Source organism: Rhipicephalus microplus, unplaced genomic scaffold (assembly GCF_043290135.1).
Source record: "Rhipicephalus microplus isolate Deutch F79 unplaced genomic scaffold, USDA_Rmic scaffold_41, whole genome shotgun sequence".
In the NCBI taxonomy this organism is placed as follows: Eukaryota; Metazoa; Arthropoda; class Arachnida; order Ixodida; family Ixodidae; genus Rhipicephalus; species Rhipicephalus microplus.
Window position 1 is genome coordinate 1,597,255 of NW_027464614.1, and position 144,179 is coordinate 1,741,433.

The 144,179-nt window shown below is 45.3% G+C and overlaps 2 protein-coding genes and 1 pseudogene across 2 annotated transcripts; 2 read left to right on the forward strand and 1 right to left on the reverse strand.

Annotated features, from left to right (window-relative positions):
- LOC142786999 (alpha-amylase-like) overlaps positions 1-13,536 on the forward strand; it is a 17,099-nt pseudogene extending 3,563 nt beyond the window's left edge.
- Positions 13,537-36,316: 22,780 nt separating this feature from the next.
- Positions 36,317-86,370, forward strand: LOC142787002 (pancreatic alpha-amylase-like). Its single transcript, XM_075884618.1, has 7 exons — positions 36,317-36,747; positions 41,111-41,268; positions 45,298-45,487; positions 50,158-50,479; positions 71,510-71,885; positions 82,738-83,056; positions 86,166-86,370. The coding sequence occupies exons 1-7, from the start codon at positions 36,556-36,558 to the stop codon at positions 86,184-86,186; spliced, it is 1,578 nt and encodes a 525-aa protein (XP_075740733.1). The 5' UTR covers positions 36,317-36,555; the 3' UTR covers positions 86,187-86,370.
- On the reverse strand, positions 65,755-69,474 carry LOC119173828 (uncharacterized). Its single transcript, XM_075884611.1, has 2 exons — positions 69,449-69,474; positions 65,755-66,598 (listed from the first exon to the last, which is right to left on the reverse strand). Exons 1-2 carry the CDS (start codon positions 69,472-69,474, stop codon positions 65,755-65,757), a joined length of 870 nt encoding a protein of 289 aa, XP_075740726.1.
- Positions 86,371-144,179: the final 57,809 nt, after the last annotated feature.

The window sequence follows — 144,179 nt, forward strand, 5'->3', positions numbered from 1 at the left end:
AACAATTGCAGTGACCTTCGTGCGCCCGGAAACTACAACAGAACCGCGCTGGCAAAATCCAAAGGCTAGCCAAGATGTACGATCATCCTCACTGCAAGATAGAGGAGAACCACGCCGAGGGAGGCGCTGCGGAGCGTGGCGCTGTCAGTCAATGTTGGGAGAAAACTGGTTACTCAAGTGTTGGCCCCTCCGCTGTCCCTTTCAACCTACTTGAAAACGCGTTGCTTTGCTCGTACGCTGCACGCGTTCTGCACGTGTTTTTGAGAGTCTCGCGTCGCGCGCGGTTATGATGTATGCGCTCTGTCCGCATTTATTAGGATGCCGCAATTGAGGATTTTTTTTGGTGGGAGGAATTTGGTGAAAGGGCAGCGAAGCAAGTAGTAGCAGACGACGCCGTCCTCGTCAGAGCGAAGTGCGTTTCGCAAGTGAAAGACGGCGCTGTTTACGACGTTGGAGGTGAATAAAACTTTCTGCACGTTCATAATTATATACCTGTTTTATTTGGTTTACTGTGTGTACTATGCACTATGTTTGTTACTGGATGCATGGGTAAGGCCGCTCCTCGTGCTTTAGGTTAAGCGGTTCTTGCGCTGTGACTGCTATTAGTTGGGATACCTTAATCTACCAGCACCGACCCAAGTTATCGTGCGGTGTATACACAGCATTTCAAAAATAAATGGTCGTTCTGGGGCTTCTTTCTCACCCACAAGGAAAATTGACATCTATCTCGCGTGTCTTTCCTTGCATTATCACCGTTCTCATCGCGGGTACTTTGAGTTCACGAACAGCGTGCGTACCATCATGATGAGCGCCCAGCTTTCAGAGAAACTTTTTTGTGTGTGTCTAATCTGCAGGGGAAGAGCGCATTGCTATAAAGACATTTTATCTTGGTCACGTATCAAAAATGCACCGTGTTGTTCGGGCGGCCCCTGCACACTCAGTAACAACTTGTTCACTGTATCTGCCAACGGACGTGCAACAACGGCTAATGCATTTTTTTTCTTTTTTTCATAGTTCTCGTGGTCTTGTACACTCAAGCGGGAGCGTCGCATCTCCAGCGGCAAATGTAATTACATCGATGGCGTCTCTAGCGATTCTAAATAGATTGAAAGCGAGTCATATACATCGAGGAAAACAGAGTTCTCTTCATCTTGCATTGCTGCGTCGTCTTGAGCAATACCTTGTGGCACAGCCTGCTCCACAGAATTTTGTGCTGATCCGGCTGCCCTCACAGAGTGACGCTTCCACCTAAGCAAAATAAAGTTGTGACAGAGATTAGATCGTGCCGTTCACAACAATGTTCATACGTTGGAGTTTTTTTTATGCAGATATTGTACGGTGATCATCATTGAGCATATCTGTAGTGCGGCTGATAATAATAGTTTTTTTATCATCTTCAAGTATAAATTGTACAAGAAGTCTGAAATTGAGTAGACGCGGTTTCCGTGATGCTGTTAGTAACGCCTTACATTCACAAAATAAAACAAGTACTGCATACGAAACCAAACTCTATAAAAACATGTACGATGGCAAAACGCCCCATTAAAAAAAAACTACAATTGTGTACATCTGTGTGCACAGAAACGCTTCATACATGAACTTCACGGAGACAGCTGCGTATGAAAATTTATTGATTAAATATTTTGCATTGTCTGTTGCGTCAGTCGTTTCTACTTTGTACTAAAGCTATTAAAGAAGTAATGTGCTTGTTACTAACCGCGTTCCAATCTTACCCTTAACAAGTAACGGTGCTAAAGTGCCTTGTTCGATCAAAACCCTTCTATTTTCGCTTGACTTGATAATTGCGCATACGCGGAACGAATTCTCGCTGAGCTTGAAACGAGGAATCAAGAGTCCTCAGAAAATGCTTTAAAATGCATAGATAGTTATGCGCTTCACTGCCTATCATACCTCTGCGCCGTTTCCACGTGATGTGCCCGTTTCTTGTAAGCCGCTGGAAACACTGTCGGCACATAAGACGGGTGCAGACTTGAGTCATTTTTGCAGTTTCTCACAAAATGTCTGCTACAAATCATTGTCCAAGCTTTTGGCAATCACACACTTCCGTCAGCGCTGCGTAGATATAAAATATATAACAACACATCAACAATACCACACGTGTACACAGCTTCAACTACTACGTCTCCAACAATATCGAATAATAGTAGCAGCATAAAATATTTGTTCGCTATTTTTAAGAGCGTTCTAAAGACGGACGTTGAAAATTTATACTTTCAAGATGGGGACGTGCATGTCTCCGTAACTCGATAGATTAGAGGAACGGTGGCGCAGAAATTAACAGCTGTTATTTTTAATGCACTGTGGGCCTGCTAATGTATATGAAGAAAATGTTTCTTACTTTTTTCGGCGCACTGCTTTAATCCATTACTGTCGTTTGTTTGTTTCGTACCATCGGTTTGGAAATCGGTAGAATTTTACTGGTGGAGTCAACCCCTTCGTGTTTGCATGGTATTGTGACTGTTGACGACGCCGTAATAGTTTCCCCTTTTCTGTTGGGGTGACATCGCGGTACGAGGGACGTTTCACGTGCAGCGCACGCTTCGCAAATGCGTGGAAGCCAAAAGGAGCGGAAGGGTCGGAAGACGCTACTGTTGTGCGCTTTTTCTGGCAGGGGAAAGGCAATCGCTGGCGTCACCGCGCAAACTTGAGCGGGTCTCCCCTATAAGGGCGCGTGATCGAGCGTACACCCCTTTTTCCCCACGTGGGCCAAAGTACGCGTGAGCGCTAAGAGCCGCCGCACGCTCACTGCGCCATGTTGCTGATAATGCTAAAAATACAACAGCCCCCCCCCCCCCGAGATACCAGGAAACAGCGGTGAGTGGTAGATATAAATAGCTTGCCGTTTGTATGCCCTAGGAGGTACCCCACGGTGGTTCAGTGTTTAACGCCTCGCATTTACGACGCGCAGGTTGCACGTTCGATGCCACGTTGCGTTTCTTGCATGTATATATATATATATATATATATATATATATATATATATATACGGTGCATGACATCGACGCTGACGCCGGCGGCGAAATCCAGCCGAGAGCGTCAATGTAATTGCCATCGCAATAAAAGCTTGGCGAACGTAAGGCATATCTTCTGGCATGTCGGCTACGGAAGTAACAGCTAAAACTTGCAGGTGGCTCTACGCAGCTCCAACTTCAATAAAGAGTTTTTAGCTGTACAGCGGGCCCTCGTCGTGCCGGAGAGATTAGGCCTTTTAGTCCCGACGTGTGAGCAGCTTGCTGCGCACGAGCACACGCTCTAAAGTTGACAATAAGGATTTTGATCAGCCGATCTATCGTATTTGCCCCTCCTATGTTATCGGGGTTGAAAATACAAAAAAATATTAACCTTAGCAACTGTCACCATTTTATTCATTCTATTCTTTCATTATCCAGTTTTCCACGATTGATACCCTTGTGTTTATTTTAAAAAGACATCACCAGTAAATGAGCACGGTATGGCCTCCGTAGAGAAGGAGAAACGACCGTGATACGAAAGGTACCAGCCTGTCAGTTACAAAATTGAAACTCGCAGTGGAAACGAGACTCAATTCCGTGACATGGTTCGTCGCTGTAACAAAGCCGGCGTCAGGTTAGTGCGCACCTACACATTGCTGCTTTTTTTTGCTTAATGCTTTCATATTTCTTTTGTAGACATGTATTGTCAGGAAGCTCGTATTGTACGCGAAGGCTCTGATCAGAAGCATAGCAAACATAGTGATAGGGTCCTATTTAAAGAAAAAAAATTATGTCGATTTACTGTACTCGTGCTGCATGCAGACGCTGCAATGAAGAAAGGCAGATAAATTGTACTTCTGCGAGATTGCTTCTGGTATTAGCAAAATGGATAATTGTTCTAATAGTTTTCATAGGTGAGTTTCAAACCCGTTCTCACGGAATTTTCTTATCTGATGTATAACTTCTCATTTGTTTGATAATAGAACGCGCAGTTTTACGCTGCATGCCCACCGCGGTGGTCTAGTGGCTAAGGTACTCGGCTGCTGACCCACAGGTCGCGGGATCAAATCCCGGCTGCGGCGGCTGCATTTCCGATGAAGGTGGAAATGTTGTAGGCCCGTGTGCTCAGATTTGGGTGAATGTTAAAGAACCCCAGGTGGTCAAAATTTCCGGAGCCCTCCACTATGGCGTCTCTCATAATCATATCATGGTTTTGGGACGTTAAACGCCATATATCAATCAATCAATCAGTTTTACGCTGCATGCCTTAAGAGCGCAGTAGATGTCATTGTGTACACAGTGCACCTCCACTATAGGGATATAGCCTAGTGCATGCAATTCTATACTTCATGCAGTAGAGATGTAGCCAGTGGGCGGTAGTGCCAGTACTTGATAAGGTAGTTTATTTTTGACCTTACGTACAAATTCCACGAAAAAAAAATGAAGGCCCTTCTCACCTCACTGAGACACGAATGACCCGTAAAAGTAACTTCCTCAGCCACTCTCATGTGCTGAAAAGTTTGGCGTCATGAGTGCCGGCCTTTACTCACCGCGTCTTCTACGCACTGCCAAACGTCTTTCTTGTTTTTGTTGTAGTTGGTGCCTTTTTTTAAGTGATGACATCGCACAAACCTATGAAAGCAGTGTGTGCTGGAACAGCATATAATTGAGGTTCTTTAGGACACGTTGGCGGGTTAGTTGGCAAGGATTCATAAGTAACACGCCGAAGCGCAACACGACAGGGCCTCAAAAAACACGACACACACACAGCGGGTAGGTTCACCTTCACCGCCAGTCTAGCCCCAATATGCTCTGTGCGCTGTGGTGTAGGAACGTCAGTTTAGTGGCCGCCTGACTCGCTGCCTTGTCGTAACCATGTCGTAAACGATGATTTGTCTGTGAGAACCACCTTTTATCCCTGTGGTCCTCGGTCTATTCTTGATGCGACCTTGCAAACTCGAGGTGCTTTCGCTTGTTTGCCTTGCTTGCACTTGGCCTCTTAACCACTGTTTACAATTTTAGGCGATGAGTCGCAGTCGTACGAGCACATCAGCCATGTTTTTTAGTTCCTTTCACACTTGCAGTTTAACTGTTTACAGCTGCGACTGAAACGTTATGTGCTAACGTTTTTTAGACACGTTCGGGTGCACTTTGCGGGGAGTATCCTTTATTTTTCCCTTTTCTATATGCTTGCATGATACAGTTAACTGCTGATAGAAGCTGAGTTTTCCTCGCAAATATACGTCATTTGCTGTTGTCTTGTAGGCTGAGATGCACAATGTGGACGCGACATTGCTCTGTTCGTAATTATTGGCAGGAACGTTCTGTATGCTTCCAAGACTGCTACCACTCTGATGTCTAGCGAGTGTGTGAATAGGCAACAAAATATAAAGGCAACAGAGCTGTCCTGTGCAATAAGTTCGATACGACAAAAGCACGTAAAATGGCAGGCTTCCTCAAGAGCACCCCCTCCTCCCTCAGATAAATGAAAGGACAATGATCAAGATATTGTAAGGTTGAAGTAATAGTGTGTACCCACAAAGTGCCTCAAGAAGAAAAGACGAACAAATCACAAGCGGTTTGCGTCAGACCTTTTCGTCATGGGTGGGGGGGGGAGTCATATGTGTTTGTGTTATGACATTACCTTGAGCGCAATCTACAAACTAAGTGCAAATTAACTCTTTCTTGTTTTCCTCTTCAGATAATACCACATATAGTGGTTTCATCTCGTGCTTTCATATTGTTATGGATAAGACGCGACGCCGTATCGACGAGGCTGTGGATGAGATGTAATTAAAACCAGCAGTAATGGCGAGACCGGTTCACCAGCGGTCGAGCGGAGACCACCCTTCGTCCTCTTCGTCAGGCACACACGCGCATCGTCCCACGAAATGTCAACATGCATGTAGCATAATCCCCGGCGGCAGAAGCGCCGTCTCGGCGAATCTAGATGTCAACGTCAGCGGGAGAGTGGTATAGTTCCAAGCGTGCCACATGTACGATATCGGTGGTCGGTGAGGCAGTTGAATGCGATGGGGCAGCAGGGGCAATTTGGTATGTCAGAGGAGTAATTTCACAAAACACTCACTATGGGTCCGTGTAGCGGGAAATAGGTTTTTCCGACAAGCCGACTTGACGGGTCGGGGACCACAGCAGCACCAATTATGCGGGTAAAAAGTGCACGTCGCGGTGCCGTTGATCGTACAAACACTGCTTGTTTTCTTAAGAGGCCAGAAAGCGAGTGCGGGTGATTTCGCGTGAAGGGCAGCCCGAGTACTAGCGTCAAGGGCATATTTGCTGGTCAGTGTTGTTGTAGACGGAATGACTGCATCTAGGGGTAATGTAGGTTCTCGGCTGAACAACAGAAAAAATGGGGAGTGAGCGGCAGTGTTATGGCGAGAAGAATTATAGGCAAATGTGACGTACGGCAACGTGAGGTCCCTGTCAGTCTGGTTGGCAGAAACTTACTTAGCGAGCGTGTTTGTAAGAGTTCCGTTTAGACGCTCCGTGAGTTCATTGGTTTGCGGCTAGTATGACGTAGTCAGCTTGTGTCACGTTTGACATGATTGCAAGATGGCGGCTATTACCTTCGACAAAAAGGTGCAGCCACGGTCTGTAAGCAGCTGCCCTGGGGCTACCGGTTGCAAAATCACCTCCTTGAGGAGGAAGTCGGTGACATCTGTGGCGCAGCTTGTTGCAAGAGTTCGTGTGATGGCATAACGCGTGGAGTAGTCGGTGGCCGTGGCTACCTACTTGTTACCCGAGGAAGACAAGAGAAAAGGGCCAAGTAGGTCCAAGCCAACACGGAAGAGTGGTTCTGATGGTTCAACACGGAAGAGTGGTCAAGTGGTTGAAGGCATCCGGCGGGAAGTGTCGATGGTGTTTTGCGGCGCTGGCATTTCTCACAAGCCGCAACGTATCTTCTGACTGAGCGTGCAAGCCCTGATCAAATTAAGTGTCGGCGTATTTGGTCGTAAGTGCATGACACACCAAGGTGACCAGCAGTCGGAAGGTAATGAAATTCAAGTAGAACTTCCGAGCTAAGGTGTTTCGGAATGACAAGCAGCAGGGCCGGTCTATTCGGCTCAAAACATTGGCGGTATAATACACCACCATAGAGCACGAATGAGCGATGGGACTGATTGGAAGAAGGTGATTCGAGGCGCTCAATGATAGCACGCAAGGACGCATCAAGGACGCTCGTCACAAATGCATGTCGTTTGTGAAAGAGAAAAGACGCCAGGCTCGGTGTCGGTGTCAGGCATAGAGCTCGACTCAGCAACCGGGTAGCGGGACAGGCAGTCTCCGTCTCGATGTAGGCATCCGGAATAGTACGCCACCGCGTAGGTATACTCTTGCAGTCGCAGAGCCCCGCGCGCGAGCCGGTCAGTAGGATCCTTCAGTGACGAAAGCCAACACAGCGCATGGTGGTCCGTTATTACCGAGAAACTCGTGCCATATAAATATGGGCGGAACTTCGTGACTGCCCAAACAAGAGTAAGACATTCACGCTCTGTTATTGAATAGCTGTGCTCGGCAGCTGTGTGAAGGCGGCTAGCGTAGGCGATGACTCGGTCGTATCCCCGCTGGCGTTGGGCTTGGACGGCTCCAATCCCGTGACCACTCGCATCGTTTGTAACTTTTGTTGGAGCGGACGGTTCAAAGTGGGCCAATATAGGTGAAGTCGTGAGGATGGTGATGAGTTGAGAAAAAGCGGCAGCTTGAGCGGAACCACCCGTAAAAGTCACGTTTTTCTTCAGGAGTTCGGTGAGTAATCGAGTGATCGTTGCAAAATCTTTGACGAACCTTCTAAAATAGAAACAAAGTCCCACAAATCTGCGGACGTCCTTGACAGACTGGGGTATACTGCTCGTGATGGCACGAATTTTGATTGATTGATATGTGGGGTTTAACGTCCCAAAACCACTATATGATTACGAGAGACGCCGTAGTGAAGGGCTCCGGAAATTTATTCCACCTGGGGTTCTTTAACGTGCTGGCACGAATTTTCTGTGAGTCAGGCTGCACACCTGATGCGTCGACAAGGTGGCCCAACACCGTAATCTGCTGGCGGCCAAAACGACATTTCGATGAGTTTGGTTGAAGACCAGCAGTGCGGCAGATGTCGAGAACCGCTGACAAATGCTGGAGCTGTGTCTCAAATGTAGGCGAATATACAATGACATCCTTCCAGGTAACACAGGCATGTTGACCACTTAAACCCTTGCAATAGCGATTCCATCATACGCTCAACTGTGGCTGGGTCGTTGCATAGCCACACCGGCATCACCGTGAATTAGTATAGGCCACCGGGAGTTACAAAAACAGTCTTTTCTTGCTCTTTCTCGTTCACCGCAATCTGCCAATAGCTAGAACGTAGGTCGATTGAAGAAAAGTATCGTGCGCCATGAAGCCAATCGAGGACGTCATCAATTCGGGGCAAATGGTAAACATCCTTTTTCGTGATTCGATTAATATAGTGGTAATCAACGCAGAAGCGCCACGTGTCATCTTTCTTTTTACGAGCACAACAGGAGGTGCCCAAGGGCTCGAGGAGGGTTCAATAATTCCTTTGGCTAGCATCTTGTTGACTTTTTCTTGAATTACCTTACGCTCCATGGCATACACCTGGTATGGTCGGCCAATAAATGGGAGGAGAATCAGCTGTAATAATGCGGTGCTTCACGAGGAAAATCTGATCGAGTGGAATGCGGTCGATGTCAAATATTTCGCGGTATGAAGCCATAGGGCGGAATAGGGCGTCGGACTGCTCAGGTTTGAGTTTCAAATAGATCATGGGGCGCAAGGCCGCATCGAGGGATGTGGCATCCTGCGGGCGACATGGAAGATCGGAGCATGCGTCAGCTGCAAATGCGGCGACGTGGGCGTCTATTAAGGGTCGAAGCGTGGCGACTGAAATTCTGTGTGGTAGTACTTGCTGCGTGAAACCAAAATTTATAATTAGCAGACATGTTCGGTTAGAGGCCATGGTTACGACGGAGTGTGGCACAGTGATGTCGCGCGCCAGGAGAACATCAGTAATAGGCGTATCGACATAATCACCTTCAACAACAGGTGAACTTGTTGCCAATTCCATGAATTTGAGGGCTTCTGGCAGTATCCGACTGAAGTTTGTGATACAAAGACTTTCGGCAGCTCGGGGCGAGAATCTGGAAGAAGAGGTATTTCTAAACAGAGAGTGCCGGCGGAACAGTCGATCAGGGCCGAATGTGTCGATAAGAAGTTTATCCCGAAGACGACGTTATGAGGGCAATTGTCGAGCACGGTAAATAAAACAGGAACATGGCGGCCGGCAAGGCTAATACGTGTTGTACACATTCCAATGACGGCCAAACTTCCATCATCGGCGACATGAACGGCTTTTGTTGCGGCAAAAATGAGTACTTTTTAGGGGCGAAGCTCCTTAGGGCGTGGGCTGTGCGTCCCCTGTAGCCTGTATGTAGCCACCTCTAGTTTAGTTCTTGCAGTGTTCACTAGATGGCGGCACCGTCCCCTGTATCTAGCCACCTCTAGTTTAGTTCTTGCAGTGTTCACTAGATGGCGGTACCGTTTCCTGTATGTAGCCACCTCTCGTTTAGTTCTTGTAGTGTTTACTAGATGGTGGTACTTGTAGCTGATGATGAAAAGATGCAAGATGTTATAAACTAGAAAGCGGTACTTGTAGTTGATGAAAGACGCGAGATCTTATAAAATATGAATGATGTCACATATGGCGCGTGTCGTTGGTTGAAGGCAATCGTTCGATTTAGTGCGGCGACGTACGCTAGGGGGAGCGATGTAATAAAATCAAGTGGGCAAAATGTACAGAGGATTTATGGTTTACCAGGTTTCCCTCCGGAGCTTCGCCCACTCATCATCATTCACTTCGTGGATATGGCGGAATTTTTTTGAGGCGGTGACAGAGACGAGCACTCAATATAGACACCTGAGCTCCAGTGTCAAATAAAGCCGTCAAAGAAAGACCGTCCCCGCGCACTTCCAGCAAAATCTTATTAGTAGGGAGCGTCAACGAAGGATTTGGGTCACTCGCACTTGATGCAGCACTACCTCCAGGAGCTGAATAATCTAGTTTTCCGTCCGGGAAGATCCAGAGTTAGTCGACGATGGATAGCGGCGGGGTTGGGGCGACGGAGAACAGTGGCGTTGCGGTGACGGTGAATGAGAGGTAGAGCGGCTGTTAGGTGCGTCGGAAGCAGAATACTCACGGCTGGGCGGATACTGACGGGGGTCCGCGTATGATCAAGGAGAGGATGAAAATTGGCTCCAATGGTGGGGCATGCAAGTTTGCGACAGTAGTGGGAGAAATGGAGACAGCGGAAGCAGATTGGCTTGTCGTCTGCTGTTCTCCATTTCGTCAGATTGTGGGATCGCGGAAGAAAATATGAGTCACGGCGCGGTACATTTATTGTCATCGGTCCGGAGGCGGGTCGGGAAACAGAGCAGGTCACATGAAAACCGAGCTTTTGCAACTTTTTGCCTCACGACGGCTTGAATAACAGAGACCGCCTGAGGTGTTTGTTCGGTGCCATGGTCGAGTGGAAGTGAAGAAAATGGCGCCGGATTTGACGACTGAAGTTCCCGTCGAACTATACGTGTCACGTTCTCTTGTATGGAGGATGCGGCACTGAGATCGGTGCAGGTAGATGTAACAGCCATGTTTGGTAGCCGCGTAAGTTGAGGCAGTGCATGGCGGCTTTTGGTTTTTTCGAAGTGGCGGCATTCTTTAATAATCACATCGACGGTCCTGACGTTAGTGTACACGAGCAAGTTGAAAGCCTCGTCCACAATGACCTTGAATATGTGACTCACCTTGTCACTCTCTGTCATTTGCTCGTCCACGTTCCGGCACGACGCGAGCATGTCGTGTATGTACGAGACATACGACTCAGTTGCAGAGACTGCACGCGAGTGCCGAGTTTTTTTCGCGCTTCCATTTGGCGACCAGACTGGTCCTCAATGATGTCGCGAAGTCGCTCCTTGATGATATCCCAACTGGTGATTTCGGTCTCATGGGCATCGAACCAAACACGTGGGGTGCCGTCCAAATAAAAGATTACGTTGGCGAGCATCATGGTAGGGTCCCATCGGTGTGTCTGGCTAACACGCTCGTACATACGGAGCCAAGGAGTAGTCAACGTCAAGCCCAAGTTGTGCGGAGAGTGTACCGGAATCACGCGGGTAGGGCATCGTCAAGTATGTCGTGGCTGGAGCTACAGATGGAGTCGCTGATGGGCTGTTGTCATTGGTAGCCATGGTTGTAGACTGAACGATGCGGCAACTGCGAGGCTTCTTGGTGAGGACGGCGAACGTTCCACATCCACCAAATATGTTACGGATAAGACGCGACGCCGTATCGACAAGGCTGTGGATGAGATGTACTTAAAACCAGCAGTAATAGTGTGACCGGTTCACCAGCGAACGAGCGATGACCACCCTTTGTGCTCTTCGTCAGACACACACGTGCATCGTCCCACAAAATGTCAACATGTATGTAGCAATATAAAAGATCGTCAACCTTGAGTGCAAAATAAATAGTTTTGCTTTCAAAAGTCGCAAGCGTATCTTCAACGCCTGTCATTGAGCTCTTATTGATTGCCAAAGTATCCAATGTCATGTTGATAGGTTGAGAAGTTTTCTCGATACCCCTTTTAAAGCATTTGCGTCAGTATACTTGTGGATTTCAGTCAAGACTTCCTGATTACAAAAGAGATTACTTCACTTCCAGCAAGCACAGGTGCACACACATTACCTCACCACGTTGGCGCAACTAGAAACACAAGAAATATTTGGTTACTTTTCTGACACTTGTCAAATGATTTTTTCACCCTTATCAAAAAGACGAAAGTGATAATAAACATGCCCACGGCGGAGTCGTCATGCCCAATACTGTTTTCAGTCATGTCTAGCTCCTTGTAGGTGTGCTCTTTCGGTAACTTTGGTGTGGCTGATGCATCCCGAAGAAGGGTTCGAGCGAGTCGCTTCTGCTGTTCAAGAAAGGTGCCTTAACACAGCTTGCCCAGTGGTTTTTTCGTATACAGTCGGCCGACGATAGACCCGTCAGTCTGGATGCGGTGTGATTGTGTGCCACGATATTGTCCGCAAAAACGTCGCATGAAGCGGAAGACCAAACATCTGGAATAGGAAGACGTAACAATTGCTCGACTTCTTGGCTATTGAGTCAAGCTGGCTTATTATATGCGTAAGAAAATTAACAAAATACTTATTGCATTGCCCTACTTCTTGTGAGTAATTTGCCTCAAATAAGTGAAAATATATCCTATTCATACTTAAACCTCGAAAGGCTAACAAATACAACTACCATAGTTTTCTTGGCTGTCGGGCCGGATTCACTGCCTTGCTGAGATTCACTGGTGCAATTCTTCCATCCCTCTGCGACGACCCTCTTTCCCTATCTCCACCCAATATTTGATGTATCTTGTCGAATGCCCAAGCGTTGTTGACCTGCCACTGAACCAATATAATTTATCAAAAGGATGAAGTGATAGAATCGGGGGCACTAATTTATTCCTGCTAAACGCGGAGAAATATTCACACGCGCCTTTATTGTTCCCACTTTTTGTTTGATTTGGTTTTCGCCCACAGAGCCTGGCTCTGGAATGCTCAGCGCAAACTACAAAGTTAGCAAAGGTTCTCCACCAGCAAGACGCGAACACTCGAGATTATTCCAAAGCTTGCGCAAAGACCCGTGATCACTGATAAGGCTGATATATTCAACATTACCCCTATAATTCGCGACGCGCTTGGCTGCTTGTCAGTTGATCGACGGCCGACGCTCCGTTCACCGATCTCAGAGCCAGTGTCTTGCTCACTTTACGTGGCCACAAGCTCAGCCCAACGAACTGTTCAACCTGAAGACCCACCCGTGTACTCAGATTTGGGTGCACGTTAAAGAACCCCAGGTGGTCGAAATTTCCGGAGCCCTCCACTACGGCGTCTCTCATAATCAAATAGTGGTTTTGGGACGTTAAACCCCACAAATCAATCAATCAATCAATCAATCAATCAATCAATCAATCAACCTGAAGACCCAGTCTTCTCTCTTCAAACTTGCAGCGCCTAGAACCTTTCCAAGCCACCAGAGTGTTCACTTTTGGATACGTTTTTTTGTGTGTGGTTTCTACCCCGCCTCGGGCCTCAGATGCTGTTGCCCCTTTGGTTTTGAATGTAGATACAACAGTTTTATATAACCTTCCCTAGCTACCAACCAGCCAGAGCAGACCTAACAGGCAAGCACGTACTCGGGCAGATTCCAATAGATAAGAATCTGCACATTCGGGAAAGATCTAATAAGACGTCTACAAATATCACAATTTCGTTTTTTTTTTGTTTCCGCAGAGTGTACGTGGACGCCGCGCTTAATCACATGACTGGTCCTTTTCAATTAAAAAAAGGCACAGTGGGCAGCAGCTTCAAGTACGATGAATACAGCTATACTCTGCCGCACCGTAGGTTCCCGATGACTTCCACGCGAAAAGGCAGTGTAGCAGCAAGTTCGGTGGTATCGATAATTATGGAGACGTAAATCAGGTGAACGAAATGCGATGCTTAAGCTGTCTATAATAATACAATACAGGGCGTTCAGTGAAAACTGCTTCTAGCCTTTAACAATGCATAAAATGTAAATATTGCACATTTAGCAAGTACTCCCTGCAAAGATGTGTTGGTTGTTTCAAATATCAGTAGCCACACACAATCCGCAGTTTTTATTTTCACTCTATACCTGTTTTCGATAATGAACGCATTACGCACGTCATCAAAGACAGCTGTAACAGCCTTATTATATTTGCAATCTGCGAATAGGAAATTCTAAGTAAATCATACGCTGCACGTGTCCCCGTAAGAACGAACAGGTGGTCCTGAACACCATTCACGGTTTCCATTATATTTGCATTAGATAGGCATTTCTCACTCACAAGAACGTTTCTTAAGTTATTCTTGAAAAAATAGGGTGTATACCTTTGTAGCGGCCGGGAATGTCGGCTGCCGGAGGCAGTGAAAAAGGAGACGTGAAGCTGGTTTGGAGTTGCAGGGCAAAACTGTTTATTTCCACTCCGTGCGAGTGACGAGAGCTCCCCTCGACGAGGGAGAGAAGGAGGCACCCCCCGCGTTCTTATACAAGAAAGAGGAAAAGGGGGCCCCCGAGCGAGCAGACGTAGCCTGCCGCCGGTGCTAATCCCCGGAGCCGGCCCCGACAACACGTTGTTCCCCGAACACGGAGGAGGAGGCGCTGGCGCCGCGCGTAGGTGCGCTGTCGACGCCCGGCTGCAGACGGGATAGAAAAGAATGCGGTGGTGCTGAGCAGCTTCCACTACAAAGGCTCCCCCCCCCCTAGATTGCGGAGCTTTTAAAGAAGGACAGCAGTTACGGGCTGAATAGTGAAAGGTCACAGTCCAATGGTTAGCACTGAAATCGTACGTGAGAGGCTGCTTGAATGGAAACCTCAATATGAGCAGGCTTGGCGCGGTCAACGGCCACGACTTCTCGTTTCCCCCGCACGTCGATTGCGATGGTTTTGTTAGTACGTCCCAAAACTTTGAATGGGCCATCGTACCGCGGAGTAAGGGGCGGCTTCGTTGCGTCGTGTCGCACGAACACATGGGTAGCAGAGTCCATGTCAGGAAAAGTGAAAACTTTCCTGTTGCGGGCGATGCGAGGTGCTGTTGGCCTGAGTTGCGCGAGCCATGCGCGCAGCTTCTCGATGTAATCGGAGTCTGTTGGGGCGGAAGGTGTCTGGTCGGAGAAGAATTCTCCCGGGAGGCGCACTGTTGAGCCGTAGACCATTTCCGCTGCGCTGAAGCCGAGGTCTTCCTTCACCGTTCATTGTAGGCCAAGAAAACGAGCGGGAGCTTCTCCACCCAGTGCTGGCGGTCGAGTTTCGCCGCCAGTGCGGCTTTGAGTTGCCGGTGGAAGCGCTCAACCATTCCGTTGCTGGCGGGGTGGTAGGCGGTTGTATGCTGCAGCTTCGTGCCGAGGAGCGTTGAAAGTGCGGAAAAGAGGTTGCTCTGGAATTGCCGTCCCCGGTCAGTTGTTATGCGTGTGGGGCAGCCAAAGCGGGACACCCATGTTTGAATGAAGGCCTGCGCGACGGTCTCAGCTGATATGTCCGCAATTGGTATAGCTTCGGGCCACCGGCTGTACCTGTCGATGCATGTGAGCAGGTACCTAAATCCTTGGCAGGGCGGTAGTGGTTCCACGAGGTCGAGGTGAACGTGGTCAAACCGTGACTCAGGAGTCCGAAATTCCTGTAGTGCAGCCCGATTGTGGCGAGCCACTTTCACTTGCTGACACGTTTCACATGTCCGAGCCCATCGTCGCACGTCCGCGTTGACTCCGGGCCAAACGAAGCGTTGCGTTATCAGCCGCTGGGTGGCGCGGACACCTGGGTGGCTGATGGAGTGGAAAGTGTTGAATACCACTCGGTGAAAGTTCAGTGGGACGAAAGGTCGTGGTGCTGCCTGGGAGGTATAGCAGGTTATCGTGCTCTGGACGTAGGGAAGTGCAACCTCCGAGAGCACGAGTGAAGATCCCCCTCCCTTCAGTCTTGTCAACTCGGGGTCGTCCCGCTGAGCTGCGGCCATAGCTTCGAAATCCAGGACTTCTGTGCCGGAAGCGTTGACGCGAAACAAGGCGTCAGCTGCTTCGTTTTCGACCCCGGGAACGTGGCAGATGTCTGTAGAAAACTCGGAGATCAATGAGAGCTGACGAATCTCTCGTTCTGAGTAGGAGGAACTGTTGTTTTTGAATACGTAGGTGAGGGGCTTGTGGTCTGTCAAGATGAAGAACTCACGGCCTTCGAGGAAGTAGCGGAAATGCTTATTGGAACACTAGATTGCGAGCATCTCCCTTCCAAAAGTGCTGTACCGTGCTTCTGCAGGCTTCAGACGTTTCGAAAAGAAGCCCAGTGGCTTCCACTGGGCGCCCTCCTGTTGCTGCAGCACTGCTCCGACCGATGTGGAGGAAGCGTTTACCATGAGGCGTGTAGGAGCTTCAGGCCGTAGATGAATGAGGAGTGTTGGCGCGGCTAGCTCGTCCTTAGCTTTCTGAAAAGCGTTCTGGTGTTCGTCAAACCAACAAAATTCTGGTGCCTTTTGGTCGTCTCGGCGCAGCAGGTCGGTCAATGGCTGGAGTACTCGAGCACAAGACGGAATGAAGCGCCGGTGGAAGTTTAAGAGCCCGAGGAACTCCCTCAACTTGCGAAAAGATGTTGGAGCTGGAAACTTCTTGACGGCTTCCACCCTCGATTCAAATGGCATAATGCCTTCAGCAGTGATGTGGTGGCCGAGGAAGTTGAGCGCCTCTACTCCAAACACGCACTTTTGAGGTTTCAACACCAGACCGTGCTCATCCAAACGCTGAAAGAGCTTGTGGAGGTGCTCTTCGTGCTCCGCAGGCGTTCTGCTGGCCACCAAAATGTCATCCAGGTAGACAAAGATGAAAGGAAGACCCCGGGTGACTTCATCCATGAACCTTTGAAAGGTCTGTGCGGCATTTTTCAAGCCGTAGGGCATGCAGACAAACTCAAACAGGCCGAACGGAGTTGTTATGGCTGTTTTTGGTATGTCCTGCGGTTCGACGGGGATTTGGTGGTATGCCGCTACAAGGTCGATCTTGCTGTATATTTTCGTACCTGCCAGCCGCGCGCTGAAATCGTGAATGTGTGGCAGAGGATACTGGTCCGGCGTTGTCGATGCGTTCAAGGCTCTGTAATCACCACATGGGCGCCAATCGTCGTCCTTAGACACCATGTGTAGCGGCGATGAATGGTTGCTAGACGAAGGGTGAACAATTCCCAGCTGCAGCATGTGCTCTAACTCCCTGCGTGCAGCTTGAAGCCTTTTGCTGGACAGCCGTCGTGGCCGGGCGGTGACTGGCGGCCCGGAGGTGACGATGTGGTGAGTCACGTTATGTTTCACCGGCTGTTCCGTGTTGCGATCCGCAAGTTGCGCTAGTTGATCAAGGAACGTCTCATTTGAACCCGCGAGAACCACGCTCACCGACTGGGGGAGCCGTTGCAGGAAAAGTTCACGAAGAAGTGGGAGCTGGCCGTCCTGACGCGCGTGCACACCGAGTAGTTGCCGCATACGGTGCAGCAGTTGGGAAGGTCGTTGGTCGCCCAGCTCTTCGCGACACAAGAGCTGCTGCAGTCTACTTTCTTCAGGCGCCTCGAGGCGGTCCAGCACCGTCTTTTGGAGGGTGTCATATTCTTCTTGCGCGGGGGGTGAAACCAAAATGTCGTCGATAGCGTCGGCGATTTCGGGTGGCAGGGCTGTGACGACGTGAAGGTATTTTGTCGACTGCGAGGTGATGTGCCGGAGCTGAAAACGGGCCTCCACTTGGCTGAACCAAACTCTTGGATTTTTCGGCCAAAAATTTGGTAGCTTCAGTTCTGTGGCGATGACCGCAGGCGTGGAGGCAGCAGCGTTGTCGTCGGAGCTCATCGCGGCGTGTTCGTTGAAGCGTTCGGGTCACCAATTTTGTAGCGGCCGGGAATGTCGACTGCCCGAGGCAGCGAAAAAGGAGACGTGAAGCTGGTTTGGAGTTGCAGGGCAAGACTGTTTATTTCCACTCCGTGCGAGTGACGAGAGCTCCCCTCGACGAGGGAGAGAAGGAGGCACCCCCGCGTTCTTCTACAAGAAAGAGGAAAAGGGGGCCCCCGAGCAAGCAGACGTAGCCACTGATCTCCACTACCTAGTGGAGATCAGTGGAGGTAGCCTGCCGCCGGTGCTAATCCCCGGAGCCGGCCCCGACAACACGTTGTTCCCCGAACACGGAGGAGGAGGCGCTGGGGCCGCGCGTAGGCACGCTGTCGACGGCCGGCTGCAGACGGGATAGAAAAAATGCGGTGGTGCTGAGCAGCTTCCGCTACACCTTTAGAAGCATACATGTTGGCCGCTATAGCACTTTGCCACAAGTTTACGAACTTCTGAACTCTAAGCAAAGTTAGCAAAAAATTGTGCATTTGTTGTTCACGATATAATTCTGCAATAAAGATTCATGAATTGCTACATTACTAGTATATTATTTGACTGTACAGTAGAAGCATTCTTGCGAAAATAATGCTGAAACCACGGAATTGCCCGAAATACCTGTTGATTTTATTATTATGGGAGGTTTAACATTTTAAAACCAACGTATGTTTGTGAGAGACACCGTAGTGGAGAGCTCCGGAAATTTCGACCACCTAGGGTTCTTTAACGCGCACTCAAATCTGAGCAATCGGGCCTACAGCGTTTATGCCTCAGTCGAAAATGCTGCCGCCACATGAACCCACTCGCGGTAACCACACATTAGACTTCATCTTGACTAACAATCTGGACTAGGCACGTGTTCATATTGATACGAAAATGCGGCTAAACACGGCTGCAAGAAAGAGGAGGACGAAGTGTGTTTTTCCGTTGGATGCTGGTCTGACGCCATCTTGCTCGTCGGGTTCTCTGCGCTGTAAATAGCTCATTAAACAAGTTACTCGTAACATTATTGGTGGAGGTGGACGACCCCCGTACCTCGATGGAGACGCGCAGCGGTCGCACTATCGGCGACCTTTCGACTGCTTCGACTGCTGGTACTTCCTCTACGCCGCCCTCATCAGTCCAAGCCACCACCTACGTCACAATACCGCACCTCCGGGATCCCGGCACTTTCTCCGGTGATGGTACGATCGATGTCGACACTTGGCCGAAGCGGTACGAGCGCGTCAGTGCTACTCACCGATGGGATCCTACGCTCATGCTCGCCAACGTGCTTTTCTACCTGGACGGCACTCCCCGAACATGGTTTGAAAGCCACGAAGCAGACATAACGAGCTGGGATCTCTTCAAAGAAAAGATACGTGACCTGTTTGGTGATTCATCTGGTCGTCAGCTCGCTGCGAAGAAGACTCTTGCCACACGGGCCCAGTCTTCTACCGAATCGTACGTCTCTTACATTCTTGACGTCTTGGCCCTTTGTACCAAGGCCGACCAGTCCATGTCGGAAGACGAAAATGTTAACCACGTCTTGAAAGGCATTGCTGACGATGCTTTCAACTTGCTGGTTTTTAACAACGTCTCGAGCATCGAGACAATCCTTAAAGAATGCCGACGGCTCGAACAAGCTAAAGCCCGCCGCGTAGCCCAAAGCATCGTGCGCCTTCCGGACACAGCGGCCACTTCTTCGTGTGACGACGCCTTCCACCAGGCCCCTCGATGTGACAACCTTACACGCATCATCCGTCGAGAGGTCGAGGCAGCACAACCGGTAGCCACGACATTACCGACGCCTGCGCCTTCCCCGACCACGATCTCTTTAATACAAGCGGTCGTTCGTCAAGAGCTATCGAATGTCGGCCTACATCCTGTTCCTACCGTATACTCTGCTGAGCCTTCTTATCGTACCCCTTCTGCACCTCGCATACAATGGAATCCGTCCGAATGGCGTACTCTTGATGACAGGCCAATATGTTTTAACTGTCGACGCGTTGGCCATATCGCTCGTCACTTCCGCAGCCGCTGGGCTCCACCGTCCCATTATGCACCTCAGTATCACACCACTTCTGCTCGCCAGGCGTCCCCACCGCTTTCTCCATCAACGCCGACCACATTTTCCGCTCCTACAGCACCTCTGAGCAGACCTCGCTACGACCGGTCACCGTCCCCTGCTCGTCGTCAGTCCCGGTCGCCCCCACAACGCCGCGCTGCCTCCCCGACCTATTCGCAGCATCTCCGACCGGAAAACTAGGCCGTGCAGCTTCTGGAGGTGGAGCTGCGTTGACGACCTTCATAAGAAATCCTCGATTAACATTAACAACGAACCGGAACCTTTTGGACGTTACTGTCGACAATGTTCGTGTCAGTGCATTGATAGATACTGGCGCGCATGTGTCCATTATGAGTGCTAACCTTCGCCGCCGACTTAGGAAAGTTGTCACGCCCGCCCTCAACCGAGCTGTACGAGTCGCCGATGGAGGAACTGCTGCAATTCTTGGCATGTGCTCTGCGCGAGTGTCTATTGGGGAGAGAAGCACTGTCGTTCTTTTCGCCGTCATCGAACATTGCCCTCATGAACTCATACTCGGTATGGATTTTCTAGCCACGCACTCTGCCCTCATAGACTGTTCAGCTGGTTCTCTCCATCTCGATTTACCCCTCTTTTCCCACCCGACCAGCCCTCCGCAAACCAGCCTCTGCTGCATTGATTTCACGCGCCTCCCTCCTAACTCTGTCACACATGTCGACTTATCCTCCACGCCGCCAGTACCTGATGGTGATTACATGGTGGCCCCGATTCCTGCAGTGATGCTTACACATGAGGTTGCTGTGCCGCATATGATTCTGACGATTAAGAGAAACCGCACCTTCCTTCCACTGGTCAACTTTTCGTTCACCACCCAAGTTCTGCCACAGGGTATCTCCCTGGCAAAAATTACTGCTCTCCAAGATGACCATGTCGAGCCCTTCAGAGTTGACGATTGCTGCAGCTCAGTCAGTGGTTCCACTCCATCACGTTCTTGGGGCGCCGACATCGAGCGAATGGTGTCATCGGACCTTACGTCTGAGCAAGCTGCAGCGCTTTGCCACGTTCTTGAGGGCTATTGTAGCATTTTCGACTTTGCCAGTAACTCTTTGGGCCAAACGACGATTGTCACCCATCGCATAAATACTGGCCATGCAACCCCCATTCGCCGACGCCCCTACCGTGTGTCGGTGTCAGAGCGTGCAATATTACAACACGAAGTCGACAAAATGCTTGCGAAAAACATTATCGAGCCTTCATGCAGCCCCTGGGCTTCTCCAGACGTCCTTGTTAAAAAGAAAGATGGAACATGGCGCTTTTGTGTCGATTACCGTCACCTTAACAAAATTACAAAAAAAGACGTTTATCCTTTACCTCGCATCGACGACGCCCTCGACTGCCTGTACGGTGCCACTTATTTTTCAACTATTGACCTTCGATCAGGGTACTGGCAGATAGCCGTCGACGAGATGGACCGCGAGAAGACCGCATTTACCACTCCTGATGGTCTTTATCAGTTCAAGGTGATGCCCTTTGGATTCTGGAATGCACCAGCCACATTTGAAAGAATGATGGACTCATTGCTCCAAGGGCTGAAATGGTCAACCTGCTTGTGTTACCTTGACGATGTTATTGTCTTTTCGCCCACATTCGACTCGCATCTTGATCGTTTGTCAGCTATTCTGGACGTTTTTCGTCGAGCCGGACTCCAGCTTAACGCCTCCAAGTGCCGCTTCGCTCGTCGTCAAATTTCCGTGATCGGTCACCTTGTCGATGCCCAAGGCGTGCGTCCAGACCCAGAGAAAATTCGCGCAGTCACGAACTTTCCCGTTCCGAAGACCACAAAGGATGTCCGCAGTTTTGTGGGGTTGTGCTCATATTTCAGACGCTTTGTTAAGGACTTTACGACCATTGCACGCCCACTCACAGAGCTCTTGAAGAAAGACACCTCGTTTACATGGGGCCATGACCAAGCGTCATCGTTTTCACAACTTACGATATTGCTTACAACGCCACCAATCTTGGCTCACTTTGATCCATTAGCTCCAACCGAGGTTCACACGGACGCCAGTGGACATGGCATAGGAGCTGTGCTATTGCAGCAACAACGCGGACACGACCGTGTTATAGCCTACGCAAGTCGACTGCTATCTTCAGCCGAGCGCAACTATTCCATCACGGAGCGTGAGTGCCTCGCCCTTGTATGGGCAGTCGCCAAGTTTCGCCCATACCTGTACGGGCGCTCATTCCGTGTTGTCACGGATCATCACGCGCTCTGCTGGCTAGCCTCCCTGAAGGACCCCACGGGACGTCTTGCTCGTTGGGCTCTACGCCTTCAAGAGTACACGTTCTCTGTGATGTACAAAACAGGGCGATTACATCAGGATGCGGATTGTTTATCCCGCTACCCTGTTGACGAAGCAACCGATACTGACGCTATCACGGACGTTTTTTCCGTGTCGCAGTTGTTAAACATTGGCGAAGAGCAACGTCGGGATGCTTCTTTACGAGCCATCATTGACAAATTGGAGTCAACGCCTCGCGACCCGTCCCTACGAATGTTTTTGGTGAAAGACGGGATCCTATATCGCCGCAACCTTGATTCCTTTGGATCAGACTTACTTCCTGTCATCCCAGCGCACCTGCGTTCCACTGTCCTGCATAAACTTCATGACGCTCCCATGACGGGCCATTTGGGCGTTTCTCGCACATACGATCGGGTACGACGTCGGTTTTTTTGGCCTGGACTTGCCCGCTCGGTTCGACGCTATGTCGCCGCTTGTGAGCCCTGTCAGCGTCGCAAAACGCCGTCTGCCCTCCCAGCCGGCTACCTTCAGCCAATCGACGTTCCCAACGAGCCTTTTTTTCGAGTTGGTCTCGACCTGTTGGGCCCTTTCCCACTCTCCACAGCCGGAAATAAATGGATTACTGTTGCCACGGACTACGCGACGCGGTACGCAATCACACGAGCACTCCCGACCAGCTGCGCTACCGACGTTGCGGACTTTCTGCTGTACGACATAATATTAGTGCACGGTGCTCCCCGTCAACTTCTCACCGACCGTGGCCGCACGTTCTTATCAGCTGTCGTTCATGAAATCCTGAGGTCTTGTCATACAAAACACAAATTTACTACTTCGTACCATCCACAGTCAAATGGCCTCACGGAGCGCCTTAACAGGACCCTAACCGATATGCTTGCCAAATACGTTGCGCCAGACCACCATGATTGGGACATTCATTTGCCGTATGTGACGTTCGCCTACAACTCATCTCGTCACAACACTGCCGGATATTCTACTATATGGCCGGGACCCAACTCTACCTTTAGACACATTACTACCTGCGGCCACTGAATATGCTGGTGAAGCCATTGCCCGCGCCGACCACGCGCGCCAAGTCGCCCGTAACCGTCTACAGTCTTCACAGGCGCGCCAACAACAGCTCTACAATTCTCACCATAGGGACGTGCACTTTTCTCCGGGTTCTCTCGTGCTCCTCTGGTCACCCACTCGGCATGTGGGACTGTCGGAAAAGCTGTTGTCGCCCTACACTGGACCATTCCGTATCGTTCGCCAAGTGACAGACGTCACGTACGAGATTGTTCCAACCAATCCAATAATGTCATCGTCAGCTCCGAGCGACACCGTTCACGTGGCTCGGCTGAAGCCCTATTTCCCCCCTTCGACATCATCTGCATAAATTTAGCACCGGGACGGTGCTTCTACCGCCGGGGGTTATGATACGAAAATGCGGCTAAACACGGCTGCAAGAAAGAGGAGGACGAAGTGGGTTTTTCCGTTGGATGCTGGTCTGACGCCATCTTGCTCGTCGGGTTCTCTGCGCTGTAAATAGCTCATTAAACAAGTTACTCGTAACATTATCTTGGATGAAATTAGTGATCACAGAGCCGTACATTGCTCGATCACTGTACAAGGCTTTGACAAAAGAAAAATAACAAAAGAAATACTTAACTATGCGCAGGCAGACAGAAAAAATGAATCGCATGTTACAACATTTTTAGTTGAATTCCAGCCTAACTACGCAAACCGTACAACCGATGAGAACTGGTGCTTATTTCGCAATCACCTAAACGAACAGAAAATTTATGTGTGCCCAGACTCACGATAAGCTCACGTGTAAGTGATCCATGGTTCACTCGCGATGTAAAGACATGCATTAACTGTAAGAAATGAGCATATCAAAGAACAAGTCAGTCAGATAAGGCCGACGACTGGCAAAATTATAAAGAAATCTCGAAACAAACAGAAAAAGTATTTCTTGTAGAAAAAAGTAAATATTTCAACTGCACTCTACCAAACTTGTTAAAAGCAGATCCAAAAAGGCTTTTGGAATGTTGTTAACTCCAAACAAGATCAGTTGGCGCCATCTATGTTAGGTGCCGACGGCGACGTGCTAACATTAGATGAGTGTGCCGAGCAATTTACCAAGTACTTTGCTGGAATCTACACAGATGAAAATCCTATTATAGTTCTTTGACCCTTCTGCAACCAGCCATTCCGTTTAGCTTTCGATCATTTATTATGTTCTCCTACGGTGTAAAACAAGCTATTGACCGCTTACCGTTCATGACCAGCCCAGGCCCGGATGGCATCAGCACAAAACTTTTGAAATAACTAGTCACATCTCAGCAATTGTACTTTTTTATTATTCCGACAGTCACTTGACTCTGGATGCGTACCACAACACTGTAAAATAGCTCATGTTCTGCCCATACCTAAGAGTGGTTATAACACTGCTTTTAACAACTACCGTCCTATATCATTGACCCCAATTAGTTGCAAACTGCTAGAACACGTAATCTACAGAAACCTAATGGCGCATCTCAACCGAAATAATCTGCTCATAAACAATCAGCATGGTTTCTGTCCGAAACTCTCATGCCAAACACAGATTTACGAGTTGGTAACAGACATTCACACCTCACTGCACTCGTCTCTTATTGTTGACAATATTTTATTGACTTTTAAAATACCTTCGACCGCATTCATCATAAACGACTAACACTAAAAATACGCAACCTCGATCTTGACGATAAATCAAGACGATGGCTTGAAGAATTTATAAATAATTTTTCTCAGGTAGTTCAAACAAATGATTATATATCCAGTCCAACACTTGTCAAGTCTGGTGTCCCTCGAGGAACAAAAATAGGTCCGCTTTTTTCTTGTATAATAATGACATAACATCAAATAATAATTCAACAATTCGCCTTTTCGCAGACGATTGAATTATATACAGAAAAATAGCTGGTCCTAACGACATTTTAGCTCTACAATTTGACCTTCGTAAGCTAACACAATGGTGCAGCAGATGGCAGATACAAATTAATGTAGGAAAGACTGAACACTTGGCATTCAGTTTTGCTTTGAAAGCACAATGTAATGCTTGTGTACTAAACGATAAAATAATAGACTCAGTTACAACGGTAAAATACCTCGGCGTCCTTATGAATTCAAAACTAACATGGACTGACCACATAGAACACATTACTTGCAAAGCGCAGAAGAAACTAGGATTTCTGAAACGACGTTTATATCTAGCCGAGAGGGACACCAGGCTTCAAGCATATAATGTCCTTGTGCGCCCTTCACTGGAATATGCATCAATCATTTGGCATACCCACCAGATCACACATACTAATCTACTAGAAGCCGCTCAGAATAAAGCAGCTCAGTTTATCTTATCATCACAGTCACGATTTCGAAGCGCTTCATCTTTGAAAGCAGAGCTGAATATGCCCTACCTTGCTGTGCGCAGGCAATTTTCCAGATTATCCTTTTCCCATACCATGTATCACTCTAACACCTCATTTGCCTAAACGCATATTTCACCGTCACTCTATACTTCTAGTCGCACCGATCAGTCTTTCAAAGTCAACCCTATCTTCGCCGGTACAGAAAAATTCAAAAATTTGCCTTTACTTTTATCGAAAAGGAATGGAATAAATTACCTTCCAGGATTGCTACAATAACTGAGCTTTCTTTGTTTATTTCAGCATTACTAACGTATTTGCAGCCCTGTTACTTTCATTCATATTTGCTTTATTTGAATATATACATATATATATATATATATATATATATATATATATATATATATATACTTGTACTACCATGCAATTATTCATGCTCTGAAAAAATTGTATTCTGTTTATGTCCCCCCCCCCTCAACGTAATGCCCCTAGTGGGCCTTTAGGGTACTTGAATAAATAAATAAAGTAAATAAAATATAAGACAGAAATACGAGAATATTGGCTGAAAAATAAATATCTGATTTTCTACCCTGCACACTTGCGGAGTGACAAGAGAAGAGCAGTGTGTATCAGGGAACAAACGGGTGTTAAGAACATCATAATCGAAATCAAGAACTGGTCATGGACAGGGCGCGTAGTGTGAGGGCAAGATAACCGCGGGCGTTGTCATCAGGCTGTTGATTATGATGGTTATGACTGGAGACGAGGCTTGCGTAGATAGAAAAGTAAACAAGATGAAAGTTAGAGAGCAGGGAGGTAAGTAGAAACACAAGCGCAGAGGAGTTTAATAGTATTGAACGAGGCGAATGCTTCGCAAAAACTTTCACCGCCTCTGTGGCAAGAAACTTGATCACTCAGACATCGCAAGGCTGAATGCTCAGAAAATGACTGGTTCTCGAGGCGCGCAAACACTGCTGAGAGGCACTGTCTTTGCCGGTCAGTTGAAAAGCGACCTTCCGATGTTTTTACGAAGTTGACAACTCTGCGGTAACGTTGCGGAAGGGTAGAAAGCTGCGGCTGCCCCAACAGGGCGAACATTCGCTTTGATTATTCACCACATGCATTTCCACACGTTCAATAAGGTGCGCCCATCACTTGAAACAAATGCTTCCGTAAGAGACCACTAATCAGCAATGAAGACGGCATTCATAGACCTCAGTCTCAGACCTCACTCGCATTGGAAAGGGGGCTATCGGTAGGGCCACGGAAATATTATGCTAGCAAGGGCTGAAAGAGATCATGCACAACGTTTGACTCTGCAGCTGCGACATCTTGTTTTCTTATTTGATAGATAAATACCCGCTAACACTCGAGAGGGTAGCTGGTGACGAAAAGAGGGCTACCTGTGTTTGTATCCGGTAAGACAAGTGAAGCTTTGCGCGCATGGTACTCGTTGATGTGCCAAGTGTGAATCAGAACTCAACGTTCCTACGCAATGTCTGCAGTTTCTTCTGGCACGCATGCCTTATGCAAGATTACCTACACCGTAGTATATAGGCCCACGTACAGGGCACTTCATGAAATGCGTCCAATACTATTTAAAAATTACGGAAAGGAGGCATATGTGGGCTACTTGAGGCCCTCGCATTGAGGAAGAAGAATATGTGAGCGTCAATCAGCTGTCACGAAGCGAAGTGTATAGACTGACGGTAGATAACGGCGAGGAAAACAGTGTCGTCATTAAGGGTGTTTTCGAAGTGAATGGTGGTGGTGGTAGTGGTTAGAAGATGAGAAAAGGCAGCTAATTTCTGCAACCCGGTCGGGAGCACGGCGCAGTGCCTGTGAATGGTACATGCGCAGCTCGGTGCGTCGGTTTTGGTTTCACCAGATCGATGAGCGAGAGTTCATCGCTCATCGGTGATTACCAGTTGGATCATATCCGAAATTTCAAAGTGGCTAGAAATATTCTTAGGAAGGGCTTGAATTCGCCTATTTGACTCGACTGGCAGTTTCCGCGAGGTAATGAGATAATTGTGCGAATTCTCATAGTTACTGCAGTAGTTGGCATTTGTAAAAATTTGAAGATTGATTCTGCCAAAGGAAAAGAAACACCGCAGGTAGCTCGTAGGTGCTCCTTTCTCTAATCTTTTAATAATATTGGACGTATTTACTGAAGCTCCTTGTACAGGTTCCACAAGTTGTAATGGCCATGCTGCAGCAGGACAAAGCAGGATGGCCCTTTCAGCCTGACGACACCGAATTGGAATATATTTTGCAACATAGGTGCATTGAAATAAACAACTAACGAGGCTGGCAGAATAAAAGCAGCATAGCGACAGCTTGGCTGCTGCCATATTCCAGTTTACCGACACGGCAAAATATTCATGATAGGTGTTATACATATTGTCGTGAGAGGAAACGATAGACAGGAACTCAAAGTGGACGACTGTTTACTCAGCCACAGCAGCCATTCACTTCTTCGCTCTTTTCTTCTGCCACCAAGACAGCGTCGCATTACACTCTGCCCAAAGAAAAAAAAGAGGCATCAAATGAATGTCATTGCTCTGAAAAACTACAAAGGGTAGTCGCAAATGTGTGTGTGCATTGAGAAAAAAAGGGCGAGGTGAAAAAAAAGAAGCGAGAAAAATTTGTACACTTGTCTTGAAAGCAAGTGTCACATCACAAAGTTTTTGACTTGCAGTCATCGCGAATAGTGAAGCTTCAACCTGGAGACGTGAACCACATGCGAGGAGCTTGGTCCGAGGAGAACGGTGCAACGTGTCAGCTGGGACAACTTCGTAGTTTACTTCCCCAATGCGATGAAGAACTAGGTATGGTCCGAAGTTCCGACATAATAATTTTTCTCAACGTCCACGTTGACGTATAGGAGTCAAAATTCAGACTAGGTCACCGGGTTCGTTTATTACTGCTCTGTGGTGAGTGTTTTAGCGGTGAGAATCTGGATTTCGCCGCGTTAAAATGCCAAAGCGCACCAGCTGCCGGGCGTCTTCGGATCGCTGAACAAATGCATCTGCGTCCGGGGTAATTATGTCCGGCAGAGGTGGTTTGCAGCATGGTGTCAGGCATTGTGGTGAGGTCGCGGCCGTAAACAAGACGAAAAGGAGCAAAGCCGGTGGTTTCCTGCAGGGCCGTATTGTATACGGGGCGATATACGAGAGGATTTCTTTCCAATTCTTCTGATCCTTGGCGACATACATCGACAGTATTCTGCAATCGTTTTGTTAAGGCGTTTGGTTAAGCCCTTAGTTTGCGGGTGGTGCGCTGTTGCTGTTTGGTGCATCGTGTCGCTCAGAAACAGGATCTCTCGGACCAACTGTACCGTAAAAGCAGTACCATGATCTGTGATGACGACAGTGGGAGCAACGTGGCGGAGAACAGTGTTCTTGATAAAAAATGTCAGCCACGTCGGAAGCAGCTGCTCGCTGGGCGGCTTGTGTTTCGTAGTATCTGGTCAAGTAGCCGGTGGCGCCCACAATCCAGCGGTTACCAGCCGTAGACTTTGAAAATGGGCCGAGTAATCTATCCCGACCTTTTCAAATGGTGCGTGAGGGGGTCGTAAAGGCTGAAGCAGACCGGCTGGTTTCGTCGTTGAATTTTCGCGGCACAGGCAAGTTGTGCATGTCTTGTACTGCCGGACGGTTTTTGTAAGTTTCGCCAGTAGTATCTGTCCTTAATCCGCGCCAGAGTACGTGGGAAGCGAAGATGCCCTGACAATGGCTCGTTGTGACAAGCACGTAAAACATCTTCGCGGAAACCTGCAGGAACGACGAGGAGGAAAACAGTTTTCGTTGAGTGAAAGTTGCGCTTGTAGAGGTTGTCTTGGCGTAGACAGAAACATGGGAAATACGTACAAACTGATCTGAGGGTTGTCGGTGACGTCTCTTAAAGTACTCGACTGGTGGCTGTAGTTCTAAGTCTTCGCGTTGCTGCTCAGTTTGGTTTACTGATGCGAGAATAGCAAGGCAGCTAAAGTCTTCATTCTTGTCTTCTGCAGCGATCTCGACGGGTTCGCGGGAAAGACAGTCAACGTAGGTGTGTTTCTAGCCAGACTTGTGAACCATTGTTATATTGAATTTCTGTAACGAAAGGCTCCATCAGGCGAGACGGCTTGAAGGATCTTTTAGATTCGCTAGCCAGCAGAGAGAGTATTGGTCGCTGACTATTCGGAAGGGGCGTGCAAGTATGGCCTGAATTTCGTTCTGGCCCATACAACTGCAAGATATTCTTTTTCAGTCGTCGAGTAGTTCTTCTCCGCAGATGACAACGTGCGGCTAGCGTAGGCGATGACGCGTTCCATGCCATTTTGGTATTGCACGAGAATAGCTCCGAGGCCAAGGTTACTTGCGTCAGTACGGACTTCCACGTCTGCTTCGGTGTCGAAGTGACCAAGGATCGGTGGCGTTTGTAGGCGTTGTTGAAAGTCGCGGAAAGCGTCATATTGTTGGAACCCCAGACAAAGGCGACGTCGTCCGTGACGAGTTGTTGTGGATGTTCGGCGATTTCTGAATAATTCTGCACGAATTGGCGGTGATGAGCACAAAGGCCCAGAAAGCGGCGCACATCATGCTTTGTTCTCGGTATCGGTAACAAAGCAACTGCCGTAGCCTTCTCAAAGTCGGGGCGAACACCACTGCTGCTGACAATGTGACCGAAAAAATGGAGTTTCTCATATCCAAAATAGCAATTTTCCGGTTTCAGGGAGACCCCGACAGTGCAAATAGCCAGAAGAATTGCCTCAAGCCGATCAATGTGATTGAAAAGTTGTAGAAAAAACGACTACGTCGTTTAAATACACTAAACATGAGTGCCACTTCAGGTCACATAAAACTGTGTTCATAATTCGTTGGAATGTGGCTGGAGCGGAGTACATGCCAAAAGGGAGAACTCTTAACTCATAGAGACCGTCAGGTGTAATAAACAGTGTTTTTTTCTCGGTACCGTTTATTTACTTCAATCTGAAAATATCCTCTCCGGACATCCATGGAACAGAAATAACGGACGTGCGGCAGGTTATCCAAGAAGTCATCAATGCGGGGAGGAGGATATACGTGTTTTTTTGTTATCTTGTTCAGTTTGCGGTAGTCGACGCAGAATCATAGTGAACCATCTTTCTTTTTAACCAGAACAACTGGCGACGCTCCAGGACTAGTCGATCGTTCAATTACGTCGTCTTTGAGCATTTGTTTCACTTGATGACGGATGACATCCGGCTCCTTCTGCGACACGTGGTAACCGCGTTGGCGCACGGGTTTGACATTGGGCTCAGTGATAATTCTGTGCTTCGTTAGAGAGGTCTGCCAGACTTTCGACGTAGTGGCAAAACATTAACTAAAGGATGAGAGGAGACTGAGGAGCCTTGCCCTCTTAGGTTATTCCAACTGGTTATTGACATTGAGGCGACTAGCCACGTCAGTATCGGAGCTGTTCTCTGTCGAGATCATCGTAATCAAAGGGAAGGCGTCCAAATCATCTTATGCCTTCAAGTAAACTATGGTTGTGCCTTTCGCAAAATGCCTGTATTTGCCACTGAAGTTCTTAAATAAAAGCGTAGACTGGCCATTTCGGAGTTGAACGAGACTTCGAGCAATGGCGACTTCCCGATCAAGCAATAACGTGAGGTTACCTTCGGCGATCTCCGTAATTGACTGCTCCCGTGGACACTCAACAAGCATGAGGTTACTACTGCGAGGTGACAACGTGACGAAAGCAACTACGCGTAAGACCACGTCACGATGTTCGTTCTCGATGCTGAAATCTGCAGAAACACAGCAAAACTGACGAACAAATCACGCAGAATAATTATCGCTCCATACTCTTGCAGAAAATCTATGCCCAAAATGACCGGCCAACAACAATTGGGCAGTACATGGAATGACGCTACAAAAGCCGACGCACAAATCTCAAGTCTGGTGGTGCACCTTGCTATAGGGGATACGAGGTGTCCTCCAGCAGTGATTAGTTGAGGGCCGTACCACGCTGTCAGCACCTTGTGTAGACGGGTGGCCAATGAAGCACTCATCACTAAGTAATCAGCTCCCGTGTCGACAAGCGCAGTCACCAGATACCAATCGACGGAAATGGTAATGGCAGCGGACGTTCTGTTGATGGTTTTAGAAACAGGCTTTAACGACATGTCTTAAGGCAGCGGCGGAGGGTATTTGTCGGTTCGCGTGACAGCGGCCTCACCTCCGGACGTCATCGTTCACAGTTTCCCCGGCGTGGGCTTGCACCACTGACACCAGGGGACCCAAAGGCGGGTCGGGGGCGGTGCGTTTATGTGGACGGACAAAGTGATGGTGACCGTGACCGTCGTCGTGGCGGGATAGGAGCGCGACGGCTACCTTCCAAGTAATCCGAAATTTCATGCAGGCGCTCACCATAGCGGGAACAACGGGCATCTGGGTGGAATTCGCGTAGGCCTATTCGTAGGTAGTACCAGTCGCGGTACATGTGTCCAACTTCGTCACAATGGTAGCACAAAGGACGATTGTCGGGTGCAAGCCAGACGATGGACTTCCGCGGGCCAGGACAAATATCGGTAAAGAAGGCAGGCGATGGGCTGGGCTTGGAAAGCGTCTGAGGGTCCGGGCAGGTGGATGAACGAAATGTGCCGTCGATGGCGAAGAGACGCGTAGGGCATCCGCGTAGAAAAGCGTGGGAGGTTCGACTTAAGATGGTGGTGAGGAATGAACGAACTGCCTGATTTTGTTACGAACGACGTCCGTAAGAGCAGCGATACTCGGAGAGGACGATGCATGAGATTTCCGAAGTTAATCGCGTACAACTTGCTGTATGAGTTCTGTGAGGGCCTCCCTGTTATCACCTCCTGTTACAAGCGAGCATGTACTGGACATGGCCGTCTAACGTTCACACTGCGACAGCCGCTGCTGAAGCACGCGCTCCATAATTGTGGCTTCACGTATGAACTCCGACCCAGTCGTAGGAGGGTTGCGCACAGGGCCCGCGAAAAGCTGCTCCTGTACGCCTCGCATTAGCAGGCGCACCTTTTTGTCTTCTGGAATGTGGGGGTCAGCCCGTTGAAACAGTCGCGACATCTCTTCTACAAACACAACGACGCTCTCGTTCGGCATTTGAAACCACGAAGAAGGTGCCTGCTCTGCTCTCTCTTTCTGTTTGTGGTTACTGAACGCTTCGCGAAGCTGCCAATGGAATTTCTGTCAACTCGTGAATGAAGCTTCGTGGTTTTCGTACCACACTCTTGCCGAGTTGAAGTGCCAGCAACCAGCCAACAAAAACTTGAGAAGTAGGTTTGTTTACATTATTCAGAGTTGGTGTCATCGTCGCGAAGAGCTCCACATCTCGTTTAGTCGCGAGGCGTGTACGTTATTATTGATTCTTAAAATTTTCCCGGCTATGTTTGCCATTGGTATCTCGTAGATGTTGTGTTAACCAAATCTATCACACTCATCACCTCGCCTTTGAGATTTTCTATTGAAGGTCATTTAAATAACTTTGCAGTTACAAACGCACGCACATTCCCTCATGATAAAGCGACCCTGACGTGAGTATTCCAGGTCCTCAGCCTCCGTCGTAAAACATGAATGAAAAGCAAAGCAGGCTGGCAAAATAATTTCATACTTGTGGGTGAACTACCTGTGAGCAATACATCTCGTCGCGCATGCTGACGAGGCGTGTACATTGTTAAAATATCATCGCAGAGTCAGTGCCGATGAAACTGTGAAATTCTAGCCGAGATAAATTGGTTGTATGAATGCCTTCCTATCCTTTGTTCAGGTGAAACATTGTGCGTTGCAAAGAAGCTGTTAGTGCTACATCATAGCTTACGAGGCCAGCGTAATAATTACTAAAGCCCTTGTCTCGTAAATTGTGGCTCACCCTCGTGCTGGTGCTGCGCTGTCAGCAACGGTTACTTCTTTCATTAGTCGAAATTTTTCGTGTCCATAAGGCTCGTAGCCTCTGAGCCCAGACAGAGTGAACAACCAAATAGTAGCATCACTCAATATTTGTCATTTTTCAACACAGGAATAGGATGGGTGCGTGCACAGTGTGGGCACATGAAAGAGGCAAGTATAGGTGTGGCACAATGACGGTGCATAATTAGGTGTCAGTGTTGCTTACACGAAGCACACAGAGGAGGGAACAAGGCTACGCGAAAGGAACGTAACCATTTGATTGTGTGTAATAGAACCAGAAGAGTGAAATTCTCGATAACTAGGCCCTACATACAAAAATATTGTACACGAGTATGTGTCACTCTAAGTACAAGCATACGCTACATAGGTCTCAAAAGAATGCGAGTTTTGCTAAACAATATAAGCACAGACGGGGACAAATGTTTTCATAACACGTGCAGAAAACAACAGAACCAGTAATTGGACGAACGAGAATCATAGACCATGTTCTCAAACGGCCACTCTCAGGAATTTATTTTCGATATGCTTCACAAAGCTAGCACCAGATACGTTAAAGTTAGCTTCTGTTTATTTGAACCGTCACTTCATGGGCATACTCGGGCGAAACTTGAAATGCAATTCATTTGAAGGAACCTGTGCTTATGCCCCCCCCCCTTCGTGATTCTTGGCGCACATGTGTATACTAAGACTGAAACAACATTGATGTTATTTGAAATAACGGTGTAATACAAACGTTCAAAGGAACGTAACCATTTTATTGTGTGCAATAGAACCACGGAGTGTGAAATTCTCGATAACTACGCCCTACATACAAAAATATTGAACACGAGTATGTGTCACTCCAAGTACAAGCATACGCTACATAGGTCTCAAAAGAGGGCGAGTTTTGCTAAACAATATAAGCACAGACGGGGACAAATTTTTTCATAACACGTGCAGAAAACAACAGAACCAGTAATTGGACGAACGAGAATCATGGACCATGTTCTCAAACGGCCACTCTCAGGGATTTATTTTTGATATGCTTCACAAAGCTAGCACCGGATACGTTAAAGTTAGCTTCTGTTCATTTGAACCATCATTTCATGGGCATACCCGGGCGAAACTTGAAATGCAATTCATTTGAAGGAACCCGTGCTTATGCCCCCCCTTCCTGTTTCTTGGCGTACCTGTGTGTACTAAGACTGAAGCAACTTTGATATTATTTGAAATAACGATGTAATACAAACGTTCAAAGTTCAAGAGAACATCATGTGTCATGCAACATATTAGAAAATGAACATCTTTGCCGCAAACCATAAAACAATGCAATGCAATAGAGTACTCACAAACTAGTGATCTCTTACAAGAATGTTTTCGCGTACTAGAACAACTGCATTTTTTGGTGTGTGTATTTGTGGAGATTTGTTTTTTCAATATTTGTTCCAGTACATTACGAAGTATGTATTGTCACAATCATTGGGACGAAACAAAACGCTCTGGTATTTTAAATTCCAATCATTTCTTTGTGTACTGCAAACCTTTTTGGCGTCTATCTGCGCATCTATCTATCTATCTATCTATCTATCTATCTATCTATCTATCTATCTATCTATCTATCTATCTATCTATCTATCTATCTATCTATCTATCTATCTATCTATCTATTTATCTATCTATCTATCTATCTATCTATCTATCCATCTATCTATCTATCTATCTATGTATCTATTGACTTTTAGCTCTCTTGGCCCTTTAGCTAATGGTATCAATGCCGTACTCGCATAGTCAATTTTAACTCTTCAGTGTTGAAAAAAGGCTTAAATAGGCAGCACTGACCGAACGAATGCAAACAGCAGGAATCTAATCCTGGAATTCTTTGTGGCGATCAAGTATTCTATCATACAGCCACGCCAGACCTAAAAAACACTTTGCAAAGAGACTCTAATGTTCATGAAACGTCAGTTCTGGTTGCCATAGCGGCTGTATAATTTTACAAACATTATATATGCACTCCTATGATCCAGCCGTCATGTCGTGTTCACCTCCATTATAGTTAAGCGCCATCCGCTGAAATAGATTTGCGTAGCAGTGTTAAGGGCTACCATCCTCGTGAGTGCCAGCGCGAACACGAGCGCTTTATATCAGCTTACCGCTTTTGGTGTTGCTAATGTCCACGTGGATGTTGCATCATTTTGAAACTGCAAACAACCGCTAATATAAAACAGATGAGTCTGTTCAGCGCGTCTCTAGGCTTCGACTTGTGCATATATTAGGCTCCACTATATAATGAATCCCTCAATAAATACTTTAAACACATTCACGTTGCATGCGCATGCTTATAACATCGACTCACAAGGTAGCTGGGATCTGCGAAAAGTATTTTGGTTGTGAATATGTGCATACACCCTCAATACCAAATTAAAACCTTACAGCAGCAACCCGTAGTATTTATCTGGTATAATAATGCTGTTTATACTTGAAATAAAAATAGTTAAGAAGAGTTCGGTAGACAATTATTGAAGCAGTTATCCGAATGCTATGAATCATCAATGCACTGCGTTCTGTTACGGATGCTTCATATTTGTCGCGGTACAGTTTAAGTGCTTGGTAACTTGCTTTAGAGTACAAATAAGAGCTTCGTTATTGTCATTCAAGACCCTAATAAAAGGAAGTACCTGATAAAGTCTGAATCCAATCATATGAATAATGAGAACACAAGCAATATTTCGGCAGGGGAAAACGAGTGATAACCTGAAATATGGTCACGTCCTCGTTTTGTGTCCGTTATTTCCTTTGTATTTCCAGAAGCATGGTTGAACGTATAGATAATGTGTGTCCGCCGGTTAGACAGACAGAAGCGAAACAAAGCTTTGCCTTAAGAGCTTTCAATAAAGTGAGCCAGCTGGAGGAGGTTCATCGCAGAGAAAAAATAAACAAGCAGAAGAAAGCTATTTTAAATAGTTTATTATACTTGTTTATTTTTCCTCTACTTCTACGATTTTGCACAAAAGAGAGGCATCCCGCCGCAGGGGGTTGCCAAATTGATAATCGTTATCGAATCACGAGGCAGAAACGCACACCCAGGTGAAGATAATATGAGTCTCTCAGTGATAACTGATACACGCGTGTTGCGATAAGCAGAAGCCTGTCCGCAACACTCCAGAATACCTTGAAAAGGGGCACCTGGAGAGTACGATCGCATTTTACGGCGGAATGGTTGACGTCTCTCACTGAAAACCTAGAGACATCTGCAGGTATAGCTTACAGATCGAAGAAAACAAAGAATAAATCGCACGTTTTTTCTCGGGATAGACGTCTGGAGGAAAAACAAAAAAACAAGTAATCAAGCAAGCAAAAACGCGTTTACAAAACGAGTTCAACATCGGGTTTTCGATCTCTGTGTAGGAGTGTACAACGGCGGCGCTCAAACAAATTGATGGGGCCATCTGAGATTACACGGTTGACTGCTGCGCTGTGGATCTTCTGCAACAGCGTCTATGGAAGCAACAAGGAGCCAAACATGGCTCCCGGTCGAAGCGTGATCGTGCACTTGTTCGAGTGGAGGTTTGATGACATTGCCGAAGAATGCGAGACATTCCTTGGACCGCGCGGCTATGGTGGTGTTCAGGCAAGTTGCTAACGCACTCATTATTTCCGCATCTCTTTCTCAGGATATATATATATATATATATATATATATATATATATATATATATTTATATATATATATATATAAGATCTAGCAGACAGTATTGCCAAGAAATGTATAGGCGAAGTTCTTAGAACCATTTTAAATTAAATAGAAAGAAAGAAATGTGGGTGAAAAAATAACTTGCCGTGAGCAAGAATCGAACCTACGACCTCCGAATTCCGCGTTCGATCTGATTAATATTGTGTCCAAACACGGAAAACAAGCCCTAAGTATACACTTCTTTCTCATATATATATATATAGTCTAGTAGATCCTCCGTGAGCGGTCACAACGTGGTTTATTTCGACGTTTCGGCCTAGAGTCTGGCCTTCATCATTCCTGATGAAGGCCAGACTCTAGGCCGAAACGTCGAAATAAACCACGTTGTGACCGCTCACGGAGGATCTACTAGACTATATGCAACGCTACGGCCACTCAACCACCATGCCTGCCTATATATATATATATATATATATATATATATAGTCAGTGGGAGTAATAATTGAATGGGCCAGTTAGTCTTCGTGAAGGTATGGGATATGGCACAACGGGAGCGTTGTCAACAAGGATAAATATATTTATTTCCCAACAGTTTCGGGAGGGGTCCTCCCTTCATTAGGGGATGAGTTATACTTGGAAGTTCATGTCAGTAAAACTCATCCCCTGATGAAGGGAGGACCCCTCCTTAAACTGTTGGAAAATATATTTTTCCTTGTTGACAACGCTCCCGTTGTGCCATATCCCATACCTTCAAATATATATATATATATATATATATATATATATATATATATATATATATATATATATATATATATATATATATATATATATATATATATCTGCCATACATGGCTGATATATAGGTTATATGTGGCCACATATAAGCATATATCTCAGCATATGTGGCTTCCATATACCATCTACGGATGTATATCTGGCGGAGTCGGTTTATGTATGGGGTTATATACAGCCATATATGACGCGGTTGGCCCATAAAAGGAGTCAAATCCGGCCATAATAATGCATGGCCACACCATATATAACATATCAAGTGAATCCTTATATGTGAAAGTGCTCCCTTATAAGGAATGAACCTTGTGTACATTTAGCACCATGATCACACTTTTATGCGGATTGCAATATATAACAATTTGTTCACAAAGCTGACCTGCTTATTTTCTACAACAATAGGAGTATTAATTATATATGTTGCTTCTGCCATGCAAAAAAAGCGAAATTTCACGTCAGCTTTGTGTAAGTGATAGTTGCAACTCAGTTAAATGCATACATGCATGAATTCGTTTAATTTAACTCGCACATTTTTCATGACATTTAGGTTTGAAACAATAAGTTGCAATTAATACGACGTAAATAATGTATTCGAGAGCAGACATGTTATACGAGGAAGGAATCGTGTCAGGTCACAAACGTATTGAAGCTTCCGAACCTCGCTAATATTATAGAGCAATCCTATAAAGTATTATGTAAAAACAAAATGCATGCAACCTTGATTGTTCACATTAATGCCTTGTTTGGAGTGGCAACAAGAAATAGTACTTTCAGTGCACGTTGAGCTTCCACATCGGTAGACAAAATTTCTGATTATTTGAAGGTTTTGATGGCTATATGCTCCCTTCATATAGCAAGATTTTAATTAATCCTGTTGACCCCTCATCTGCGATTGCTTTCAGTTGCCATTTCCCATATTTACATGTGCAGTGCAATGTTTAAGGGAGTACTTTCAAAAACAAAAAAGAACTTACGTAAATGCAACTTGCAGGCACTATTATGATTACATTCTAGATGGAAGTTGTACTAATTTATTGCAAAATTACATCTTGCGTTTCCTTTGGCTACGTATAATGTTCCTGGCTGTGCACGTAGTACATTTATCGAAAATTTTATGATTGCACTAGTAAACAATTATTTTCGTGTAATGTGTGCAAGCGTCAAATAAATCTCGCGTCATACACGTGTACGTTAAGAAAGGTGCAACTGACTCACACGTGATACACAATAATGGACCATGTAATGAAATGCTGAAGCTTTATAGCAACATTTACTGTAGGCTGCTGAGTTCACAAAATTTCTATTTGGTGTGGGTGTGCCACTAATTGGTCGAGGTCACTAATGCGCACGTGCCGTCATCAGCATTAGCTTAAACATTGCCTTGCGATTACAATCAGTATGACACATTTTTGTGGGCTGGCGTGATGCCTACGCCAAACTCTACATTATGTAAACAGCCCCTTTCTGTGTCGGGTTCGATTCCCGGCTGCGGCGGCTGCATTTCCAATGGAGGCGGAAATGTTGTAGGCCCGTGTACTCAGATTTGGGTGCACGTTAAAGAACCCCAGGTGGTCAAAATTTCCGGAGGCCTCCACTACGGCGTCTCTCATAATCAAATAATGGTTTTGGGACGTTAAACCCCACAAATCAATCAATCAATCAATCAAGCCCCTTTCTGTGCAGGCGCGTAATGATTAAAACTACTTGCAAACATATCCTTTTAACACCAACGCTGTAGTGCATTTACCTATAAGATACGTATGCCGGTACATACCCACCAAACTGCGCGCACTATTCAGGTGCACACTCGCGCACCTGAATACTAGCATTTCATTCAATGTGGGCAGATATTTTCGACCATGTCAGAATTATATGAGTGCATCATCATCATCATCATCATCATCATCATCATCATCATTATTATTATTATTATTATTATTAATTTTAATATTATTATTAATATTATTATTATTGTTGTTGTTGTATCTCGCAAAACGTCCAACGTTTCCATTCCTTATGCTGTCAATACTGTGTCGTTATGTAAATTTTATGAGATCAGGGAACTTGGTGTTCTTTTTGATAGCATGCTGAATTTTTTCAACTTGCATTAAATGTGCTGCGATGTGAGGCCTTCGTTCTCTTACTGTTGTCTCAACATCTCTCAAGAATCCGGTTCTTCTAAAGTCTTCTACAAATTGTACACCACGATATGTCGTGCTCAACTTGAGTACATATGCATATCTGATTTGGAATGGCCTTGCTAAATTCAGCAGTAGCGTCACTGAGTGAGTCCAGAAATATTTCATAGCAAAAAAAAACCGTTTTCAGGCTATATAGTTGTACTAACATAACCCACAATATTTGCAATTGCCCAAAATATTCTATAAGTTAAAGAAGCATATCTGAAAATAGCGAGGTAGCTTTTCTATTCAGTGGCAAGCTTCTATGCAGCTGCGAAGACATCTTTCCGACAATTATGAGTTCTAGCTCGTTCAACGTACCCAACGTCCGTAAAGTCATTACCTACGTCTGCGCAAGAGCGCCATTTATTGCACTGAGCACGTTTGAAGACCATCCGCTCGCTCTCACTGTGTGAAAGGCAGCGTCAAATCCCACGCAACGTAGTTGCTAAATCTACGTGAACAGTAATCAAAATTGCTAATGACATATAAAGGACGACCCGAAGCCAATTAAAGAAAACATAAAGCTAACACGCGCTGCACAAAAATGATTTCTCTAAATAATTTTACGGTGAGTGATGTCAAGTAAGGTGTCCGTCGCTGCCACTGTGGCAACGATATGCTCTCAAGAAAGCAGGCCCGTAGCTAGGGGGACGAGGTTCCCTAGGACAAACTTACCGAAATTCTGATAGTGGGCGTTGTTTCACCGAGAATCAATAATAAAAATACACTTTTTTTTTCAAAACTTTCAACAGGTTCCTCTAATCCATATTGAAAAAGTTCTTATTTAGGCGGCCGCACGAAGACTATGGTAATGACGTTTAGGTAGTTTTACTTAAGAGAAAAATGCTTATCTGCTATTTTATATTATTCACTAGAGATGCCAAATTAATGCTGTCGATCAAGAGACCTCAATTATAATAATATTCGGGACTTTACATTACAAGACCACGGTGTGGGTATGAGATACGCCGTTGTGAAGGGCTCAAAGAATTCAGGCCATCTGATGTTCTTCAAGATGAGCTTACAAAAGACAGTCAGAGCACCACGGCCAGGATCAGTCCAGCAACCAAAGGGTTAGCTTAGCCAAGCCCCGTGACCACTGCTACAACACAGCGAAAGACCTATCCCGTTCTATGATCGTAAGCAATATTTACGGCGAGTGGATAAGCCAGTGATCAACCAATTTTACAGATTTCAGGTTACACCGCTCAAAGATTGTAATTACATAGAGCTATATATCAAATTCTTTGAAGTGAGTACTATTTCTTCTTTTTACTGCAAATGAATAATGATGCGATTGTTATCACTTTGTCCATTTCAAACAGACATCGCCAGTAAACGAGCACGGCATCGTCTTTGGAGAGCCAGTGAAACGACCATGGTATGAGCGGTACCAGCCTGTCAGTTACAAAATCGGTACTCGGAGCGGCAACGAGACGCAGTTTCGTGACATGGTTCGTCGCTGCAACGAGGCAGGCGTGAGGTGAATGCGCAAACGGACGTTGCTTTCTTTTGACCTTGGCTGAACATTTATTTTATAGATGCAAAAACATCGTGGTATTACCAGGATCGCATCAGACGCCACTGTAAGGCGTGAACTTGGTGTTACAAATACCTTTACCGTCGGGAAAGATATTAGGACTGTTACAATCATTTTAAAGCAAGTATTCCTGATAGTGACAGGTAGATTTTGCAATCACTGCTAGCTGTTTCCATTGCTAGCCGTGAGTTCAAAAGCAACGTCACGGTCTCGCTGAGAAGTAGAGGGATGAGCCGGAATCGCCAGGTCGAAAATAGAAGGATTGGTAAAAAAACAGAACCAACCCACCAAAAAAGCAGCCAGCTGCAGCGAAAGCTAGTAAATCTTGCTGAAAGTGGCCACGCATGTGTGCTAAAAAGTCTTTAAATGATTATTTATGAGAGCCTTTTGGTGGAAGTGTACGTACGTTCGGGTGAGCGCTCCCTTGAAGCGAGCGAAATAGCGGTCTCGTGTAAAAAGTATGTGCGTGGGCAGCACGCCCTCTCGAGCTTCGCTAAATGCCGTGAGAAGGCACCGCGGTGCTGTTTTTACTTTAGTTTCGCGAAATGCTCCTCTAGCTTGTATTATTTTGACCGCCACTGTAGGTTATGCTGGGCCAGTGCGCATCGTTACTTGAGCCGAGAAGAGGTTAGAACCGAGAAGAAAGAGAAAAAACGCCGAATTAAATTGTGAGACTTCGAAGCACGCCTTGGCCGTCATGTTTTACAACGCATGCTCGAACAGAAGCGGCAGTGATGCCACAGGATTGAAAAAAGTCAGTTCGATGGGGGGGGGGGGGACCAGATAGCAATAAAAATAGCCCCCAACCGGCTGAAATTTTAAGGCGCGAAGCTTCTAAAGGTGTGGGTTTGCCCGTCCTTTGTATGCATGTACTTGACCGCCTGTGTACCCACTTTTGTCTCCTACTTCATACTTGCAAACATCCCACTACGCCCCATTACCGATCCACCCCTTAACCGACCATAAAGCAAATACTGTTGAGAGGTAGCCAATTTGAAATGTAAGATGGTCGTGTACACTCTTAATCAGGTCCCGCCTAAAGGAATAGGTATAGCCAGGAAAGCAGGCATTTTTTCGTCTGATTTCCTGAATATCGCCAGCATTTAACCAGGATCTGATTAAGAGTGTTCTTGTATCCAGGTGCGCGTTGAAAAATGATAGATTGTCCCACTGTGCTGATTCCTTGTTTATACGCGACCGCCTATAGTTCCGCATTTACAAACTGCTCACTGCTCCTTATTACCAATCCGCCAATTTACGGACCACAAAGCCGTTTAAATGAAGAGGAAGGGAAAATTACTTATAGCTACCATTTACGAATAATAAAATTTCTTGTGTAACTATACAGGGTGTCCGACGTAACTTTAGCCAGAGTTAAAAAAAAAAAACATGCCGGAGCTTGTAATCACGATGCGACCAAATGCATGTTGCTTACCGTTGCCTGGAGTTAGACTATTTTTGTGTTCTCAAACATTGTGCAATTGGATATGTTTAATTAGCAAAATTTTCAAGAAACGAAGAGCAATAAAAAATCAATGAGAAAGTTGTAGAGAAGTTTGCAAAACGTCCGATTAGAAAGTTTCAAACTTTATGTCTGTTATGTATTAATGTTTTTCTGCTAATTGCAAATGCCTGCGAAATACAATAAATACCATGTAACAAACCCGCTTGCTCGCCAGTGCGCGTAATTATTCTAGTGCTCCATAACGTTCCGTAGACGAACCACAACAGCATTTGCCCCATTGTGCTGTCTCGGCAGGGCCGCAGGGATGGTGGTGGCTTTAGGATGAACACGTTTTGCTATCAGTCACACAAACGACAACCGCTGTGACTGCTTATTGCTGTCATGAACCAGCGCAAGGGAAGCGTGTCGTTCGTACGCAGTACGTTAGGGAGCATTAGAATCATTGTGCACACTGACGCGTGAGCGGGTTTGTCACGTGGTATTTTTTTTTATTTCGCAGGCATTTGCATTTAGCAGAAAAACACTAATACCTAGCAGATATAGAGTTCAAAACTGTCTAATCGGACGTTTCGCAAACCGATCTACAACTTCTTCACTAAAAATTTTATTTATCTTCGTTTCTTGAAAAGTTGGTTATTAAACATATCTAATTAAACAATATCTGAGAATAAGAAATAGCCTGACCAACTCCAGGCAACTGCGAGGAACATACATTTGATCACGTCATAATTACGTGCTGCGGCATAATTTGGAACTCTGGCTAAAGTTGCGTGGGGCACTCTGTATACAGTGTTTGTCCCGTCTATGATGATGTAGTGGGTGATATTCGTGGATGGTTCATGGTTTAACACTGAAAACCTCCAATGCTTCGCCCCGCCCATCATCAATCGTTCGGTGGATAAGCTGTGATTTTTTTTTGTTCATGCCATTGCCGGAAAAGTAGCCAAATAGGCACAGTTCGGCCAATTATGGCAATCCTGAGCGCCAGGCAGCGTCAAATAAATTAAAATCCCATTCGATCAGTCATGACATGTTTGTTTAGCAACAGGTATGCAATTGGTGTGCTCATCAGTTATAAACGTTGATTTCCCATTCACATTGCTCAGCGACCCAACTTTCAGCGCCCCGTGGCAGTAATCTAGTGGTCAAGGTACTCGGCTGCTCAACTGCAGGTGGCGGGATTGAATAGAGGCTGCGGCAGCTGCATTTTTGATAGACAAAATGTTGTCAACTAGCGTGCCTAAATTAGGTGTATACACCTAATTTAGGCACACGGGTCGCTAAGGAAACCCCCGATCGAAATTTCTGCAGCCATTCACTTACGGCGTCTCTCACAATCATATGATGATTTTAGGAACGTTAAAACCCGCATATAAACCAACAAACCAATCAATCAATCAATCATCAGCTTTTAGGCGCGTTCTCAAGAGTAAGCAATAGACGCGCACTATTCCTAGTGTCAAATCATGAGTATTCTGAGTGCGAATGCTTTGATAAGTTGACTCACTTTTTCTCTTAGCAGAGCCATTTACTGCCTCGCTGCAGCATTATACCTTCGGTAACATATGGTGCCTTCGAATAAGTCAAACGGTTGAATCGCCTAATTCACATTCAATTAACTCCGTTGCTTTTAGTTCAAAAACGTTGCCTTCGATTCACCTTAATACTGTCTTCAAATTGCACATTTGCTTCGCGTAGGAGCCACTGCCCGCCCCGCCGCGGTGGTCTATTGGCTAAGGTACTCGGCTGCTGACCCGCAAGTCGCAGGTTCAAATCCCGGCTGCGGCGGCTGCATTTCCGATGGAGGCGGAAATGTCATAGGCCCTTGTGCTCAGATTTGGGTGCACGTTAAAGAACCCCAGGTGGCTAAAATTTTCGGAGCCCTCCACTACGGCGTCTCTCATATTCATATGGTGGTTTTGGGACGTTAAATCCCACAAATCAATTATGTGAGCCACTGCCCCACACCCTGCACTGCTGCCGTATTCGTCCAAACACTGGGGAATTGACCTTGTACGCGTCGTTTTACGACCAGTCAAAATTTGCAGCCATATTTTGATTACCTGTAAGAGAGCAATTTTGATCAGCACGCGTGTGTAAGTCTGCAGCATACCACCCGCGCTGGGACATCTCACCATATTCGTTTCCTGTGCGTCCGACGAGTGGTTTCCCTGCGCAGCCATTGAACATAATGGCTGGCCTGTGCACAACTCTGCTCCCGTCGCGATCATATACAGTGACCAAGAGCGCAAATCCTCTTGGTGTAATCTATAGGCAAGGTTAACAAGCCCTTCTCTCCTCCTACTAAGCACTAAACTGCTTTCTACATAAATAAAAGTAACGTTTCTCTCTCTCTCTTTTCTTGTCATAACAGAGCGCTTATTTCACAATTACAATGGCACGCACGTACTGGCACACAATTCAACGTTTAACATCGTCACACTCAGCATAATTTCTCACAGACTTCTTAAACAAATCATTATAATCCTTTTCTTGTCTTTCCACAGAGTGTACGTGGACGTAGTGATCAATCACATGTCTGGTCCTCTGCAAATAAAAAAGGGAACAGCGGGGTGCAGCTTCAATTACGACGAGTTAAGTTACCCAGCCGTACCGTATGGTCCCAATGATTTCAACAGGAAAGAAAAATGCAACAGTGAGTCAGGAACAATTGAGAATTACGGAGATGCACTGCAGGTAAGAAACTTGTCTAGAATTTGGCTTAATTCTTGAGCATTCGCTATCAGCGTCTGTCGAGTACTCCCGCGTGTCTTTTACACTGTATACAAGTGTAAACGCCGAAAATTTTGAACCGATTTTGTCGAAGGTCACGTATCGATTGCTTGAGTACTCTTTGTCTCCTAAAATTAGGAACGCCATTGTCATAACTAAAGCCTTTTTGTCAGTACAAACGTAGCGAACATGCAGTTAACCATAAATAATAAATGTGCATTGTAATTGGTAACACCATCATTTCTTTTCAAGCTTATCCTAATTACTAGTGCTGTTAAGCTGCAAGAAAAAAGTTGTGGATCAGATTGGCCGCAATAAATTAAAACTAACGGATTCGGTTTTTATCGTATAAATTGTCACGTAGTTGTACGTGTTTGTGCGTGTAAATGATATTTAGTTGTATTTCTTCAGGCACTTTCTCGTCTGGTAGGAAAACGTTGTTTTTCTGGCAAATTGTATGCACTTTTGTGATCACTCGGAACTCTTAAGAAGGGTTAAAGAATAAGCTTAACCGAAACAGTAGAGGCAAGGCAACTACTTTACACTAGACAGTTTTGGCTAAGAGCATTGGTCTTATTGTACTAACTTTCTTTCAAAGCCGACATCTGCAACTAAAGTTGAAACGTTAGAGGAAAGCTAGCCACACTCCGTAATGCTTCTTTTTACTTTTTAACAAGATTCACCCAACGTGCTTCTGGGTGCCATCTCAAGTGCACGTATGAATTGCTCCTTCATTTGAACAATGCGTACTAGCTCCTTGCTGATGAAATAAGTAGCACACCAATAAAGTTGCAGTTACATCCTTGGTACGTTTATACGCCCATTCACGTTCGTAGTGATACTTAAGCTATGATTCAGAGTGGATGTCTGAGCATGAGTACGCGAACGCGTTTACAGATAATGCTGGTCTGTAAAGGCCTGAGCATGTGCTATATAAATTTACTGACTCCCCTTTTCGAACCACGACACTAAAAGCATGTTCCTTTAAATTTGGTAACTTAGTATTGTTTTTATTCTGCTCGTTTATTTGCACTGTACTAAGGGAAAATAGAAGTATTACAGAGGGTGGTAATGCAACGATAAATGCCGTGAGAATAAAACATGGTTTGTAACAAATTATTCACAACACAACTTCAAAGAACTATTGGTTAGTATAGGCTCAATACGTAATCGCCTAGAGCAGTCTTGAGGGATGACGCGTACTCAATGTAGGCAATAATGAAAAGTGTAGGTGGTAGGTGGCTTTTAGTGTAAGGTAGGTGGTAAATTAGGGAAAGCGTCTTTTATTCGTACAAATGAGCGATTTGCTTCATAGTTACTGACCCCTTTAGCACTGAAGGTTATTAAGGACGTTCATATTTGCCCCTGGGTACACAGCCTGTTCTCGCGTCAATTAAACTGACGCTCATTAATTCACAGGCAGTCGCTCCCGGTTCCACATAATCATAGATGTCGGAAATCAGACTCATTCTGTCGATTATCACCTTTCGCCTATGCCAAATAGCACTGACCAACATAAAAGGATGTCGCCGCACTAATGAGCTTGTGATTAGCACTTGGTGACTAGACATATAGTGCTAAAGGTACTCGTGCTCGCGATTTTTTTTTTGTTGCTGGCGCCTTTAAAAAACTCCATCACGTTCAGACGTTTACTCATTTATTCACTGAACCACTCACGCGGTGAAATAACTGCACTACTAAGAATGAAGTCGTGTTCCATCCTGCGGCATTGCATTTCCGAATTACCAAAGGATGCCCAGGTAAATAAGTCGAAATTGGTAGAGTGAACATGGTAAGTTGTACATTATTTTGTCACAAAGGCACGTAAAAATTGTGCCCCGCCGTGGTGGTCTAGTGGCTAAGGTACTCGGCTGCTGACCCGCAGGGCGCGGGTTCAAATCCCGGCTGCGGTGGCTGCATTTCCGATGGAGGCGGAAATGTTGTAGGCCCGCGTGCTCAGATTTGGGTGCACGTTAAAGAACCCCAGGTGGTCTAAATTTCCGGAACCCTCCACTACGGCGTCTCCCATAATCATATAGTGGTTTTGGGACGTTAAACCCCACATATCAATCAATCAACGTAAAAATTGTGGAACCTCCGATGCCTAATGCTAACATGGCTTCGATTCACAACAGTATTTGCAGGTGTCCATTGTGAAATTTTTTTTGTATTGTACAACGACAATATTTTGTTTTTGTTATTTTAACTGCGTGTTTGTTCGTTCTTAGCAGGTCTGTAGTGAAAATGAACTGCGCTTAGGCTCAAGATTAGTTCAATACAAGGGCTTCTTGTCGCACTGCAATGTTGCTTTGTTGTAACGCGGTAGAGCACCTAGCTGTGTATAAAATGATAAAATAATCGGGCAGTACGTAGCAACTACAGAGTAAAAGAAATTGAGTACTTCGCGAGTATTTCTATCACACAACTTTATCGTCATTTACCTCGGGCAATTTCCTCGCGTTATCACTTATCGCCACGGTGCTGGCACTTCCCTGTCACGCACGGCGTATTCGCGTGAATCTAGTTTCGAAAAAATTAATGTGAGGAAACAAGATGATGATTATGACTCTGTGCCAGAATTGCATCCAAATACTCGATGCTTCTTTACAATGTATAAAAATCATATATGCTCATTTATTCACCACAGGAACGCAATCTTTGAATTATGCAGTCAGCGAGAGAGAATGCTTTGCACTAAAGACATAACTACATTTCATCACCTGTGCTATGAAACAGTAAGCACGTGAAGTCTCTTTCTTCAGCATTGTACGTATATGTAACACAAAATTCGGAATAGGTGGCGCGCTGTACGATTCAAGATGGCGCCCAGAGGAGGGTCAACTCCTTTGTTAATACAGCAACAGATTAGGCGCGTGGACATACGGAGCTTGTCGCTTTCACCAAATAAAGTCATGACGTGCACTGAAACTTACATGAGACCAATATACTCTCCAAAACCATGAAAGCTCGCCACAGGGACATTTGCGCCGGCGTGAGAGGTGTGGGTGTGAAAGTCTTCGTTGCCGTGCATGAACGACGCCTTGCGAATTCCTATGCGTGCTACAGAAAGCTGCGCTTACAAGAGTTGACGTATGAAGTGAGCGGGTGTCCAAGCTCGTATGTGCCGAGCCTTGCTGACGTATTTTCCGCACTATTAGGCCTCGCGATAGTACCGTCATCGCGGATGCACAGAACCGAATGTTTGACGTGGTGAAGGTTTGCAAGCCTATATTACGCAGTCGTCATTACTTGCGCTGGCAGGAACATGAAGTTGCTTCTTCAACGATGCACGAGCATTTAACGTCACATTACGTCGCGCGTGTGTCACAGTCATATTCAGGCACTAACCGTGCGCCGTTCACTGCACTCGGAAGTTGCAGGTTCCAAAGGCGCGATCGAAATATCAATACCGGAAAGAATACACACGCATTCTTTTCGCAATTTTGAAATGGCAATATTTAGTCGAGCAACAACCCTGTTGGGAAGCTACAAGTAGTAGAGGAGAAGTTGGCAGAAGTGCTTGGACTGTAGCCGTAATTGCCTGTTTCATCTCTGTAACCATTTCGATTCACTGGTGAAGCTCGAGTGTGTTGGCAGCATCCGGCGCTCCATAATATCCACAGTAATTGCGCTACATGCAACGCAAAAGAAAAACTATGCTTTTATTTTCACCAAGCTAACGGAAAATATACGTTAAATACAATCAAATTGACTTAGGAGCGTGAAAAATTATTAACGCACGAGGGGACGGCATGTGCAACTCGCTCCTTGTGAGTTCGCAGCTCATCGTTGGCCGTCGCTCTCACTCTCGGTGACAGTCTTCTACGTTCAGCGAAAAATCACCGTCGTCAAGACGTTTCTTTCAACGTAACTTCTAAAGCAATCTGAGAAATAGCCTGTGCCAAATGACTTGACAACAGCAACAGCAGCGCGTCACCACGTTTATCTGGGCGTCGAGCACATTTCGCTGGAGAGTACTAGAATGTTCTAGCACTCTCTAATTTTACTATTCCGTCAACAAGCAAGTCGCTCGCAATGTGCTGCTGTCTATAAAAAAACGTGCAAAAATAGGAGGTTCAGAGGTGGCCATTTTGAGGAATCGCGAGCCCGCGCGACCTTTCGCGTAAAAGGCGAAATTCATGCACTACAAAAGCACTGACGAATGCGATATACACAAAAAAACAAGGTCTGTTTGGACTTAATAGGTCAGACGATGATACCTAACTAGCCTAAAAGACGACGGAAAACCTCGCCAAGCTGAAATGCGTAATTTGAGGACTTTCATCGAAAGCGCCAGTTGCCACGTATTTTCACGAAAGCTTCACATAACGCAAGAACGAATCAGATTTATCGTGTCACGGCGGGTCCTGTTTGCTCACAGATGCAAGAGACGTGCAGAGTGGTAGTGTTCATTACTCGCCTATGCGTTAACACTGAAGGTAGCACAGCTACACGAGGGAGCATCAGCCTATATAAACCTTGAAAGGACGCTCCCGAATTCCTCTTGGTGGAGCGATAGTCTATGAAGAATGCGAATACTTTGGAGTGTACATAAATATTGCGCGTAGCTGACTGTTATTCTACATTTTTTTAGATATCCGAGCAATTCAGGGGGTATTTACCTTGTATCACAGGTGCGCAACTGTGAATTGGTCGGACTTCGGGACTTGGACCATGGTAAAGATCACGTTCGAGCCAAGATATCTGAGTTCCTAAATCGACTCATCAGCTTTGGCGTAGCCGGATTTCGCATCGATGCCGCCAAGCATATGTGGCCTGTCGACTTGAAAGTCATCTATGGAAAGCTTAATAACCTCAGCACAGAGTTCTTTCCTGCGGGGTCCAAGCCGTTCATCTACCAGGAGGTGATCGATATGGGCCACGGTGAACCCATCACCCGCTGGGAGTATATCGCAATGGGCAGAGTGACAGAGTTCCTTTATGGCGCCAAGCTAGGTAAGTGCAGAGTCCAACAGAGCTATCATATTGTCGATTTCAATGTGCAGACAAAAAAACACTACTGCGTTCCATGCTACTAAACACAGGATCTCGGCCACTTCATATTGCACTGTAGATAGTTCAGTAATAGTGTCCACTGATGACTTGCAAGTACTGAACAAAGACTATCGAACATTTGTTGGTCGGGCTGAGTGCTAGACGACGAACATGTGAAATGCTTCTACGCTCTCAGTCAGGTGCCGCATAACGAACGGCATATAGGTGGCGCGCTGCTGCGTACTCACTAAAATGCTGTCTCTAGCCAGCCCAGCAATAAAAAGATACCCGTGGCAGCCGCGCGCCGCAGAAGTAACGCATAGAGCCGGTGAGAGCAGGCGCAAGAAGGGAGAAAAAAGAAAATAAGGGGAAGAGCCACCATTTTTGTCGCGCCAGCCTGGCGCCAGGAGTCGGCATAAACTGATGCAGAAACGTGTTCAGACACAAGCGCGAGCGCGAAAAAAAGCAAAAAAAAACGCCTCCCTCGCCCCCCCCCCCTTTCGCCACAAGGCGGCGTCACGTTCACCGTCACCTGCATTCCATGTCATTTGTGCGTCACCGTTTCGTCCCGCTGTCTTGTGATGGTCGCTTTCTACAAGATGGTCTGGGACGGAAACATTTTCCAGTGCAATACGGCTCACTTTAGTCAATGTATCATACATTTCTTTGCATTTGGGCAAACACTGGAATGTGCAGCCCCATTTTTACTCGTTTGACTTCAATAAAAGAGTACAAACAACTTTCCCTTCATCAGTTGTCGAGGTATGACATTGTGTCATGAACTAAATCAAAGAGGACTAGTGCATGCGCGGCAGCTTACTGAAACACTGGCCTATGTATGTCGATGTTCATGCTCTACGAAACAAGTTGAACTGATGATTTTAGGAAAGTGTGACAAAAAAGAAACAAACCGAAGGCAGCGAGAGAGAGAAAGGTCAATATTAAAAGTCGATTGATCGATGTTTGTTTAGTAGTTGCGTAATTTAAAGATGAACAATAGGTACAGAAGTCAGGTGCAGAAGTCAGCAGGAAAGCGTATGTCACCGCCATTTGCTCACTCTTTTGAATAATAAGTACAGTTCTCATATTCCAGAATGAATTTGTAAAAGAGAACCATCACCAAGACAACCTGTGTACTGCTGTGGAGATAATGTACCGGCTATAAAAATCCCCATTTTTTAAAAAGCAAATGTATGCAGTAACAATAACGATTTCGAGGGTCGTTCTGCACCATTTCTTGACCCCAAGTGCACGCGAACGTTTGCGAAATAGATGTGCAGCAGCATTATTTATTTGGAGGAAGACCGACCTGTCCGTCGCTAATTTGTGTACGTCCTACTTGACTTTGACGGGCGTTTTGGCAGTCACTTGAACAGCGATGTGATGCTGAATAAAGGTAAGAGTATACCCACTCTTCATAAATAAGATCAGTTAAACACTGCAAATGAGTAAAGACACTTGACTATATATCGCGAAATAATGCGCATAAGTTCTACTAGTTGAAATAAGTAATCGTCGAAATGCTAAAAAGGCGCTGCTGCCCCAGCGTGCAGCTCGCGGCAGTTCGCGCGCACGACATGCAAATGTTAGAGTAGGCATGCTAAAATACCCATGCAGCGTTTACGTGCGAAAGCGCATCGTCTTTAAACAACTGAGAATTGGCTACTGTCATTGACACGCGTGTACCTCCCGGTACAAATCAGCGAAATTTCTCCCGGCACACGCACATGCGAGAAACATACGCGATTTCGACAGCCCAACACAGCCTCGTCAGCCAATTTCGATGAGCGTAACATCCGAAGTTCACGGGAAGCACTAAAACGACGCACGAACACACGTTAATCGTTCTTCCGGAACGGCGTACCGTGGGTTGAGGTCGGAGTCGAAAGCGCTCACCGTGGTTTCCTCGAGTTCACGAAGCCGTACCAACTATTCGCTGTCAAGTGCATGCACAAGGCACAAAAACAGTTAAAGGTTCTGTCACAGTTTGCAAAAAGCCACTTCGTAGATATATACACTGTAAACAGAAATAAGCCAAGATGGGAGTAAATGACGTCCTCTAGCGCACGCCCCGATGGAGTTTTATGAACACCGTCCGTAGGGAGTAAAAGATTTACTCCCCATCAGTAGGGGGTTTTTGCATGATGCCAGGGGGCTTTTATTTACATCCATTGAGGAACTTTTTCAGGTCAGTATGGGAGTAAATGTTTTTGCATCGCTCGAGAAAAAAAATTATGTCTGCAGCCGTACCATGCGCAAACGCAACTTTAATTACATTACACTTAATGTGCACAACACTGATTACAGTACAGATATATTATCACAATGTTCACGTAATATCACAACACTCGCACTCACACAGCTTGCCACATGCAGTACACACCTACCATATAGTCACCGGGTATATATAGGCACCACATTCTTACCTCCCATTTAGCCCAAGTGAAAGCCTTTTTCGCTAATAATTAGGAAATAAATACGCACGACGTAAGTACACACTTGCAGTTGTCTGATTTAGACACTTCAGCACACATGCCTTTTATCCTAAGCCTGCCTAATATTCAATATTTTTCTACTATAGCGAAAACAAATGGCAGCATATCCACGGAGTGAATGATGGAGAGTGGGGCGAAGCATTCGTCCGTCCATGCGTCCGTCTGTGTGACCGTCCATGCGTCTGTTTGTGCGCCCGTCCCTGCGTTCTTTCATGCATCCGCCCCTGCGTCCGTTCATGCGTCCATCCATGCGTCTGTTTGTGTGTCCGTTCGTTCATCTATTCAACACTCCAAGTCCCACCATCTCGCATCTTTTTATGATATATTCCCCATATAGAAGCACCGCCATCCAGCGGACATTCCAAGGACTAAACAAGAGGTGGCACACGCACACTTTCTTACGGCCTGCGCTTTGGGTCCACTTCCCACCTTTAACCACCTCGAGTTCATGGTATATTCTAGTTCACTGTATTCATGGCACTGCGACCAAACGCTCGCTAAACCTTTCGAAAACCAAGGAGGTTACGCCCAGCGAGTATAACGTAGCAACCTTTCCCTGTCAGATAGGGCTCAATTTACATGCCAATGGCTGCTAATGAGAAATGAGAGACAGGAGAATTCGGCTTTTACTTTCTTACGGCTTGCGCTTCGTATCTACTTCTCATTTTTAACCACCTTGAGTTCATTCATGGTATATACAAGTTCATTGTATTCATGGCACTGAGGCTCAACGCTCGCTAAACCTTTCTAAAGCTAAGGAGGTTACACCCAGCGAGTATAATGTAGCATCCCTTTCTTGTCCGATAGTGCTCAATGTACATGCCAATGGCTGCTAATGGGGATCGCAGCGTGCGCGTTAACTAAAAGCCTAATGCTCATGTCTCTCATTCCCCATTAGCAGCCATTTGCACGTACATTGAGCACTATTTTTTATTGTTAAACAACGCACAGACGAAATCTCTCACTGGCACCACCTTGGAGGTCAAGTGTCATACCTATTTCGGGTATGTGCCACTGGTGGTTACATACGAGGGACGCCCAAGCCACGCCATAAGGAGCTTCGCTCCTAAAAGTTTTATCAGTTGACGCTCTGTCGTACGGGCTGAATTTGCATTAGCAGTACTGTTTGTGGACCCGTAAAATGCACTGAATCATACACAAAGTGCGCGCGGCCTTGAATGAACACATTAACCAGGCAAATTTAGCAGCTCCAGCGATGAACCGAGGTAGACCACCGCTACTGCGTTCGACGACTAGGCCTCACTCACGTGTACGGCATGGTGATTCGATGAATGACAGCTGGCGATCACAAAATGCTTGCTGATGTGCAGTTTACGTCTCGTTGTTTTTCCCATCCACAGAAATAGGTGTCCGCTATCCACGCAGTTTAAGCTACGGAGCGATAGACTTAAACGAATGAGACGGTTCTCAGTCGCTGTTCCAGTTGCTCGCATGCACTGCATGTATAGCTCGCAGAGCTCACCACGGCGGCCGGTGCGCAGTGCGAGCTCGATACGATGCCGGCTTGATACCCACGGCATAGCGAGGCCTTCCTACTACTCAGATGTTACAGCCGGTGAAATACCGGTGACACTCCGAGAAGCCACAATAGGCGGAGACGGGGTGAGCGCGTCGCCGGCGCAGCTCTCACACCGGTTGCTGACTAGCCTGCCGTGGTCGAGCGAAGCCTACTTCGAACCGCTTCGAAGTTTTACGGTGCAATCGCTGACGATCGTACTCCGCCTCGTTCGGCGCTCGCCATGTAGTTAGTCATTGACAGCTGCGGTCGCAAGGCGCAGAAGACTGTTATACATTCCAGCAGCCTTCATTTTTTGTGAAACACATTCTTTGCCTCACCGGTGCTCGGTGCTAGCTCGTAGCGCTTGCCGCGGTGGCCGGCACGCAGTGCGAGCTCGATACGATGCCGGCTTGATACCGATAGCATAGCGAGGACTTCTAACCACTCAGATGTTACAGCCGGTAAAATACCGGTGACACTCCGAGGAGCCACAATGGGCGGAGACGGGGCGAGCGCGTCGCCGGCGCAACTCTCAGACCGGTTGCCGGCCAGCCTGCCGTAGTCGAGCGAAGCCTACTTCAGACCGCTTCAAAGTTTTTGACGGTGAAACTCCAGGAGCAGCCGCTGACGATCGTAACAGCTTACTTTTGCTACCATTAATTTATTCTTCGAAGTTTTTTGTTACTCAGCCCTTTGAAGCGCGGCATTCACGGCGTTTCGTTGAGGAATCGGACCGATGTGCACCGTGGTTTAACCGTTCGAAATATGTTGAAATGTTCACAGTAAATACCAACCAATTGTTGCTATTCTTCGCTGAACTTATAATTTCGTTGCCTGTTGACAGATGCTTACACGGTTAGCCACACAAAGCACATGTGTTTCACACTGACGTGCAAACATATGCCCGTACACACACACACACACACACACACACACACACACACACTCACACACACACACACACACACACACGCGCGCGCGCGCACACACACACACACACACACACACACACACACACACACACACACACACACACACACACACACACACACATACACACACACGCCAAGCCCGAAGAGGGTTTTTAAAGCTCCTATAGGGAGTTTGTAACCACGTGGCCTGAAACTCCCTGGGGAGTTTAACAAGGTCATGTCGTTCATAAACTCTGTGATTATGCAGGGGGCGTTTCACGATGACATGTGCCGAGTTCACTTTCTACCAGGGAGTAAATAATTGGGGCAGAGGAGTTTTGTGGGCTCATGTGCTGGAGAAACTCTCATCCCGGCTAACTTTTGCTTACAGTGTACCCCGCAAAAAGTCTCACCTTCGTGCGGTGCCGCTGCGGTGCAATGGGTAAAACATCTGCTTCACGTGCATGTGCTCCTCAGTTCGATTCCAGGGCTGTGTGTGCTTTACGTGAAAATCTTGCAGATGTAGGTGATTGAGATAATAAAGGTTTTCTAATTACTGGTTGTCATAATATCCGCCACATTATCGGCGAGGAGTCGCTCTTAAAAGCCTAAATTGATGCTTTCTTTTTCGCCACCGCCTCAGGGCCGGACCGCCTACGGAAATATCACACTTCACCGCAGGCCATATCTTGCCAGGAAAAGAATTTACCAAATAACCACAACGAATCTTTGTCCCGGCTTTTCTAAAGGCCACTTCAAATCGGGCCAGTTTCTCTAGGACGCGGATACGGAGCAGCGTAGAAGCGGTGATTGACTTGATTTACTGCCTGCGGGTGCGTAGTCTAGCCAGGATTTGACTAGAAAGAGTGACTGAAGAACCATGAAGACTGTTTTAAGGTAACTGGACAGTCGCTGATTCAGTTTTCACAAACGCTCCTTCACTCAAGGGCTCCCCTCAACTTGATGAAGTCAAGGTTGAGCGTACTCCTCCACTCAAGGGACCGCTGCGTTTCATGAACGCTCCTCAACACTTCCTTCGCCAAGGGAGGCCTTGGAAATGCTTCCTTCATTTGAGTGAACGGCATGCACCGAGAAAAGCGCCTGATAACAAGAGTATTCGTATTTGTAGTGAAGAATTGCCTATCTCTGTACATAAAAGTACGCTTTTTCTAGTTATTCTTTTTTTTAGAAATTGACATTGCAGCAAAATACATGCATTCAGAGTGGTAGTGTGGTTTTCCTAAGTCTTGTTCTGGTGGAGTTAGTGAAACCCCGCTTCAAGTTTGGCAAAAGTCGCACCCAGGAAACTGAACGAAGAGCTAGCTGATGGCATTTCGCCTGCTGCTGAACGTGTCTACCTGCTGAGTTTATTTTGTCTCGGATGCGTTTATTATTTGCAGTTTATATTTACGGTACAGTGCCTGCATCTGTGTCGTTTGAGAGCCTACTTTCGCCGGGGGCACTAACGAACTGCGTGGGTGATCACAGGAAGCACAACAGATGGTTTGTTGCTTTGTTTACTTTCGCTTTACTGAGATCCTTCTGATCACTAATGTAGCCATCGAATGTATAACGCAGGGGAATGAGTATTCTTTACTATATATCACATTATATTGGCGTGCTTTCAGAATTCATTACCGCATTATGTATAAGAATTACTCGTACGTAAATTCGTTCTCGCTACAGGAGTACGTGCACAGTTCCTAATTTAAGGAGCCTGTGCACTGTTTATTTTTCTCATTTACTGCGAATTTCAACGTTGACCTTTCGTAGGTGTTCCTCTGGGTATAAAAGGAAATTTGAAAGACATTACTCGCAACTGATATTCAAGGATAGTACCAAGGTAGCGGTAGGAACTAGGCATGTTATACCCGTGGCAGAGCGTTTGAATTAGACTGCTACGCTAGTCAAGAAAAATGATCATGTGCCTTTCTTTAACAATTGGCGAAAAATACACTTTCAAGTTGTTTTTTTTCATATAGCAGCATATATAGTCGGTTAACAGGGCCTGGTGTGTGTGTGTCAACTTTAACATTTAAACTTCCAAAGAATCAGTTGTTGTTTTTGCATTGTTCTTCTATTTGCCCCGCATTTGTGGATGCGTCTGATTTGACAGATTCGCATAGACGTAGCCTTTATATCTGTGCAGCTTCCGTCTCCAAGTGCACACAGCGGCAACGTCCTAAATTTTTTTCCCGTCTCTTTCATCTGCATGCTAAAAAGCACATTCGTTAGTGCACGAATGACTTCGCACTAATGTTTTTGATTTTATGTGCACAATATAATTACTGGAATTACCTGTTGAAAAGGATCGTGGTGTTTGTGCTGCATTCCAAAGCCCCGGTACAACATAAATAATATGGGATGTTTTATTATTTGGACATCATAACAATGAAGCCGCGTCTTACTTTTGGCGCTGTTCTGTTTTAAAAACTATCCTGTGGGTTCTCGCAACCTTCGAGAAAGTGTCAAGAAGTAGCGTATTTTACTCTGCTGATTTAGTGAAGACCAGTGAAACAATTTGGTGAAAATGCTCAAGAGTATTGCAATCATCGCGAATACATCTGGTCAGATTCCTGTAAATAAAATATCCGCTATTGCTGCATCATTAGAACGTCTGCCCGTTAAAACCATGCCATCTCAGTTCCGTAGAAGAGGAGTGGTGCTGCTTTATATAAAACAAGTTTAATTTTTTCTAGAACTGCTTTCCTGTAGAATTGGAGAAGTGGTTTTTGCAGTCCTGCCTAATCTTAAAAAGATAAACATGACGACATTTATGTATTGATAACTAAACCAAACAGAAGTTGTGAATGGCAAATAAAACGTTAGTAAATGTGGCTGATGAAGAACAACGTGCGAAAGATAAAAATGCAACTGCAAAGTGTTCATCAATCAAACATATGCAATCTACACACTGTAAAGATAAATTACAAGCTTGGAGGACTTCATAAATAAGATCGGGGAAGTAGGCACCATAGCGCGCGAAGTTCAGTGCAGCTGCATGCATTCAATGCAGTTTTTGTTCTTTTGTATACAGTCGTGCAAACTCTGCAATGCATTGCTAATACGGCACATTTTCAGGTACATTTCCTCTGTGTTTTGTCGGCAGCTGGTCCCCTTCACAAAAGAGGCAAGAAATTCTATTAGAAAAACGTAACACGGATACCAAAGCCGCATTTTTCTTTAATTCTAGTGGTGCACACACTCATAAGTATGTCTCGCGTGGAATAACAGACATGATTAAAGTATTAGGCTTTGACTATTTTGACACAAGTTCGGCTCAGGCACTTGGGCAGCTGACCCGGCATATGGTTATATAATTTCATTATCTAATTGCACGAATCAGTGCCATAGCCAGTAATTCTTCTTCGGGGGGGAGGCAGGGGGGTTAAATAAAAAAACAATCTCAATATGTATCTGCTGTATTTAAATTTCATATGTTTGCATTTTCATACGACACTCGATGCACTTTTGCGTACATGCAGGTTTCACAGAGCATGACCCTATGCTTGATCCCCTGAAGGTGTGCTTCGTGTTTCATTGGTATTTAGAGCTGCATAGACACTGTACATGGAAGCTATGTTTCACGCGCAGTAGCAACAACAGCACACTTATCGCGCCCAATTGTATTGTGTTGTGCTTTTTCTAAACTCTCTCTAATGGTGATCTGACCGAAGCAGGAAAAATGAAAAACAAAAAAAACAAATGAGAATTTACCTTCTCATCGATACAGACGGTCGTCTAACGAAGGTATGCTTCGCCGTAAATTTCGGCTAGGCTAGCAAAGATTTAGCGGAGAGGAAGCCCCTCTTAAGTACGTTGAATGCAACGCATCAAAAGTTTGGTATTCTGTTTGCTTTCCGCTTGCTTGTCGAGCTTTCGCACCACGCTTGAACTGATGCGGTGTGCGAGCTTCATTGAAACACTTCAAGGCACTGGCGTCCGCAATAAGTCCTGGAGCACTCGCATGGCGAGTATACGCACACCCGGGGGGAGAGAGAGAGAGAATTTATTTACAAAAAGGTAGAGAGGTTGGTCTGAGCTATAGTTTGCTCTGGCCTGCTACTCTACACTGGGGAAGGGTGACTGGGGAGTGAAAGAGTGATGAATGACGATGGTAAGGTAGAGAGATGATATGCTCTTATTAGACTGGGTAACTCTACAGACGTGCATCCAGTCCAGTGGCTTCTAAGAAAGCGATGACGGCTCGCATAACCACATGTGTTCTGCTGGCGTCAGGCCAAGGACCTAACACAACCTCATCGGTTAATGGTCGACTAATATATCGGCCAATCGAATATATCAGTTGCTGGCGTTCGCTTGCATATGCTGGACAGTCGCAAGTAATATGTTCGAGCGTTCACTGGCTCATTTACGGAACACAACACATCACGGCACTAGCGAGCGGTCATCTTGACACCACGCCCGCCTGTCCCGGCGCCACAGTAGCAGCTGCCGAGCCGTTCGAGGACAACTCCCTAGTAAACGCGCACCGTTACTGTCGAAAAAAAAACGCGGCGGTGGCAGCCTAATTGATCGAGGAAACGCAGTCAAAATGAGACTAGCTGTGCCATTAACCCGATGTTGGCACAGAAACTTCGCTCGAGGGTTGATTCAAGGTAGCTCGATCGCCTCCTTGACAATCTCGAGGAAATACTCGAGATTTTTTCAAGTAAAGGAAGGGTTTCAAGAGAAGGGTGATTTGTGAATGGGAAAACGCCACTCAAGGAACGTTTTGAGTGAAGGGTCGAGTCGAGGAGCGTTTATGAATACGGGGGTTAGCCTTGTGTTGGTAGAGTTGGCGAAATCCCCGCTTCAAGTCTGGCAACAGTCGCACCCAGGATACTGAACGAACAGCTGACGGAATTTCGTCCACTGGTGAGCATGTCTACTTGCTTAGTGTTTCGTCTTGTTTGCGTCTATTAATGGCAGTTTATATTTACGGTAGTGTCTGCATCTGTGTCGTTTGAGAGCCTACTTTCGCCGGGGGCACTAACGAACTGCGTGGGTGATCACAGGAAGCACAACAGATGGTTTGTTGCTTTGTTCACTTTCGCTTTGCTGAGAGCATTGTGATCACTAATGTAGCAACTGAATCGATAACGTGGTGGAGTGAGTAATCTTTACTATATATCACATCACATTGGCATGCTTTTAGAATTCACCACCGCATTGCGTACAAGGATTACTCGTACGTAAATTCGTTCTCGCTACGGGAGTACATGCACAGTTCTTATTATCAGGGGCCTGTGCAATGTTTATTTTTCTCATTTACTGCGAATTTCAACGTGGACCTTTCATAGTTGTTCCTCTGGGTATAAAAGGAAATTTGGAAGGCATTGCTCGCAACTGATATTGAAGCTTATACCTGGGTAGCGTTAAGAACTAGGCATGTTATACTCGTGGCTGAGCGTTCGAATTAGGCTGCTATGCAAGTTAAGAAAAGCGATCGTGTGCCTTTCTTTACCTATTGGCGAAAAATACATTTTAATGTTGTTTTTTTTTCATTTAGCAGAGTATATAGTCGGTTAAAAGGGACTGGTGTGTGTGTGTCAACTTTAACATTTTAAACTTCCAAAGAATCAGTTATTGTTTTTGCATTGTTCTTCTATTTGCCCTGCATTTGTGGATGCGTCTAATTTGACATATTCGCATAGATGTAACCTTCAAATCTGTGTAGTTTCCGTCTCCAAGTTCACACAGCAGCAACGTCTTAAATTTTTTTCCCGTCCCCTCCATCTGCGTGCTCAGAAGCACATTCGTTAGTGCACGAATGACCTTCGCACTAATGTTTTAGATTTTATGTGCACAATATAATTACTGGAATTACCTGTCTAAAAGGATCGTGGTGTCTGTGCTGCCTTTCAAAGCCCTGGCACTACATGAATTATAGGAGATGTTTTATTCTTTTGGAAATCATAACAATGAAGCTGCGTCTGACTTTTGGCGCTGTTCTGTTTTAAAAACAATCTTGTCAGTTCTCTCAACCTTCGAGAAAGGGTCGTCAAGAAGCAGCGTATTTTACTCTGCTGATTTATTGAAGACCAGTTCAACAAAGCGGTGAAAAATGCTCAAGGGAATTGCAATCATCGCGAATACATCTGGTCCGAATCCTGTAAATAAAACATCCACTATTGCTGCATCATTAGCAGGTCTGCCAGTTAGAACAACGCCATCTCAGTTCGGAGGAAGAGGAGTGGTGCTGCTTTATGCAAAACAAGTTTGATTTTTGCAGAACTTTGTTGTAGAGTCAGAGAGGTGGTTTTGCAGTCCTGTCTAATCATGAAAAGACAGGCACAAGGATACCTATGTATTGATAAATGAACGTAACAGAAGTTGTGAATGACAAATTAAACTTTATTACATGTGGGTGATGAAGAGGAACGTGGCAAACACACGAATGCAGCAGCAAAGTATTCATCAATGAAACAAATGCAACCTCCACACTGTAAAGATCAAGTACAAGCTTGGAGGACAAAATCAAAAGATCGAGGGAGTAGATACCATAGCGGGCCTAATGCAGTGCAGCTGCACGCAATCAATGCAGTTTTTGTGCTTTTGTATACAGTCGTGCAAACTCTGCAATGCATTGCTAATACGGCACATTTTCAGAGACATTTCCTTCTCATTCTGTCGGCAGCTGGTCCCCTGCACTAAAAAGGCAAGAAATAATATTAGAAAAACATACTAGTTCGGACACCAAAGCCGCATTTTTTTTTACTTTTAGCGGTGCACACAATCTTTAGTATTTAATAATAAATAATAATAATATTAATGACTTTATTTCACATCAAGGATACATGATGCAGGAGACCTGCCGAAAAAGCTGGCGTGATGCCAGCTTGACAAGGCCGTAGGCCCCCCTTCCCCCTCCCCGAACACATCGCAGCAGCGGTAACACTTTCATAAAAACATTCTGGAACATACGCGTAAAATAAACATAAACAGGTCTATGACAAGAAAGAAATCATCACTGTACATGTGTGATAAAACGAAACGTCTAATGCTTAAACAACAACGACAAAAAATCTATTTCAAAAGATGCAAAAAATGTTGGCGTATTTGCCAAAAAAAAGGAAGCATTTGCGTAATACATCCGAGCGAAGCATACAAACATGTATACGACAAAAAGAGCAATCAACACTGTACAGGTGTAACATATTGGTACATATATTGCTATAAACAAATAATTTCGCAATGTGAAAAATACAGGCGCATTTGCCTTGCAAAACACAGAAAAAGCATCATAAAAGAAATATGCCTAATTTATTGCTTTGGCAACACCACAAATGCATACTCGTTTCCTAAAACAGAAAAAACAAACAAGACACCAAAAACATATCGTAAAAAAACACAGAGCAGTATACAAAATACACGTCAACAAAAACAAAAATACAAAAATACATTCTTTAGAAAATTACAAGTAACAGAAACGAGTGATCATGACATCTGGAGGAAATGATTCCGCAGTTGTTTTAAGGTGATTTTTTTCTAAGTCAATTTCGTTATCCCTAAGTTCATTTAGTAACCTGGGAAGTTTATTTCCCAACGATTGAAGACCGTATGTGGTTCTAAAGGTTCGAACAGTCCACACTTCATTTTTCCGGGTATTATACTTAGGCTGGTTAAGTATTAAATCTGCCAACTGCTTTAGAAACGGATTAGAGTTTTTTATGTCTTGCTTATATTCTGTCTTAGACAGAAGAAAATCGTACATTTTTATTACTGGCATTAGGTTGTATTTTTCAAATAAGGAATGAGTATGATAAGTACGTGGCACGTTCTCTACCGCCCGTACAAATCTTTTTTGCAACATATGAAGTTTGTTTATGTTTTCTTTAGAAGTTAGAGCCCAAACTAGATGGCAGTAATTGATTCTTGATAAAAATGAGGTATTGTAAATTAACAACAAAATATTCCGAGGAAGCAAGTGCTTGTTTCGGTACACAAGACCGACTACCTGAGAGACATTCGTAGCTAAGAAGTGTATGTGGTGATCCCATGATAATGTTTCTTGAAATATTACTCCTAATTATTTAAGAGAAGGAACTATCTCGACAGGGGTGAAATTTAAAAAGATCGTTTGTTTTACAATTTCCGCTTTATTTTTAGCATGAAATACCATAGCCTTAGTCTTTGCAACATTTATTTTTAGACCGTTTTCTCTTGTCCATTTTTCTAATCTAATGAGCAGTAGATTTGCATGTGTTATTAATTCGTTCACTGATTTTCCTGTTAAAAATATATTCGTATCAACTGCATATATTATAAATTTTACGTCAGAGGAGATGTGCACGATATCATTAATGTAAACATTGAAGATGAAAGGTCCCAAAATGCTTCCCTGTGGAACTCCTGCAACGATTGACAAAGAATCGGAATTGCAACCACCCAGGCTAACAATCTGATTACGGTGTTGCAAATAGGACTGTATTAATGATCCCGCCGTTCCCCGAATACCGTACCGTTCCAGTTTTTCTATAAGCAATTTGTGGTTAATGTGGTCAAAAGCTTTCGTAAAATCTACGAACAACCCCAACACAACGTTTCCCTGTTCGAATTGCTGATAAATGTACTCTTTCTGTGCCATGAGAGCATATTCTGTACTGAAGCCTTTGCGGAAACCATACTGCGAGTCATGAAGCAACTGAAACTTCCTTTCAAAATTAGTCAGCCTTTTTAATATTAGTTTTTCTAATGCCTTCGATAGGACTGGCCGGTAATTCGACATGTTATTTCTATCGCCTTTCTTGAAGAGGACGGTAACGCGTGCAACTTGCATTTTAGTGGGAAAAACAGCCCGGCCAAGGCACAAATTGAATATATGCGTTATATAAGGAAGAAGCAATATAATGACATGCTTTATAGGTTGAACTTGTATCCCGTCAATATCAAGTGCTCTACTGTTTTTCAAAATCAAGACATTCTTTCACTTCATTCTCACTTGTGGGATCAAGAAAAATGGTACTGTCGATAAATGGGACACTTCCAAGGTTACTACTCACATCACATTTTTCTGCGACATTTACAAAATATTTATTGAAAGTGTCGGCCAAGGGTTTTCCTGATATGACCTCGCCGTTAAGATTCATGCTATGTACTGAACCCGTGGACACATTGCGATTTAAGAGAGAATTTAGCCTTTTCCACATTATATCTGAACACCCAGGAACTGAACTAAACATATTGTTATAATATTCTTGTTTTGCCTTTTTGAGATCTTTATTTAGGCGATTTCGTTTAACCTTGAACTCTTTAAACAATTTAGGGTCTTTCGTTTTAAGATAGCGGCTAAATAACATATTTTTTTCTTGTATTCTTTTCCGAAGTTCCGCGTTGATCCAGAGTTTACGAACTTTCCTGTTCTGCTTTGTTTTAACCAGAGGAAACGAAGCAGTATAAATTGGCTTTAGTATGTTCATAAATTCTTCGTACGCCTTGTTTGGCTCATTCATTTTAAGTATATTCGTCCAAGGAGCCCTCAAAATCTTTTCCGAAAATATTTTCAGAGTTTGTTCGTTTATACGCTGGGTGAAAAATGTGTTCGGTTTGTTTTTGTCACATAAGTGTTTCCTACAACAAATGTATATTGGCAAATGATCACTCAAATCTACAGTAATAACACCAGCCTTGAGGTTTTCTGTCGGTATATTTGTTAAGAACAAATCAATCAAGGACGAAGACATTTGTGTGATTCTCGTAGGGACAGTGATCATATTTGAAAAGCAATGAGATTTCAGCAAAATATCAAGTTTTTGTACTATAGCTTCCTGTTTGAGCATATTTATGTTCATGTCACGGCCACACACAACGTCTAAGCGATTTGTGTTAGTGAACGCAAAAAACGTGTCCAGGTAATCCAGAAAGGATGCCGTTTCACCATTTGGTGGTCTATAACAAACGGCAAGAACCACATTTTGTAGTTTAACTGATAGAAATTCGAAGTCATTGCAAGAGTGGGTGAAATTTTGAATTAGGTCACAGTCAAGGACCTTTTTTACTAGAATACATACGCCACCGCCACGACTGGAAATTCGATTAAGGTAGAACGTATTGTACGAAGGCAAGCGAAACACGCTTGCTTCATCTGTTGACCATGTTTCAGTTAACATTATGACGTCGAATACATGATTTAATTGTTCGAAAAAAAGGCTAAGGTCGGACTGTTTATTATTTACCGATTGCACAATCAAGTGAAAACATTTAAATGAATTTAAATAGAAATTTCCTAAACTCTGCGAAAACGCTTCCGGAAGCACATAAGAATCGTTTCCTACGCAAGCCATGTTGAGCCGATCATTTCTTCTTTCTTTAGCTTAGTTTGTTTAGATCACTAGCATTTGCAATTTGTATGGCTTTCTCCCCATCAGCTTTACGCACTAGAACTTTCCCGTTTGAGTGCCATGCATACTTGAAGTTCGCTTCTTTAGCCCAGTTCTTTGCCTCAAACAACAGCGCACGCGCTCTTTTGTTCAGGTTTTCCATCAAGAAGAAGTGCTCATTTAAGCTGCTCAGTTTCTTTCTGTTTTTCCACCAGAAATCTCGGTCCGCTTGCTTCGCAAAACGACAGATAACGACCGGCGCCTTATCTTTTCTGGGCGGAAGCCGATGAATGGCAACCACATCGCTTTCTGCGAGTGGCGGGAACTGGTGTTTAATTGCCATTGCATTGATCGTTTCTAGCAAAATTTCATCTTCTGTTTCCTGTATTCCATGGAAGTCTAGGTTGAGTCTGCGGCTCCTCCACTCAAGATTATCTACTTCTGCCTGCACTTCACCTACTTCTCGGTCCCGCATCTCAACCTTTTCCAATCTGCGCTTAAGGTCCTTGACGTCACGCTCGTTTTGTTCCGTTTTTTTTAGTATTTCGTCGTATTTCTCACTCAAGTATTGCACCGCGTCGTCAATGCTCTCAACTGTCTCTTTGAGCAGTACTAGTTTATCCAGCTTGTCGTTAGTAGCTTTCATCCAAATTCGGACATCTTGCATGTCGGCCTCACTTCCCGGTTCTTTTAATTCAACTGATGCTGCTCGCAACCTCGACCGTCTACAGGTAGGGCAGCGCCATGCATCGCAGTATGCCTGCCCTTTGGACTTAATAGTTGCTTCAGAAATTCCAGCACATTTGCCGGCGTGAAATGCTTGACAGCAGTCGCTACATTAAATCCATACGACGTCCCCAGTGAACGGCTTATCGCACACAGAGCATGTTCCATCTCGGGGCATAGTTGCACAAAGCGATAAATGAGAACAGTAGTTTACACAGCAGCACCAGCAGTAGCGGCAGTAGTTGCGGCACAACCAAATTTACAGCGGGCATAGAAACAACACCAACCTGCGAAACAGAAGAAGAGACCGTGTTCGTTTACACCGTTCTTTCCGCCGCAACCGCTGCTGCCAAGTGGTCTCGGTGATGGCTTGGTCCTCCCTTTAAGAAGCCCAATGGCTGTACGGCGCAGGTGCGGTAGAATTTATCGCAGGGTAGTTGGGCGCAGGCGCAGCGGAGCTTGTTACTTCTCCTTCGCACCGACGGCGATGTGCATGTGGACGACGCAAAATGCGCACGGTGTCTGACGAATGCCAACAGCCTGCGAAACAGAAGAAGAGACCGTGTTCTTTTACGCCGTTCTTTCCGCCGCAACCGCTGCTGCCAAGTGGTCTTGTGTTCAAGAGCACACATGGTTGAAGTATTGAGCTTTGACTATTTCGACACATGTTTCGCTTAGGAACTTGGGCAACTGACCAGGCATCTGGTTATATAGTTTCCTTTTCTAATTGCTCGAGTCAGTGCCATATAGCCAGCTATTTTCCTTCGAAAGAGGGAGGAGGGAGTTCAAATAAAAAAAATAATCTCCTTATGTAACTGTCGTATTTTTATTTCATATAATTGCGTTTTCATACGGCACTCAATGCATTTTGCGTACATGCAGGTTTCACAGAGCATAGCCCTCTGCTTGATCCCATAGAGGTGGGCTTGGTTGTTCATTGGTATTGTGAGCCGCATCGACACTGTATATGGGAGCTCTGTTTCACGCGTAGTAGCAACAGCAGCACACTCATTGTGCCCAATTGTATTGTGTTTTGCTTTTCCTAGACTGTCTCTAATAGTGATCGGAACAAAAAAATGAAAAAAACACAGAAGAACTTGCCTGCTTGTTGTGACAGACGGTAGTCTAACGGAGGTATGTTTCGCCGTAAATTTTGGCTAGAGTAGCAAAGAGTCACCGGAGAGGAAGCCACTCTAAAGTACTGTGAATGCAACGCATCAAAAGTTTGGTATTATGTTTCCTTTCCGCTTGCTTGTCGAGCTTTCGCACCACGCTTGAACTGATGCGGTGTGCGAGCTTGATCGAAACACTTCAAAGCACTGGCGTCCGCAATAAGTCCTGGAGCACTCGCATGGCGAGTATACGCACACCCGGGGAGAGAGAGAGAGAGAATTTATTTACAGAAAGGTGGAGCGGTTGGCCTGAGCTATAGTTTGCTCTGGCCTGCTACTCTACACTGGGGAAGGGTGACTGGGGAGTGAAAGAGTGATGAATGACGATGGTAAGGTAGAGAGATGATATGCTCTTATTAGGCTGGGTAATTCTACAGACGTGCATCCAGTCCAGTGGCTTCTAAAAAAGTGATGACGGCTCGTATAACCACATGTGTTCTGCTGGCGTCAGGCCAAGGACCTAACACAACGTCATCGGTTAATGGTCGACTAATATATCAGTTGCTGACGTTCGCTAGCATATGCTGAACAGTCGCAAAATATATGTTCGAGCGTTCACTGGCTCGTGCACGGGACACAACACACCATGACACAAGCGAGTGGTCATCTTGACACCACGGTCGCCTGTCCCGGTGCCACAGTAGCAGTTGCCGAACCGTTCGCAGACAGCTCCATAGGAATCACGTACCATCTCTGTCGAAAGAACGTGGCGGTGGCAGCCTAATTGCTCTAGAAACGCCGTCAAAGCGACACAGACTCTGCCATGAACGCGATGTTGGCACAAAAACTTCACTCGAGGGATGATTCAACGAAAGTCGATTGCTTCCGTGACAGTCTAGAGAAAATACTCGAGATCTTCTCAAGTGAAGGAAGCGTTTTAAGTGAAGCGTGGTTTGTGACTGGGAAAACGCTCCTCAAAGAGCGTGTCGAGTGAAGGGTCGAGTCAAGGAGCGTTTGTGAATACGGGGGTTAGTGTTCGCTGTACTGTGACTCAGCACGTCGCTGCGACTTCAGCAACGAAGGCCAAGCTGCGTAAGATGTGCCTATGCCTTTCTCGGTGTTGTCGTTTAGACCAGCTGTCACCCATACGTGGGACTGTGGTTTCGAAAATATAGGCCAATCAGAATTCACACCGGTCGTGAAGGGTCAGGCTGACAAGGGAGTCAGTGAAGAAGGGCGTACAAGGGGTGCTATAGACGCAGAGGCAATGTTTCTCTTGAATGAACTGCGGCGTCGTTGTCGCTGACGTGGCCACTTTCTGATGGTTTCCGCATCCTCTCAATGTGATGTAAGGTCTCCCGCCATTTGTTCCTTCTTTGAGCACTACTTTAAGGAGGCTTCGTGGGGCTCATCACAATTGGAACATTTCAGGGCATGGCCTTTACAGGTCGAGGCAATAAGCTTTAGCGCAGTTAAAAAATACTCGCGTGTTTTCGCATATGGTTCTGATGTGACTTTGTTTCATGCAGTTGTGGAGTTGCAGTGGCTTAGGCACAAATGGTCTTGCCGAATGTCGGAATTTGCCCACCTCTACACAGGAAGGTATGGAGCCGGCCTTGAAATCTATTTTCGAGCAACCTTGGCGATGATGGTAGCTTCGCAACCTGGTTTGATGAGGCCACACAAGTCGGAGCTTGAAATCGCAGCGTCAACGTCGTAGATTACGCCGGTGACGTCGTTAGAGCCCCCTGGAATGTAGGACGGAGGTTGATTTCATCAAGTTCTGTGAAGTTTTGTAGTGTGTTCAGTGAAGTCGTGTGCAAAACACCAATCGCCATGACGTACTTGGGGGGGTTCAGTCGGATATCCATGATTTCATTCATTCAGCAGCACCGAAACAGATGGCTTGTTGAGGCGTTTCATGCTGCCGTGAGGGTCAACAGGAACGAAAATGATGGCGTTAGTCCCTGGCTTGTGCGGTACTCCTTCATTCCGTCACGCAGAGGCCCTGGTGTTACGTCTCTTCACCTTTCGGCTCGTCACAAGTTGTATATAGTCATCAGATGGTCTCTCACTTGGCAGTGAATACTTTTCAGTGTCCTCGCTGTTACAAAAAGGGCTTGTCTGCTTTCAATGCACTCCCTCTGGCAGAGCTCATTGCCGTATCACAAAAATTCAGAGCTTTCTACTATAGTTTAGCCTCGGCTATAGATGTAGGATTTTAACATGCCTCAGCAAATACATTTTGTTTGTCACCCTCTGCTTCTTTACGTTCAGGACAAGCACCGAAAAAAATTCTATGCCTCATTGTTCCGCACATGCGATTGAAGCACGCGCGCCTAGTTTTCACCACGGCCAGCCTAGACTACACCTGCACACGCTTCTTTATTTATGGCCTTCTCACACGTCGCGAAAGAAATGGCAAAGTTTCTGAGTATATTTCACCAGCCGTCGCCGGTATAGGCGCTGCGACCATGACCTTGCATCCTCAGCCCAGAGCACACGGCAGAAAACTTTTTCGTGACTCCACGCGCACTGTTTTCGAGGACCATCTTTCCTTGTTTTTCACTTGTTTTTTTCAACCCATGGAAAGTGAAGAAGCGTGCCACAAATCATGTGCAGGCGTTGCGCACGCTGCACGGAGTGGCGGAGGAGGATCAAGGTAGCAGCATCCCACTCACAGCAGCGGCAAGAGGCATGTACTACACCCGTTGTGAAAGCCGTAAGAAGTATATTAACTCTATGGTAAGAAACGAACGCGCAGTTGCAGGCTAGCGCGGCTGTGCTTTCACCAGCCACACGGCAGCTTTGCCACGGCGTCATGGTATGCACGAGCGATGTAGCAGCGCCGCTGACGGATGGGTGCTTGGGGGGCGCCATTGTTCGCCTGCGCCACTACTGAAGAACGCAAAACTTCAGTGAATTCATCTCAAAAATAGGCCCAGGTCTGCAGATAATTGCATTCAACTGAAATATTTGCTATTCAGAAAGTTCTTTTACTGAAACATTTTGCGTATAATGCATGCGAAAACCACTAGGGATTTTAAAAAGTTCGTTAGTATGAAATGTTCGTTAAATGAATATTCATTCGATGAAGAGTTCATTGCAATGCAAACGCGTATAAATATTTTACGAGCGGTCACAAACTCATAAATTACATAGGAGAAAAAAAACAGTCATGTATGGGCCGCGGGCCGCATGCGGCTCGCCAGTCAGTTTTAACGGTGATTGGGCCACCCTCCATGCTCGGCGAAAGAACGAATTCAGCGCAAAGCAGACGCTCTTGTGAACAACACGCCCAAACGTTACAGTAGTGTGCAACGAAAAGATATGGGAGGGCTCGCGTGACGTTGCCACTTGCTTTCTCTTCACACAGAGGTCCATCCTCAATATCATAGGAGCTTACTGCGACTGCTGCATGGTATGTTGTTGTTGGCCGATAGCTCCCGTAAACCAACGGTGACGTTTGTATGAGGCACCATCGGCCACAGGATGCATTCACATACGGGCACTGTGCTCTATATTGGGCCTAAATTATACCGCAATCGCACTATATACCGCACACCGAAAAAAAAAGCAGAGGAGGGGGGTTCGCACAGTGTTTAGTAAATTGTGCTGAATGTCATGATGATCAGAGGAGAACCATGTTTATTTAAAAGCGGTTCTAACCTGTAACATACTTTTGTTTATGAGTGGATACGTTTTACCTCTCCATATGACGCTAAAGCTTCTGCACGCTCCTTTTGTTTTGCGATTCGTAATGTGTTTTATGTAAAGCAAAATACATATCCTAGTCAAATATAACTTCGTTTTGCAGAAGTTGGGACCTAAGTGGTGAAATACCTTACGTAGGACATTAGTAATATATTAGTGATTATAACATACTTTATTTTCGCTTTTTTGAAGGAGAAGTGCTCAGGAAAAGACCAAACCAGCTCCTCAAGTACCTTCGAAACTTTGGCGAGGGTTGGGGCTTCCTTCCGGGTGGAGACGCTCTCACTTTCGTGGACAATCATGATAACCAGCGGGGTCACGGAGCTGGCGGCGCGGATATATTGACGTTCTTCGAACCCCGACTGTACAAGATGGCCATCGCTTTCATGCTAGCGTGGCCGTACGGACTGCCTCGCGTTATGAGCAGCTACCACTGGCCCCGCGACTTCCGCAGTGGTGTTGACCAGAATGCCTGGTTTGGACCGCCGTTCGATGCTGCGTGGAACATACAAAACGTAGTTCGACGCAGCGACAACACCTGTGGAGGCGGATGGATATGTGAGCACAGGTAATGCTCGTAGTGCCACGAGTTTCGACCTGCAAAGACTGATTGATTTGATTGATATGTGGGGTTTAACATCCCAAAACCACTATATGATTATGAGAGACGCCGTAGTGGAGGGCTCCGGAAATTTAGACCACCTGGGGTTCTTTAACGTACACCCAAATCTAAGCACACGGGCCTACAACATTTCCGCCTCAGTCGACCTGCAAAGACTGTTAGCCATGCTAGGTCCAGAGCATGGTGTACTCTTTGAAGGCCAACTCCGGCGATTTTTGACCATGTCAGCGTTATTGCTTCGCTTTGTTCTTGAGGCAATTTTGTCATGAGCCCGATAGCCGAGGTGCTCAGCAAACTCGAAAATAATTTTAATAAGCAAAAATGCGCAATACCAATACCGTAACGTCACCGAGTGAATTGCTACGTATGGCGTACTATTTGGTAAGAACCGGTGGTCGTATAGTTGTCCGACGGCGCGGAATATGAAGATAGTGAATACCGGGAAGAGCAGGGAGTGATTCAAAGGCGAGCGTGCCGAGCCAAGCGGGCAAACACCACAGAGGAAGGAAGGAAGCTATTTTGTGCCAAACGCCGCCACCGTCGCCTTGTAAACACACAGTGAATGTACAGTAAACGCCGTAGCGGCCAAAGTTAGCGGTGCTATTGACTGGGTCACTTTCGTTGACCCAGTTGCAATGCCAAACATGACGTCACACTGACAGTGTTGCCAATAATTCTGGCAAGGCAGGTGAGTGTTTTGAGGCTATCTTGAAAATTCATTTGCCAACGATCGGCGCATATCTCAAGCAAATAATTTGACTGAAATGACAAAAATGTGGAAAATAACGTACCCAGATAATTTCATTTAGATCCACTAACATAAAAAATCGCTGGAGTTGGTTTTCAAGAAGCTTCGCGATTGCAGCCGTGGGCGTAGCCAAGAGGCAGCGCCCAAACTCGTGCCCCACCCAACCCACCCTGCGAAATATTTTCATAGAGAGCAAAAAGCATAGAGAGCAAAAAAGGACCCTTTGAAGGGGGTGCCCCTGCCAAAAGCAAAAAGGAGCCCTCCCCACACCTTCTTCCTAACTTTTTTACTACGCACCTGAGTGTTACAATTTCGCACAGAATGCAAGCCTATTCTAGCTTGTGCGACCACCAGGGATAAGGTTGAAAAGCTCGGAGCGTGATGTATCAAAGACAGCGCGTCCCAGTAATGATCATATTGTCGACATCCAACGCTTTGTTCACCGCTAACAGTCTACAACACGTATTGCCTGCAGAGTCACATTTTGTTTTCAGGGCACAGGTTAAATTACTTACAAAGTCGTCTTGAAAACACTGACTGCCGCCTTCGTTAGGTGTCACGAGCGCGTGTCCGTATATACCGGTGATAAAGCACGGCCTACACCAAATTGGAAGTGCGAGTTTCTTTGCCTTTTGACATACCAGTAGAAACGACGATTTCAGTTTACATGCTGTCCATATTATGTCTGTTCAACATTGTCTAAACGACGACGAGAGACGCTATCATCGTTGCGGGTTGAGATCAGAACAAAATGTTGACGATGGGCTTCACCATGGGGATGGGGGCTCGTTCTTTCTTCAACGTTTCGGTGCCGTGAAGGCCCGGAAGGCATGGCCGTTGGATGTGAGACGGAATGAACTTCCCATACTGTGGCTGCGTCCGTAGCCTAGTGTACTTTTGTGAAACCACCGTGGGTAAAGCTGATGTGCGAGGTCTTGTCGTACCAGCGACCCAGATGGCGAGGCATGACAACTTGACGATGCCCGTATCTTCGTTGAGCAGATCTTCGTTGCTGTTGTGTGCTTTGACTCTGACTTCGCCTCGTGACGTGGCAAGCCAGTGCTTTCTCACGCTTCCACCAATATGTGAGTTGTAGAATATCTGCCGAATTTTGACCGGACAGCACGAGCTCCGCAGAGGAATTGTCAAGAAGATTAAAAATACGGTTTACATTGATCATTTAGAAGCAGAGATAAAGGAAGCCGAGATTTATGAGCATAAGACCATTCTAGCAAGGGCGAGAGTGGAGTATAAGATCGAAGATGCATTGAACACTTCACACGCTCACCTGCAAACAAAGTTTGCAGATCCCACGTGCAGTGCGAATCGATGATATGCAAAGAACGAATAGAAAGATTGTTATGTCACTTCAAAATCAGCACAGCCTTACAAGGCAGATGTAAATTATGCCATGCATTACTTCCACGTTGCGGTTATCATGTTTGGACTTGCCATTTATCTTTGTAATCTATTCACGTCACCTGATTGCAAATTCGGTATATGGGAGCTAGTGAAACGGCCGCGAGCGTGCTATGAGCGTAGCATGCATGTAGTTGAGATTTGCATGACACGCATGTCATGATGACCATGTTTGAAAATGCCACTTACCTTCGTCGTCTATTTACGTCATGTAATACCAACTTTTATATATGCTGAGCTAGCAAAACGGCCGCGACCGCCGTATCAGCGTAGCATGTAGGTATGTTTTACATGACACGCATTTCAATATTATCATGTTTGGACCTGTCCTACACTTTCGTCATTCATTGACGTCACGTAACACGAAATTTGGTATATCATAAGCTAGTGAAACGGCTGCCAGCGCATCCTGAAGGGCCCAATAGTCTCAGATGTAACGTTGACACGAGTCCACGGGTACAGTGACGCTACGCTAGCAAAACGCGAACACTACGTAGTCTGAAGCCAGGCGCGACCAGCGTCCGTCGGCGCGGAACGGCGTCAACCGGCGCCAAATGCGACATGCTGCGTTTCTCGCCGATGACGTTACCCAGACAGCACTGCGTCGGCCTCACTTCTTGACAGAGAGACACCGGGCACTTAGACGTGCATGCGCCAAAGCAACGCAGCGTGGCGCACACGGCACCTGGCGCGGCATTGCCAGCATGACGGCTCAAAACGAACACGCGCCGGATCACATCGAAGTGTATTGGCACTTTGAGTGTGGCAAGTAGTCATGTTCTTACATGACACGCATCTCATGATTATCATGTCTGCACCAGTCACATACCTTTGTCATTCATGCACGAGGCGTAATACCGAATTTGGTATATGTGAATCAAGCGAAACGACCGTGAGCGCACCATGAGCGTATGGCGTAGTCATGATTAACATGGTATTACATGACAGGCATGCCATGATTTCCACGTTAGGGCCTGCCACTTGTTCGCCATGCAGTGATGCCATACCATACCAGTTCTGCAAGATGTCATGTGAACGAAACAAGCGCAAGAGCAGCAAGACATTGAAATAAAAATCATGAGATTCACGACATTGATATCATGACTTTCATGGTATGACTAGTTACTTATACACGATATACATTCATGTTATTCCATACCAAGTTTGGTATCGATACAATCATTGAAACGGCTAACAGAGCTGAAAGTCGTAGGAGGCTGGATAGATGAATAGATAGATAGATAGATAGATAGATAGATAGATAGATAGATAGATAGATAGATACGTCGCCAAAATTAACCAAGAAATGCTTCGCATTCAACGAAACATTGCATGAGAACAGAAGCACAAAAAATTACTAGCTCTCTCCGTCGGAGTCACCGCCGTCCAGCTATTACGCACCGAATAGCGATATTATTGCCCACGCGCTAGATGAGTCTACCTCAGGAAAAATAGTGACAATCTGGAAGCAGAGAGTCTGAATTTCTTATCGAAGATCAACACCGAATAGGAACCTCGAAGTTCAAAGACACTTTCCACAACTTCAGAATTCTCGTCAACATGCAGTACTCTTAAAGCTTATGACAAGACATCTGCAACAACGCCGGTGCTCGCCGGTGTAGGCATTCCTCTGACCGAAAACGAGAAGGCTTTGTGAGTCCAGAAGGCCATTCATGAGGTAATGAGGATGTGTACAAGACGACATTGTCAAACTCAGTTGTTATACCGTCCAGACTGCCGTGCGTGGAAGTGCCCGACGAAAAAATAATTGAGGCCACTTCATAGAGCGAAAAGAAACAGGAGGAACACTATGAAGACACAGAAGGAAGCACCTTGAACAGCTGCAGCCAAGTCTGTGTAGAGCACGCAAGGAGCCGGCTTTTGCTCTGCAGTGAGAAACCTGGAGGCAGTTTCGGGCTCTAAAGTGCTGTATCAGAAGCATGGGCTGCGTAGTTGTCAGACTGACTACGTCGGAGCCCGCTACCGCCTCAAGGTTTGGCCCCGTAGAGCAAATAGCGGCTTCTCGCGTGTTCTACGCAGACATGGCCGTGGCTGTACTTCTCGAAATTATCTTCTAGAAAACTGCAGACGTGAAGGTTGAGGGCAATGTGGGTGACATAATATTTAGGCGAGGAATGCCCGACCACAGCCGCAAATCAGAGACCTGACGAAGACAAATAGAAGAGGCTGGTGCTTTGAGGCAAACAATACCAAGAAAAAGAAGTTAAGACAACTGTTAAACGGAGGCTACAGTACGGGATTGTGGAATAGTCAACATCATCGTTGTTCATGCGAACAGAACCCGATTATGTAGATCACAAATTCATCACAGGTAATGCGTTCAAAGGCGCGAATGCGGAACAAGCGTCGTAAACATCGCTGGGCAGCCAGGCACAAGAAAAAACCCGGATAATTCAACAAGGACTGACAAGGAACTTTCAATCATAAACAAAGAGTGTGTGCTTAGAACTCTTGTGTATTAGTTGTCTCCGTCGTCAGTTGTCACTGTTGGTGCGCGGTGGTCGTTGAGTATAGTGTAAACGACGAAGAGCAAGCTATCAAAATCGGGGCTTGGGATCAGAGAGTTCTAATAAGGAAGAGGTCGACGTTGGGCTTTGCCAGGGTGGCGATGACTCGTGCCTTTCTTAACAGCTCTGTAGCCATTTTTATCAACGCTGCTATCACTTAATGTCTTGATGCCATGGCTGCCGAAGGGCGAGCTCAAAGCAAACTTGCCTGCCCAAGAAGCTTGGCCCATCCTGCATAGCTCCCCAGCCCCACTCTTATCCCAAGCTCTGTACTACTGGTGCGAAGTTGCCTTAACTTTTCCTTTCTTCTCTGCCGTTTTTTGCGGCCAGTGTGCATTGCCGGATAAATCTCTGCCATTTCCTTTTTGGCTGAATGTACGACACGCCCTCATACGCTGACGCAACGTTTGTCTTTCAACGTATAAGGTTTTGTGGGTAAGGGGCAACTTCTATCCACTCCGTTCAGCCTTCAACTTGTTTGTCTTCACCGCTTGTGTTACATTTCATTTTGGTTATTTCTTTACTTCTCTTTTCAAAAGGTAAGAGAACACACTCGTCTGGATAACAAGCTTCCTCTAGACACTGTCTGCGCGGAAGTACATTCATTTGTATACAAAAAGACGTTCCTTTCCCATTTCTGTGTAGATGCTATTCTATAATGCTATTTTATAAGCTACACTCTCTCCTCCTTCTTTTCCCCCTCTCCTTTAAGTCATGGCTCACCCTAAGTTCCCTTTTTGCACCTATTACTAAATTATACACCGATGCGGCGATGGCGTAGTGGTTAGAGCATCCGCCTCGCATGCAAGAGGTCCGTGGTTCAAATCCCGGTACCGCGCAGTTCCCAACCGGATTAAAAAAAAAATCCGCGTGTTGATGGAACTGCATTAAGAGGCCTGGTGTGCGGCCTCACCGGCAAACACCGCCGAGAACGCACTCCCTCACCAGAGAAGGATTGGCCACCCTGGTGCAGTATCTGGCCACTACCTCCCACATGCTTACGTCAAACAACTCACGGCCCTCAGTCTCCAGCAGCTGCGAAGCAACTGACCACGGCGGCGGTCAGATCTGCAAAGCAGCAGAGGGTGCTAGGAATCTCTGGATACGGACAGGCCACCATTGGAACTTGAACTTGGCAACGTTTAACGCTAGAACCTTATCTAGTGAAGGAAGTCTAGCTGTACTATTCGAGGAGCTAGAGGGTGTTAAATGGGATATAATAGGGCTCAGTGAGGTTAGGAGGACAGATGAGGCCTATACGGTGTTACAAAATGGGCACGTCCTTTGCTACAGGGGCTTGGCAGACAGAAGAGAACTGGGAGTGGGGTTCCTAATTCACAGAAACATAGCTGGCAACATAGAGGAATACTATAGCATTAATGAAAGGGTGGTAGGTATTGTAATTAAACTGAATAAAAGATACAAGATGAAGGTAGTACAGGCTTACGCGCCTACATCCAGCCATGATGACGCTTCAGTTGAAAGCTTCTATGAAGACGTGGAATCGGCAATGAGTAAGGTAAAAACACAGTATACTATAGTGATGGGCGACTTTAATGCAAAGGTAGGGAAGAAGCAGGCTGGAGACCAGGCAGTAGGAGATTATGGCATCGGTACTAGAAACGCCAGAGGAGAGCTACTAGTAGAATTCGCAGAACGCAATAATTTACGGATTTTGAATACCTTCTACCGAAAACGAGAAAACCGCAAGTGGACATGGAGGAGCCCTAATGGCGAAAGAAGGAACGAAATAGACTTTATAATGAGTGCACACCCTGGTATCGTGCAGGATGTGGAAGTGATTGGCAAGGTACGATGCAGTGACCATAGAATGGTACGGTCTCGAATTCGCCTAGACTTGAAGAAGGAACGACAGAAACTGATACGCAAGAAGCCAATCAATCAGCTTGCACTGAGAGGGAAAGTACAGGAATTCAGAGTGTCGCTGCAGAACAGGTACTCAGCTCTTAGTGAGGAAACCAACCTTAGCGTAGATACAATGAATCATAATCTGACGAGTATCATTACGGAGTGTGCAGTGGAAGTTGGAGGCAGGGTAGTTAGACAGGACACCAGCAAGCTTTCCCAGGAAACGAAGAACCTAATTAAGAAGCGTCAAATCATAAAAGTGTCAAGTACAACAGACAAAATCGAACTGGCAGAGCTTTCGAAGTTGATTAATAGACGTAAGGTATGTGATGTAAGAAGGTATAACATGGAGAGAATTGAACACGCTCTGAAAAACGGAGGAAGTGTCAAAGCATTGAAGAGGAAACTTGGGATAGGCAAAAGTCGGATGTATGCACTAAGGGACAAAGAAGGCAAAATAACTACCAATATGGATAGGATAGTTAAAATAGCGGAGGAGTTTTACAGAGATCTGTACAGTAGCCGAGACAACCACGACCTTAATACTATAAGAACTAGCAGTAACCCAGATTACATCCCACCAGTAATGATAGAAGAAGTCAGAAAAGCTTTGGAGAGCATGCAAAGGGGCAAAGCACCTGGTGAGGATCAGGTAACATCAGATCTGCTGAAAGATGGAGGACAGATTGTGTTAGAAAAACTAGCCACCCTGTTTACGAGGTGTCTCCTGACGGGAAGAGTACCAGAGTCTTGGAAGAACGCTAACATCATCTTAATACATAAGAAAGGAGATGACAAGGACTTGAAGAATTACAGGCCGATCAGCTTGCTCTCCGTAGTATACAAGCTATTTACAAAGGTAATTGCTAACAGAGTAAAGAAAACATTAGAATTCAATCAACCAAAGGAACAAGCAGGATTTCGAACAGGCTACTCAACAATCGACCACATTCATACTATCAATCAGGTAATAGAGAAATGCTCAGAGTACAACCAACCACTATACATAGCCTTCATAGATTACGAGAAGGCATTTGATTCAGTAGAAATATCAGCCGTCATGCAAACACTGCGGAATCAGGGTGTAGATGAAGTATATATAAACATTCTGGAAGAAATCTACAGGGGATTAACTGCTACCATAGTGCTTCATAAAGAAGGCAACAGAATACCAATCAAAAAGGGTGTAAGGCAGGGGGACACAATTTCCCAAATGCTATTTACCGCGTGCTTACAGGAGGTTTTCAGAAGCCTAGAATGGGAACAGTTAGGGATAAGAGTCAATGGAGAATACCTTAGTAACCTGCGCTTCGCCGATGACATTGCATTGCTGAGTAACTCGGGGGACGAATTGCAACTAATGATTACGGAGTTAGACAAGGAGAGCAGAAAGGTGGGTCTTAAAAAAATCTGCAGAAAACGAACGTAATGTACAACAACCTCGGCAAGGAGCAGCGCTTCGAGATAGGTAATAGTGCACTTGAAGTTGTAAAAGACTATGTCTACTTAGGGCAGGTAATAACCGCAGAGCCGAACCACGAGATTGAAGTAACTAGAAGAATAAGAATGGGGTGGAGCACATTCGGCAAGCACTCTCAAATTATGACAGGTAGACTGCCACTATCCCTCAAGAGGAAGGTATATAACAGCTGTATCTTGCCGGTACTTAGCTACGGAGCAGAAACCTGGAGACTTACAAAGAGGGTTCAGCTTAAATTGAGGACGACGCAGCGAGCAATGGAAAGAAAAATGGTAGGTGTAACCTTAAGAGACAAGAAGAGAGCAGAGTGGATTAGGGAACAAACGGGGGTTAAGGATATCATAGCTGAAGTCAAGAAGAAGAAATGGACATGGGCAGGGCATGTAGCGCGTAGACAGGATAACCGCTGGTCATTAAGGGTAACTGACTGGATTCCCAGAGAAGGGAAGCGGGTTAGGGGGAGACAGAAGGTTAGGTGGGCAGATGAGATTAAGAAGTTTGCGGGTATAAATTGGCAGCAGCAAGCACAGGACCGGGTTAACTGGCGGAACATGGGAGAGGCCTTTGTCCTGCAGTGGACGTAGTCAGGCTGATGATGATGATGATGATGACTAAATTATACAAGACTATGCAACGCCGTATCACCTGCTTTCCTTCTCCTCCTTACTCTCAGTCTCACGATGACACCTTTGCACACGTCATCGGTTGGAGCCGGGTTCATAGAATCCCGGTACGTGTATCGGCCCAGTCAAACTTGTGCCTTTATGTTGTGCACGCATTCTTCTCGTGAGTAGTACTTACCGAATCGATGTTTTGAGTGCCGTTGTGACAAATGGTGTTCTCTTCAGTTTCAGCTGCAGCCAAGGAAACAATAGAATTGTTTACTATCTAGGCTGCATGCGTTTATTGAAGATTGATTGCCACGCGGAGCCAATGGTACATTTAAAGGACTGGTACCCAATTCCTCCATGCTGGGATATTTATTTCAGTGCACTCTGTGCGTCAAAACGCTACGTTGTTGAACTTTTCTTTAATAACGCACTAAAATCTTGTGCAAGCTATGCAGACAGAAACGACGTAGTAGAAGAGGTTGCCAACAAAACAATTCTCAAGATCCTAAATAATCTTTCGTTTACCTAATGCATGGGATAAGGATTGGAGGTAGGTTGCCTTCTTGAGGACTGTATAAAGTATTATGCACTCGTAATCATGCCGGCACAATGATTTTGCACCAACATGGAAAGAGGAAAGCTTCATGAACGTGATCTGCTCGCGTTCACGCTACCGAGTTCATCTATGCGCTAGCGCCAGCATAATTGCTCTGTACTGTTTAACGCATGCAAAACGCAATGCAGTTCCTACAAATGATTATACAACATGCTGGGAGTTCACGAAACGCGGAAGACAAAATGAGAGAAAGCGATGCGCATGCTACATTTGGTGATTCCATCAAATGGCTGAATTTTGAGGCATTGTGAAGGCAACCCAGTGCCTGTTATTGCTCAAATGTTAAGAATGCAGAAAACAAGAACGTTTTTTGTCAACGAACTACTGAAAAGAAATAGCAAGTGAGAGAATTAAATGATAGTGGAGTAGATGAGCTGGTGAACAAAGCGGTGCTGCCAGAAACAACCCTTATGCTCTTAACGTAGTGTATAGCGGCCGTGAAAGCAGCATCGAAACAGGAAAGGCACTACACATACAGTCGGCTGCTGCTGTGTCTTCTCTTACAAATTCGTTCACCGTTAACCACCAAATTTCTTCGGGAAAGTGACGTATTAACTTATTCCTGTGCAAGAACTGTAAGGAAATACATTGGGACTGCCGGGAATAAAGTCCGTGTCGATTCGGAATTCGTTGTAGCACTGAAATAGAAAAAAAAATACTTTTGAACTCTTAGTTCCAAAGGCATTGCATGCTTTTCATTGACGAGGTACAGGGGAGGGAAAGGAAATGTGCTGAGTCGGAAAAGCTTACACAGGCCTTGTTTACTGCGATGAACGTGGCGGTGAGACATCCAGATTGCCCCCTTTCCCTGCCCCACTGCAGTGGTCTAGTGGCTAAGGTACTCGGCTGCTGACCCGCAGGTCGCGGGTTTGAATCCCGGCTGTGGCGGCTGCATTTCCGATGGAGGCGGAAATGTTGTAGGCCCATGTGCTCAGATTTGGGTGCACGTTAGAGAACCCCAGGTGGTCGAAATTTCCGGAGCCCTCCACAACGGCGTCTCTCATAATTATATGGTGGTTTTGGGACGTTAAACCCCACATATTAATCAATCAATCCAGATTGCCCAACCATAGGAAACAGAGTAAGTGTGGCAGCTTGGGCTAGTTGGTATGGCATGACGATACTTATAGCGCGAGAACAAAACGACGACTTCTCGCGCTATAACTGTTCTCGCGCTATAGCTATCGTCATTTATTTGTGTTTATGTTTTGTCTTGTCGGAGAAAATTATGTACAACCTATCAGAACGTTCCCCTGAAGGGGAGTGACAATGGGAACTATAGTGAGTCATATACTGCAAGTGATATTGATACTGAAAAAGGCCGGCGCAATTTTCGACGGCAACGTATGCGATGACGCCACCACAAACAAGGTGGACTAAGCTTGGCCATATCTAACACGGAGATGGCCATATCTAACATGGAAACATTCTCGGCTGCCATCTGAAGAAATATATTTTTGCCATCACTATATGAATTGCGTAGTGCTTATATGTTGTGTACTTATTAGCGATTTCATTATGATCCAGGTGGAGACAGATCTACAACCTCGTCGAGCTGCACAACGTGGCAGGCTTCTCGTCTGTCACTAACTGGTGGGACAACGGCTATCATGCAATCGCGTTCGGTCGCGGAAATGCTACTTTCGTCGCCATAAACAACGAGGAATTCCGCTTAGATGCAGTTCTTCAAACTTCTTTGCCCCCGGGAAGATACTGCGACGTCATATCTGGTATTATGACCTCATCGGGCTGCACAGGAAGGTCATTTGTTGTGAGACCTGACGGCAAGCTAAACATTACCGTGGACCATTCTTGGGAGGATCCTGTGATTGCGTTGCACGTTCAAGTAAGCACGCATGTATCCCAGCTAGAAAACTATTGTCCATTTTGTTTCGCTAATAAACCATAAATTGCATCTGCATAGTCATAGATGGGGTAAATATACAATGTGATACGTTAAAAATAGTGAAATCTTAGATGAAACATTGCGAAGTACATTGAGTGCAGTATACAAACTTAGAAAAAGGAGAAAACTTCTGAGTGCAGAAACGAAGTCAATGCTGAAATGTACCCCTACACATGAGAAGGTAAAAGTAACTAGTTCAATATAATTTAATTACATCTATACAGTTTCACGCTGCAACTATCATTGAAGAAGCAAGAAGTGGACGCAACAAAAAGCGATACCACTGGATAGACAAAGCTGTTAAACCAGATAGTAGGAGATTCACAAACATCGCGCAGAAGAAAAATAGCTTTTACTGCTGCGCCTACCATGCAAACTTTAGTAACAGCTTGAAAATCACAGAAATCATTTGTCCAGTGGTGTATATGCATAGAGCGACGTATATGCGGACAACATCGCTCCATACTGATGTGTTGACATCAATAATAATTGCCGAAATATTATCGCTTCTTGGCACCGAGGCTGTAGGAACCCATGGTACTACTTTTTAGCGCAAGACGGCGCTACACGACAGAAGACATGGCGAAGTGCTCTGTCCTCTCTTCTGTCTTTTGGTGTATTTATGCGTTAAATATCTATAAATGTTCAGACCAACTATGCTGCCAAAGTATATATGAGGCTGCAGTAACTCGTATACGAACGTTTTTATTGTGTAGAATTTCAGTGCTTGGTTGTTTGTGCATGAAATGAAATGATGGGGCATCATGAATACCTGTCAATGCCCCCACTTTGAAATTTCTTCCAGATCATGAGTGATAAAATATCTTAATGTTGTATTATAGCGTTCGCTTTAGTTGTTCTTCCTTTACGGTGGAGAAGAATTTATGTATATATGTGGGGTTTAATATCCCACACCCACCTCATGATAATGAGAGACGCCGTAGTGGAGGGCTCCGGGAATTTTACCACCTGGAGTTCTTTAACGTCCACCCAAATGTGCGCATACGAGCTTACAGCATTTTCGACTGCATTGAAAATGCAGCCGCCACCGCCAGGATTCGATCCCGCAACCTGAGGGTCAGTAACCGAATACCTTAGCCACTAGACCACCACAGATGGGCTGAAAAAGAATTTAAAGAAAAGAGAGATCGTAGAGTAAATTGAGCAACGTGTTCAGAAGAACCCTACAGGCACTTCGTTCGCGCTGGTAGTGTGGCAATAATGGTATTCAAAATGCTATCTGCGCGCGACAAGTTTGAAGTTGCACACTGAGTTCACCGCAACGACACACACAAAACGTGTTCGTAAACTTGTAAACATGCACTCTAACCATAGAATGCACATTCGGGGAGTCTTCCTTGTCGTCAAGCGTATTTGCGTTGGCTTTTTTGAAAACTTGGAGTACATAACTTCTGTTCACAACATTTCTATTTGATTTAATAGCGCACTCAAGATTCATGACGTGAAATACCAGTAGCATTGAGATGACGCAGGGAAACAATGCATCTTGGCTGTACGTGCTAATAACGTAAAAAGTTTTAAATCACCCTGAGCTTGCCTCATCAATGTGTCATGACCTTGCTTCTTTTACTTGTGCTGTTTTTAACTGAGATTCTGAAAAAAAGTGAGTTTCGGCGAACGAACTCTGCGAATCCAGCGAGGTGAAAGGCTGGTGCGAAAGAGATGACTCTTCAACTATGTATTGTTCTTTAGAAGAAAATACTGTCTTTATGTTGATGATTCGTTTTGTAGAACCAGATTTCTGGTAATTGACGTAATCATCAAATAGGGGTTGACTTCGACGAAATTTTTTGAATCTGAGAAGTATGAGTGGAGTGGCAACAATTTGTTGCGTGCTTTATTTAGCGCGTCATTTCTCCTTTTTTCGCGATTACCCTGTTTGAACCTACAAAAGTAGGGATGGCTTGATGACGAGAATCTACGTCAGCATGCGTCACGGATTCGAGCACCATCTCCCGGTGAGATTCCATACAACTGTTGCTACTGTGCAATTTTCGCTCACTAAAGGCTTCATCTCATGGTGCCTCGCCATGTAGAGCAGTGTATCGATTCAAGCACCGCTCTTTACTCGTGTTAGATGCTGTGCAGCACCAGCCATGTGCTCAATGATGAAAAGGCAATGGCACCGGCACATCGCAATTGAGTGAAGACCGGTCTGGGTATGTTCAGAGAGTGCTTAAGGCAGTGACAACTTCGTGCGCTGTATAGATGCTCTCTCTGCCACGCACGATGACGATTTTGCCAAGCTACTTACAACAAGGTCATCTTTCTGCACATAGAGCCGAAAGTACAATCGCTGTCTTTAATAGTTAGGGCGTGTACAGAGAAAGCAGATGTCCTCTCCTCCCTCTGTATTGCTTCCAGAACACGTTGGCCTGTTTGTCTGTCTAGGGTTGAAATACATGTGGTGGCTGAGAGATCAAGCACAAAAACGTGCGAGAAATATAATCAAAGGGGGAGAAAGGAAGAGATAGAAAGAAGTAGAAGGTGATAAATTCTAGGCAAGATATGTTTCTTCTCAACGCGGGAGTCGAAGCCGAGCGCGCGCAATCCGCAGGCGAGTGTGGTGAGTTCCCATCGTTTAACGAGGCAATTAAGCATGACATAGGCTGGCGTTGTAGACTAAAGCAAGGGGGTCAGAAAGGAAAGTGACAGTGCAGAGGAGACATGCTAGGGTGTGGAGGAGAGACATGATTAGAGAGATCGAAGCGTAGTATAGAAAGAAACCGAGAGCATAAAAGCAACAGACAGAAAGAAATAAATGAAAAGAAGACCAGAAGCAGCGAGAGAGATATATGAATAAAGAAGAAGAAAGAAAATAATTTAAATAGAAGAAGAAACTACATAAAGGCAAAGAAGAGGCATAAGCAAGTAAACAACAAGATTGAAAAAAACAAAGCAGGTGACCCAGCTCAACGCTTTTTTTCAGGCTTGGCCCCACTAGAGCGAAGCTGCTTAAGTTCTGCTTCACAAACTGGCGTCAAGGCTTTCACGTATTCACTGGCCGTCCTACCTTCCTTTTTTACAGGCAAAACTACCGAGTGCCTAACAGGCACAACGTTCCGTCATACAGCAGGTAATATGGAGGGAAATGCCAACTAAAACTATCACACCAAATCAACGAAGGCAAGTGACTATCCGCTATCGGAAGCCCCGGATGCCTGGGCTCAATTGTGGAACGCGTCCAAAGGGCCCACGATGAGGCAGTCGGGCTTGAGCTCACTGTCCCAACGCGAGAGCAGCCCGCTGCGCATAGAGCGGTGCACCTCAGGACTACCAATAAAGTTTCGCATCAATACGTCCACATTTCGTGTGCCGTTTTGGTATAGGGTTAAGGGACTGGGGTGGTGCTGAAAAGAACTAATGTTATCAAGTAAATAACTGACCCACACATTTCATCACTGTGAAGTCGCTCAGTTCAAGTGTGCACCACATATTGAAGGCGTATCATTTTCATGCAAGATATATTTTTGTGACCAGTCATAATCGATGTGCATACCAGCTATTCAGTGTTTCAATGCCACAAAGAAACCGCTTGTAAATGGCGCGCATTCAAAAAGAAGAAGAAGCCGGGAGAAACAAGCTGCGCTGCAAGGTACAGAATCTATATTTCGACAAATGCAGGTCTCCTCAGGCACCTTCGCCACTGTGCGCGTTCTGTGGTGAACTGGATACAATAAGCCATTGATTTATAATCTGCAGGTGGTTTACTACAATGCGAAAAACACTTATATAAATACCTTTACGTCGTAGTGGTATGGATTTATCTGTGCCTGTCCTCTTGCGCTTTGGAGCCTCCATCTCTGTGTTCTCAAGTGCGAGAATAGCGCTGCTGTCAGGCACTGTAATAATGAAACTCATCAGTTGATTAATATTTATGTATTATTCTCCTAATGTGTCTACAACAATATATACGTATAAAATATTAAATTAGTGACCAAAGTTAAGAATAAATCTTTTTTTTACATATATAGGCACCAGATCAAACACCACAATTTTCTAGGCTATCTGTACTATTGCTAATATATAACCTCCACTATTTTAAAACCGCACATCACTATATAAAACCACTCAATACTTGGCCAACCCCCCATAGTGGGTAGGCGCCACGAGCAACAGATCAACAAAAATAAGAAGAAGAAGCCATTTTTTCCCCGTGCTGACGCCAGGTCATAGGAAAGAAAAAAGGCATAATCGACGAGATATTTCAAGGAGATTTATTTAGGCCCCCGACCACGTTGACGCCATTGAACCTGGCCAAAAAGGTAAAACCCGTGACACTATATCAACGCTTGTAGTCGTCGAAAGCAATGTACCGCACAGTTGAACCTTCGTTGCTTTGCTGTAGAGGCCACCGTCCCCACAACCCCGTTCCTCCTCAAGCGACATAGGTGGAGCAAGGATAACACGCCCCAAGGTCACCCGGAACATGGCAAGTCCCGGCGACAAGGTGACCGCGATCGACTGCAGTAATTAGGAATATATTGCCAAACATGAAACCATCTCATTGGTCTTGTTTATTCGCTATAGTTTCCTGGCTCACCAAGTACCCGAGCGAAGACCAACATCAAGGTAAGAGAGCCTCGTACGCACCGTAGAATTTACTGAGCCTTATTTCCTACGAATATGAGGAATTCAGATGCTGCTTACACAGTACATGTTTGAGCTAGTTCCACATAGTATATGTTTTATTCTTATTTCTCCTCTTTTATATAAAAGACTGATAATACAGCGTCAAAATTTTAATGCGATAACTAGCATCCGCTATTGATAACTCTGGCGCAAAGCATTGGACGGGCATGAGTTATGTGCCTGCCATGCATGAAAAATTGCCAGCTCTAATGTATTCATTCACAAAATTCCACTCGTTAACATGCTTCAAATGCACAGAAATATATTGCCTCCTGATAATTGAGAAAACGATTTGCACTGAACTGTACTAAATAAAGAAGATCCATTGGCCTGCCAAGGATTTTACGATGGTGTATGCATTTGTAGAAACAGCCACAATTGAAGTGCACAAGAGCCTGCCAAGGATTGTACGATGGTGTGTGCATTTGTAGAAACAGACACGATTGAAGTGCACAAGACCTCGTTATTGACTTTGTCACAAAAAAAACTTCCTCGAAAGGAATCGAAGTCCTCAGGCACAGGTATGTGTTAGAGCAAGGCCACCCGATATCTCTTCGCCCGTGAGAGCTCCCTTTCCGCCCACCACACCGCCTAAGGCAGTACCTATCGGTGACACAGGTGTTTCTCCCAACGTTTTCTTAATCTACAGTGCTTGAATGTAAACATTCGACAGAAGTCTGTCTGGTTGGGTATGAAACTGGGAGATGATTTAGACTCCAACCAAAAGTTTTGAAAAAACCCGATGTTTCGAAACCGACTTGGTTCCTTCCTCAGTGGTCACTGCGGAGCTACGTAACAGCGGCTGTCTTCAAAGCACTCGCGGGGTGACTAATGACCCCCCCCCTCTCTCTGTTTGCCGTGGAGTGCAGTCCGTGTGTATACACTGGGGGAAGGGTTCCGAGAGCGGTTGACGTTAAGAGCTGCTCTCTGTATGCGCCACGAATCGAGTAATAACCTTCTCCTCTAGTTCGGCTCACACACACACACATATATATATATATGTGTGTGTGTGTGTGTAATAAACTTCTGTAGTTCGGTTCACTTATATATATATATTTGTTAAGGCGTTTATTAGCCGACACACAGCGAGCATACACAACGGCGACAGTAACGGCCGAGCCGGGGCTCTCAGCGCGAGCGGCATCCTTTTTTGGGTAGACCCATTAGAAAGCACTTGAGAGTTCGACCCATTTCAGTGTTCGGCGGCTTCTCTACATTATATATATATATATATATATATATATATATATATATATATATGTATGTAATAAGGGAAAGAAGTGTATACCTAAGGGCTCGTTTTTCCATGTTTGAACACAATATTAATGAGATATAACAGACAGTAATGCCAAGGAATGTACAGGGGAAGTTATTAGAACCAACGGAATGTAAATAATAAGAAACAAAAGTGGATGAAAAAATAACCAGCCGTGAGCAGGAATCGAACCTACAACCTTCGAATAACGCGTTCAATCGAACTCGTTATTCAAAGGTTGTAGGTTCGATTCCTGCTCACGGCTGGTTATTTTTTCATCCACTTTTGTTTCTTCTTATTTACATACCATTGGCTCTAATAACTTCCCATGCACATTCTTTGGCATTACTGTCTGTTATATCTCATATATATATATATAAGTATATATATATATATATATATATATGAGATATACCAAGACTACGAAGACTTCATAATATATATATATATATATCGCTTGGGTAGGCAAGGCGACGTGTTTTTCTAAAACTTACGAGTTATTATTCAATTTCCATCTGCGATAGATTATTCACCAGCCGTCACTAGGTATCGGTCACGCATTTTGTGGGCGTAAGTATATATTGTTACTCAAAATATATATATATATAAATATATATATATAATATTACACGCCCAGTCGTAATAAGTTCACGTGCTACGTGACGCCAAATAGGCCCAAAAAGGATGTGTTCGCTGATTGACACTCCCACATTTAACTCCCTTATAAACCCAATAAAGTGGCTGGGGGGATAGCTCTCGTGGTAGCTCAGTGGTAGAGCATCGAACGCGTCATTGGAAGGTCGCAGGTGCGGATCCTGCTCACGGCAAGTTATCTTTTCATCCACTTTTAATCATATTTACATTACAAATCGATCTAATAGCTTCCCTTATACTTTCCTTGGCATTATTGTCTGTTAGAAATCATTATAGTGTGTAAAGCACAGAAAAACGAGCCCTTAAGTATACACTTCTTTCCTTTATATATATGAATGTGTATATATATATATATATATATATATATATATATATATATTTATTTATACTATAGTATCTTGTGTAAAATGGAAGTGATGGTTAAGAGGAAGAACAGAAAGCGAGAAAGTAAATGTTATCAAATTATTGAAGTGTTTAGTATGGGAAGAAATTTGAATAGAAATTTAAGGTGACGAGGAGGAAAACATTGTAGGCAACGCCACCGGTAAAGCTGCTTCGTAAGTTTTGGCAGGACTAGTTGTTCGCAGGAGCTACATTTTAATGTTGCAGTATATTGATCTCATAGAGGTCTCATAAAGATCATAAAGAATTTCGGCCAACTGCCATTTTGGTAACAAATATGACTGATTCAGGTGCTTTACGAAATCTGTCCGAACAATTGATATGTGTACTTTTGCTGCCGAGCTACATATCCTGCACTAAAAAAAACATCAAGTAAAAAGGGTGTCTTCTTGTTCCACAACAGTGATCGTCATCCATCTTTCCTTTATTTCCTTCACTGTCGCCACGCACACGGCGCTTTGAGGTCATGAACGACATGGCGTGACAGAAAAGTGGCCAGCGCCAAGTTCTTCAGAAAGGATGCTGTAGAACACAAAAACACCTTTTTACTCGCTCTTTGTCTACAAAGTAATATTGAGAAGATTGGATTAAACATGTCTAAAGGAAAGTTTTTCAGATAGAGTCCACCTATAGATATATGTATATCTGCGGCAATGTCGCGTCTCTGAGCCTTTTAAAACGCACTCCTGCTTTATTTCAATGGGCAGCATAGCTGTTAGTCAAATTTTGTCTTTTGAACGAAGAAACCCTCGTAGGGGTTGAGAGATATTTTCATGCAGCCAGGAACACTGCCCCATACAAAATACATAAACTAGTCATTTCTTTTTTTATTAGGTGATTAACAGAGATGTCCTTACGTTACGTTAATGCGTTTTGTGAATACTTGTTAAAGCTGCAATATTAAGAGCAGGGCAAGCATTCTGTTCATTGTTAAAAAGCTCGTGTCCCGCTTTTAAATTTAAGAGTGTGTGCGTACATATTCTTTTTTTCCAGAAATGTAATTAGTGTGTTCCTGGCAGTTGTCATAAATATTAGTGTAACATAAAATCAGCTATATGCAAGACAAACACATGACCACAACACTTGCAGGTCCAAAGTCCGGTAGAATTACTGGAGCAACGCCGTGCACCATTGAGACCCACCCAGCAGAAGCCCTCCTACCAAAAGCTAGAAGTGCCAGTTCTTTCACCGGTGGGTCATGACACGGCGGGGAGCTTTGACAGTTTTCAGGTGCGCTGTAAATTTGATGTTAACGTGGTGTGTTGTCTTGTCATGCGGTATATCTGAATTGGCCTGAAAACCTACATATCAACGCGTGAAGGAACGCTTTACGAGCGGCGTCCCGGTCCTTTCCATCAATTCATTCATAATCCGTAGAGACCGCGCGAGATCCTGAAGGAATATTATATTGAAAAAAAAACACGTCTCTCGTTTGCCCTGTCGACTTAAATGATGCACAACGTATATCAGGGCTCATCGACGGCCTTCCTGCTCATATGGGAATGGCGCTTTTTCGGCTTACCTCGTCTACAACAAAGGCATGACTCCCAACTGCACTTTGTGTAGAGTCCATTGTGCAGATAGTGAAGTTGCAGCGCCTTCCACCAGCTCAGATTACAGAGATTTACGTCGCAAGCAACAGCGCTCGTCACCGTCTACCTTATTTATGCTCCGGTACGAACACCAGCGTCAGAATGGGGCCACTGCGCAATGGATGGTTTAACCCAACACAGATGCACTGGCATAATAAATGCCCATGACACTCAAGCATTTCCACTTTCTCCACCGACCAGGGAAACAAGGAGGGCGACACAAAGTTCGTGTAATTCACTTTCTCAATCACGAGTTCCTTGTCAGCGCTACTGTTGAAGCCAGAGCTACGATTGCCTGTATCAGCGAAGCAGTGCTGGCGGCGCTTCACCAGCCAATAATGAGGAAGTCGAGCACCTTAGTGCAACAAGCCACATTTATATACCAAAATTTTGGAGCGTGTTAATCTGAACATACAAATAAGAAAGGTGACTAAATAAACGCAGGCTCGTCTGAAGGCATGAAGAGCAAGTTACTTCTTCGCTTGGATAGTGCCTGTCCTCTTAACTCCTCTGTGGACCTTAACACGCTGAATGCGCACCAAGAGCAATACACCCTCGTGCACTAAACCATGTCACGGCTAACATGGACGCGTCCCTTCGAAGAGTTGAAGTTTGCGATGAGTTTGTACATAAGTACGAAGACATTTTTTCTAAGTCATCGGGCGCATCCTTGGCTAAATGCATCACATTCATCTAACAAACAATGTTTCATTCTGTACAGCTCCCTGTCAATGCTCAGAAACCGACAGCGTTGAAATGAGCAGACCGATCAACGACCTTCTCAAGCGAGTTGCGATACGACCTTCTACGTCACTATACGCTGCGCTGGCACTTCTCACACAGAAAAAAGGAGAGCGACATACGCGCTTCTGCATAAATCACCACCAACTAAACAAGCTGACGATGCCTGACTATCAACCCACTGTCGCTTCGACGATGTTCTCAATTCTCTCGAAAACGTTTCCAGACCATCGGAATTATCTAGACGCTGTTTAAAAGCTTCTAAATGCGAACGAATGCGTCTAGTTGAAATTGAAGAAATGTCAATTCCCTCGAACCTCCATTGAGTACCTGGGACACAAGTTTCGGCATGGCACTGGCACTTCATAACAAAGCAACGTGGATGAAATTCTACGGTTTCCGACATCACCACGACGTAGAAATTTACAGTGCTCTCTCAGCACTGTGAACGTCTACCGTCGGTACATAAACCACTTCGGTCAGATTGCTCACCCACTGATACGCCAGCCCAGAAACACGCCACCTGAAACGTGGTATTAGTATGTGAGCTAGCTTTCGCTCATCTAAATAAATGCGTGACAGAGGAGCCCTTCTTTAACATCTACGATGCCTCCAGGCCTAGTGTGCTATACTGGGATGCATCCAACAACGGTATTGGCGCCGTCTTGAAACAGGCTGATGATGAAGGTAGAGAACATTCAATTGCATGCCATTTACGCAAGGTACGAAAACGTGAAACTAAGCACACCATCACAGGACTAGAATGCTTAGCAATAATTGATGCAATGCATAAATGACACTGTTATTTGCACTGGAAGTCTTTCACTGTAATCAGGAACCATGCAGCGTTGCAGTCGCTTAAGAGCATCAAGAATCCCCGAGCCCAACATTTCGGATGGTCCTTGAATCTCTCTATGTACGATGTGAATATCAAGCGCTATTGACAACATTGACGCTATCAAACTCTCTCGAAAACCCATAGTTCCACTCCCATCTGCTGAAAAATTTCGGGAGCATCACGACGACAAACCACCCGGCAAGCGAATAGACTGACTATTATGACACGCACATGAATACGAAAAGTGTATGTTCTGTTTCCCCTGCGGTCTTCTCTTCTACAAAAAGCTCATGAAGCTTTCGGTCATATCGGCGTAAAGAAGACGTTTCGGCTTCTTTCTCCGCTATACTATTGGCCTGACATTATCACCGACATGAGCGAGTACATTCGGCACTACAACACTTGCCAGCGCTGCAAGAAGCCGAATACCAAATGATTTGGATCCTTGGAGTCTTTACCAACAGCTGAGCAACGATTTGATCTTCTGGCCATGGACACTATCGGAGGTTTTGGCAACTACATTTCATCCAAACGATTCATACACTTAGCCATTGATCATGCCACGCGTTAAGTGTGGGGTTTCGCACACAAGAAAGAGACTTGCGACGCCTACATCTCTTGCCGGAAGAGTGTCTTCGCTGCTGGAGAGCTGCGGAAGTTTCTTTCCGACCACGGCACAGGATTCACTGCCGGTAAATTCAAGCAGTTCCTCAAGCGCAACAAAATTCATCAGCTTGTCATAAGCACACAACACCCGCAGTATAATGGCCTAAACGAGCGCACTAATCAGTTCGTTGTTACTCGTCACCAATGCGAGACTGAATTGAATTCAACTGAATTACGTTTATGGCGCAACAAGCTTGCAAGAAGACCTCGTGAAAAAGCTACACTGACCAGCTTAGAGAGAACCTGGCCACTTCACACACTGAGCAGTTGCAGCAGTTCAAAGCATGACCTATACCTAATGCACGAACACAACAGCAGTAACAGTAAGCAAACATGGTAAGAAGTATTGAGAGATGAACTACGAACTCCGAAAGTGTGGTGGTGTATCCTCTCTGACGTTGTCGCCGAATACAACTTCATTTCTTTGCTTAACTTAAACCTGTTAGTGGGTGTAACATAATAATGGTTGAGTAAACAAATGTGGGCTTCATGATGAACGATGTGTAGTTATGTAGTGGGCAGAAGATGATGGGCACGTGATGGTTGCGATGTCACGGCGCAGGCAATTCATGTCCACTCCTGTGCGAACAAAAAATGATGTCGTAACAACAAAACACCTATCAAAGTCACAGGTTACCCACCCTGTTTTCTTATGTATGGCACATCATCGTATCTTTATCTACGTTAAGGCTTTGCCGAAAGTCTTCAGGGAGCTCGTGCAAAGGCAATACTCAATTCAATGGTAACTAACGAGAAAACAAGGTTATATACGACAAGACGTTCCTTTCATCAGAGCTTCAGGTGGGAGACTTTGTTGTATACCAAATACTCTGGCACCCGAACTGCGGCAAACTCCGTGCTGTCATGGATGTGTCATACCTAATCATACGTAAGATCCCTACTGTTAACTACGAGATCGACAACAGCATGGCTTTTCTCGCTCGCCAGACTGAAAATGCTCATGTGGGGAGACTAAGATGCTATCATCCACCCCTGCATCTAAGCATCTGGCGGAGGGAGGGGGAAGCGGGCGAAGAACCACACGACAATGGTGTAATGCAGTTGTGGTGAAGGAGGAATACCAAGTCTACAAAACATAATTCATCGTACAGCCATCACGTCTCCTGCGTTACATAAATATATAGCATGAAACATGGTATCTGTGGTTTTACATGCCGAAACTACGATATGGCTATAAGAGACGCCTCTAGGTGGTGGGCTACGGAAACTTCGGCCACCTGGTTTTTTTTTGGAGTGAACTTACATCGCACCGTGCACGAGCCTCTACTATTTAGCCTCCACCGAAATGCGACCACCATGGCCGGGGTCAAAGTAGCAACCTTCGTGTGAGCAGCTGGGCTGAGGACGTGAGCACTGTTTGGCACGAGTATCGCCGTAAACAGCACAAGGGACCACACTCAACGCAAGAACGGGTGTTTCAGAGCTTCGCTTTCAAAGCAAATGATCAGAGCCCTGCAACGAAGCAGGTATCTATTTTAATTTGCCGAAAAGCTAAAGTATCGATGAGTGTACCGAATGTATTGTCCAGATAGTTTGTTTCGTTCGACTCGGCTACGCCGAAATCTAAAACACGTCTATCTGCGAAGCCCTTCTCGGTATGGTAAGGGTGACAATATCAAAAAAACCGAAATTTTAGTAGGCGCCTTTTGCGCAGTCCGTCTATATAAAACATATGATATGCGTGCCTGAGCAATCTGATTTACGAACATTAGCCTTCACAGAACAAGACATATTATGCCGGTAAGCTGGCGTTTGTACGCAGGCAACCGCGCCGAACACTATTCAGCGTGAGGGACTGGCTGTTTGGCGGTACGTCGGGTCCCTTACCTCGATCGCCTGTATCACGCTGCTTGTGCCACTCACCATTTGGCTGCTACCGTATTTCGTGGAACGCACAAGTCCGCACTGCACAGCAGGCTCGTATTATAGCAATTCATCATTTCCAACAGCGGTAAGCGTTAGCTCAGTTTGAGTTTGAGACAAAACTTTCATAATCCCTCTTTCGTAGGGATCCGCATAACACGGTTGTGAAACTTGTCTTCCCAGAAGTAGTGGTTAGTTTATTATGCACTGATATGAAATTTTGTCCTATATGTTGCTGTTTAATTGATAAAGCATAGTTACAAATATACGAACCAAAATTGACGCCTAGTGCCACATATGACACGCAATATTCGCTTTAAGAATTCATTCTTTTGTCGCATCGTAGTCGAGTGGAACAAACTAACACAATAGTTTTAGTAACAATAAATAGCATTGTTTTCATCGGAACTAGAAAGCGATCTGACCAGTTGAATTGTACTACATACTGCTTTACATGCTGATAAAAATGTTATTTTCTATTTGTATTGCATCTGCTTGCCCGTAGAAGTTTCTATCTGTCCTCTAGACATTTTATAACCTGTATAATGGCCCGCGCATTACGCCATCATCACAGATTCGTAACGTACTGGTTCATCAACATGGCGGCCTTGATAACATAAGAGCAGCACAATCACATCGCTTTTAACCTGTTTCAATAGGACAACGATGCGGCCAAAATGAATATGCCTCTGTGCGTCAATAACGAGAGAACTTAGAAGTGATCAACCAAAAACATTAACATGTTACGACACAAATCTTGCATGTGCGATGCGGTGCACTAATGTTGCAGTTTCAGTGGTACCTGTGCAAGACATTTATGTATTATATGACAACGTACTTGCCGTTTATTTATGACTTATTTCAGCTATACCATGCTACTAAGATCACCGAATGGTGATTGCGGTACCAGTAAATAACAAAAAAACTGCTAACGCTTATGATTTATGTGTTGACACTAGCGGTAGGTGAAGCTGTTAACATGCACCTGGAGATAGCATATCGTAAATCTCGTGCAAAGAAGGGATAATGGTAAACACTGGTGATCAAAATAAACTTTTTTAAAGTGCAGTCAATTGAGGAGAAAAACGTAAAGTAGTGTTCTTCCGAGTAGTAGGTGACCTAAGCAAATGCTCATGCATGCCTTTCAAGCACACCGCCTTAGTCCCTCAAAATTTGGCCTTCAGGCCTATAACCAACAGAAAGCTTCTTTTCGGCCTATTTGGTAAGTAATCTTACCGTGCATTCATGCAAGACACCCCACGAATGAAATACATGACACACACAAGTGGTCCAACAGACAGCGCTGTAAAACAAACTGCTGTAGGAAAAACGTGCTGCAACACACAGCGCTATCGCACAGTGCTAGTGTGTTGAAAAATATGTAAACAGGGGTTCTGTCGAGCTGATGTTTTGACAAGCGGACTTGTTTCACTCAAGACTTGAACAGAATTTTACAGAATCATTCATGGATGTGTTGTTTCTGTTCCTCGTCGCTAGACTCCCATTAACCGAGCAAAAATGTGGTAACATGTTCTTTTTTTATTTTCTTCCATCGTTCATAGCTGCTTGGTCAAGCACGCAGTTATGACTGATTAAACGCCATTATCTGCATAAACAAGATCGCCGACTGAAAAGAAACTGGAAGTCACGTCTGTATCTTGAATTACTCGAGATGAAATCTACAAGACAGACATGGAGTCGCACTGAAGGAAACCTCTCCTCGGCCTGTGCGCAGCGCTTGTGTTACGTGACGCCACCTATTTAGACCTTATGAAAATCGCAGCCATCTGTCGGTCGTCGTGTGCATACGTATGCGTGCATTCACAGCACCAAGAGAGTGCTGGCAACTCGTTTCACGGGAGTAGAGGCTTGTCCCATATTTCACTCTCTTTTCAGAAGAGCGGGGAACTCTCTTTTACACAGAGCAAGCCCACTCTCTTGGCAGAATGCTGGTACTGTGGCTGAACGAGAGTGAACAAGCTCCCTCGCCAGAGTACAGTCACGCTTCTGAAAGGAGTTCATACACCCTCTGCGGAAGTTGCGCTACTCTCTCACAGAGTATTACAATATGGTAGGGCTAGAGTGCATCAACTGCCTCCAAGAGCAGAATCATTCCTGCTGCGCTAGGACTAACGTCTCAAAAAATCATGACGATCATCTTGTAAAAGCAGTGAACTGCATAGATTGCGTCAAGCTTACGTCCTATATGCAGAACGGACATCGGCATGCACTATATAATAGTACGCAACACAGCAACCAACAACACTGAACATTTACCTCTCGCGGTATTTTTTCTTTATTGCCTTGCATATCAAGACTGTTCACAATTTACATCTATACATATTTGTCAAAATACAAGTGCGTCACAAATACCACACAGAATTCATTAAGGTACCGTCAGCTTAGCTGACTATTGATCCATACTTGGGCATTCTGCGCCCCATGCGCCCCATCCAGTCTGGTACATCTTCTTGGCCCTTCAGCATTTGAAGAAAATGGCACATGGATTCACAAAAATATTGGTGCACAAATAGCACCTCTGCATCCGCGTTTTAATAGGCACATCGGGTTTTCCATATATTGTGCAAGCCCAGAAGCATGATTAGACCATAAGGTACACCTGCCTCGTTTTTAACCGAAAGAAAACGGATGCCGTGTGGACTTAACGGTAATTCTTTTTTCAAGGTTGTTTGCAATATGTCCCAGAAAAACACCCCACTCTAGCAACCTATAAACATGTGTTCAATTGTTTCCGCTTTATTACAGAAGTGGCAATTTGTGCTCCTTGGCACAAATATTTCCTTACCCTGCAACCACGTTTTATCTGGTAAGGTACCAGTATGTAATATAAAGAAAAAGTTTTGACCCCTGGCGCTACAAGCATTCTTTTAACACGTTTCAGAACATCTTGTCCTGGGCCTGCACAATATAGCTGAGGGTACAATGGTACAGGCAGTAAAACATCCACAAGGTCTTTATACAGTTTTTTATATGGTACTTCAGCCAGATACTCTTACGAAAATCTCACTGACAAAAAGTGGAAAGACGAAACAACTTCCTATAAGTATTCTTGTATTGGTCCTTGCGCATTTGATGACGATACGAGAAATCCCGGCAGCACTCCAGATAACCTTAGTTGTATAACAGTTCTCAAAAATGGGTCATCTACATCACATAGACAAAGAAAACGATTGACAAGTTGTTTTATGTGCAAATGAACTAATCTGAGCCCTCCATCTCTAACTTTCCTGAAGAGATTTGTGCGGCTTGATCTTTTCCATACAGAGCTTCTAATGAAAACTGCTAATACTCTGTGTATTTTCTGTACACTTTTTCTACTGCAGTGCAAAACCTGCATTACGTACCACAGCTTGCTCACCAGAAACAAGTTGCACGTTTTGGCCCGTGCGAATATCGAAATACCCCAGCCTTTCCATTTTTCCACATCATTGCGCAATGCCTGTGTTTCTTTTTTCCGATATCGTTCACTGTCGTGATAAAACTCCAGCGGTACTCCTAAATAGTTCACTGGGTTCCCTGCCATTTATTGTTTAGAAATATTCTTGGCGTGACGTAGAAGCCAAGGTACTTATCCCAGTTCACGGCACTACCACTCACCTGGCAAAAAGTTTCCTCGGCATTTACGGCACGCAATATACTCTCATAATTTGTACAGAAAACTTCAATGTCGTCTGCGTATGCAAGGAGGCTAACTTCAGTTTTAAGCAATTTAGAGCACCCTTATTGCAGTGTCATTAGTTACACCTAAACCAAAAGGTTCAATAAAAATGGCAAAAAGCAGGGGCGATAAGGGGCAACCCTGTCTCACTCACCGCAGCACAGGTATACGCTCACCCGCAGTTTTATTTATTACCAATCTGGTCGTGCATTCAGCGTAAGCTATGCGCACACCACCGCTAATCAAACTCCCTACGTTAATGTGCTCCAGTAATGAAAGGAGGAAGTCGTGCGGCATGCGATCAAACTCCTTTTTGAGGTCAATTTGAAGCATGGCAACGTTGAGATGCATTGCGTCACAACTTTCTAGTAATATATCGTGCTATGTTTATGTTGGTTATTATTTTTTTCCCTTCATGCAACAAGTTCGGTGGGACCCAGCAAGATTTGTCATAACTGTCTGAAGTCGTCTGGCCAATATTGTCATCGATATTTTATAGTCAACATTAGTTAGGCTAATTGGTTTATATGAAGTGGCACTTCTTAACTTCGCGGGATCTTTTGTGTTAGGTATTAAGACCGTGTGGGCTGACAAGAACGATTTTGAAAGTTGTTTACATTTAAAAGCCTCGTTAAATGCCTCCTTCAAGATAGCAAGATCACGTGTTTGAACTCCTTGTATACTGCAGCACAAAGGCCATCAGGTCCTGGAAACTTACCGTTGTTTAACCTATCAACTGCCTTTTCAACTTCTCGCTCTGTTATAGGCAATTCTGCCAAAGCGGTGTGCCTATCCTTATACGCCGATGATATTTGCCCCCGGAGTGCTGCAGTCACTCGCCCTCAGGTGTGTGCACGAATACAGCGGGCAGCCCACCTCACAACAGCCTACCTTCAGAAACAAGGCCTAACTATATCAGCTGTGAAGTGCACGTTGATGGCGTTTGCACGCAAACCAATGACGCCATACCCTGTTTACATCAATGGGCAGAGTGTCAAATTTGCATGAAGGCATCGTTTTGTGGACATAATAATTGACAAAAGTCTTTTGTGGAGCTCGCATTGTGCGTACTTGAAGAAGAGACAGCTATCTATTGTGCATATAATGAAATTTATGTGCGAGAAAGCATGAGGAACTTCTGTGGCCTCCATGCTACAGCTGTACAGGGCCTTATTTCTGGGTTTCTTCCGCTACAGCTTGCCGGTTTGCAGGGAGTTTGCAGGGTCAGGCACTGCGTATCTGCCGAGGAATTCCCCGATGCGCTTCTACTTATGCCACAATCGTGCTTGCCAAAGACCATCTGGTCAGGACATATAGACTGGTGGATTGCCTCAGAGCGCACATTCGACATGCTAGCCGTGTCCCCGACCACCACGTCGCCCTTCTACTCTCCAAAAGACCACGTGCTACGTTTTCAGACGTCATAGCCAAGCACCTAAAGAGCATTCCATCACGATATACGCCTGCTACGAGAATTGCATGTCCTTTGTGGCGCCTCGACCAGCCGCAAGAACGCGTAGAAATTCCGGGTATCAAAAGTAAAAGCAATCACTCCAGAAAAGCAATGAAGCAAGCAACACTGCTAATATTACATGATCTTGGTCCATGACAATCATGACACGGAAGTCATGTGCGGCATCATTTACCTCCACCTCGTAACGTTGTGCTTAGTTAAAGTGACATATCAACAATTCTCATTTATGCTTTGCATATAATCAATTCCCACAGTACGTGGGATCTGCCATTTTTATTTCATGCCTCTTTTGGGCAGGGGACCAGCTGCCGACCGAAGAACACAGAGGAAAGGTCTCCAAAACTGTGCCATATTATCAACGCATTGTAGAGTTTGCAAGACTGCATACAAAAGCACAAAAACTGCAATAAATGCGTGAAGCCTCACTCCTTTAGGCACGCTATGGTGTCTACTTCCTCGATCATATTTTTGATGTTCACCGAGCTTGTACTCTTATTTTTACAGTGTTTAGGTTGCATATGTTGGATTGATGAACACCTTGAAGTTGCATTCTTGTGTTTGCCTCGTTGCCCTTTATAAGCAACATGCGATAAAGGTTAATTTACCATTCACAACTTCTGTTTTGTCCATTTATCAACACATAGGCATCCTTGTGTTTGTATTTTTGTGATTAAACATGACTGCAAATATCACCTCTCCGATTCTACAGGAGAGCAGTTCTACAAAATCAAACTTGTTTTATATAAAGCAGCACTACTCCCCTTCCACGGAACTGAGATAGCGTTGCTATAACGGGCAGACGTGCTAATGATGCAGCAATAGCCGTTATTTTATTTACAGGCTTCTGACCAGATGTATTCGTGATGACTGCAATACTCTTGAGCATTTTCACCACATTGTTTCACTGGCCTTCAATAAATCTGCAGAGTAAAATATGATGCTTCTTGACGACACTTTCTTCAAGGTTGAGAGAACCCACATGATTGTTTTTAAAACAGAACAGCGCCAAAAGTGAGACGCGCCTTAAATTTCATGATTTCCAAAAAATAAAACATCTGCTGTAAATTATGCAGCGCCGAGTTTTTGGAATGCAGGACAGACACCACGATCTTTTTCAGCAAGTATTCCCAGCAATCACATTCTGCAAATAAAAGCCAAAACATTGCTGCGAAGCACATTTGTGCAGTAACAAATGTGCTTCTGAGCTTGCAGATGAAGGAGACGGGAAAAAAATTAAGACGTTGCCACTTTGTGAGCTTGCAGATGAAAGCTACAAAGAATTAAAGGTTGCGTCTATTGGAATCTGATAAATTAGACGCACCGACAAATGCAGGGCAAATATAAGAACAATGAAAAAACAATAACTGATTACTCACGTATCCTTGAAAGATTAAAATGTTGAAATTGACACACAAAAACACACACCAATTCTTGTTAACCTTCCATATATGCTGCTAATTGAAGAAAACAACAATTTTAAACTGCATTTTTCTCCAAGTGGTAAAGAAAGGCACACGATCGCTTTTCTTAATTTGCGTAGCAGTCTAATTCAAACATTCAGCCACGGGTATACTATGCCTAGTTTTTAACGCTACCCTGGTATAACCTTGAATAGCAGTTTTGAGCATTGTCTTCCAAATTTCCTAACATATGCAGGGGAACAACTACGAAAGCGCCTCGTTGAAATTCGCAGTATATGAGAAAAATAAACATTGCATGAGCCCCTGACATTAGGAGCTGTGCACGTACTTCCGTAGCAAGAACAAATTTACGTATGAGTAATCCTTGTACATAATGCGGTGGTGAATTTTAAAAGCACGCCAAAGTGATATAGAGTAACAAATACTCACTCCATCACGGTATTCATTCGTTGGCTACATTAGTGATCAGAAGGCTCTCAGTGAAGCAAATGTAAACAAAGCAACAAACCATCTGTTGTGCTTCCTGTCATTACCCAACCAGTTCGTTAGTCACCCCGTCGAAAGTAGGGTCTCATACGACACACACGCAGACACTACCGTAAATATGAACTGCAATTAGTAAACTCATACGAGACAAAATAAACTAAGCAGGTAGACATGTTCACCAGCGGCCAAAACGACATAAGCTGTTCGTTCAGCTGCCTGGGTGCGACTGTTGCCAGACTTGAAGCGGGGGTTTTACAAACTCTACTAGCACAAGGCAAAGGAGAACCACGCTACCACATTAAATGCATGCATTTTGCTGTAATGTCAATTTATAAATAAGAATAACTAGGAAAAGCGTTCTCTTATTGAACAGAGATAGGCAATTCCTAACCACAATAAAGAATACTTTCATTATTAGGCACTTTTCTCGGCGCATGCAGTTCACTCAAGTGAAGGGAGCATTTCCAAGGCCTCGTTTAGCGAAGAAAGTGTGGAGGAGCGTTCATGAAACGCAGTGGCCCCTTGAGTGGAGGAGCACACTCCGCCTTGGCTTCATCAAGTCGAGGGGCGCCCTTGAGTAAAGGAGCGTTTGTGAATACGGGCCTTAGTATCTGGGAGAAAACTTGCACAGCCAATCAGCTGCCACGCTTTGTGACGGGCGAGGTCGGTGAAGTGCTTAGATTTCTGATTGCGACAAATTACGCAGTTAACTTTATGGCGAATGTGCAACAAAACCGTTATTGCCACCTACAGGGCCTGCACACAGACTCGAATTACCCGGAAGATGCTTGTAACTACCTTTACGCTCCATTGACCTTCTCGTCGACGCTTCGAACGCTGCATCAAGCAAATATATCGCTGGTGATCAGCGTGCCGCCAAACGAGAGCCGCTTCCGTTTCTACGACCTCAGCAACACGGCCAACATGGCGCGCTTCGTTATTGTCAAGACCCACACGCTGGTAATGCCCGGTATCGTCGCTTGCAACGGGGATCGTGTGTCGGCAACCAGAGTTTTTAACAACATCGTCGAACCGATGAACGTAACCTTGAGGCACAAGTTCTGATACAGCATGTCCGTGAGTGAGCATTTTGCACGTATATCGGTCACCTATCGTTGTGTTAGTTACCAGCCTGTAATAATCCATGGAACTGCGTAGGTTTTAAGGAATACTCCCCTTAGCATCGTATTTGCAGTATTCGCCAACTGCGGTACGTGCGATGTCGTAGATTTAGAGGATACTGTGCAACCAGTACTTCACGTGGATTTAAAGTACGAGTGCAAACAAAAATGTTGCTTGGTACGAATAGTCGTTTATTAGTTGTGTATACCTAGCGGCTCCTTGTGAATTTGCAGGCTGTCTATTTTGCATTTCCACGTTCGCACGATCTTTCAGGTGAACCACAAAAGAAGAATCTTTCTTCGCCTGTCTGAGTGTTTTATAAATCGGGCATTTTTAAAGAGTGTTCCTCTAGTTTTGAGTGTATGAAAAAAGAACGCCATGTTAGCTCTGAAAACAGCAGTAAACAAGATCAGTTTTAAAGCGTGATGGTTCAGGCTAAGGTGCAGAGCTCGAACTCCATTTGGCATTCTCGCCTTGCAATACTTAAAAGAGTAACAATACGTGAATATTTTTGCTAATGTCGGCAGTTTTGGTAATAAAAGAAACAGGTAAACTTAGAAGCCAGTAGGCGATATTCATTTTCCATTAAATAAAGAAAATGAAATTGCGTAGTTTTAATCAGCTGTGAGCCTATAAGGGATAACGTTACAGTCTGTCAGCAGGAGTTTTCCGTCCAGCATCGCACAACAGAAAAAAAAACTAAAACGCCCAGAAGGACCGTATGTAATGAAGCGGTATGAGCCTTTGGACAGAAGATGAAGAAGCACGAGAGCCGCGGCAGGAAAGCAAAGGAGGAGGAAGTGAAAAATAAAGCAGATTAAGATGGACGCCAGTTCCATACTGAAGCTTTAATGCTGTTCCGTTATTTTAAGTAGGAACACTACATTATTTTGGCGCAGCCGACAGGATCGAAGCCATCATGTGGGTGACGTTCTTCATAGACGAGACCTCCGAGGAGATCATCTTTTCGAAGTACCAAGTTCAAGACGAAGCAGCGGTAGACCTACCTCGTGAGCTCAGCTCGGAAGAACTCGTGAACCTGGTTGTGGAAAAGGCAGCCGTAGACACTACTGAACTACGACGGAAAGGTGCTGTGAAAGTGAACTTGCGTGTGGCAACCTTCAACGACCTAGTTCTTGAACCAGTGCGTCGACAACACTCAGGATCACGATCTTCGACGGAAGAGGTGAGCCTCGTTTTAAAAGCTTTTCAGCTGCAACAGGAACAGATGGTTCAACAAAACCAAATAATGACATCTCTTATAAGCTCTCTGAATGCTGAGAGACCGACACCTAAATTCGTAGAACCTGATGCTTTCGACGGTGTGTCTTCAAATCCAGAAAGTTGGCTTGATTTCTACGAATATGCCGCTGGAAAAAACAAGTGGCTCTCTGATGAGGCTAAAATCACCAACATGCGCGTTTACTTGAGAGGTGTTGCGCGAAAGTGGTATGAAACATGCATTCTGGAAGACAGTGACGACTCTTGGAGCCAGTGGAGGAAAAAGTTTTTGACTGCATTCCGAAGCAATCCAGTAGAAAGATGGAACACGGCGCTTAATTTCAAGTCTGAGCAAAGTTGCCTTGTCGAGTACTTCTTTGAGAAACGCCGTCTTTTAAAGCTGGCGGAGCCTTTGCTTCCATCTACGGCCGTAGTTGCCTTAATAATGCATGGATTGCACACTAACGTGTTGAAGCAAGTGCAAATACTGTCACCAAAGACTCTAGATGACCTCCTCGCGTGTCTTCAGAACATACCATCAGCTTCGGAAACAAGCATAACCGCCGAGTCAAGCAGCTGTTTCAGTCGGAGTAAAGCGGACTGGTCAAGCCGCGCTCAGCGAGAACCGAGCCACCTCGCTACTCGCACAGATAACTTGCCCTGGCGTGTTCCAAGATGTCGAGTGAATAATCTCGACACTGAAGCTCAGGAGTATTCGACAGAAAAAAACTAATAAACGAGGGTGATCAGTCCCACCCGATGACTCCAAATGAGACTGTTTATTTAAGTTGCTCTAGCCTACTTCACATTCCCGTCAAAGTAGGAAACAAACATATGATGGCTCTGGTAGACAGCGGTGCTTCTGTGTCCATTATAAATGCCAAGCTGGTGGATGCAAATCGCTTGCATAGTGGAAGAATCCTACGAGTACAAGGCTATGATGGAAAAGTAACGTTGCATGATCAGTGGGCTTTTGTAAACATCGAGTTCCAGGGTCAGCAAATAGAGAGCGAAGTGTTGGTGATAGAGGGGGTAACGTACGACTTTTTGCTATCAAGACCAGATATAAAGAAACTAAAGATCAACGTGTACTGGGACGATGTGGTTCTAGTCGAAGGAGTAGCAAGGAACGAGACAAATCAGGGTAGACAAGATAATCTACGAGTTGTCAAGTGCGCGGAGGATATCGCAACGACCTACCCTGAACTTGTATGCATAGGAAGCTATCCTCAGGCGATGAAGTCCCACAAGGTTCCTTTCGAACTCGCTGATAAGACCGTCATCCGAAAAGCACCTTACAATATGTCAAGAGAGCGAAAGATGTGGCTCAAGAAAGAGTTGCAGGAGATGCTAGATGCTGATATCATACGACCTTCGGTATCACCCTTCGCTTCTCCCATAACGATCGCACCGAAAGAAGACGGAACCTTCAGATTATGCACCGACTACAGGGTTCTCAATCGTCAGACAGAACTCATACCATTTCCTATGCCGAAGATCGACACAATTATAGATGAGACCGGGGGTTGCCGACATTTTTCCCGCATCGATTTATGCAAAGGTTTCTGGCAGATCCCACTAACCGAAGAAACAAAAATGTACACCGCTTTTATCACGCCATTCGATCTCTACGAATACAACCGGCTTCCTTTCGGTTGGAAAAACTCGCCAGCGTGGTTCCAGAAGATCATGAACGAAGTCCTAAAGCCATTCCTTGGTGTTTTTTGTAATGTGTACATAGACGACATTATAGTCTTCTCCAAAACAGAGGCTGAGCATCAGGACCATCTGTCTCAGGTGTTAAACGCCTTGAGCTTGGCACATCTCAAGGTTAATTTTAAGAAGAGTGCATTCTTTCAACAAAAAGTTGTGTTTCTTGGAAGAGTCTTTGATGGGAACACCAAAAGCACAAAACAAGAGTCCGTCGAGAAGATCTCCCAGTTGAAGAAACCATATGACGTCCATTCACTGCGTGTGTTTTTGGGATTGGCAGGACATTTCCGATCTTTCATAAAGGACTTTGCTGTCAAAACTAGATGCCTCACGCGCTTAACGCAGAAAGAAGTTCCCTTTGAATGGAGTGACGAATGTGAGAGAGTCTACCGTGACTTGGTGCACAGAATTTCTTCTGACCCAGTTCTGCGTATACCAGACTTCACTTTACCCTTTGAATTGAACACTGACGCCTCACATTATGGGACTGGTGCAGTGTTGTATCAAAAATGTATTGAAGCATCTGGCCGAGAAAAGCGACACGTAGTAGGTTACTACAGTTACACTTTCAAGCCGTCTGAAACAAACTACACTACTACAGAAAAGGAAGCACTGGCGGTTCTGAAGGCCGTTGACTACTTCCGCACGTACCTGGAAGGTACGAAGTTCACTTTGTTCACCGATCACCAGGCACTCACTCATCTCTTGAATATGACCCAAACTAAAGGGCGTATCGCCAGATGGGTGAATTACTTGCAGCAATTTGACTTCACCATCTCGCACCGACCAGGACCGCTTTTAACCGATGCAGATGCTCTATCAAGATTGATGGTACAAAACAACACAGAAAAATCTGAAGAAATCAATGAAGTGAAGCTGTGGGAAGGCTCAGAACAACTGGTTTTTACTGAAGGTCGGTATCAAGTCCCACCAACTCTTGTTTCCAAAGTGCTTTACTTGTACCACGATAGCCCAGAATCTGGAGGACACGACGGCTTTTGGCGTACCTACAACAAGTTGGTCAAGAGGTTTACGTGGCCTCACATGAAGAAAGACGTCAGTCAGTACGTTCGTTCATGCCATGTGTGTCAAGTACACAAAGTCAAGTATAAACAGCCTACGGACACCATGATACTACCTTGCCACTCGAACGTGCCTTTTGAAGTAGTTCACCTGGATTTCGCCGAACTTAACAAGAAACGGGAAGGAGTCAGAAAAACGCAAGCCTTTCTGCTGGCCATAGATGAATGCACCAGGATGGTCGCGGCACGAGCAGGAAAAGAAGATGCAAATAGCGTCATAACCCTTCTCGAAAGAGACATGTTTAGAACTACGCGGACAATCGTATGCGATAACGGCCCCGCGTTCAAGAGTGAAAAGCTAGTAAGATGGGCTCGAGATCACAATGTATCGATCAAGTTCTGTGCGCCATACCATCCTGCGGCGAATGGGCTTGCAGAACGTGCCATACGGGACGTGAAACAATACATCAAGATGTACGATAATTTTCCTGGGGGATGGAAATGTTCTTTAGAAGCAGCCGTAAAACATCATAACCGATCCTACACAAGTGGCTTGGGGTGCAGTCCACAGTACGCTTCTACAGGAGAGACCCCTATTCTGCAGGCAGATCGTGAGTTGGGACTCTTGGAAAACCTCAAGATTGTCGAGGAGAGGCAACAAAAATCACAGGAGGAGATGTACCGAAAACGAATGAAAAAGAATTACACTGGTACACTGGTGAACGTGGATCTGTTGAATGTGCTTCAATTGGGAATGTCTTCAAGTATTACCCCAGGAGGGGTAATTAAAAGAAAGCGGGAAGGGTGAAGCGGTATGAGCCTTTGGACAGAAGATGAAGAAGCACGAGAGCCGCGGCAGGAAAGCAAAGGAGGAGGAAGTGAAAAATAAAGCAGATTAAGATGGACGCCAGTTCCATACTGAAGCTTTAATGCTGTTCCGTTATTTTAAGTAGGAACACTACATGTAACCAGAATGAGACAGCTAATTGAGAATCATTATGCTTTCAAGCGACAATACCTTACTATTTTTTTCCGCGCTACCATAACAAGGACCGCCATCCACTGAGTTAAACTAGCAGTTTTTCCGTGTACGAATGCAACCAGGAGTTGTAGATACAACCAGTGAGCTAAGCTCCTTAGGAATTGTACGCGAACGGCTATGCTTTTTGCCTCGCTGCTGGCTTTCGTGATGGTGGTCGGTTGGGGATCCGCGCTCGGTGGTGGGCATGACTGGATGAGTAAGTGTGTGGCGGGACCTATCTGCCGCTGCACCTGCTCTCACACTTCGCAGGGAGCGCGCACCTGTATTTTCCCTCAGCCCGCTTATCTGGCAAAGACTTCCGAGATCACGGCCGCGCGCTCGCCATCTCGGAGGCCATGGCCCGGCACAGAGAGCTTCGAAAGCGGCGACGGTGGCATCCGGGCCTAAGGGCCTTCACTCCTTATAAATTCCGTGTACCAAAACACGGCAACAATATCAACAAAAATACCGCGAACATAGGTCATGAACAGTCCCATGTAGCTGTCTCTTTCCAGGCTGTTCTGGGAAACGGACAACATCACGACGGAAACCGGCGCTCATTGATTCGGTAGTTGAAGCTCGCACGTTAACATTACATTTACTGAAAGGGCAGCTGTGCGTTATCAGAATGCTTTCCTCTAAAGCTTCATTGTTTTTCGTGGTGAAAACGATCTGGTTGTTTGTGGGTGCGTGTGCTACACCGTAACGGTTGGTTTGCCACTAATGGTGTCTCCATCTGTGAGGTCGGCGTTGGCGGCTCTGTCGCGCAGTCCTTGAACAGGCGGTATAGTCTGCTCAAACTGAGGTGTTGGATTACCTGCTACCGGTTCATCTGTAACTGGCACTCTAAAAAAGTTGGCAAAGCTCTGGCAAAACGAACGTTCTGGTTGAGCTCGCTGCGTATCTTCAGTGCACATACCCGCTCATAACGTGTAACATAACGCCTGCCATAAAACGTCCCCATAGCTTCATTTCGCGGCCAAGTACTTTTTAGCTCGGCTTTAAAATTTTCCATGGTTTCTCCGTCGTGCTCCGCCCACTTGTTGAACCTACAGCGCTCCCCTTGCAGGAAAAATGCACTTCCGCTGGGTTTATTGCCGCAGAGTACTAAGCCGTGCAAAACATAGTGATCGCATCGGTCACAAGCAAACCGTGCACTATCACTGCACTTTCACATGAATTCTTCGTCGTCGTTTTCCATGCACCTCGCCATCACGATTTTGTACATCCTTCGCGGCCAACAATATCCCTTGCTCAGTTTCCCTGGACAAAGAAGTTGAACTGGTCTCATGTGTTCTGTACCGTCTGCTAGTTTGACAATTCATGTTCTGACGTGAACCGCAGGGGCGTCCGCGTAAGCAGGCGTTTGGTGTGTAGCGACACCACGGACCCGAGCTGAAAGGGAGGGGTCTCTCCAGAGAAGAATAGGCCACCCTGATACAGTGTCTTGCCACTACCTTCCATAATCAAACGTTTATTAACTCACGGACCTCAGTCCCCAGCAGCTGCGAAGCAATTGACCATGGTGGCGGTCAGATCAGCAGCGCTGCAGAGGGTGACAAGAATCTATGGATTTGGACAGGCCGCCATCGCAACCTGAACTCGGGAACGTTCAACACTATAACCTTATCTAGTGAGGCAAGCCTAGCGGTACTATTCGAGGAGCTAGAGGGTGTTCAATGGGATATAGCAAGGCTCAGTGAGATTCGGAGAACAGATGAGGCATATATGGTGCTACAGAATGGGCACGTCATTTGCTATCGGGGCTTGGTTGACAGAAGACAACTTGGAGGGGGGGTCCTAGTTCACAGAAACATAGCTGGCAACATAGAGAAATACTATAGCATTGATGAAAGGGTGGTAGGTATCGTAATTAAACTCAATAAGAGATCCAAGATGAAGATGATACAGGCTTCCACGCCTACATCCCGCCATGACGACGCTTCAATGAAAGCTTTTTGGAGACGTGTGATCCGCAATTATTAAGGTAAAAACACAGTATACTATACTGATGGGAGACTTTATAGCAAAATCAGGTAAAAAGCAGGCTGGAGACCAGGCAGTAGGTGATTATGGCATTGGTACTAGAAATGCCAGAGGAGAGCTACTAGTAGAATTTGCAGAATGCAATTTTTTACGGCTTTTGAATACCTTCTACCGAAAACAAGGATCCGTTATGGGACATGGAGGCGCCCTAAAGGCAAAAATAAGAACGAATAGACTTTATAATGAGTGCACACAAAGGCATCGTGGAGGATGTGGAGGCGGTTGGCAAGGTACGATGCAGTGACCATAGAATGGTACGGTCTCGAATTCACAAAGACTTGAAGAAGGAACGACGGAAACTCATATGCAAGAAGCCAATCAATGAGCTAGCACTGAGAGGGGAAGTACAGGAACTCAGGGTCTCGCCTAAGAACAGGCAATTGGCACTTATTGAGGAAACCAACCTTAGCGTGCATACAATGAATGATAATCTGACGAGTATCACGGGGTGCGCAGTGTAAGTTGGAGGCAGGGCAGTTAGACAAGACACTGGCAAGCTTTCCCAGGTAAGAAATAATCTCATTAAGAAGCGTCAAAGCATGAAAATCTCAAGTACAACACAGAAAATAGAACTTTCAGAGCTTTCGAATTTGAATAATAAGCGTAAGATATCTGATGTAAGAAGGTATAATATGGAGAAAATTGAACACCCTTTCAAAAACGGAGGAAGCGTCAAAGCAGTGAAGAGGAAACTTGGGATAGGGCGAAATAGAATGCATTCACTAAGGGACAAAGAAGGCAAAATAACTACCAATCTGGATAGGATAGTTCAAATAGTGGAGGAGTTTTACAGTGATCGGTACAGTAGCCAGGACAACCACGACCTTAATACTATGAGAACTAACAGTAGCCCAGATGACAGCCCACCAGTAATAAAAAAAAGTCAGAAAAGCCTTGGAGAGCATGCAAAGAGGCAAAGTTGCTGGTGAGGATCAGGTAAAATCAGATCTGCTGAAAGATGGAGAACAAATTGTGTTAGAAAAACTAGTCACCCCGTTTACGAGGTGTCTCCTGATGGGAAGAGTACCAAAATCTCGGAAGAATGCTAACATCATCTTCATACATAAGAAAGGAGATCACATGGACTTGAAGATTTATAGCCCAATCAGCTTGCTCTCCGCCTTAACAAGCTATTTACAAAGGTAATTGCTAACAGAATTAGGGCATTAGAATTCAAATAACCAAATGAACGGGCATCATTTCGAACAGGCTACTCAACAATCGACCACATTAAAATATCAATAACGTAATAGAGAACTGCTCAGAATACCGCCAACCACTATCCATAGGATTCATAGATTACGAGAAGGCGTTTGGTTCAGTAGGAATATCAGCATTCATGCTGACACTGGGGAATCAGGGCGTCAATGTAGCATATATAAATATCTTAAAAGAAATCCACAGGTGATCAACTGCTACCTTAGTGCTTCACAAAGATAGGAACAGAATACCAATCAAGAAGGGTATAAGGCAAGGGGGATACAATCTCCTTAATGATATTTACTGCGTGCTTACGACAGGTTTTCAGAGGCTATATAGAATGGGAAGAGTTAGGGATAAGAGTTAATGAAGAGTACCTTCGTAACTGTGCTTCGCCGATGACATTGCATTGCTGAGTAACTCAGGGGACAAATTGCAACTCATGATTATGGAGTTAGACAAGGGGTGCAGAAGGATAGGTCCTAAAATTAATCTGCAGAAAAACGAAAGTGAAGTACAACAACCTCGAAAGAGAGCAGCGCTTTGAGAAAGGTAATAGTCCACTTAAAGTTGGAAATGGCTATGTCTACTTAGGGCAGGTAATAACCGCGAAGCCGAACACGAGATTGAAGTAACTACAAAAATAAAAATGGGGTGGAGCGCATTTGGCAAGTGCTCTCAAATTATGACAGGTAGATTGCCACTATCCCTCAAGTGTAAAGTATATAGCAGCTGTATCCTTCCGATACTTAGCTACAGAGCAGAAACATCGAGGCTTACAAAGTGGGTTCAGATTAAAATGACGATGACGTAGCGAGCATCGGAAAGAAAATTGGTAGGTGTAACCCTAAGAGACAAGAAGAGAGCAGAGTTGATTAGGAAACAAACGGGGGTTAAGGATATAATAGTTGAAATGAAGAAGACGAAATGGACATGGCCCAGGCATGTAGCGCGTAGACAGGATAATCGCTGGTCATTACGGGTAACTAACTGGATCTCCAGAGAAGGCAAGATGGTTAGGGGGAGACATAAGCGTAGGCGGGCTGATGAGATTAGGAAGTTTGCGGCTATAAATTGGAAGCAGCAAGCACAGGACCAAGTTAATTGGCGGAACACGGGAGAGGCCTTTGCCCTGCAGTGGACGTAATCAGGCTAATGTTGATGATGATGATGATGGTGATGCTCTGGCGTGTCCATCATTGCCCTTTAAGCTTTCAACAACTCAAGCCAATTTCCGAAACGTAACAGGCACTTTGTTATCTTCAATTATGACAATGTTACCACATCCCAAAGTGTTTTCTATCTTCTGGGACCTGCTGTGCGCGCTTCTTAGTGTCAGTAGTTATTCCTTATGCCAGCACTGCCAAAAGTCATTTAGATTTTGTTGTCTACGTCTCCAGGCGCGCAGCGTCTTTGTGCGGCCTCTCGAGTTAGCACTAACTTGTGTTTGCGGATTGGCCGTGAGGCATCTACCTGACAAATTGTTTGAAGTAGTCAGTACCTCTGCTTCGACAGTATTATCTAAAATGCATGTCCGTAGCTTAGAATTTGTCTCTGCTTTGACTCTGGTAGTAAAGTGTCAAGCTACTCGAAGCTGAAGCATTTTTTTCCTAGAGTTTTCCTAGAATTTTCTGGGGCAGTTTTTAACCAAGTCATTCGCTCCCAAAAGCCTCCAACCATGAAGCGTGCTCCGCCATGAATTTCCATGTAATATTACTTCCATGTTATATAACCTGCTCATCAAGTAGAACATTATACGACACCTTAAGTTCGTGACTGGCTGTCTTCAACGTTTGTAGCATTATCAAAATAAAAGACACTTGGTAAGCCACGACGTGAAATAGAATGACAAAAAGCCAATAAAAAGTATTTCACAGTCATGCCACTGACACGTTCCAAGTGAACTGCTCGTACTACTGTACAGGTAAACACCACAACGAAAGTTTTCACCGAACTGTCGCCCTTGAATTCGACCAGTGAATTCGATGCCCGTTACTTCAAATCAGTGACACTTCGAGATTCCGTCGACAGGTAACGGGGCCATTGAAGTTGAAGTGGCTTTTAAACGAAACCTTGCACAAACAACGCACTATCCAAGTACTCTTTCAACTCTTTGACGACCACACATATTCCAAAACTAATTCCACAACTCTGTGAATGTAACACCGACACCACTGTGCAGAAGATGTCGATGCTGGCTGTCTATGACGAGGGGTGTACAACGATGATCTACGGGTAATAGTATGTGGCATTTCACATTTTCGACGCGTCAAGGTTGTCTAGGCAAGTATTGATTCTAATGATGCATTTGATGTCCGCGAAAGGGTGAAGGTCTCGTATGGGCGACGATTTGTCGAGAGCTTTGTTCGAGGTTAGAGCCACAATCTCATTTTCAAAGCTTTGTGCTTGAAAAGTTCCTATTTACGTTTCTTTTGCTTTCAGCCATTTCCTGAGCCGATAGAGAATTTTCTGTTCTCGTAATAAAACTTGCTCGGCAGTTCCGTAGGAACCTCCTCACCCAAGCCGTGATTCGAAGGATCGTCTTCCAGTGACTGTGTTTAGTGACCCCAAATAGAGGGTCCAGCGTCCTGTTCTGCGCAACTAGAACCACGTTACATGTTGGGTTTCTTTCGTCAGGTAACGTGTCAGATAAATTTTCGATATCCTCATCTTGTTTCGGCTATGTTTCTTGAAGCATAATGAGCCATTCGGGGCCAAGCCACCATAGAGAGCTCGTTCTTATGCTGTGGTATGACACTTCTCTTGTAAGAAAAGAAGCTCGGTTGCCTTTCCCTGCGCAGTGACATCAGTGGCTAGGATCAGTATGTTATTGAATTTCTATCACTATGTTGTAAACAATGGGTTTTCACTTCGTAAATCACCACCAAATCCAGCATCGGCAAATGTTAGAATAAGTCCACCAAAAGTTTTTGTCGCGTTTCGGTAGCATCTTACGTAGAAAATTTACCATCCGCGCATCCAGGCAAGCCCCGACGAGTTAAAGACGTTGTAACATCCTTCTTTTGATAAGAGCGACCCGAGCTTTCGTGAGCAGCTGTTGAACATATATGCTTCTCGATCTTCTTATGAATGTAATCATAAGTAATCTTCTTATGAATGTTAAACTCCATTTTTGTGTTCTATTAAGGAAGTGTTCCTTTCAATGACTTTCAGGCAGTAGCAAATTGGTCAATTAGAAATGGACATACATACTTTGCAGCTGACATCGCATGCACACCTGCAACATCACTTCTCTTACAGAATGTGCCACACACCAATCGGTTTCAAAGTGACGTCAGATCTCGGAACATCTAGCCTTCTTTCAAATTATTTGCCATGGATAGTATTGATATTTAATTCTGCATTCTTTTATCACATTACACTATTTTAGTTTAGTCTGTTCAAATTTTCGAAAGAGATAGCCACTTTTTTGTTACTTTTCTCACCCTCATTAAAGAGCCTGCTCGCATTTTCCTCAGGCTGTTACAGTTGTTTTTTTATATAATTGTCCCTATTTTCGCCATACAGAAAGGTGAATGCACCCCTGACCAAAAGCTACAAAACTGTAGCTTGAGTGTGCCTGACGCCCAACAGAAATACATTCATGGGACATATATGGCACAAGAAACTAAATGCAGTCAGCAAGCGAAAATTGAAATAATTGCACATAAAGATGTAACTTACAAGAAATAAAAGAAGAGAACCATGCAAGTTGTAACAAAAAAAAGAAGTACTCATAGAAATAAAAAAAGAGACCTCTAAACTGTAGTACCTTACAAAATATTTTTTATGCTCTCCATGGGTTAGGGTAGGTAGGTGACCATCACTTCTTTTTTTTCATATTCGTTTGAAATAATTGACAGGAGGAATGAGATGGTTTAATTTCCATAGCCAATTCTCTTATGAGGAACACTTCATTTATCGGCTTCGTTAGTACAAACAGATTTGTCTTTTAAAGTTAAACTAGCTAAAGATAAACAGCTAAACCAGCTAAAGATAAACTAGCTAAAGATAAACTAGCTAAAGATAAACTAGCTAAAGATAAAGTTAAACTAGCTAAAGAGAAAAGCACATTTCAAAGGTACGAGTGAAAGCTCGTCTATGCAGCAAGAATATGTTTTTTAAATGATTTTTTTGCCATCATGAGAGCATACAAACCATGGTTATTTTGAGTATGTGGCTTCGGTGACTTGTTCAAGCAAAATGCAATAGTAATAAGTCCCAGGCGACAATATACAGGAGACTCTAGACAGTCGGTTCATTGTAGATTTTTAAAAGCCTTTTAAAAGCCTATTTGACCTTCTCCGACATCAATTTTTTTTACGTGCAAGTAGAGAAACTAAACTAAGTGTGAGCAAATGAGAACAAAAGATATGCAAACCTTCGAAAATAAACATTTTTTGAGGATGTGGTCTGGTCAAGGTGTTAAACTATTAATTTGCATTTTTTACACTTTATTGTTGATTTCCACTATTTATATAGAATACACAGTAAATAGTACTATCTATGCTTCCTTGCCTTTTTAAGTCTCAAGCAGTTATTCTTTTCCAGAATACGACCTGGCACAGTATGTAATCTTGATTTGGGAAACAAATGAAAATGCTTATTTTGAACGACACCTCATACACACATTTGCAGCATGTTTGCTTTATAGCATTACAAACTGCAAAGGGACACACCCGTTTTGGAGCAGGAGTACTTTTTGGGGTTCGAGCAGCCTTTGATGCTGCATAGCACCCTCCGTGGGTACTCGGAGGGTGCCACAGCAGGAACAAGTGGGAACGGAATACCAGGAGGAAACACTAACAGCGTTCCAGCTTCACTGCTTCGTAGCAGCGACACTTTAGGCATGTCTGCCTTCTTGGCTGGCTTTTTGCAAGCACGAAGCCGAGACTCTGATTTTTGAGCAGCCGCTCAATAGTCTGCTTCTTGTCTATCTCTTTCTTCTCTTCAGCCTGCTGCTTTCGTTTTCTGACACGCTGCATTCTGCGCTGAATCATCTCTTCAGTCATCTCCTGGATAGGCTCCACCTGTAATATACATTCATTTGCATGTCTGTAACCTCTCTATAGATTGTCCAAATGCTACAGCAGGGTCATCTCTCTCTGCTTAAGTATCCATACATGCTAAAATGCATACAGGTGACATTGGCTGAGTGTATTATGTTGTACACACATAGCGAAACAAAGGCTGTGCTACTCCACAGCCAGCACAGAAAATGATATCTATAAGCAGTTTCTTATACTAAAAGCTTGGCATCAATGCAGTAATGAAAATTTCATTACAGTATACCTAGTAGCACATATTTAGTGGCAAGCTCGTGCATTTTTTCAAAAAAGAAAACATGGCACACCATCAGCAGACACGACGGACCGTATGTGTCTATGGCGTACTGTGTTTATTGTGTAATCCTTCCATTTTATTACAATGTATCTCACAACCGAGGTTGTTCGAAGTAACCTTAAGACACTAGCATAGCTGTCCGGAATTACCATGAAGGCTACATGCTTTTTAATTTCTCCTAACAGCTATTAGTGCTGCAAAAGGGCAACAAGTAATCAGCCGTGAAGCTGTGAACAGTTCTCTCATGATAAAAGCAATGCTATGCTTTGACTGGGATAGTCACATAATTTCTTGCTCCAACTGCACTTTGCATGGTGCTCTTTACTACTGTAGCTTAGTCTATTCACATTATCTATGCCACGGTTAGGCAAACAAAACTTTTATCCGATTCTATTGTTAAGGAGAAGATTTATTCACCGACAGCGGGTCTTGCTAGCGCCTTAAAGAGCGCACAGTCATGCAGGCCAACGGGGAAACTCGAGGGTCCAACCCACAACAACCACGTTGTCATCTTCCTCCTTTTGGGTGCCATTTCAGCTGTGCTGGAGCGACAGTTCCATACACATATCATCACCCCGGCCGGTAAGGCACCGTCTTGGTGCCTGTTAAATGAGCGAGTCAGTGTTGTAGTGCTTGAGACGAGAAACGTGGACTACTTCCGTTCTGGGTGCAGCAGCCGATGATTTTGTGGTCACGTCAATCTCGTAGACTCGGTAGGGCCCAGCGTACCGCAATTGTAGTTTCTCGCAGAGGCCAACACGACGTGATGGGAGCCACAGGAGAACAAGAGATCCAGCAGAAAAAAACTGCATTTCTATGTCGACGGTCGTAAAGAGACTTTTGTGCTGTCTGCAACGACGATAACCGAGCGCGGGCTACCACACATGCCGTGAGGGCACGGGTGACGGCATCCTGAGCGTACGAAGTAGAAGATGGGTGGTCTGATGAAAGCAGTGTGTAGAAGGGCAGTAAGGGATAACGTCCGAAAAGTAGATGAAATGAGGAGTAGCCCGCTGTTTCATGACGCGACGAGTTATGGGCGAAGGTGACGAACGGCAGAGCTATGTCCCAATCAGTGGGGTCGGTAGATACATACATAGAAAGCGTGTCTGTCAATGTGCGGTTTAGGCGCTCCATAAAGCCGTTAGTCTGAGGGTGGTAAGATGTGGTGAAGTTGTGACGGGTAGCACAAGATCGAAGTAGATCATCAACCACATGAGATAGAAAGTAGCGACCACGATCTGTGAGCAGGTGAGACAAAGTGCCATGCTGGAGAATATTGTCGTAGAGCAGGAAGTCGGCAATGTCAGATGCTCGGCTGGTTGGTAGTGCTCGAGTGATTGCATACCAAGTGGCATAATCTGTGGCCACTGCAATCCATTTATTTCCAGTTGTGGAAGTAGGAAAAGGATTTAGCATGTCTAACCGCACTTGATAAAACGGCTCGGCTGGAACTTCAATAGGCTGAAGAAGACCGGCAAGGGGAATCGTAGGCTTCTTTCGGCGCTGGCAGAGGTCGCAAGATGCGACGTAACGACGAACGCAGCGGTAAAGACCCTTCCAGAATATTCGTCGTCGAATGCGGTCTTAAGTTCTAGAGGCACCTAGATGTCCAGAAGTTGGAGCGTCGTGAAATTGTTGTGGAACATCCTTTCGCAGGTGGTGTGATACAACGAGTAAAAGTTTCGCGCCGTCGGGGTGTAATTTGCGGCGGTACAAAACGTTGTCTTGAAGCAGGAATCTGCTAAGGGAAGGGTCAGTATGACGCACTTGAAGGCGGTCAATGATGGTGAACAGCGATGGGATCTCGGCGCTGTTCGTCTGCCCCGTTCAGAAAGTCAGTGATGGCTAAAACGCAGGCAATGGATTCCAAATCGGTGGAGTTAGGTGGGTCAACGGGGTGCCGAGATAAGCAGTCAGCATCGCTGTGCAGCTTTCCAGATTAGTACACAACCGAGAATGTGTACTCCTGTAATCGAAGTGCCCATAGGCCGAGTCTTCCTGTAGGGTTCTTAAGCGTCGACAGCCAGCAAAGCGCATGATGGTCCGTGATGACTGCGAACGGACGTCTGTATAAGTACGGACGGAATTTCGCAATGGGCCATATGACGGCTAAGCATTCCCGCTCAGTGATGGAATAATTTTTTTCCACTTGTGACAGAAGGCGACTAGTGTATCGTTCGTGCTTGGTATTTACCACTAACAGTGCTTACCTATAATAATAAAGTAAACAGCCTAACTAATATGTATAATAAAGGGTAAAAATTATCGTATACCTTGCACTAAACTACCGCAGGGGCGCCTGCGCAAGTAGGCGTTTGGTGTGTAGCGACACCACGAACCCGAGCTAACGGGGGAGTTTCGACTCCCTCCCACGCCTAGCCGTGCGTGGCTTTGCCGTGTCCGAGGAAAAGGGGATCCTGGGGGTTGAGCCGACGCTGGGTGATTGATCCGTTAAGGCCCCCCGGCAGAGGCAACACACCCCTTTGGCCCCGGCTTCACGTAGACGGCATCCCTGAGCTGACCCACCCAGGGGAATCGGCAGTCGCCTTTTCCTATCTCTCTCTCCCTACATCTTCGTCTTTATCTCTTACTATTTATCTGTCCTGTCTTCTACTCTCTTCCGTTTACTTCCAAACTTCCTGGCGGCTAGGGTTAACCCTGTGCGAATAGCCTACCTTGGTCTAGGCGCATTGGGTTATAGTGGCGTTGTACGGCTGGCGTCTGCAGGTTTCAGCATTTGTAACCTTGTAGCGTCCCCTCGTTGGGCTCCGTGGTGGGTGGCCGCCAACGCTGCTGAACAACAATAAGGAAGACATGCATGGAGCATTCCCACTACTGTATGATCGTACCGGCTTAAAGCCGTTACGCACCGATGATCTCACCAGAGAAGGATTGGCCACCCTGGTGCAGTATTCGGCCACCCCCTCCCGTAGGCATTCGTCAGTTAACTCACGGCCCTCAGTCCCCACCAGCTGCGGAGCAACTGACCACAGCGGCGGTCAGATCTGCAAAGCAGCAGAGGGTGCTAGGAATCTCTGGATACGGACAGGCCACCATTGGAACTTGAACTTAGCAACGTTTAACGTTAGAACGTTATCTAGTGAGGGAAGTCTAGCTGTATTATTCGAGGAGCTAGAAGGCATTAAATGGGATATAATAGGGCTGAGTGAGGTTAGGAGGACAGATGAGGCCTATACTGTGCTACAGAATGGGCACGTCATGTGCTATCGGGGCTTGGCAGACAGAAGAGAACTGGGAGCAGGGTTCCTAATTCACAGAAACATAGCTGGCAACATAGAGGATTACTATAGCAATAATGAAAGGGTGGTAGGCATTGTAATTAAACTGAATAAAAGATACAAAATGAAGGTAGTACAGGCTTACGCGCCTACATCCAGCCATGATGACGCTTCAGTTGAAAGCTTCTATGAAGACGTGGAATCGGCAATGAGTAAGGTGAAAACACAGTATACTATAGTAATGGGCGACTTTAATGCAAAGGTAGGAAAGAAGCAGGCTGGAGACCAGGCAGTAGGAGATTATGGCATCGGCACTAGAAACGCCAGAGGAGAGCTACTAGTAGAATTCGCAGAACGCAATAATCTGCGTATTTTGAATACCTTTTACCGAAAACGAGAAAACCGCAAGTGGACATGGAGGAGCCCTAATGGCGTAAATAAGAACGAAATAGACTTTATAATGACTGCACACCCAGGAGTCGTGCAGGATGTGGAAGTGGTTGGCAAGGTAAGATGCAGTGACCATAGAATGGTACGGGCTCGAATCCGCCTAGACTTGAAGAAGGAACGACAGAAACTGATACGCAAGAAGCAAATCAATGAGCTAGCACTGAGAGGGAAAGTACAGGAATTCAGAGTGTCACTGCAGAACAGGTACTCTGCTCTTAGCGAGGAAACCAACCTTAGCGTAGATACAATGAATGATAATCTGACGAGTATCATCACGGAGTGTGCAGTGGAAGTTGGAGGCAGGGTAGCTAGACAGGACACCGGCAAGCTTTCCCAGGAAACGAAGAACCTAATTAAGAAGCGTCAAATCCTGAAAGGGTCAAGTACAACAGACAAAATAGAACTGGCAGAGCTTTCGAAGCTGATTAATAGACGTAAAGTATGCGATGTAAGAAGGTATACCATGGAGAGAATTGAGCACGCTCTGAAAAACGGAGGAAGCGTCAAAGCAGTGAAGAGGAAACTTGGGATAGGCAAAAGGCGGATGTCTGCCTTAAGGGACAAAGAAGGCAAATTAACTACCAATATGGATAGGATAGTTGAAATAGCGGAGGAGTTTTACAGAGATCTGTACAGTAGCCGAGACAACCACGACCTTAATACTATAAGAACTAGCAGTAACCCAGACGACACCCCACCGGTAATGATAGAAGAAGTCAGAAAAGCTTTGGAGAGCATGCACAGAGGCAAAGCTGCTGGTGAGGATCAAGTAACATCAGATCTGCTGAAAGATGGAGGACAGATTGTGTTAGAAAAACTAGCCACTCTATTTACGAGGTGTCTCCTGACGGGAAAAGTACCAGAGTCTTGGAAGAACGCTAACATCATCTTAATACATAAGAAAGGAGATGACAAGGACTTGAAGAATTACAGGCCGATCAGCCTGCTCTCTGTAGTATACAAGCTATTTACAAAGGTAATTGCTAACAGAGTAAAGAAAACATTAGAATTCAATCAACCAAAGGAACAAGCAGGATTTAAAACAGGCTACTCAACAATTGACCACATTCATACTATCAATCAGGTAATAGAGAAATGCTCAGAGTATAACCAACCACTATACATAGCCTTCATAAATTACGAGAAGGCGTTTGATTCAGTAGAAATATCAGCCGTCATGCAGACACTGCGGAATCAGGGCGTAGATGAAATATATATAAACATTCTGGAAGAAATCTACAGGGGATCAACTGCTACCATAGTGCTTCACAAAAAAAGCAACAGAATACCAATAAATAAGGGTGTAAGGCAGGGGGACACAATCTCCCCAATGCTATTCACTGCGTGCTTACAGGACGTTTTCAGAAACCTAGAATGGGAACAGTTAGGGATAAGAGTTAATGGAGAGTACCTCAGTAACCTGCGCTTCGCCGATGACATTGCATTGCTGAGTAACTCAGGGGACGAATTGCAACTCATGATTACGGAGTTAGACAAGGAGAGCAGAAAGGTTGGTCTTAAAATTAATCTGCAGAAAACGAAAGTAATGTACAACAATCTCGGAAAGGAGCAGCGCTTTGCGATAGGTAATAGTTCACTTGAAGTTGTAAAAGACTATGTCTACTTAGGGCAGGTAATAACCGCAGAGCCTAACCACGAGATTGAAGTAACCAGAAGAATAAGAATGGGGTGGAGCACATTCGGCAGGCACTCTCAAATTATGAGAAGTAGATTGCCACTGTCCCTCAAGAGGAAGGTATATAACAGCTGTATTTTGCCGGTACTTAGCTACGGAGCAGAAACCTGGAGACTCACAAAGAGGGTTCAACTTAAATTGAGGACGACGCAGCGAGCAATGGAAAGAAAAATGGTAGGTGTAACCTTAAGAGACAAGAAGAGAGCAGAGTGGATTAGGGGACAAACGGGAGTTAAGGATATCATAGCTGCAATAAAGAAGAGGAAATGGACATGGGCCGGGCATGTAGCACGTAGACAGGATAATCGCTGGTCATTAAGGGTCACCAACTGGATTCCCAGAGAAGGGAAGCGGGGTAGGGGGAGACAGAAGGTTAGGTGGGCAGATGAGATTAAGAAGTTTACGGGTATAAATTGGCAACAGCAAGCACAGGACCGGGTTAACTGGCGGAACATGGGAGAGGCCTTTGTCCTGCAGTGGACGTAGACAGGCTGATGATGATGATGATGATGCTTCTCGATCTATTTTCAACCCTTAAGTATGCAAAGACATCATATGCCTGCGGACTTGCGTCAGAAAAATACATGAAGCTAAAAGTGAGCTTCGTCCGTGTTGACATTTTTCAGCAAACTCCTTCCTAAGGTCTAATCTCTTATGCCTTCAACCTCTGACGTAAACTTCTTCCACTACCCTTCGAGAATCTCTAAGATAGGCATGCCCCAATTTATTCCTTGCTTCCAAATATCTCTACACAAGATCTTGGTTCTGATGCTGAATTGAGACGAAAATCCCGACGGGTCAAAAATTCTTGATGTCGCTTCGAGCACTGTCCGCTTTGTGGATTTTGTGTTCTTGATAATCTACAGAAGTGAACTAACTTTCACACAAAGTGTGTCTTCTTTTGTATTCAAGTATAGGCAAAGTACTTTCGTTAGTGTATGCTGCACCGTCGCCTCTCTTTGTCTTGCAGTGTATGTCGCAGCTGGTCCTCACTAGTCGACCAATTCTGCATTTTCATTACTGAAAAGTTTATTATTTCACTTGTTTGGCCGTAAAAGTGGCAAATTTCTTCGGATGTTGAAGCGCCGATTAACAAATCATTCACATAGAAGCTTTTCTTGAGCTGAACTGCTATTTCTTGGTACTTAGAATCAATGTGGTTGAAGTGGTACCGAAGTGTAGCCGATAGGAATAACAGACTCGACGTTGTTCCAAAAGACACAAATGTCATCCTTATCCTCTAAAGTCGTGGAAATGGGTTGTTCTTAGTCGGCACTTTTGCAAATCACAAGAAGCGGAGCGTATCTCTGTCATTTTCCCTCATGGATATCTGCATTAACGCCTTCTGAACGACCGCTGTAAGTTCGAATGCATACAAGCGAAACCTGATTAGCATCTTTAGAAGGTCAGATTCAAGTTTTGTCCCCTTTGAAGCTTCTCATTTAGTCTGCATGACCCTGTTATGTGTGACAATGCGTCGAAAACAGAGCGCAGTCTTGTAGTAGAACACGTCTCGCGAATGATTTTATGATGCAGCATGTAATAAATGTTTCCTAGCAATGTTTGTATTTTCTGACCTTCTCTGCATGTTCATCTTTCTCATATTGCCTAACAGCGTTGTCATTGCCCTTCAAAGCTTCATAAGTCGAGGAAAGTATTCGAACCAAGGAGTGCAGTCGTGATGGTGCGACTTTGCAATTGTCTCCAATATCCGGTTCATGTGGTTTCCATGGCAGTGACACTTCATAGGGGCCACCTTAAAATTTATTGGTTTCATTAATCCGCGAGAACCACTTCTTGCTTGGATGACGATGCATCCACACTTCCGATAGCTTCTATTTTCCAGAATCTTTCTAGCGGGAAGAAAAGCGCCTCCTTGTCGTATATGTCTACTCTCAAAACATATATACGGCTGCTCGTCTTCCGATTACCTTCTTTCTTTGAGAACGCCAAAGTTTCTTGAAGAGTACATCCAAAGTTTGTGTTGGTTGCTAAAAGAGATTGGTTTTCGGTGTGCCATTTCACCCCACTTGCATTCGACATAAATTACCGCATCTGGTCGGAACCAATGAGCAGGCTCACTCCAGGTTCACGTTTGACCCTAGTGAAAACCACTGCGTTGGCTAGTGACTTGCCTTCCACTACGATGAAATGAAACAAGCGGTTGTCTTCGGACACTTCGACGATGTCTTCTTAGATGAACGGCACGACGATCGCTTCTATCTGCATTGAGATATTCCCGTGCTCGCTGCGATGTGGAATTCTCGCTGCCTTAGCCTAGTGAGCAGGCTGTGGTCGAGGGCGTCGCAAGGTGCTAACCACTAGATCTATATGTCGGATGGAAGAAAAATAACCTTCTTGCATACCTCTTCCCGCAAAAATGTTCGCTGGCTCCGTTATCCAAGACACCGCGGACATAACAGGAATGAGTAGGAGGCGTCCCCCAGACACGAAAGTCTGAAGGAAAACCTCCGTGGCGAATCGAGGTTGGTTACTGTTCGTTACTACGTGCATGGTGACATTCGGGGTCTTTCTCGTTCCTGCGTCAGCTGATCTCTTGAGACTGTCAGCGTTGTACATCGTGGAAGCATGGCGACGCTTGCAAGTCATACACTGCATCCTGTGACGGCAGTCCCGGATAAGATATCCCTTCGTAGTACACATAAAGCAGCGACCATCCTTTCTGAGCACACATCGCTAATCTTCGAGGCTTACGTAATTGCTGCATTGTTCAGTGTTATGGTATTTGGCAGCACAAAAGAAGCATAGTTCTCTTATTACTTCTGCCTTATTTTGAAGAACCCTTGCCACAGAAACTGACGTGATAGTTGAGTTCACTTTAATTTTAGGGTGTGTTTCGTTGATCCTTGTTACCCTAGTCTGAGCACACCTCTCTCTACATCCAACTTCTACTTGAAGAAATTTCAGCAAGCGCTCTAAATTCTGTTCAGCTGAATCCGCGCTGCCGTGTCTGGCTACCGATGAGGTATTGGACTCGATGCTTTTGCCGTTGTAATACTCTACTACCAATATATTTTAAGCTTTTGCTTTTTGAAGTATTTTGCATAGCATTGAAGCGTAAGATGACACATTTACCTAAAGGCTAGCGAGTTTTATCCGGTTAAGTTGAGTGTCGTCGAATAACTTTCGCTTGGCAGTAACGCTGTGTGATCAAAACACTGGTCTAAGCATGCGTAGCATAATTCATATGTGAGGTTTAACATCCCAAAATCACGATATGATTATGAGCGCAGAAGCGAAGGCCCCGGAAAATTTGACCACCTGGGGTTTAACGTGCACCCAAATCCAAGCATATGAGCCTACAGCATTTGCGTCTCCATCGGAGCACTGTTCTCCATCGTAAGTGCAGCCGCTACAGCCGAGATTCGATCCCGTGACCTGCGGGTCGACAGCCGAGTACCTTAGACCATTGCAGCGGGGAAGCATGCGTAGGTTCTCCAAAAGTTTTGCTCGATCAACTTGCGCTTGCCATAGCGCTGCTTCAATATTTCAAGTGCATCGTCGTAACTTGATTCCGTCACTTCGATGCCGGCGATGGCTTTGATAGCAGCTCCGTCAAGCAGAGAAACTAGGTGATAGAAGCGGATTGTGTCAGATATCCCCGGGTTTTCGTGTACAGAATGAAAAAACATATCCTAGAACGGCTATCATTGGGTGATTGTCCCATCAAAACGCACAAGTTCCAACTTGGGCAACCCGGCGCCAAATTCACACTGGGAATGTGTCGTGTTCGTTGAGGATGCAGCCGGTCGATTCTAGTCAGCAATTTCGCTTTTTCCGTAGTCGAAAGCGAAGAGGAAGTCTTAAGCATGTCAATATTGTGATTGAGCAAGGCCAACGCGCTGACAGCAGCTTCGTCGGATTCCATGACGAATTAATAATCTAGTTAGACTTGCTCAATTGTCATGACTGCTTCCAATTCAGCGTTAAGTACGTTCAACTCCAACTTCGTCGCCTTTAGCCGGCTTTGCAAGACAGGAAGTGCGGAATGCTTGAACTGTCCGGAATGAAGGACCTCGCTTACTTCGTTAATGATCCTCGCGGTTCGTGCTCGGCAAGCGGCCCACTTGTTCTTGATCCGTTCCTTGACAGATCAATTCAGAGGTATCTCCCAAAAGATGCCGCAATATACAAAGGCACTGCCTAGCTTCGTGGGTCATTTGGCACCAAAACATTGTAGGAAAAAGACACTTCTGCCGGGTTTATTAGCGCAAAGCGCTAAGCCGTCCAATACATAGCTATCGAATTGCTCAAAAGCAACCGTCCACTCTCACTGCACGTTCACATGACTTTGTCTTCGTTTTACACGCACCGCGAGCACAATTCCCACCACACCTATCACTGCGCTGTGAAGGCTATAATGTTTTTTTGTTCAATAATCGCTTCGCTGCCCCTGAAGTTTCTCACGTGAGGTTTTCTTAAAGAGTTGATGAGCTTCGGGTATTAATACAGTCAGAAAACCAGTAGCTTCTTTTTCTCGTTTTGTAAATCGCTTGCACAAGCAGTTGAAATCGTTCCCTGCTCGAAAACCTGTGACTTAGAATCAAGCTCAGCGATTTTGAAAAGCGCGGCAATTCTATCTGTAATGGCAAAGGTTGAGTCACCTCTGTGCGGTCTTATTGCTCCGTCTTCGCTCGAGCTGCACAGCGTGGTCGTCAGCGTGCGCTCACTGCACCATTTAGGCATTTTCAGTGCTTATGCGAAGGTGTTTTTCTGCGGGCGTCGCCGTCTACCCCACGTTTGAAGCTGCGGCGTTATCCTTCGAGAGCACGCACACTCAAGCGCGATTGGAGAGTTATCGCGCAAGCATCGACCAAGAACTATAACTGCGGTGCGCCCCTAAATACTCTTTAGAGGAGCGGGTGGTGCCACTGAAGCTTCACTCACGCTTTTTTGCAGTTCCTTAAGCGACAATCACTTCAGTCTGAGGAAGCCGTTTTAACAAAACAGGGCCATGCACCAGGTTTACTACATATTTCCCAGTGATTTCGTAATCACTCTCAGAGACGAGAGCTCAAAAGGAATACAGTTTTTCGCAACGAAAGGAATGCTCAAAATAAAGAGAAAGGGTGTAGGGTTCGTTTTAGGGGCGATCGTTGTAGCATGGATCAGCCAATGAGGGGGATTTGAATGCACAATCTTGACTTTCACTGTTCCTAAACGTACCGTTAGGTCCCAAGACCCTCGAACATAAGGCGGCTCGATGCTCGTGCGATAGTCTTCATATAGCACACGATTGTATACATGTCCGTATGGTTTTGTCAGTCGCCGAAATGCACGTACTTTTTCGCATGTGGTTCCATCACCACATACGCCAACGTGATTCAAACTTCTTTGTCAGCAGTAACGTGGCCACAACGAGTGGCCACGAACAAATGGGTTTCTTTATTCGGAAGCTCATATATTTTGTAGTCACTAGGTGTGTCATCATATACGTATGGCGATATATACAAGGCGGCATGCTATCCGCGAAAAGAAGACAGAACTCTGCGCAAATGACTCGGTGACTGATTGATTGATATGTGGAGTCTAACGTCCCAAAACCAGCATATGCTTATGAAAGACGCCGTAGTGGAGGGCTCTGTGAATTTCGACCACCTGGGGTTATTTAACATGCACCCCAAATCTGAGCACACGGGCCTACAACGTTTCCGCCTCAATCGGAAATGCAGCCACCGCAGCGGGGATCCGATCCCGCGACGTGCGGGTCAGCGGCCGAGTACCTTAGACGCTAGACCACCGCGGTGGGGCACGAACGACTCCGTGTATCGGACGTGGTCATATATGAGGGTTGTCCCACATACCACGCAGCAAGGCTTTAAAAATAGAAGAAAGGCGTTACGCGAGAATACCATAATACATTCTGTTGTGCTCAACTTCTCAAAACAATATGATATGATTGTGAGAGATGCCGTAGTGACGGGTTCCGAGAGTTGCCACCACTTGGGGGTTCTTCAACGTTCACGTAAATAGAAGCACACGGGCCTCAAGCATTTCCACTTCCATCGATAATTCAGCCGCTGCAGCTGGGATTCATTTGCGCGACTTGCGGCTTAACAGTTGTGTGCCGTAGTCACTGGACCACCGTGGCAAGTTTGCATGCAGTTTGTATTAAACTTCAGCAGGGTCAATTTATTTTTTATTCACAAGATATAATTATTTGATTAAATCTGTACATGCAAAAGTATACTTCTATTTACAAAAAAATGTCGCTGAGGCATATAGGGCCACGAAAATCAACATCTGTCAGTGATTCTTTCAACCACGTACCACTATGATTTGCCTGCTCTTTTTTTAGCTAATAAATAAAGCCCACGAAATATGAATCTAATACGTGACCGTGGTTTCACCCGCAAAAAAAAGCTATGCCCTCAAATAAGCTTACTGCAAAAAAGCGGTTTGCCTCTTGTCCGCTTTTAAACAGCATTCTGCATTTCGGCAAGGGCGCTGGTTGTACGGCAGCATCAAGCGTTACAACTTCGCGGGGATTGTTTCCGCTCCATGTTACAGACCAAATCCAACTTGTTTCCGGCGGCGAAGCACTTGACTGTACATGCCGCTGTTGTCCGCAGCTGCTCCGTCACGTTAGCCACAAGCATTCTTTCGTACTTTAGTCATAGTGCAAGCTCTTAGCAAGCAGTTTGACTATGCTAAGTGTAATGCGGTGGCAGTCTTTGCATATTTTGCCGAAAACGGCAGTTGAAGCGGCTGGCTGGGCGCACAAGTGCGATTTCGTCTGCACCCCGCTATCATCGTGCATATCTCAAGGCCGACTGTTCTCTTTGATAATGTGACCAGAGAACTGTTTTGACGCAGCCTGATAGTCGAGTACTAAAACAGGTGAGTGCTCGGAACAGCCACGCAGTAACTATGTCGAAATAGTGACCATGGGTAGGCTTAGTGAACGCGACATATGCTACATGCCTTTTTAACGCGGATGCCGTAATAATGACTCGTGGGCAGCTTCTTCATTCGTTTGGGAACCCACTGAAGCGTACAAAGCCCCGAATTTATGTGGAAGATATTCGAAAGGTTGCAGTCGCAGTCCGTTTTTTTTGTTATGTCGTGTTGTATTTTATCTCCAATGATGCAGTATAGGTAAGAAATGAGTCTGTGAGACGTTCTGAAAAGTTTCGATCCGTTCGGGGTCAAATATTATGGCATGCGACGGCGCGAACACATCGCAAAAGGTCGGTGTCTTATGCTTTCTGCGCTCAATCTGTTGAAAAAAAAACGTTGAATATTTTGACCGTTCCAGCAGGGAAAGCAAGCGTGGGTACTGTTTTAGGATACAAGGATTTCTTTCTTCCTGGACCGTAATATTAAGCTCTGCTTTTGCACTTATTGCCATTCACCGTTTGTTCATGCTGTCACATGCAGCTACCACCACCATGTTTATGCTGTCACATGCAGCTACAATCATAAGTGAGCGCGCAACATACAAATGTCCACGAAGACATTTGTGTGTTGCTCAAGCTGTTGTCTATCTTTTGCTCAACTTTAAATTACACTTTACTGCTCGATCGTTTCTTGTCCCTCAACTGTGAACAAAATTAGATTTGTTTACAGGGATTACGGACACAAAAATTGATGCTGATGTTTACATGCCAGCACGCTTTTTTTCTCTTTACAGCCATGGCGTTTGATTGGATTGCGGCAGTGGTATAGCAAGGTTAGTCAAATGTTCCTTCTGCCGATAAGGCACCAAGCGCGACCAGATTCGAGCATAATAGCCTGTTTTTTAGTATATTTTAAGTAATTTTGTCTACCTGTTGTACTGCTTTTGCGAATCTATCGATGTCGTTCGCAAAGCTAAGCAGCGTAATCTACAGATATAAAAACGATAAACAACCGCAACAATGTAGTTCAGTTTGTTTTACAATTAGAAGAGGAATAACTATTTTGTATATCTTTGCGCGGCTTGTCAGACATGGTTCTTGACCACGCATAAATTGTCTTTATGAGATAGTTATTCTAAACATGAAGTGACAGAACTGATTTTTTTTTTACTATTCTGCTTTGGTATATCGCACATCGCACGTTGCGGGTCCGTATCCCGGCTGCGGTGGCTACAGTTCCAATTGAGGCGGAAATGTTGTAAGCCCGTGTTTTCAGATTTGCGTGCACGTTAAATAACCCCAGGTGGTCGAAATTTCCGGATCCTTCCACTACGGCGTCTCTCATAATCATATGGTGGTTTCGGGACGTTAAACCCCGCATATTAATCAATCGATATCGCACATCGCACACGATTCGTTCCACCGTCTTGCGGAAGTTGTACGCTCACGACATAAATTCTGCCACGTCATTTTCTTGTAAAATGCAGTGAATGTTCGGGTTTCACATGGTCGGTGAGCAGCACAAACTAAATAAGTCAAGCCGGTTACCAACACCGGAGTGAGGGTATAAACACCTTCAGTATTTATACAGTCACATCAACAATATCGATCACCGTGCTGATCCGAGCTACAAGACTAAGTCTACTGACCAAAGCCATCATACTAAAATATAATATTAAAACGAAGCGAAACCAACTCGATTGGTGCTTGGATTTTTTTTGCGTTTTAGTGATTAGGCTCGTGCTTGACCTCTTATTTTCGGTCGTCAATCCAACGATATGCCATTGACAATTAGCTGAGTGGAACACAGGGTGTTCCGTGTATATTGCAGCACTTACCGATATATAACCTGTCACGTAACACAAAATATGTACCACAAAGCGATTCCACAAACGCTAGGCGAGTGGTGATGCGTGCCGCATGCTTATTCAGCAGGCAGCTTTCTTTTTTTTTCTGAATTTATTAGATCAACCAATCATGACACAGTGGCTTCCTGTTCACCATGCGCCGTCTGACATCGCAATAAAAGAGAGAAAAGAAACGATTATTAGTAATGTGAGTAACTAAAGTAGGTGGGGTCCTTCGTGCAGAGCTCCACTGGCTATAGCGGCTCGCCCGGCCCCGTCCAGCGTTTCTACTTGGCTTCCCAAGGCCTGATCTGAGAGTCGCGCCTCCCTCGACAAGTGTGGTGACGTGTGTGCTTTTATGAGCGCCAAGTTTGCGGCAACAGGACACGAGGGACAGCTGTGTGTAATGCGTATAAATGGGTGCCCCTCCACAACAGATGCGCTCATCTTGATTTTCGGAAGGCTGTATTTCAGAAGATAGAAGCAAATCTTCAGTTCGACCTCAAACGTGCCGAAATTTTTCGAAAATGGCACCCGTCCAAGCACCATGCAGCACGCTCCAGGATAGAGGAAAGCACTGATTTCCAGTGCGGTACTTCTCATCTGATGAAAGGGAATGGTCAATACGTAGAAGTCTAAAAAAAGAAGGATGGCGAAGATGGAAGGTTGCGATACAAATATCCGTAAACTGCGGTTATGTCACGGCGATGTATCGACAAGCGCATACCTCTCTTCCTCAAGGCAAGAACAGAACTCATTTCTTTACCGTTAGCGTGTCTACGCTTCCCACCCTCTCTTCCATCCTAACAAAGGAGGGGGAGAGGGTAACATGGTTCCACTGGGTTGTAAGAGTGAAGTGGAGGGGGGTGCTGTGACTACTTGTGCAAGAATATTCCTGGAACACCTGTTCCATATAAACAGAAAAGAAGGAAGCGGTGGGAAGGTGAGAATACACACGTCGCTGAATCACGATTGTCACAAGTTAACAGTGATTGATTTGAAAATCCTGGAGGGAGAGCTCGATTCGCATTGGTTTTTAGTGTGTATATACCATACCGAAAGGATTCACGAGCCCCTTTAAAAGCATTTATATCTACAGGCTGGAGTGTATTGAACTTGTGAATAACCCTATCGGAAAAATTGCGATGGTGGATACTGGAAAACATGGTAGGCGTAGTGGAAATAATAGTGGGCATGGTGGAAATTACGATGGATATGGTGGGACCTAGTGGAAATTGTGGTGGATATGCCGGGACATACTGAAGGTATGGTGTACAGATGATGGGTAAAGTGGAAATGATGGTGGAAAGCAGAGGCTAGATAGTGGGCAATAATAGGACACTGTACACCATTGCGATAAAGCTGGGACGCCCTAAGCATATGGTGGGTGGTGTTTATTATGGAGGGCCACATGGTGTACCAAGCTGAGAAACTCTTCCCACCATTGCGATAATGCTGGGAAGCACTAAGCAGATGATGGGTGCTGCTTGTTATGGCGGGCCACATGGTGTACGAAGCTGAGAAACTCTGCCCACCATTGCGATGATGCTGGGAAGCAGGAAGCTGATGATGGGTGGGCTTATTATGGCGGGCAATTTATATAGTGTACCAAGCTGGGATGTGTACACTACATGTTCTACCACCATGATTTCCGCCAAAAGTTAGGCCTACCGACCGAGCCCGTGGTTCCGGGTTTCAGAATACACAATTTCGACAATTAAAAATGACAATACAGCGCAGCCATGGCATCAATTAACCTAAACGAAGCATTTTTCATTGTGTATGGTGTCCGCACAAGAAGCAACACATCAATGCGACGCGATTCAAGCACTGCCAGAGAACGTACGTCTCTTCTCACAGACAGCCGCTGGTCGCACTCGCCGGCACTTCTCCAGCTTTTGTGTGAGAACTCAGGCGTGGCAACTCGTATGCTTGGGGAACCAATATGATAGCGTAATGTTTTCGCTACACTGCATTCGTTAAGGCCAATCCGTTATGTAGTTGTTGCTTTAGTGAAAGAGTTACAGCATTGCACTGGCATGACCGCCCCCTATATTGCGCGAAAAGCATCCCAATACTCAATCAAATAAATTAGGCGGGCGTATCTATGGAATTAGCCTAGAAGCGTCATAAAGCTTGAACAGCTGTCACACTTTAGAACGAGCGCGAAGTGGATATTAAACTTGGCAGACCCCGCCGGTAAACTGTTGCTGCTCCCCAGTCCACTTGGTTTTTTTCTTGCAGTTGTGAATTGTAAAAAAAGCACTGGTGCCATCAACACAGTGGCAATCGTTACAGGCAGCAGTTGCTTGTGTTTCATAAATGTGCAATTTTTAGTAGCAGGTGCAGATCCCGTCCATGTCGTGTACACGAGAAACATAACTGACGTTGAACTGTAAATTCGTGTCACAACTAACTATTTGACACACAACCAACCTCTTGTTGGTATGGCGCAGTGTTAGTGTCTCCGAATGGGAATCGGCAGGTTGCACGTTCGATCCTTCGTGGCACCTTGTTTTTTTTTTACGGGACGGGCGTTTTTTCATACCGTTTTTATAGAATTCTTGTTTATTTTTTGTGGCAGCTCGTCACGGTGATTCTGACGCCATTTCGCGCTCAAGCGCTGCTGGCACTGCAGCACCCACCATATCCCACCATGCGTATTGGTGGGCGATTCCCACCATTCACCCACTACATTAATCCACTATAATTGTGGGTGGTGGTTTACACCATGCCCACCATTCGTTTTTTTTTGATAGGGAAGGTACCACTTGCACATTAACAAGAAAGTGTTTTTCGCCAGTGTCAACCACGACTCTTCTGACGTATTCCTGTCACGGGTATGACGTTCTAAATTACGCTTAGAGATTGCTAAGAAAAAACATGTACAAAAAATACCTTTGTGAGGTGTCGAACCAGCGACCTGTTGCTCCGCAGCTCGCGACGCTGACCACTACTTAGCGTAATTTGCTCAGCCTGCAAACATCAAGCCATTTAGCGCAGTATGTACCACTGGCCGTCCTCAGAGTTCACCAACCTTAGCGCGTTTTCATCATCAGAACCGAGTTGAAGCGAAAAACGCGCTTTGAGCAAGCTCTAAAGGTCATCGCCTCTCGGCAACCCTTGCCATTGAGTTTCTCACAAACTTACCTAGAGGATAAATCTGGCGCTAGTTAGCTGCTGAATTCAAGGGAATGATGGGATATGTCAACTTCGAACTTGACTGAGATTTGTATACCTCGAAGACGCATGTGGTTTCGCGTTAAAATGATCGATTTATTATTAAAGAAGCGCGTATAAAGCTATTTATTTTTGTATTTGAACAGAAACGTGTTTTACGGCGAAAGGTGTTATGAAATCACAACTCGGGTCACGCGCAGCGCCATAGTTATCAGCCGCCGGTGTCCGTAACAACACGCGAAAATAGAAAAAAAGTAAAGACTGCAGGTACCCATGACACAATAGGGCTCGAACCCAGGTCAGACGAGGGCAAGCGCACTACCACAGCATTCTACCACTGAGCCACGCCGCTACTTGGTACTTGTTGGCAAACTTGCCTTAGGCAAGCTTGATGTCGGGAAAGCAGTCGCGTTATTACGACTTATAAAGCGCTTCGAAACAGGGACATAACAACCATCCGTCGCACGATGCAGATAGCAAACCTAGCGGGTCGTCCAACGCTCCAACCCTTTACAAAAACTTGTTTTTGTTCAGCTATTGACTAATACCTACTTCAAGCATAAATTCTAATCGTCGTCAGCCATCCCTATCCAAAAAAAGACGACCACTATAGGAATGGTGGATTCCACCATCCACCATATTGGTGGATTATGGCGGTGAAAATGTTGGTGGCACATGGTTTATGGTGGCGTATGGTGAAGCGGATGTGGATGGCGTGCTCGGGCTCGCACTGCAGGAGCGCGAAGCAACTTCACAGCCACCATTACGAGCTGCCACTAAAGAAATAGCAAAAATAATTGTATAAAAACTGATGCAGAAAGCACCCGTAAGAAAAAAAGGTGCGACAGAGCGATATAGAACCTGCCACCTCCACATTTAGAGATGAGCATACTAACCACTGTTCCACGGCGACTTTTTTTTCCTGGTATTTAATAAAGTACTTGCGCAATAAAGACAAAATCAAGCGAACAAAGTACAATCAAATCGCGAAAGTAAGCGCTCAAGCGTTACTAATAAACACTAAATGGCTAACACAGCGTGATGGTGATGATGATATATGTGGTTTAAGGCGCAAGGACCATTGATGGCCATAGAGCGCCGGGAAATGATATCGGATCAGAGCAATGGTCATGCTAAATGGCTGAAAAGGGCCGAAAATTCTGCGCTCTAAAAAGGCGTAATACATATATTTATTAAAATCATGAAAGTGAAGTGAAGCATGCCTGGTGAAAATGAATCTTTAGTCATCATGACATCATAAAATAGGAGCGTTATATTAGCACCGATTTCTCGCCAGCGCCCTTGGTCTCAAGGGCCGGGAGACAGGTGCTCTTTTGGATGTAGCATCCGCAGCAGCAGCCTCCTTTCGGAGGCCGTGCTACCGATCACTTGAGTAGATAACATGGAAGGTATTTACTTCCTTTAAGAATGCATTCAATGCATTATATTTAAAAAGAAGTTCGCGACCAATAAACATAGCTGGGTGAAGGGGTATGTGTTCCTTGTACGCTAGTGGAAAATGTTTTTTCCTGTAAGCCTCTAGCTCAGAGCATTCAAGGAGTAATTGAAGTACGGTAAGTGGACGGCCACATCTTTGACAGCTGGGTGGGTCACCGCCGGACAAAAGGTGTGTCTGCGTGCTGTGTGTGTGTCCTATTCTAAGCCGAAAGAGACTGACATCTGTACGGCGTGTTTTCGACGTGGGTGGCCAGTTACGGAGGTATGGTTTAATCAAGTGTAACTTGTTATGAGTTTGTTGATCCCATAACGTCTGCAATAAGGCCTGAGTTTTTTCCGTATGTTTGGTTTTAGGTCCATTATAGGGACAGCAACTAAAGAGTTGGCGGAGCTTCCGTTAATTGACGTGGCGAGCTGGTCGGCCAAGACATTTCCTTCAATCTCGTGATATCCCGGCACCCAGCACACGACGATATGTTGCTTGTAAGTATAGGCCGCGCAGAGTATTGAATAGAGGGATATAATTATAGGGTTTCTGTGTTTTTTAAGAGTTTTCAACGCTTTTACGACACTCAGGGAGTCTGTGTATATAACTACCCTTGGCATATTCAATTCTTTGATGTGTTTAACGGCTACGAATAACGCGTAAGCCTCGGCTGTAAAAATGCTTGTGTTGGTGGACAGAACGCCGGCATCCGAGAAGGATGGGCCGACCGCCGCATAGGACACGCCAGTATGAGACTTGGATGCATCAGTATAATATTCTGGACAGTCATACTTATGTTGCAGCTCTAAGAAATACATCCGAATGTGTATGGGGGAGGCATGCTTTGTGACAGCTTCGAAAGATGTGTCACAGTCTATAACCTGCCACTGCCATGGCGGGAGCCGCAGAGCGGGGGGGCTGAGGTAGTATTCAAGCAGTGGGACATCTGTTTCTTCAGCTAGGTGTCTAACACGCAGCAATAAAGGGCGTGCCATTGCGGGTCGATTGTAAAAAAGTTGAGAGCTGGACAGGTCGTTGATGGTGGAATATGCAGGTTGCTCACTGTTCACATTTACTTTAAGTAATTATATGATGGAAGAATATGTTCTCTGCAGATGGAGTGACCACTCATCCGATTCCACATAAAGGCTTTCAACTAGGCTTGTTCTAAAGGCACCTGTGGACAGGCGGATGCCTTGATGATGAACAGGGTCCAACATTTTCAGAGCGCTTGGCGTGGCAGAGTGATAGACTATTGACCCATGCTCAAGACGTGAGCATATAAAGCTTCTGTACAGATTCATAAGGCACTTTCTGTCGCTGCCCCACGTTGTTCGTGAAAGCACCTTTAGGATATTCATTGTTTTCAAGCATTTATTTTTAAGATGTTTTATGTGCGGTAAAAAGCTTAACTTCACATCTAAAGTTATACCTAGGAACTTATATTCTGTGTTTACGGGTAGACGCTCACCCTTAAGGACCAGTTCAGGTTCAGGGTGCAAGCCTCTTTTTCGTGAAAACAGGACACAGGTGCTTTTCTGTGTGTTCAGTTTTAACCCGTTTTCATCAGCCCAATTGGATACCTTGTTAAGGGCGAGCTGAAGCTTTCGCTCACTGATCCCAAGAGAGCACGATTGAAAACCTATCTGCACATCGTCGACGTATGTTGAATAAAAGATATTACGTGGAATGTACAGACGGAGAGAATTCAATTTTATAATAAAGAGCGTACAGCTGAGCACCCCACCGTTTGGCACTCCGGTTTCCTGTACAAATGTTCGGGACAGAGCATTGCTCACTCTAACGCGGAAGGTGCGATCAGACAGATAGCTTTCAATGACACTGAACATATTACCGCGTATACCTATGTGTGAGAGGTCTCTCAATATTCCAAACCTCCGCGTAGTATCGTAGGCCTTCTCCATGTCGAGGAACACAGATAAGAAAAACTGATTATGAACAAAAGCCTCACGTATGTGTGCCTCGATACGTATAAGATGGTCGGTGGTAGATCGGCCCTCTCTAAACCCGCCCTGGTATGGGTCGAGCAATTTGTTTGTTTTTAAGTAGTGGAGTAAGTGGCAATTAATCATTTTTTCAAATAGTTTGCACAGGCAGCTTGATAACGCTATAGGTCTGTAACTTGAAACAGTAGAGGGATCCTTTCCCTGCTTCAAATTTGCAATTATAACAGCCTCCTTCCAGGAGGAGGGGATCACACCTGAAAACCATATGCGATTATAAAGAGAGAGGAGGGTTTCTTTAGTTTCGGAAGGTAGTTCCTTCAGCATCGCGTACATTACGTTGTCAGAACCTGGGGTAGATGTATTACAGCAGCTGAGTGCTGTTCGCAGTTCTGCTAAGCAGAGTGGTGCATTATATGCCTCATTTCTTGCAGATTTTCTTTTTAGCTTTAGTTTTTCTATTCGTGCCTTGTAATTCTGGAAGGATTCGGAGTAGTGTGAAGAGCTCGATATGTGTTCGAAATGTGTGCCAAGAAAGTTTACTTGATACACCAAGCTTTGCCCGAGGTTATTCAGTAGTGGAAGAGAATACGTTTGTTGGCCCTTAATTTTTTTACCTTATTCCACACTTTTCCCTCATCTGTGTACGAGTTGATACTCGATATAAACTTTGTCCAGCTTTCTCGTCTAGCTTGTCGACGCGTTCTCCTTCCCTGCGATTTGACCCGCTTGAAATTTTCCAGGTTTTCCTCTGTAGGGGAATCGCGAAGCAACGCCCAGGCTTTGTTCTGAGTGGTCCGTGCTTTCCTGCATGCGTCGTTCCACCATGGGACTCGCCGTTTAGAAGACATGCCGCTCGTTTTGGCAATACATTTAGATGCGGCATCAAGTTTAAAAGCTGTAAAATACGTGACAGCGTCATCTATGGTCAGGGCAGACAGCTCAGTCACTGTCATGTGTGTAAGAGTTCTATACCTTTCCCAATCAGCTGAAACAATCTTCTATCAAGGAACCTGCGGGGGTAGTTGATCTTTGTTCGGCGCACTTAGGATGACTGGGAAGTGGTCACTCCCATAAGTCTTTTTAAGAACGTTCCACTTAAAAACAGGTAAAAGGGACGGTGATGAAATGCTAAGATCTATTGAGGAGTACGTGTTGTTTGCAAGGCTAAAATACGTAGGCTCCTTTATATTTAAGACATAAACTAGAACAGAAAAGGAGCTGTTCAATGAGACGTCCTCGCGCATCACAGTGAGCATCACCCCACAAGACATTGTGTGCATTAAAATCACCTAGAACCAGAAACGGCTCTGGGAGTTCATCTATTAATGATTCCAGATCACATCTGTGTAGCTGTTGATGCGGTGGTATGTACACAGAACAAATGGTAATGAGTTTGTTAAAAAGTACAGCTCGAATGGCCACTGCCTCAAGGGCCGTTTGGAGCTTCAAATGCTGGCATGCTATACTACGATCGACTATAATGGCTACACCGCCAGATGGTACGACAGGATCCTCCTGGTCTTTTCGGAAAATATTATATTGTCGTAGGAAGTTCTTGTGCTTAGGAGTTAAGTGCGTTTCTTGCACACATAGCACTTTCGCGTTAAACTTACACAGAAGTTCTTGGACGTCATCTAAATGTCTAAATATTCCCTTTACGTTCCACTGTATGATTTTGTCCATAGTGGAAAAAAAGGGAAAAAGTGCTGTGTGCAAAGACGGGGATTAACTCATTTTACAGGGCCTTTGTCAGGCCCTGTAATCGGCGTTCTGTCCTTTTTGGGGCGGCTGAGTGAAGCTCGCCGCTCCTTCAGCGCTTCCTGCACCGTTTGGCTTGAACTGGTGTCCATAGCTTCTTGCGAGGCACTGGACACCCGCTCTAAAGAGCGATCTGTGCGTCGCTTAGACTTCGCCTCGATCGACGAAGTCTTTGTCCCCACCGAGCTGGGGGTTGACGAAGCCCCTTTGGCCTCGTGATTGCCCTGGCTGCTGCCAGAGCTTGTAGAGGTCACTGGTGTGGACAGAATGAATGTGGGCAGGGCAGCGCTACCTGCTCCCGCCGCAGAGGCTTGTGGCATTGGCCTCGGCACTCTAGGCGCGGTCCGGGCAACTGCCAAGGGCCTTTGTGGTGCCGCCCCTCGTTGCACCACTTCGGCAAAAGGTGTTTTTAGTGCTAATGATAACGAGACCCGTTGTCTTGCTTCCCTGAATGTGATATTTTCCTTAACTTTTATAGTTATTATTTCTTTCTCTCTTCTCCGGGCTGGGCACGCTCTGGAGTATGCGCGGTGACTACCTTCGCAGTTTGCACAGAGAACCTCATCATGACTACATTCATCAGAACTGTGGCTGGTTGTGCCACACTTAGCGCAGATCAGCTGCCCTCGGCAGCTCTGCGATGCATGACCAAATCGCTGGCAATTGAAACAACGCCTCGGGTTTGGAATGAAGGGTCGGACATGGAGTTTTATATAACCAGTTTCGATAGTCTCGGGTAAAGTGGTTGAGTTAAAGTGAGTATTAAGTGCTTTGTTGCTATTTCGTTGTTGTTACGTCTGATTTTCAAGCGCTGGACATGTATTACACCTTGGTCCTTCCATCCATCAAGAAGCTCTTCTTCACTCAGTGTCATCAAATCTTCGTCCGATACCACGCCCTTCACTGTATTCATGGTACGATGTGCGCTCACAGAGACACGGATGTTACCAAAGGCTACGACGTGCGAGAGTTTATTGTACTGTTCCTTGTCTTTTAATTCGAGAAGCAGATCTCCACTTGTCATCTTCGTGGCCTTATAACCGGTTCCAATAGTCTCTCTGAAGCACTTGGCCACAAGGAAGTGTGAGATCGCTCTAGCTTTTGTAGATGATTGTTCGCAGTGGAGGACATGGTATTTTGGGAAAGTTTCTCTGTTTTTGGGCCAAAGTAGGAAAGTTGCCTCGGTGCGTACCCTTTGCGACGCACGATCAGTTAAAGAGGGAGTCGGAGATCCCATGAAAAAATGTGTATTTTTCGGTAGCGGCGCCTACCACCCACCCCGTCGTCCAACGAGGGGACGTGGCAGAGCATGTGGGCATGTCTGCGCAACGACAGCAGTAGGCAGTTACTATAACCCAATATGATTTACCCTAGTTTGGATAGCCACACAAAGTTAACCCTTGCCGCCAGAAAAAATTGGAAGAAAATGAAGTGAGGAGAAGACAGGAAAGATGTAAATTGAGAACAAAAGAGGAAGATATAGGGAGAGAGATATAGGAAAAGGCGACTGCCGATTTCCCCTGGGTGGGTCAGCCCAGAGGTGCCGTCTACGTGAAGCCGGGGCCAAAGGGGTCTGTTGCCTGTGCCGGGGGGCTTTAAAGGTTCAATCACCCAGCGTCGGCTCAACCCCCAGGATCCCCTTTTTCCCGGACACGGCAAAGCCACGCACGGCTAGGCGTGGGAGGGAGTTAAAACTCCCCCGTTAGCTCGGGTTCATGGTGTCGCTACACACCAAACGCCTACTTGCGCAGGCACCCCTGCGGAAAACACAGCGTGAGTTCCTCACATGGAGACTTCTTCACATCGTGTTATACAAACAGAAAAGGGGTGAGGTCAAGCAGTTCTCTAAAAGGGAGTACCAGTACGGTCTAAAGTCTAGCTCGTCGTAAGTGTTTTTTAGGTGGATAGCCATTTGAATGAAGTGTGCGCTTGAAGAGGTGGTTGGCTTGGCATTGCGGTCTTGCATTCGTGTCTTCCACAAGCTGTGCATACCCATGAGAGAGAGCATATCATATGGTACTTTATCAAGCGCTGCTGGTAGAAGATAATGTATTGTGTGAGAATTAATGACGAAACGTTTTTTCAGTGCTCGATGAAGGACATCTCAAAACGGTATGGCATCTTTGCAGCTAACAAAGCAAAGTTCAATCGTTTCCGGCACATCACATAGACGGCAGTTAACAGACGGAATGAAAATACCCTTTCTTTCTAACCATGTGTTTACCTCCAAAGTTTCAGTGTGGAGTTTATAGAAGAATATTTTTGAATTCGGTGGAATGTACATGTTGCGCACTCGCTTCAACACATCGTGGCTTGGAAGATTGGAGTACATTGAGCGGTACAATGGAAATGGAAAGAGTGTACTCAGTAGGTTCTTTTACAGCACCTTGCGCGATACCGTGTACAGGTATTCTACAGAAAAGCGAGCTTTACGGAACTAAACTGCGAGGTAAACTTCCTGCATGAATCTCCACAAGCATGGGCGTTCGGAGAAGTTGGATAAAACAATTGAATCTGTTAAGCAGTCAACAAGTGTAACCTGCAAGAAGGAACAGATTACAGGATGGGAATTGTCTCGAAAAAAAAAGAATCGGGACACTATTTGCCATAGATAAAGGTGTTTTAGTCCTAACCCACTCTCACTAACTGACTTGAATATATTATCACGACGCATGGGCTCAAAAGTCGAAGACCATATGAAATGACGACAGTTATTGCGCGAGAACAAAACGACGACACAGAGACAAGAAGGACACGAAAGACACGAGCGCAAACTTCCAACTGAGTTTATTGCGCAGAGCACGAAAATATATAGAGGAGACAGTGACCATGGCAAAAGAGCAGAACATGAGTAAGAAAACCAAAAACAAACAACACAAATACAAAGGCACTGAAAAACAGCAAAGAAAAACCTAGAAGAAACCGAACCAGAAAGGTAAAGCTACCTGCCCGCACCGAATCCTTCGAGGAACCTGCGTTCCTTCTCGGACTAAGCCACGGAGGGCTTGCTAATCCAAGGCACCTGTTTGCGTTACATGCCCGCTCCGAATCCTTCGAGGAACCTGCGCTCCTTCTCGGACAAGGCCACGGAGGGCTTGCTAACACAAGGCACCTGTTCGCGTGCCATCTGCGCAGCCTCGACAATGACCCGGGTGCCCACATCTCTGTGTTTGTACAAAGTCGCTGTTTCCTCGAAGAGGGGAACACACTTGCACTCAGTGCAGTGCTGGGCAAGAAAACCATCTTTCCCGTTTTTAACATTGTTCGCGTGCTCTCTCAGTCGATCGTTCAGACACCTTCCGGTCGTTCCGACATAATAAGCACCACATGAAAGGGGGGTCCTATAGACGACTTCCCGGGAGCAGGCCGCATACCTGTTTCGATGTTGAACTCTGCAATCTGTTGATGATTTTGTTTACAGGGGGTTGGTAGATTTGGTGAGGCTGATTAATTTGAACGGTGCTGAGAACATGACCCGAACTCCAACACGTTTTCCGATTTTTTTGAGCTTATGTGATATCTGGTGTATGTATGGAATCACGGCTACCCTTTCACGTTCTGTATCCGTGTTGATCAGATTCTGTCGCGTTTTCTGTTCCGCCTCATTAGTCCGCAGGATCGTCTCCGCAACAGACGCGATAAACGCCTCGGGGAAACCTGAAGCCTTAAGGCGGGAAACTTGAGCTTTGAAGCTCGCAGAGATATTGTGGGCGCAAGACCCATTTAAAGCATTCTCAAGGCAGGTTCGTGCTATGCCTCGCTTAACTATCTTACTGTGAGCAGAAGAAAAGGAAAGCAGAGGTTTCTGCGCACGTGGTTCATAACACCAACAGATGTGCTGTGAGCTAAAAACCAGATTTAAATCCAAAAAGCGTAATTTGTCATTATCGGGCATTTCATGTGTCACCACCAGAGGCTGCAAACAATTTTCGAACACGCCTATAGTTTGAGTGGCCAACGAGTGAAACATAGAAGACTCACAATTTATAATAACCAAGAAATCATTCACGTATCTAAATATTTTGACGACATGCGAGCCTTCTAACTTTTCCTGTAGTTTTTTGCCCATTTTTGCCAATAGAAGATCACTGAGTAAAGGTGCTATGCATGAACCAATTGAAACACCCTTTTTCTGCAGATAAATGCAATCATTCCATTGATCGAAAGTAGACGTAAGATACAGCAA

Coding starts and splice junctions, on each gene's coding strand:
- LOC142787002 (XM_075884618.1), top strand. CDS start 36,556: ATGGGGCCATCTGAGATTACACGGTTGACTGCTGCGCTGTGGATCTTC. Junction 36,748..41,110: donor GCGGCTATGGTGGTGTTCAG/GCAAGTTGCTAA, acceptor CATTTCAAACAG/ACATCGCCAGTAAACGAGCA. Junction 50,480..71,509: donor CCTTTATGGCGCCAAGCTAG/GTAAGTGCAGAG, acceptor GCTTTTTTGAAG/GAGAAGTGCTCAGGAAAAGA.
- LOC119173828 (XM_075884611.1), bottom strand. CDS start 69,474: ATGGATATCCGACTGAACCCCCCCAA. Junction 66,599..69,448: donor ATCCGACTGAACCCCCCCAA/GTACGTCATGGC, acceptor GATTTAATGTAG/CGACTGCTGTCAAGCATTTC.